At 42.5% G+C, this 144,179-nt stretch overlaps 1 protein-coding gene across 1 annotated transcript; it reads right to left on the bottom strand.

Moving 5' to 3' along the window:
- Window positions 1–31,773: 31,773 nt before the first annotated feature.
- LOC126195625 (putative odorant receptor 92a) lies at window positions 31,774–99,047 on the bottom strand. The gene is made up of 7 exons (XM_049934251.1): window positions 98,718–99,047; window positions 74,263–74,357; window positions 73,867–74,199; window positions 52,961–53,060; window positions 49,314–49,418; window positions 41,302–41,463; window positions 31,774–31,830 (listed from the first exon to the last, which is right to left on the bottom strand). The coding sequence occupies exons 1-7, from the start codon at window positions 99,045–99,047 to the stop codon at window positions 31,774–31,776; spliced, it is 1,182 nt and encodes a 393-aa protein (XP_049790208.1).
- Window positions 99,048–144,179: the final 45,132 nt, after the last annotated feature.

The following is a 144,179-nucleotide window of genomic DNA, read 5'->3' as shown; positions in this document are numbered from 1 at the left end:
ATGATTCCATGCAGAATTTAAGCAAAAACCTTCATCTCTGTTTGCAAGGTTACTTGCTAATTTACTCTCAACTGCTTGCTTAATAACAATACACCCCAGTAGCTAGAAGTGCAGGAACTCCATGTTGTTATATTCGATAGGATGACTGGCGCAAAGTCAGTGTTCTGTTATATACGATTTGCTCGGTTTTTGTAAGTGTATGTGACGCTTAAGCTCAGTACAACGATCTTTCACGGTCCTGATAGGCTGACCAGTATATGACATTTGTGGCGTGCTGTTAGGATTGCGGTATTTTACAAATCGTGGGCAGGACTAAAACAAAACCAATTACTGATGATTAGCGTAAACTACTATTCGAGGTGGCAACATTTTTCCTTAAACAAGATGAACTATTAAACTTCCTGGCAGATGAAAACTGTGTGCCCGACCGAGATTCGAACTCGGGACCTTTGCCTTTCGCGGGCAAGTGCTCTACCATCTGAGCTACCGAAGCACGACTCACGGCCTGTATACACAGCTTCACTTCTGCCAGTATCTCGTCTCCTACCTTCCAAACTTTACAGAAGCTCTCCTGCGAACCGGGCGTGAGTCGTACTTCGGTAGCTCAGATAGTAGAGCACTTGCACGCGAAGGCAAAGGTCCCGAGTTCGAATCTCGGTCGGGCACACAGTTTTAATCTGCCAGGAAGTTTCATATCAGCGCACACTCCGCTGCAGAGTGAAAATCTCATTCAAGATGAAATATTTTTACACATGCGCACAACACTAATGTATAGTTTCCTATTAAAAAATATTTGCTAATAGCTCTTACGAAATAAACAGGGTTCATATATTCACCACGTAACACACTGTTTCCACCATATTTAAAGATTATTCATAATCTAAGTCGAATTTACGATTTCTGGGTGGGTTCTGGGCCACCAATATACAATTATTATAGTGAAAATTGACCATAAAGAATCTTGTGTCGTTAGTAGTTTGACTTAAAACTGCCGCTGCAGTATTTCACTAATATGGCGGCCAACGCAGTCACTTATCAATTCTATTTCAGGCGTTGTTTCACTCTCAACAAGTAATATATTTATTAACGCTTTCCTGTACCTTAACTATATGCATTAACATTTAAAAGCATTTCTCCGTGTTAATCATTCATTGTTCAGCACTTTACCAATAATCCGCGCTGTAGATCAATGGCGCTAATGGCTGCGCTCCATTGTAGCTGAACAGAAAACTTAACATTTATATAGGACGAGAAACATATTGAAATAAAAATTCAAACACACGTATTGATTTCAATGACACAGAAACTATATTTTTCAAATATTACTTAACAACATAATACAGTTTTTTTACCGTCCTCGGTGCTACAAGACATCAATCGCATCCGATTATTACAACAGTTCGAACAAGAAGAAGGATTAGTCTAGAAGTATCATAGATAACAAAAGATGAAGATTTCCATATTCTTTTTCCATGAATATTGTCTGAGATACAATTTTCACAGAAAATTAAATAATGTCACTGACAATGATTAATTATTATTATTTTGGTATCGACGAAGACCTTTTCTATTAATATCAAGAGAATATTCGCTCAAACTGCACAGACAATGCTGTCGTGAATATTGTTCTGAATAAAATATGGTCGTTGATATTACAAATTCCACAAACAATTGCAAAAAAAAGGATGGACATCCGCCCTTCGCAAACCGAGATCATCCTTAGTGGAATCTAAAATGATCCTAATCTATAAGGAAACTTGACAAGACACTTTACATCATATTTACGGAACACAGGACCAATCTTGTTGAACGTGCTCCCTGATTAAGGCAGAAAGGCAGTAGACCCTGGCGCCAACTGTTTTTATCATCACTCAGCCTCTTTACGTTTGGCCGACAGTGCAGTGCACGTCCCATCTGTCTTTAATTGTATGCATTCTGACGAAATTGTGTCAGGTCACAAACTCTGAGTTTGACGAGACATTGGCTCTTTGAACCACAGTTCGAAGTACAGTGCTGCTTTGCACTAAGCCTGTAGACAGAAGTCAGTGTAGGTAGGCTTCCTATAAACAACATGTTCCAAAGTACCATTTCGCTCCAAGGGCAGCTCGTTTCGGGTTATCGCGCGATAGGGGTGAGAGTGTCACTGATATGACAAGCGAGTTGGGGTGACAGTCACTGAAACAAAGGCGGTTATCTTTGCGGTGAGATCTGTTTAAGAAATTTCAATCACCAACTTTCTCTTCCGAATGCGAAAATATTTTGTTGACACCGACATACGTAGGGAGAAATGATCATCATAATAAAATAAATCAGAGCTCGAACGGAAACATGTAGGTGTACCTTTTTCCCATGCGCTATTCGAGAGTGGAATGGTAGATAAGTAGTATGAAAATGGTTCGATGAACCCTCTGCCTCGCACTTAAATGTGAATTACAGAGTAACCATGTAAAGGTTGATGTATATGTAGACCATCAACCTTTCTCCTGATCGACACATCACACAATGGAAGAGAGGCATCCTTTCCTACCTTCATCGTTAAACGAATATTTGGGTGGATTGCATTCGAGTGTTCTAAAGAGACTGTCCATTCATTCATTCTGTTCCGTAAATCATGTGAAGAAGAAGAACTTTCAGAGATATAAAACGACTCGAGGTATCCACTAACAATAAATGAGGAAGTCACAGCTACATGATATACATGGTCTATTAACAAAACGGTGTTTGTACTGCATAGTTCTGTCCACGCTTATGCCATCTGCATTTAACCGAGTAAACGTGTAAGGAGCCAGTCACTTTGAAAAATTAACTTACTCCTCATTTTTACTACACAGTTTCTGCTCACCCATTTTATATATCAATATTTAGTAGATTAGAATGGTATTTAAAAAATATTTTTACATCTCTAAATACTGGGTCTAATTTACAGTACGCTATTACTTCTCGTTCAATTTTATAAACACATCGTTATTTCCCATGTCGTTTACAGAACTTTAAAATCCATAAATATAGATACTCAAATAATTTTTAGAAAGAGTGGCTGATGAGGTATGTCTTAGACAGTCCCGATTTCTCACTTTATGCTAAACAGGAGCATGTTGAACATTTTGCAAGTTTAATGATACAGCCATTTTGAACTTCGCACAAGGAACCGACGTCTGCATGAAAATTACTTCTGCGTAATGCCTTGTGCCTGTGATACTAATATAACCAAAATACAAGCCTGGATGCCAAAACACAGACCCTAAGACAGTTACACAGATCACGTGTGTTAACATTTGTTTGAATAAAAGTAAGTCAAATGTTTATTCTTTAATATCTGTCCCTTCAGACATGACTGCGTTAGGCATGGACACACTGCCCAATAGTTACACATGGAAATTTGTGTTGGACTTAGACTCGAACGCGGATTTCGCACTTACCGCATGCAGTATCCTTAACAATTTCGGCTGTCTGTGCAAATTTTCCGGATCCATCCAACACATTCGCCATATGCCATTCTATCTATATCCTCTAATGCTTGCAACGTTACTTTGATTAGCGCAATAGGGAGAATGAGACTACATGTTCAACGTCGTTATGATCATTTTGTCCGTATTACTTATTTTACAATTTCTGTTCATTTAGACATACATGCGTGATGATAATAAATTCCATTCTTCCTATTGTGGGAAACGAAGTAATGTTTCGAACATTAGCCGATACAGGCAGTGGGGCACGCGCTGGTTTGGGTCACTCCGAGAAACGTGAAGTAATAGACAAAATGCTTAAGGTGGCCGCTCATGATAGCCAGAAATAAGGGTCTGAATCCCGGTCCATCACACATTTTAACGTATCACTTTTAGGTAGCAGATCTATATCTAACACACCTGATGTTAAAGAATTCGCAATCAGTCAACAAATTTCGTAATAAGTGAAATGTTAATGAATTTAATCGCATTTTCAGATAACATTAGGACACAACAGACAGTAAACCCAGTGTGAAAACGACTTATGTATATTTTTATAGTACAAAACCCAGAAACTAATCTGTAATATTTCAACATTAAAAGTGATGATTTCATAGCAACAACTTGGAGAAAATGGATAAAGATATATTCGTTACCACTACATAGGTACTCTTAAGTGTCGTCACTACTAGGATAATTTTAGTGCATTCGCACTGTGTCACTGTTGACAGAGGAATAACAAAATAAAGAAATGAAAATAACTATGTTCAGTCTGTTCCACCGCTTGCCCATAGAAACAATGTAACAGTTTATTCACTAGTTCTAGGTCTTCCATAGGTGTTGAAACATACACAACAGACTTTATTTAAACTGACTACCTTTTATTATTTATTTGTCGTTCTTTACAAGACACCTACAGTCTCGTGAGTAAGATATTCCTATTTAGCACACTTTCCAAACATCCTTTCACATTATTTAATGATATGCTAGTAGTGGTGCAAGAAAGACACGACCCCACATTCCATTGTTGCCAGATGTACCCAAGATGGCGGCGATGACGTCATCCAAGATGGCGGCGTGTCGACGTGGCAACAGCGCATTATGTCATACAAGATGGCGCCCATGACGTCATTCAATATGGCGGATTTTGGTGGAATGTTTGAATCACCTCCACACTGGAGACCGTTTGCTTGGGGGGCTGCACACTATGCTACTCTGGGGAGCATTGTGAAATCTCTTTCTCGGCACTGGACTGCACCACAGCTATGTGTCATTGCGCCAGCATCGGTGCCTAGGTGACTTCTATATTGGATGAATTTAGTGGGGCTTTTATAGTTCGTAATTTTTCTCTGTTGGGGATAGAGAATAATGATGTTAGCATGTTGGGCAGAATGGTTAGAATGGACATAGATCTGTAGTACTTGTATGTACAGCAATTTGGGGACACACCACAATTTGTGCATAACATGTTGGGCTGAATGGTTAGAATGGACACAGATCTGTAGTACTTGTATGTACAGTAATTTGGGGACACACCACAATCTGTGCATTTCCATCGAATGGTCAAAACATGCTCCTGTCACACTAACTCAGGTCGTTCTGTTTCTACACAGGTTGCAGAAGCTGGTGGATATGCTTTTCCCAAACTTTTACTCAGTTCTGACTTAAAATGGAATGATCACATGCCAAAAGCTGTGGAAATGGGATCAGTTGCAAGGTGCTTAGGGACTCACTAAACCCAGGTTGTAATTTTACTGTAGCAGACAGATTCGAGGAAGGTGACTCTTTGCAAGATATGAGAGTGCTAGAAATATGACTGAGTAGTGCTTGCACTCATTAAAGGAATTGTCAATAGGATCCAACACAGATGTGTGCTTGAATGGGAAGACCTGATTGCAAATCATGGACATCATTTCTAGGAGATAGCGTAACACTAGAGATCTGAGAAGCTAGTGTAGATTTTCTTATGAGCTCAATCAGCACATCATCTACTACTACTGTTTGTGTTCCTTCACAATCAGTCATCGCCTATAACTCAGTGGATATATCACGGAACCTCTGATATGGTCTCGAGACAGAATGCTCTACAAATAATATATAATTATGTAGGTGGGGCGGTGTGAGGCAGCCGTAAATACTGCTTACATACTACGTTCCTTTGCCGAATTACTTTCAAATTGCGATAATTTTATCACGTGTTTGCATCATGTGTGGCCTGATATACAAATTCCTACGATCACCATGACGGTATTTGTCCAGAAAGAAACCACCTCATTCAGAGGTAATGTCGTGCCTCGATTCGTAAAGTTTGTATAGCTTTTAACATGGATATTTGTGTGCACCTGTAGAACCACGATCACTTGCAACAGTAACATGCAGTAGTTATTGGGATCGGTTCTTTTTAATATCAGGCTAATTACGTCTCTCTTTCTGAGACACAGCGGTAGCACCTGGAGCAAAAACCTAAGAGACATATCCACCCATGGTTGATTTGCGGTCAGTATTATTTCGCATTGATGGCAATCAGCTATTGACGAAGTATTATACTTAGTAGTAGGGGATGCGTGATTTGTTCGCATTTGAGCATCAGCTTTATAAAGTATATGTTTGTGGAAAGCAATTGACTATGGCCAGTCATAAGGAGGGTATGGATTTGACTGGGAGTACTGTGATAGCAAAGGGAAGAGTATGTCAAATCATAAGAAAGGTAGTGATATTTCTATTTCCAGAACCACTGCCAACAGCAGGGAGTATTTCCGATATGTTGCTCATTGTTGAATGTCGTTCAATTGAGTCCACGATTGTAACATTTAATTGTAAGCATGATGATAAAACATATATGTGACCGGTTTTATAGAATGATTCCATGTATGCATGGCCTGTGGTGGGAATGATTCACATTTCACGTTAATGGCAGCAGCCGTCCAGATGCAGAGGCCTGTTGGATTGTAGGAATGTATCTGAGTAAACTTTGCCATCCTCTAGTATGTGTTGGGCAGCTTTCGTGATCAAATGGAAATTTGAGAATATTGTGTATGGAGGTGTGTTTGTGCTGGACCGTTATCCCCTCCCATGTAAATTGTTTGGTTGACTGCTTCTGCACATTTCGTGAACTGATTTAGTTGAGAGAAGAACGATTGTGGCATGTGCATCTAGCATGTGGAAGAGACGTTTGCCAGTTCTCTAAACATCAGAAAGACCTTAGTTGGCTTCTAAATTATAGGAATGATTTGGAATCTGTTATATCACAGACATTGCTATTCGGGAGTGGAAATATCAGTTTCCTCTATCTGTTTCTAGTTACTCAGTGGTTTACATCACGCTGCACCTCGCTAAAGTTTGGGCTTTGTAGAGAAATAATTTTCAGTCTCTATCTTGGGAATTATGTTGCACTAGAGATCAGTAGGATGCTGCCTAGTGCTTGATATCGAGAAGTACCGCGAAAATGGTGCAATATTATGGCGACCCATGCGAAAATACGTGTGTTCTTGTAATCCCCGAGTCTGGAGATGTGCGTAGAAACGCAAGCAAGCAAGGAAGCAGGTTCAGAGCACAAACAGTAACACGTTTGTGGCAAGGGGAAACAATCCCGAATTTGTAGAACAGTTCTGAGAGCAACTTTGCTCAAGGTGCTCTGATGTAAAATGGATGATTTTGTATGGTGGAGGATATGAATTGTATGTTTACTACATCGACACAGTATGCGGTGATACATTGCTGGGTTGGAGATTGGTTTCGCAGACTAATATTCAAGCTCCTGTCCTCGCTGGGAGAGCAGTGTAAATGAATAAGAGTTTTTCCATATTTGACGATATGTATGGCACTTTGCGAGGTATAGTTGTTGGTGCAATATGTCGATCAGTGTAAAATAGTTTATTGCCGCTGAAAGTCTCGTCTTCAGAAGGAAAAAGGGCTGATGGTCCTTCGATACTGGCAGAATCAGTAATTTGTCAGGTAAATTCGATAAGAGCCAATCACAATGCTCGATTCATTCACATCCTTTGATCTGGGATATAGGAGCCTCTACATAGCAGAGGGAAAGTTTGTGTGTGTTGAAATCAGCAAGGGTAACAACTACTGGGCTGGGTACCTCGTTAGGTCTGCAAGGAAGACTGCATTTGGCGTCATTCTATGCTATTTTCGATGTGTTAGGGCAAGAATTTCCGTGCATACAAACTGGGACATCAAGAAAGCTAGCGTTAACTATTTCTGGGACACTATACAACTTCCACGAGGTCGCCTTGGCTGCTATTTTTTACAAAGCCATGTGACATAAGAACATGGAAAACCTTTTAGATGGCAAGTCGCCACACGGACGGTTCGCTGTGAGGTGTCATACGTGCTGGGGTGGGTACGCACGGCTGGACGCAGCTTTTATCTTCCCTTAGGGGGATCAGCAATGCTAAAGAAAGACAATTGCTGCCTGAAGTTGTTTCGGTTATGAGAACGGCGTGAGCGTGCCTTGGAGTTCTTTGACGTCAGTATAACAGTGACTGTATACTCGAAAGTACAGGCAACTTTCACCTGCATACAGCGGCAACTCACCTCTGTGATGGTGCATGCGCTCGTGGAGGGTCTGCGCTCCCGCCCTGTTGTGTAAGCACCAGTGTCTAGGTGAACACGTATTTCTGAGAGGAATTTCTCAGGTGTCAAGTATGAAAGGGATAACGCTGCCTCTTGCATGTGGGACCCTAACAGGTGTCTGTGTGTGGTTTGATTTGCTGCCTGCAAAATGATCATGTCCAGTACTGGCAGAGTCGTTTTCCTGCTATTTTCCCACACCTCAGACCGCCATCTTCGATTATGTCACAGGAGGGATGACAGCACCCTCCGAAAGCAGTGTTGTGTACTAGGTCAGTTGGAGTCTAGATCTCATGGTGGAGACCCTGCCTGCAAAATAAAAATTTATATATAGCACAGGTAGAGTCGTTTTCCCACCATTTCCACCCACCATCTTCGTTTACATCACGAAACGGAAGACATCTCTCTCTGTTGGTGGTATTGTGTACTAGGTCCCGACTGCATGGTGAACACACCATTTGCCGCCATCTTGGATAACGGTACTGGCATCATCAGCTGATGTCATGGTTGCCATCTTGGATTACATCATGGAATGGACGATAGTGCCCTCTGGTGGTGGTAGTGTGTACTAGGTCAGTTGGAGTCTGGAGCTTATGGCGGACATGATGGTGGTGATGTCTCTAATAAAGACTGGTGCATGATTTCAACAGTTAACCATTAGCAGGCATGTTTGCAGAGTCTTTTAGATGGATTATTATTTTGACAATTTACAAGTTGTTCAGCTCTCTGAACGTAAATGTAATGCATTATTTACAAGTGTTTGGCATGTTTGTAGGCCGTGCAGTGCGTAATTTTGACAGTTTACAATCAGCAGGTGTGTGTGTAGAGCATTATACATGAGTTATTGAGGAGTAGTTTGCAGGTCTGTATGCTGTGTGGCATGGTAGAGTTTATGTTTTGTATCGCTATGATAAATGTACTCCATCGCTAAATAAAATGTACCAAAGTACCCTCCTTTCTCTCTCCAGCAGCCCAGTGCAGGCTGAGTCCTTTTCCCACGAATCCCTAGGAGGAGGTGGCGGTCAGGTGGTTGAGGTTAGTCCAAGTGTCCTTTCTTTCATGCCATTTTCTTAGCTTAGTAGAGGTACGCCCAAATTCAAAAAATTCAAACATCCCACCACCTCCTAGGATGAGTTGACTTAGGTTAGTGGACGTGGCCAAAGTGCCCTTTCTTTCCCGCCATTTTCTTAGGTGTGATGCAATTCCTGTTGGAATTTGAACCTCCCATCATTTTTCTGGGGATGGGAGGGGAGATGGGGTTAGGTTAGTAGATGTAGCCCAATTGACCTATCTTCCTGCAAAAATTCAAACTTCCCACCAAAATCCACCTTATTGAATGACATCATGACCGCCATCTTGTATGATGTCATGCGTTGTTGCCAAGTCTAGACGACACCATCTTAGACGACGTCATCGCCACCATCTTGGATACATCTGGCAACAATGGAATGTTGGGTGATGTTCTTGTTGCCGCACCACTTACGCTCCTGTGTAAATAAAAAGCGCTACTACTACTTTTAATATTAATTGTCTGTGCAATATTCAATTAATAATAAAGACAAACAAATTAACAGTTATTGTGTTATTGTACAATGTCTGTGCTGACATTTCGTTTATACAACGTTCTTTTAGACATTCATGCACTTATACACGAAAGAATATTGTATAACATGAGTTGTCAACACACTCAAATTGTATGAGTACGGTAACATAATAAGTATTACATGCCTGTACCCACGCCCGGGTTCCCGGGTTCGATTCCCGGCGGGGTCAGGGATTTTCTCTGCCTCGTGATGGCTGGGTGTTGTGTGCTGTCCTTAGGTTAGTTAGGTTTAAGTAGTTCTAAGTTCTAGGGGACTTATGACCACAGCAGTTGAGTCCCGTAGTGCTCAGAGCCATTTGAACCAACATGCCTGTATGGGTTAAAATGACAACCACATCGTATGTACTTCTCAGGTGGGAACCATGTAGTGTGTGTGTGTGTGCGAGCATTAGGAGATGTGAATCAGTGTGACGTATGGAGGTTACTGGAGGCATCCTTGGATAGCCGATGTGGTAAGGCGACCTGCTGCGTTAGGCAGGAAATCGGGATTCTCTTGTCACCGATAAACAGCACAGCTGGAGACAATTTACATTCGCAATTTATGATGAAAATTATAAAATAATTAATACTGGTGAACAAAATACTGAAAAAATTGTAAAGATTCCAACTGACATGGTAGCAAATATGCTAAAAATGTATGAATCAATTTAAGTTAATAGAGTTAACGAAAAGCAAATACTAAACAGTATATATACCTAAAAATGCATAATTGCGGTGAAGTTAAATCAGATATAAGGGAAAAATAAAAAAGATTATTTAAAGCTATTATAAGTCTTAAACTGATTATTTACTCGTTTAAATGAACTACAAACATCAAAAACGTTTCGCAACACCCTGCTTCCCAGAACTCCTGAAGATAGACGTTGACTGTAGATATTCCATCACAAAGATAGTCCCTTTGACTGTTCAGAGACGTCACTAAACCCGCCCAAAGACCATGCATGAGCAGCGCCTATTACACTGACGGGGTCTGACAGCCGAACAGTTCCAGTCATTCCACCAGGAAGGAGGAACACGGCTCGTGTTGACTGTAGTTCAACCACGCCTAGACGGCCAATACCGCGGTTCGATAGCTTTCGCATTGTTACTTTGTGCCAGGAAGGGCTCTCAACAAGATAAGTGTACAGGTGTCTCGGAGTGAAGCAAAGCGATGTTTTTCGTACATGGAGGAGATACAGAGAGACAGGAACTGTCGATGACATGCCTCGCTCAGGCCGCCCAAGGGCTACTATTGCAGTGGATGACCGCTACCTACAGGTTACGTCTCGGATAAACACTGACAGCAACGCCAACATGTGGAATAATGCTTGTTGTGCAGCCACAGGATGTTGTATTACGACTCAAACTGTGTTCAATACACTACATGATGCGCAACTTCACTCCCGACGTCCATGGCAAGGTCCATCTTTGCAACCACGAAATCATGCAGCACGGTACAGATGGGCCCAACAACATGCCGAATGGACCGCTCAGGATTGACATCACGTTATCTTCACTCATGAGTGTCGCATATGCCTTCAACCAGGCAATCGTCGGAGACGTGCCTGGAGGCAACTTGCTCAGGCTGAAAGCCTTAGACACTCTGTCCAGCGAGTGCAGCAAGATGGAGTTTCCCTCCTATTTTCATTTTGCATTATGTGGGGCCGACGTACTCCGCTAGTGGACATGGAAAGCGCCGTAACGGCTGTTCGATACGTGAATGCCATCCTCCGACCGACAGTGCAACCATACCGGCAGCATATTGGCGAGACATTGGTCTTCATGGATGACAATTCGCACCCCCATCGTGCACATCTTGTGAATGACATCTTTCAGGATATCGACAGCGCTCGACTAGAGTGGCCAGCATGTTCTCCAGCCATGAACCATATCGAACATGCCTGGGATAGATTGAAAAGGGCTGTTTATGGACGACGTGACTCACCAAGCACTCTGAGGGATCTACGCTGAATCGCCGTTGAGGAGTGGGACAATCTGGACCAACAGTGCCTTGATGAACTTGTGGTTGGTATGCCACGACGAATATAAGTATGCATCAATGCAACAGCACGTGCTACTGGGTATTCGAAGTAACGGTGTGTACAGCATTCTGGACCACCACCTCTGAAGGTCTCATTGTATGGTGGTACAACATGCAGTGTGTGATTTTAATGAGCAATAAAAAGACGGAAATGATGTTTATGTTGATCTCTATTCCAATTTTCGGAACCGAGGTGATGCAAAACATTTTTGGCCGGAAAATTTCGTGCCTTAGATGTCATAGACTCTACATTTCGATCCAGTTATTCGCCGGTTTCGTAGATTCCTGTATGTGGATTGCTGGAGGTTAGGTAATTCCTGTTAGTAAGATTAGTAGTCGAGATCCATCACGTTTAGCTTACTGAAAAGTGCCCATTGTCACTGTCCCAATGTTTGTACTTTGTCACTGGAGTACAGTATGAGTGATTCATCGATGGCTTTATATAGTTTAGGTACACTTCTACTTACTTTAAATGAATAAAGTCGATACAGTTCACCGAAATGATAAAAATTGAATTAGCTGATTTTATGCATTTCACATACAGACAACAAAAGTTGCTGCACGTATTCAACCACTTCAGTATAATATCAGATGATGCGAGAAACGGAGAAGCAGTACCGCAACTACCGTAGCTCTCCAGGTAAGTGGTACAGCCAGCCGGCGTGTGAGGTCACAGCAAAATCTAGCGCCTGCTTCATCACTTCCACACTTCGTTCGTTGCCTTCAGTGACGCACTGGAAGACTAGACTTCGACACTCGTTACAATATACACTGCGTCATATCCCAGCTATTTATTAAAAATATGCCAACGACCACAGACCCTCGAAAATATCATCATTAAGTCAATAGATAAGCTGTTACAAGCGAAGACGGGAGTGCGTCTTATGTATTACACCAGTCTGTAGCGTAATAAGTTACTGACATCCAAAACATCAGATTACGAATAGGAAGCCTACATGGACGAGAGACAGCCTAGAAGAAGCCATACGTTATGGCAAGGTGACGCACAAAGGTAGAACACCCAACTACAGCGTCGTTTCAGAAGCAGTGAGGAGATGACAGCGCACCAAGGTAACATACCAGGCAAAGAGGGAAAAATTACGAGGGTTGTTCGGAAAGTAAGGAACGATCAATCGCGAAATGGAAACCACAGTGAAAAGCAGAAAAATTTTATGTGCAAGAGTTAGCTACACTTTCTAGATACTTCTCTACATAGTCGCCGCTCCGACTTAGATATTTGTTGGAGACTTATACCAAATTTCCAACACCATCGTCATAGAAGGCAGACGCCTGTGCTTTCCGATAATTCTCTACGCTGGTCTATAGCGCTAAGCCTGCGCCCTAGTGTTGTCTTCGTATCCAGCGTTTCATGTGAACAGAGATGATACTCAGAACGAGCCAATTAGGGCTGTTTTGCGGGTGATAGAACACTTCCGATCGAAAAGGCTGCAGGAGCGCCTTCACTGCCCCTGCAGAGTGCGGATGAAAATTGCCACGTAGAAGGAAGTGCGTGGCAGTTGTGTAGGTGGACTGTATTTATTGAGGCGAAGCGTCTCAGCTGGAGACATCGTTGTTCTAGGCACCATTATTCGCTCACAGTGCGCCCACAACTGAAAAGAGCGTCTTGATGCGATCGACGGGCATGCTAGACACTGCCCAAAACGTCTGTGAAAAACCTCGTCGGATTTTCTCAGTGGTTTCCATTTCGCGATCGATGGTTCCTCACTTTCCTAACAGCCCTCGTAGTTTTGCTTCTGATACCAAGTGCCGTAGAGTAGTGTAGTGCGGTTAAGTGTCGTGTTGTATAATGTATAGTACAGTGTGGTGTAGAATCGTAAATTACAATATCTGTGATGTAGCAATAGAGTGCCGAACAGTTTTTCAGTAACATCTACAGCATTTGGTATGAGCATACAGAGTGGTCAGAAACAGTTTTAAAAGCTTGTAACTCTATTGCAGGGAAGATTGTGCTGAGAAATAATTGTTAAGAAGAAAATAGGATATATTGCTCCATTTCCGAATTGATTGGCATCGGAGGTAGCCAATCAGGCCGTTGCGCGTGCAAAGTCAAGTAACTCGCCAGGTACCATCAGTGTCAGTTGTTGTCACAGAGGAGATGATACCTCTCGTGATTACGCAGCCTTTGGCTCGGGTTCGATTCTTACTACCGTCCCAAGTCCAATTTTCGTATCTCTCTCGCTCAGTTTCAGGAATACGCTTGGTGACACCGCCTTTCGGAGGCAAGTGGAATCGCAGGTGTGTCAAAGAGTTGCCTACCTACAGGCGCCTCGGACTTGTTTCTCTACACGTTCATTTATAAAATTCTCAGTAGAGATGGGTGGGTGCCACCAAGGATTTCGCCGAATTGTGGGAGGGGGGATTTAGAAGGACCCTCTGCCGTTTTATCCACGGATATGTTAATGTTGCCCTCCCCCTTCCCCCTCCACCTCCCCCACCCGCACTCGCGATCCCGGTAATCAAGCCATGGGACGATGTAAAATAGGCTCTCCAAAACCCATAAGCACCATTTTCTGTTTCGGATCATGTTGGAATGTTGTAGAATTGTTTTCGATGGTCCGTAGTGGTTTCAACCTGTACACGAGAGCAAAAATTGCGGTGACAATGCACTGCAAAAGGGCGTTGTCACGTTAGATGTGGATGCACCACCAGAATGCCATAAGACAAACGTTGAATCGCCCGCTTATGTTAGCAGGTCAAAGGTTGTCGAGAACGTCTTGTTCTTGCTCTATATTAAAGATTCTGGGCTAGAAATATGTGTATTTCGCGAAACAGTCCCTCAAATACTCCTCAATGGTACCCAACTACCATACCAAAAAACAGTAAAAGACCTTGGAATAATCTTGGATGAGCACCTAAACTGGGAAGAACAAACAGTCACAGCTTGCCGGAAATCACTCTCCTCCCTACATGCAATTCAAAAATTTATAAAAATATTTCCAACCCATGTTAAACAAAAGTTAGTCCAAACACTAGTCTTGCCTAATCTTTACTACTATGATGTAGTTCAACACGGCACAGATAGTGAAAATTCGAGATGCCTCGAGCTAGTGATGAATGCTTGCGTTAGATACGTGTGCAATATACGGTTGTATGATCATATCAGTCCTTCATACTCCCAGCTAGGTTGGATACGCCCACATAAGGCACGCGATCTCCACACGATGTGCTTACTTCATCGATTTCTTAGCCACTGGTGCCCCCAATACTTATCTTCTCACATTAAACACCTATCATCATTCCACAACCGCAATACCAGATCGGATACGTCTAGCATCTTGGCTGTACCTTTACATAACACAAAATCTTTCTCCGTGTCATTCTCCATCTCAGCCATACGACTATGGAACGCGCTCCCCTGTGATCTGCGTCTTATCCAGAACCACTCAACATTCAAGAGGGAACTCAAAACTTACATATTAGGGACGGTATAGCCACCATTGTTGTGCCCCTCTCATCTCTTTCTTTCTCCTCTCCATCATAGCTTCGAATTTTACCATTCTATTTCTCTTCCTCTAACCTATCTACCTCTTCTATATCTCTTTCACCCCATTCTATCGTCTTATGTCTCTGCTCGATGAGAATAACTCACAAGCTGCAAGATTATAACGAGAAAACTCCCAACTAGCAATAGGACTGACATTGTTTACTTTCATATACATAGTCATTAGTATTATTATTATTATTATTATTGATTGTTATAGTTATTTTTGATTGTTATAATTATTTTTTGATTGTTATCATTATCATTGTACTACTGTTATAATCTCAATTTTTTCTTTAACATTAATACTGTATATCATGTTATATGTCCTTGATGTTCTGTAGAAACTGAAATTTGTTCAATCTGAGTATGCCTGGTTAGGTGTAAGAGAGGGCCTGAAGGCCCTAATCTTGCCAGGTAAAATAAATGCATAAATAAATAAATAAATAAATAAATAATGTGTCAGCAAACCTGTACACAAAAACTGAAGAAAAGCCGAGATAGATGAGTGAGAGCCGCTAGATAAGTTGACATAGAACTTCCATGTACCCTTGAAGAATGATATACTTCTGTGGAATAATTATAGACCTTATTTTTGTGTAAGGCTTCATTTAAATTTCATTTCCAAATTACCAGTATATATTTTTCTGTTTTTAAATCCTATTAAAACTGCTTATGAGTTTCCTGCAATGTTTAGCACGTCTGTGTGCTCTAAATTGCACTAGGTCGTGGTTGAGAATGTATTCCTTTAGTGGCCACTGTATCCTTCAGTTTTCGTATATTTCTAAGATGGACTTCATGTTAAAGTAAATTAATAACTGATTTAAGGGAGAGTTGAAACTGTGGAAAACATGTTAAATTGTTGTGCAAACTAAATCAATCACTCACACATGTAACACAACCGTACATTTTCACACGATATTCCGCAGTTACTTGTAATGATTTTGTATTCAGTACTTGTGTACGTAAGTTGGCTAAATGTACGCACAGGTTGTGGCGTTAGAACAGAAACAGTGACAAAAGCGACGGAGACGTGTGGAGTTCGTTGCAAGTGACGGCCAGTCTCTGATGTCTTGGAAGAAAATATTTGTAAACACGTGTTTTCATGATGAAAGATTTGCTGCGGAATACTGAAATAGTACTGTAACTGGTGCCTAATGTCTCAAGGTGAAGTTTCTAAATTAGATGTCGATATACATGAATAACTCTCTGCGGGCCGCTGCACGCACCTAGAATTCCTTAAACTAAACTGAAGACTAAGTGTGACATAAAAAATGCGTTTCGTATCTTTTGGCCTATGTACCCCACGTAAAACACATTGCAATGGGATTCTTACAAACTCTATGCGTACTGCGGTGGAACATTAGGTTTACTTCTTCACTTTTCAGTTACTTTTTTGCTTTACATTATTGGGTACAATCAGAACTTGAAAACCATGGACACTGTCTATTTCTAATTTAGGTAATAACTATTAAAAATCTCTTTATTTTTTATTTAAATTGCATTCACATTTTTCATAGAAGGGGTTCAGCTGTAATATTTTTTTTTATTTAAGTTTAAAAGCAAATAGATCACGTAGCAGCTGATAACAGATTAATGAATATAGGGCGTTCTTAAAGCTCCACTTTCTAAACGCCGTAAAAAAAGAACCACTACTCAGAATGCCCTCAAATTAGGATGGACTGTTACCGAAGAAGGGGAAAACGTAACGGAACCAAAAAAAAGAACGAATATTTTATCACTAGATGGGGCTGTAAGAGGCAGTATATACAAAATAAAAGATACACAATACACGACTCTTTTTCAGTTTGCGTATGACAATGAATCCATTGAGTGTGAGGTCTCAAGTTCAATCTCTAGTAAGGATAATTTGAAAGTGTTGTATTAACAGCTATAACAGGAAAAATATTAACTGCTAATAACTCAAAATTATATCAGAAGAGTGACCGAGAATGAGTGTCCGGGAGATGCAAAAATCAACCTTCTATGGTATGTCTGTATTACACTTCACAAAATGGACATCGACGACATTCAAGAAATGTTCAAAACATACCATTAACTTGCACCATGAAAACCGAATGAAAAATGGCGCGCGACAGTGGTCACAAAGGTTCGCACCATCAAGATCGAAGGCGAACTCCTTTGGAGTTACAAACCGTGCAGGACTTCCAGCTATGTATCCAGTATTAAAGAATACTTATAGATTCATACTGACATAACGATGAGACGAGAACTGATGGAATGTGATGGAATGCAACCGAATGTGAAACTGTCTGTCGTGGAGCTTACCGTGAAACTCGTTATCCTTTAAGGTAGCTGCAGATAGTGCGGTAACGTGAGTTATAGGCACGGAAAAACACAGATATCCGGAGGCTGAATTTGTCCTGTGGTTCCAGGTGGTTGAACTGCAATGTCACACATTTTTCAGGAGGGATGGTTTACTCTGAGGCAATATGACTTTTACACGCAGAGCAGGAATCAAACAAAAGCAAGTTCTTTTGACCAACTATTGCCAAAAGCAGTGCTCATACCATAGTTTCAGTTGTCTTACGCCCATTTTCGCACACCTGCTTGCTGTGACATAAACATACCCTACTGCCCTTTCAAGATTACGCATACTAGAAAGAATCGTAGCGGGCAGAATAACTCTAACTTCTCGCAATACAGTAAATATCTTTCCAGATAATTCATCACGCAGATTAACAATCGGCATAATTGTATAGGAATAAGTTAAGGCATTAATGTTAGCTGATCTTACTAAAACTCTCTCGGTATCTCTAATGTCCATTTGCATATGCATTTTCTCTTCAAATCCCGACTGATCGGAATTGAAAACAAATTCCTTACTGAACGATGGGATAAGTTTGATCATCTCATCTACAAATTTTCGGGCCGATTCGGCAGTTTGCTTTGCATCGTCAAGTTGACGCTTTGTTTGAAATTTCATTATCTTATGTCTTCCAATTTTGTGTCACTGTAGCACATACGCAACCATTTGTTTAGTACCCGATCCTTGGAAAATGATTGTCCTTTATTATGTTTCACTGGAGACGGGACTTGCAGCTCACTGTCCTACAAGCACGTTCAAATACACGGTTCGGTACCTGCATCAATATCACTTTCACTTGTTAAGCACCTATTGTCATCATTGTACTTCTCATGTATTTTGTCTGAACAGTCGAACGTATACGACACGATACATTCCACTGATTCATCTTGCAGAAACGCTAATATCTCATCTGCTACTTCTCTCTCACTCTAACAAGTTCCTGGGGTTCCTTCCTGACAAAATGTCAACTTTGGCAACTGTTGTTGTAGATATAATGCTATGATCGCTTTGTTTATTGTTGCCATTTCTCTGCGTTATATCAACACAAGTAGCACAGTAGCACCTTTGTGAGTTAGTCGTCGACTAAGCGGTTCAACTACGCTCCGTAACCTCATGCTGTGCTGTCCCCGCCCCCCGTTGTTATTAGCAGTCAATATCGTTGTTGCGTGGTAGACAGTATGTGGGGTGTCCAACGATGTAAACATCACTGGCCTACTGCGACGTCGCACTCTAGGGGTCCATTGTGAGAAGCTTGGTGTGGCTGTCTAAATGCTGGATCGAGCACTGCTGGTAAAGCTCTTTGACTGGAATGGTAACCGTTCGCCAGTAGCTCTACACAAGGGGACACTCAAGGGAATGGAAAAGGCTTCACTCTGCAAATACAAGTGTATGGAGCTAGTTGACGGCATCATTTATCGTAGAGGCATATTTATTCGATGAGACAAGTCCTGCAGGTCCTTCTACTTGTCGCGTCACTGGTAAACGTTGTGAGAGTCTTTTACACACTAACGTCATGCAAACCGTTAAACTGCCTGGATGTGTGGGTAGGATAATTTTTATGCAACATGGCACTCCTCTGCACGTTGCGCAGACAGTGAGGAGACTGCCGCTGAGACATATTGAAAATGCCAGAAGTATCAGCCGTCATTTCCTACATTCCGGCCATTCAGGATACCTAATCCATGTGAATTTTTACCGTTGAATTACACTACGGGCCATTAAAATTGCTACACCAAGAAGAAATGCAGATGATAAACAGATACTCATTGGACAAATAAATTATACTAGAACTGACATGTGGTTACATTTTCACGCAATTTGGGTGCATAGATCCTGAGAAATCAGTACCCAGATCAACCACCTCTGGCCATAATAACTGTCTTGATACGCCTGGGCATTGAGTCCATCAGAGCTTGGATTGCGTGTACAGGTACAGCTGCCCATGCAGCTTCAACACGATACCACAGTTCATCAAGAGTATTGACTGGCGTATTGTGACGAGCCAGTTGCTCGGCCACCATTGACCAGACGTTTTCAAATGGTGAGAGCTCTGGAGAATGTGCTGGCCAGGGCAGCAGTCGAACATTTTCTGTATCCAGAAAGGCCCGTACAGGACCTGCAACATGCGGTCGTGCATTATCCTGCTGAAATGTAGGGTTTCGCAGGGATCGAATGAAGGGTGAAGCCACGGGTCGTAACTCATCTGAAATGTAACGTCCACTGTTCAAAGTGCCGACAATGCGAACAAGAGATGACCGAGACGTGTGTCCAATGGCACTCCAGTATGGCGATGACGAATACACGCTTCCAATGTGCGTTCACCGCGAGGTCGGCAAACACGGATGCGAGCATCATGATGCTGTAAACAGAACCTGGATACATCCGAAAAAATTACGTTTTGCCATTCGTGCACCAAGGTTAGTCGTTGAGTACACCATCCCAGGCGCTCCTGTCTCTAATGTAGCGTCAAGGGCAACCGCAGCCATGGTCTCCGAGCTTATAGTCCACGCTGCTGCAAACGTCGTCGAACTGTTCGTGCAGATGGTTGTTGTCTTGCAAACGTCGCCATCTGTTGACTCAGGGGTCGAGACGTGACTGCACGATCCGTTACAGCCATGCGGATAAGATGCCTGTCATCTCGACTGCTAGTGATACGAGGCCGTCGGGATCCAGCACGGCGTTCCGTATTACCCTCCTGAACCCACCGATTCCATATTCTGCTAACAGTCATTGGATCTCGACCAACGCGAGCAGCAATGTCACGATACTATATACCGCAATCGCGATAGGCTACAATCTCACCTTTATCAAAGTTGCAAACGTGATGGTACGCATTTATCCTCCTTACACGGGGCATCACAACAACGTTCCACCAGGCAACGTCGGTCAACTGCTGTTTGTGTATGAGGGATCGGTTGAAAACTTTCCTAATGTCAGCACGTTGTAGATGTCGCCACCGGCGCCAATCTTTTGTGAATGCCCTGAAAAGTCAATCATTTGCATATCACAGCATCTTCTTCCTGTCGGTTAAATTTCGCGTCTGTAACACGTCATCTTCATGGTGCAGCAATTTTAATGGCCAGTACTATATCTGGAAGGTGCTGGATTCAGTGCTCCGAACGCTAACGTAGCTAAATTGAAGGCACGTATTGCACACATGTTGCGAACGTGACCCCTGAGACACCCTAATCTGTTGTGGAACACGCTGTTTCTTGAACATGTGGCAGTGAACGGTGGACAGCATATTGAACATGTCTTGCGCCAGTCTCACGGAAATTAAAAACCGATTTTATAGTTCCTTTTCAAGCGGTTTTTGGTTTCAAGAGAATTGAAAACCGATTTCTCCGTTTCCATGTGGTGCTTCCTTGGCTGGATGGCCTCACGTAACTGGCAGTGCCGCAGCTGTAATCTCAAACATGTGAGGTCATGCACATTGCACAGTACGGTTGGTTTGGTACAGCCGTCATATTGCCATTCGGCATTTGTAGGCGACCCATTAACGTTATGACGCTTATAAATTCATGTAAAGTTACCGCTGCTTTTTTTCCCACAAAATTTTCCCCTTCTGCGATAATATTCCATTCAAATTGGACGTAATTAGAGAGCAGCACTTTTTTATACAGCATTTTGAAACTAGAATTCCAAGGTGACAAAAAAGTCATGTGATACCTCCAAATATGTTCTCGGACCTCCTTTTTCCTGACGTAGTGTAGCAACTCGTGTGGCATGGACCCAACAAGTCGCTGGTGGTCAACCTACAGAAGTACGGTGTTCCGGAGTAACTTCGAGTGTCGGCACGACGGCCTGGAACGTAACAGCCCAGAAGGCTGTGAGACGACGTCAGCCAATAGTATACTGACTAGGAACGCACCACGGCGGGAGCGGGCCCTATACGAAGAGAATATAAGCGCCCCTCCGGCTAGCCCCGGCCGCAATGGAAGACCCGCACTAGAAGACGAGCTGTGGCTTGTGAACAGTATTAACTGCTTGCATGAAAATTTTACATGTCGAAGGACGCTGATTATTAGCATGTCGCCATTTGCTTGCGACACCTCATTGTACACCCGCTAAGTATTGTCAATTCATTTTACTGTAACAAACTCCATTAATAAAATTTGCTTGAATTGTGGTCTAGCTATCCGAGATAACAGCTTCCTAGGCACCCTATATTACAGCACTATGCTGCATCTGCCTCTGTCACCGTCCATAATTGCGAAAGTGTTGACAGTGCATGATTTTGTGCACGATCTGACCTCTCCATTACGTCCCACAAGTGTTCGATGGGATTCATGTCGACCAATCTGGTTGGCCAATAATTCACTAAAAATGTGCAGAATGTTATTGAAACCACTCCCGAAAAATTGTGGTCCAGTGACAGGGTACATTATGATCCATAAAAGCCAGCCGGGGTGGCCGATCGGTTCTAGGCACTACAGTTAGGAACCGCGCGACCGCTACGGTCGCAGGTTCGAATCCTGCCTCGCGAATGGATGTGTCTAATGTCCTTAGGTTAGTTAGGTTTAAGTAGTTCTAAGTTCTATGGGACTGATGGCCTCAGAAGTTAAGTCCCATAGTGCTCAGAGCCATTTGAACCATTTGATCCATAAAAATTCCGTCGTTGTTTGCAAACATGAAGACCAGTCCAATCAATTTTTAGGTTATGTTGGACCAGAGGACCTATTTCATTTTACCACAGCCGAGTCCATTATGGAGCCACCACCAGCTTGCACAGTACCTTGTGTTTCTGTCCCTGGCTTCGTGGGCTGTGTGCCACACTCGCACCCTGCCATCAGCTCTTACCAGCTGAAATCGGCAATCATTTGGCCAGGCCTCAGTTTTACAGCCGTCTAGCGTCGTGACGATCTGGTCGCGAGCCCAGGAGAGGTGCTGCAGGTGTCGTGCTGTTAGCAAAGGCAATCGCGTTGGTCGTCCGCTCCCATTGCCCTTTAGCGCGAAATTCCGCCACACCGTCCTAAAGGATACATCCGCCTGAGTGCTACATTTCTCTCTGCTGTTATTCAACTCAGTGTTACTTGTCTGTTAGCACTTACAACTCTATGCAAACATGCTGCTCTCGCCAGTTAAGTGAAGGCCATCGGCCACTGCGTGATGAGAGGAATAGTCTGAAATTTGGTATTCTCGGAACATTATTGACACTGTGGATCTCGAAATATTCAATTTCCTATTTCAGAAATGGATTGTCCCATCCGTCTAGCTCCAGCCACGACTTCTCGTGCAAAGCCTCTTAATTCCCGTCGTGCGGCCATAAACACGTAGGAAGCCTATTCTCATGAATCGCCCGAGTACAAATGTCTGCTCCGCCAATGGACTGCCCTTTTACACCTTGTATACACGGTACTACCGCAATCAGTATATGTGCATATCGCTGTCCCATGACTTTAGTCACTTCAGTGTGTATAGCAGTTGACCATTTCGCAGATTTATACTCATTCCATTTATCTATTAGTCTATCTCTTCCTCCCCACTCGCTTTGTCCATCTGCTCCTTCGCTCTCTGTGCATTTTCTCCACCTCCACCTCCTCCTTCATCCAATTCAATCCCCGTGTCCCCCCCTCTCTTTGTGCATCTCCACCTGCCCTCTCCCTGTCCACCTCCTCTTCCCCGCCACACTGTCATCTCCTCCTCCTTCCAATCTCTACATCCATCTCCTGGTCTTTCCTTTCTCTGTCCACGTCCTCTTCTCACCTCTCTATGCCAATTTCCCCCACACTTCTCTCTGTGCACGTGCTCCTCACAGCTGAATGTGTTAATCTCCTAAATTCCTCTGTTAGTCAGTCCATCTCTTCCTCCCCCCACTTCTCTTCATGCTGGCCATTAAAATTGCTACACCCCGAAGATGATGTGCTACAGACGCGAAATTTAACTGACAGGAAGAAGATGCTGTGATATGGAAATGATTAGCTTTTCAGAGCATTCACACAAGGTTGGCGCCGGTGGCAACACCTACAACGTCCTGACATGAGGAAAGTTTCATACACAACCAGCAGTTGACCGGCGTTGCCTGGTGAGACGTTGTTGTGATACCTCGTGTAAGGAGGTGAAATGTGTACCATCACGTTTCCCACTTTGATAAAAGTCGGATTGTAGCCTATCGCGATTGCGGTTTATCGTATGGCGACATGGCTGCTCGCGGTGGTCAAGATCCAATGCCTGTTAGCAGAATATGGAATCGGTGGGTTCAGGAGGGTAATACGGAACGCCGTGCTGGGTCCCAAAGGCTCGTATCACTAGCAGTCGAGATGACAGACATCTTATCCGCATGGCTGTAACGCATCGGGCAGCCTCGTCTCGATCCCTGAGTCAACAGATGGGGACGTTTGCAAGACAACAACCAGCTGCACGAACAGTTCGACGACGTTTGCAGCAGCATCGACTATAAGCTCGGAGACCATGGCTGCGGTTAACCGTGACGCTGCTTCACAGTCAGGAACGCCTGCGATGGTGTACTCAACGACGAACCTGGGTGCACGAACGGCAAAACGTCATTTTTTCGGATGAATCCAGGTTCTGTTTGTAGTATGATGATGCTCGCATCCGTGTTTGGCGACATCGCGGTGAACGCACATTGGAAGCGTGTACTCGTCATCGCCATACTGGCGTATCACCCGACGTAATGGTATGAGGTACCATTGGTTACACGTCTCGGTCACCTGTTCTTCGCATTGGCGGCACTTTGAACAATGGACGTTACATTTCAGATGTGTTACGACCCGTGGCTCTACCCTTCTTTCGATCCCTGCGAAACCCTACATTTCAGTTGGATAATGCACGACCGCACGTTGCAGGTCCTGTACGGGCCTTTCTGGATACAGAAAATGTTCGACTGCTGCCCTGGTCAGCACATTCTCCAGATCTCACCAATTGAAAACGTCTGATCAATGGTGGCCGAGCAACTGGGTCGTCACAATACGTCAGTCACTACTCTTGATGAACTGTGGTATCGTGTTGAGGCTGCATAGGCAGCTTTACCTGTACACGCCATCCAAGCTCTGTTTGACTCAATGCCCAGGCTTATCATGGCCGTTAATACGGCCAGAGGTGGTTGTTCTGGGTACTGATTTCTCAGGATCCCTGCACCCAAATTGCGTGAAAATGTAACCACATGTCAGTTCTAGTATAATATATTTGTCCAATGAATACCCGTTTATCATCTGCATTTCATCTTGGTGTAGCAATTTTAATGGCCAGTAGTGTAGTATATGAATCAAATTTCGTTGGAATCGTTCCAGTCGTTTAGAATGAGCGTTTTACCCATGGCTATGCCAGCGCACGCACATTTCGAATGTATTTCACATACTTTTAACCCAGCTACGGTGTTTGTTTCGCAAATATATTTAAGATGTTCAGGTCAAAGATGACCCAGCTTTTTCCTGTTTCCTGTAGGTACGCTTTTTTACATTTGTGTACTAAAATCTAAAAAAAGTTATAGTTTTAGTAGGTTAATGTATTAATTACTCAAACTGGAGAATAGAATCATACAGCCACACAATAGTCGAACATTGTAATTATGTGTGTGATGATTTTACTACACTTTCACTTTTACTAACAGTTTTTACATGTATATGTAAGATGTTCCTTTCAAGCGAATTTTTTACACGTAACACCTATCTCTGAACTTTGGTTTTCAGTTTTTCCACAGACATGACGTGTGTCTCTCTTCTCTCTCCTAGGTCAGTTTATTCTGGTATGAGAGGTGCAGAATCAAACTACACTCCTGGAAATGGAAAAAAGAACACATTGACCCCGGTGTGTCAGACCCACCATACTTGCTCCGGACACTGCGAGAGGGCTGTACAAGCAATGATCACACGCACGGCACAGCGGACACACCAGGAACCGCGGTGTTGGCCGTCGAATGGCGCTAGCTGCGCAGCATTTGTGCACCGCCGCCGTCAGTGTCAGCCAGTTTGCCGTGGCATACGGAGCTCCATCGCAGTCTTTAACACTGGTAGCATGCCGCGACAGCGTGGACGTGAACCGTATGTGCAGTTGACGGACTTTGAGCGAGGGCGTATAGTGGGCATGCGGGAGGCCGGGTGGACGTACCGCCGAATTGCTCAACACGTGGGGCGTGAGGTCTCCACAGTACATCGATGTTGTCGCCAGTGGTCGGCGGAAGGTGCACGTGCCCGTCGACCTGGGACCGGACCGCAGCGACGCACGGATGCACGCCAAGACCGTAGGATCCTACGCAGTGCCGTAGGGGACCGCACCGCCACTTCCCAGCAAATTAGGGACACTGTTGCTCCTGGGGTATCGGCGAGGACCATTCGCAACCGTCTCCATGAAGCTGGGCTACGGTCCCGCACACCGTTAGGCCGTCTTCCGCTCACGCCCCAACATCGTGCAGCCCGCCTCCAGTGGTGTCGCGACAGGCGTGAATGGAGGGACGAATGGAGACGTGTCGTCTTCAGCGATGAGAGTCGCTTCTGCCTTGGTGCCAATGATGGTCGTATGCGTGTTTGGCGCCGTGCAGGTGAGCGCCACAATCAGCACGGCATACGACCGAGGCACACAGGGCCAACACCCGGCATCATGGTGTGGGGAGCGATCTCCTACACTGGCCGTACACCACTGGTGATCGTCGAGGGGACACTGAATAGTGCACGGTACATCCAAACCGTCATCGAACCCATCGTTCTACCATTCCTAGACCGGCAAGGGAACTTGCTGTTCCAACAGGACAATGCACGTCCGCATGTATCCCGTGCCACCCAACGTGCTCTAGAAGGTGTAAGTCAACTACCCTGGCCAGCAAGATCTCCGGATCTGTCCCCCATTGAGCATGTTTGGGACTGGATGAAGCGTCGTCTCACGCGGTCTGCACGTCCGGCACGAACGCTGGTCCAACTGAGGCGCCAGGTGGAAATGGCATGGCAAGCCGTTCCACAGGACTACATCCAGCATCTCTACGATCGTCTCCATGGGAGAATAGCAGCCTGCATTGCTGCGAAAGGTGGATATACACTGCACTAGTGCCGACATTGTGCATGCTCTGTTGCCTGTGTCTATGTGCCTGTGGTTCTGTCAGTGTGATCATGTGATTTATCTGACCCCAGGAATGTGTCAATAAAGTTTCCCCTTCCTGGGACAATGAATTCACGGTGTTCTTATTTCAATTTCCAGGAGTGTATGTCTATCTCCGTACAGATTCTCTAGCAGCATTTCCTCTTGGAAGATGTCCTCGTATCCCCATCACTTAGCTGTTCGCTAACAGTTTCTATCGAGTAGTCCTCTTTCCTGCAGGGTGTTTCCATTCCATTGCGCGTAAGTTGCCTTTTATATCACATGAGTTATATGCAGATATGTAGAATATATTTGAGAACACAACAGTCTTCTCCTATACTATAGTTCCTCACTGTCTTGTCCAGTGCTTCCACATTCGTAGCGTTGTAGTCTAAAATTTTGATGTTTCCTGTTGGTGTCATCACTGACTTTTGAATCGTGGTGCAGTGTCCTTTGCACAATGACTCATTTTTTCTCGTTTGTAATTTATGATACACGTGATACACGCGTTGTGTCCTTTGTGAAAGCAAATGTTGATTTGTAACTAGGAATCCCCCTGATCTACAGTAGTTTTGGTGGGATGGAAGGTTTGTTTTTCCGCACAGTTCCAATGATTGTGCTTCTTCTCTACAACGGCATTTGTCCTAGTTCGTAGGAGGTGAAAAAGGTGTCGCAGGTAGTCTTTTGCCCTTTCAAGCAATAAAACAAGTCAGTTACAACATTTATACCTTTGTTCTTTTCATGGGCACTAACTGGTCGTTCCCCATTCTATGGCTGAGTATTTAGTACATAACTTGTTTCATTGTCACGAAATACCCAAAACTGGATTTCATATTTTGCCGGTTTACTAGCCATATTCTAGCGGAAAGGGTAGTTTCCCCTGAATGCATTAAGTTTTCGTCTCATGTAACAAACATATCGATGGTATGCAATGAAACTCTTGCAATTCTATTTTTTTAAATTTCGCAAGAGAAGAAAAAATATTCTAGTAAAAAATATATAAGTGATACAGATAACGTTGCTACATGTGTAACTACGAGAGTGGAAGCCTAGTTTTTGACAGATTAGAGAAATCCACGCACTTTCAAATCTCTCTTTGTTAATGAAGTTACTAGGTATTGAATTTGCAATGTTTCCACAGATAGGTGGAATTACGAGGTTTCCATTGCCTACCACCGATACTAGAATTGTATAATGTAGTTACTATCCTTGCCCACTTCTCCCAAAAATCTCTTGCAAATGCAAAATATATCTGTTTCACATCTTTGTGGTATTGTCTTATTCAATTTTCTGACGATCAAATCGAATAACCCTGATATCTTTGTGAAATATTAAATTTTAAATCTTGTATATAATCTGACTGTTCTTAACTGAGGATCACTGAAATGAATAATTTACTTTAATTTTTCACAATACTTGGTTGTAATAGCCAAGAAACTAGGAAATATCTGAATGATGGATTTAATGAAAGCAGATGTAAGTAATAAACCTGTAAATATTAGAAGTTTAAATTTAATTCATGTACATAATTCTACTGTTTATTGACTGAGGATCATTAAAATTAATGAAACTCAAGTTTTTCTAATTACATTTTTGTAATGTGTTTATCTGAAATGTTCCACACCCAGGAGGATTCCCTCTTTTATGGGTCTTTGGAATGAATAATTAATTTAATCTAATCTAACATTTCTAGCGACACTGTAGCTCTGAAAACTGGAACACCAATTTTCACTGATTCCACAACAGTTTGGTTTTCTACATCTACATCTAACCCATTGACACTCTGCAAAATAAATTTAAGTGCCTAGCAGGGGTTCATTGAACCACTTTCATAGGAAGAATGGTCACATCTTTACCACTAGATTGGCTATGGCCAAAGAATATCATCATCTTCCCTAGTGCATCAAGTAAAAATTACAGTTAGTTCTCCTTCCCACACAACTTCTTTATGATCTCTGAAGAACCCACGAAGCAAATCTAGTGGAATAAGTATTTAATTTTTCTTACATTTTATCTTCCCATTATAGAGGATATGGCCTTCCACGGTAAATACGTTGATTACAGATGAAGTCAACTGCATAATGACAGATGAAGACATAAGTGGATGTTCGATTCCAGACAAAATATTGCCTCCCCTCTTTATGATAATAACACTGAACGATTTCGTCATGTAGTTGTCAGTTATATTTTTATTAGATTTTCCATCATATGTTGGATAATCAGCACCATCAGCTGCAATAATACTGAAGCTCATGCACAGTTGAGCATGATTAGGATCACCCAACCAACTCCAAAATTTATACTAACTTCTGTGGTTTTGTTTGGAAGATTTAGGTTATTTTTAGTCTTCACAGTCACAGGGTATGACTAAAACTCCCAGATTTCAACTTTATTCATATAAAAAGGATAAAATTTTTCTAAGCCATTTCTAAAACAACTGTCACACAAGCCTCACTGAAATTATCATTTTCATCAGTTACACTTACTTCCAAATCCTGAGTAGTATTAAAAACTGGGCTGTATCTTGGTCAGAACAACTTTAAATGGTTCAAATGGCTCTGAGCGCTATGGGACGTAACTTCTGACGTCATCAGTCCCCTAGAACTTAGAACTACTTAAACCTAACTAACCTAAGGACATCACACACATCCATGCCCGAGGCAGGGTTCGAACCTGCGACCGTAGCGGTCACGCGGTTCCAGGCTGTAGCGCCTAGAACCTCTCGGCCACACTGGCCGGCGTTATTCCTGTGTTTCCACCAAATTTGATGACGAAGTTCCTGACATATTCTTAACAGTTCAGTAATTTATGTTCAGTGGTTATAGTTTTGTTTAAGGTGACAAAAAATCCCCGTACTGTAAGTTAACATTCAGTATAAAACATGCAAAATCATGTATTCCAGTTTAGTTTCAAAGAGTATTGTGATTTCTTGTTCTGTAATGGATGCATTTATTTATTATGTATACGGTCCTTTCACAGCAACAAAGTGGTCCATAGATAAGAGGAGATTGCTATCGATGAACCTATGTTAGTTCTGTTTAATTTAGCCTGATTGTTAAGATGCTTCATTGTTTGCCAAGATCTGTATAAGATAGGTATTGACGAGACTCCTGAATAATGCTGAATGTTTTTTGATAGAAAACCTTGGCTCTATTATGTTCATTATGGTTAAATGCTAATGTGGTGCATTGATAGTGTACTTCCCCTACAATATATTCTCTCAGAATTAACGAGATCCTTGGAGGATGCAGACATGGCAAAAGTATTCCATAGGATATATGCAACAAGCGCAGTACCCTCAGATTACCAGAAGAGTGTAATAGTTCAGTGGACTGGAGTAGAGGATCACTGCCAGTTCTGGCCCAGATTGCTGACATCAGCACCAAGCGTTCCAGGAATTCTGACATCATCGCATCTGGACAGTTGCCTCAAATCCTGTGTAAGATTAGGCGACGGGAGGATTAGGATTTAATGTCTTGTCGACTATGTGTTCATTTGAGATGAAGCACAGGTCAAATCAAGGTGGCCAGATGTGGATTTGAATCATCATCCTCTCGAATGCGAGTCCGACGTGCTACCTGCTGCACCACCTGACTCTCAGAGTAGAGTAAGATTAGGCCATGCATGCATTACATACATTGTCCACAGAGAATAGATCCTCAAGGATGTGTGACATGACAAAAACAAAACTGCATGATACGCATTTACCCAAAAACTGACACATCAATGTTCCTTCCACAGATCCTAGGTGATACTGTACTTATGGATATGTAGCAAGACAAAAAAGTTACACACTTTTTCATTTACACGTTAAGTAAAAAGCTTACCACAAAAAACATATACACAATGGAGTGCAAAAGAAAATTCCAATGTCGTTTTAACCAAGCATAGTCGAAAACAAAAATACATTGCAACCCATACACTGTAGTAATCTAGTCAACATTCTCTTTTAAAAAAATTTATTTGCTTTTTATGAGCTCAGATTTGCTGTTTCTCACCATCAGTTACATATAGTATGCAAATGTTTATCTCCCATGTCCACATTTCTGTGTAGTGCATTAACAGAATGAAAAATGTCACTCATATCCAGTAATAAAGATAACAAAGTTATAGTATTTCTCTCCAGACCCTTTACTGTGGTAAATGCAGCATCACACATATAGTTCTCCTTTGTCCCATGTAGAGTTAGTTTCGCAGTAAATATAAGATACTGAGTCTCAAGATTTAATTTTTAAATTGTTTAGTTTTGTCCGGTACATAAAATATACACAACAAAGCTACAACAGTAGCAAAACTTTTAATCTTAGCTTGTATAAATTTGAAATTAATCGCATTATCTTCATTTTGCTAAAAGAGTTATAGCGTTCAGCTACCATAGCTGTCAATATTATGAGAGAATCTTTGAGATTTCAATATTGTGGAACATCAGCCCCTATAATTATGCTGAATGTCGTCTCACAAGATACTAATATTCATTTGATTGACAGGGAATCATTTCACCCAACTAATTATAAAATTTAATCATCACGAGGACAGGAAGCATCCTTGTGTGGTTCCACATAGGAGGAAGGGCAACATCGATCGTAAATTTTTGATGTTTAATGAAGATCGTTTTCAGCTACTTTGTAGCTATTCAGTGCAGTTATATCCGTCATGATTACTTATCGGTACATGGTACCATGTGGCAAATACAGATGACGAAGTATTAAATTGTTTGTTATCTGTAATTGCTACATGAGACCATGTTTAATTTTATTTACTATGAGTCATCATGATTTGGATATAAATTCACTGAAGATAGGCACACAGTAGCTGTAAAACATCTGTATTAAACATATTAAAAATTTATGACCGATACTGCCCTTCCTCCTCGCTGGGAGCACCCAGTTGCTGACGGAAACAAACCTGAAGAAGTAAATGTGAAGATTGCCCATCTTTTAGATGATCTGTGTTCTTTCACAACTGTTCTGAATTTTTTCAGAGAAACAGTAGACGACCCAGTTTCCGTGTAAAGAACTATTTTAGATCCATGTTTTAATTAGCCATCGTTCCACGGCCACAGTACTACAATGCTTTCAGCTTGTTTGCAAATTATGTTTTCCAGAACAAAAAGACATAGCTGAGACGTATTATCTTAAACTTGTCGACATTCTGAACTATCTCGCCAAGGAGATGTTAATGTTGTGCTCCTACTTCAGTGCACCGCAACAAGGCGTAGTAGTAGCTTCAGTTCCGGTTTGTGCAGCGACAGGAATTCATTCACTCCTACTCTTCCTTGAAATTCCGAAGAATGGCGAAGAATGAGTAAGATACATTTAAAACCTGGAAAAAGAAAGAAATTAATGAGTTATGTGATACATTTATCTTTGTATTGCTAGTTAAATTCAGCCACTATTATCCTCAAGGTGCTTTATTCCTGAGTAAATAACTATCTAAAAATAAAAAACAAAAGAAGTAATATTGGAAATGGGCTACGAGAGGATTAGTGGTCAAAAAATTGACAGTAGTTTGTACTAAAGGGCATATTTCCAGAATGAGATTTTCACTCTGCAGCGGTGTTTGCACTGATATGAAACTTCCTGGCAGATTAAAACTGTGTGCCAGACCGAGACTCGAACTCGGGACCTTTGCCTTTCGCGGGCAAATGCTCTACCATCTGAGATACCCAAGCACGACTGACGCCCCGTCCTCACAGCTTTACTTCTGCCAGTACCTCGTCTCCTACTTCCAAACTTTAAAGAAGCTCTCCTGCGAACCTTGCAGACTAGCACTCCTGAAAGAAAGGATATTGCGGAGACGTGACAGATGGCAGGGCACATGCCCGCGAAAGGAAGAGATCCCGAGTTCGAGTCTCGGTCCGGCACACAGTTTTAATCTGCCAGGAAGTTTCAAAAAGGTATATTATTTGTAACAGCGAATGGACATTGATGACGTCCGTCTTCCGTGAACTGTTCTAAATTATCACTAGAGCGTTTAGGCCTGTGAGTATCTAGGTATGTTTATTCTTATTCTGGCAGTCTGTGACACGTGTAATGAGCGGCTCTTAGCCCACAACACTTTAACAGGGTTAATTTTAGTCTGAGCCAAACCTTTGTTGGTATCAGTTTAAATCTACATCTAAACATATACACCACAGGCCACCGTATGGTGCATGACGGAAGGTACCTTATACCAATACTAGTCATTTCCTTTCCTGTTCCACCCGCAAATGCAGCGAGAGTAAAACCACCGTCTTTATGCCTCCGTACGAGTTCCAGCATCTCGTGACTTTGCGGTCTTTTCGCGAAATGTCAGTTACTGGTTGCATAATAGTTCTGCAGCCTGTCACAACTACATATTCTCTAAACACCGTCAATAGTGATCTCCGAAAAGAGCAATCATTGTCTTTAGTCCAGACACTTCCATTTGAAGTGACAGATCATTTCCGTAATACTCGCATGCCAATCAAACCTACCGGTAACAAATCTAGCAGTACGCCTTTGAAATGATTCAACGATTTCCTACACTCTTGCTCATAATTTAAGGATAATTGCAGGATGTGGTGCCACACAACGTGACACTATATAGAACTGGCGTTAATAGCATAGGCACATAGGGAACACCCACGACACAGATTTGTAAGTCCACGGTATTGGTGATAAGTTGAGAAAACCGTCCTGAAACACATGTTCTACAAAACGCCAAAACGCCACTGTTTTCTGCGCATGTACCCCGACATCAATATGGGACATGATCACCATTTGAACGTATAATGGCCGCAGAACGATTTTGCATACTCTGAATCAGGTGGTCGAGCAACTGCTGGCGTATAGCCCCCCATTCTTGCACCAGTGCCTGTCGGAGCTCCTGAAGTGCCGTAGGGGTTTGAAGACGTGCAGCGATACGTCGACCGAGAGCATCCCAGACATGCTCGATGGGGTTTAAGTCTGGAGAACAGCCAGGCCACTCCATTCGCCTGAAATCTTCTGTTTCTAGGTACTCCTCCGCGATAGCAGCTGGATGGGGTCGTGCGTTATCATCCATAGGCGGAAGGTGGGACCCACTGCACTCCTCAAAAGGCGAACGTACTGGTGCAAAATAACGTCCCGATACACCTGACGTGATACAGTTCCTCTGTCAAAGACATGCGGTGGTATACGTGCACCAATCATAATCCCACCCCACACCATCAAACCACGACCTCCACACAAGTCCCTTTCAAGGACATTAAGGGTTTGGTATCTGATTTCTGGTTCACGCCAGATGAAAACCCGGCGAGAATCACTGTTCAGACTATAACTGGACTCGTCCGTGATCATAACCTGGGACCACTGTTCCAATGACCATGTACTGTGTTCTTGACACCAGGCTTTACGGGCTCTCCTGTGACCAGGGACAGTGGAATGCACCTTGCAGGTCTCTAGGGGAATAAACCATGTCTGTTCAGTCGTCTGTAGACTGTGTGTCTGGAGACAACTGTTCCAGTGGCTGCGGTAAGGTCCCGAGCAAGGCTACCTGCAGTACTGCGTGGCCGTCTGCGGACACTGATGGTGAGATATCGGTCTTATTGTAGTGTTGTACAGTGTGGACGTCCCGTACTGTAGCGCCTGGACACGTTTCCTGTCTGCTGAAATTGTTGCCATGATCTTGAGATCACACTTTGTGGCACACGGTGGGCCCATGCTACAACCTGCAGTGTTTGACCATTCTCCAGTCGCCCTAGTATTCTACCCCTCATAACGGCATCAGTATGTGTTCTTTGAGCCATTTTCAACACACAGTCACCATTAGCACGTCTGAAAACGTCTGCACACTTACTCGCTGCACCGTACTCTGACATGCACCAACACACCTCTGCATATGTGGACTGCTGCCAGCGCCACCGTGCGACGACGCAGGTCAAATGCACCGCATGGTCACACCCAAAGGTGATTTAAACCCGAAAACCGCCCACCAGAGCGTTGTTTCACCATGTATCAGCATTATCCTTAATTTATGAGCATGAGTGTATAATCCGACTTGCTGGGGACCAGAAACGCTAAAGCAATACTCTAGAATGGGTGGCACTATACCACAATCAGAATAACGAAGTGATTGACGTCTGGTTGTTCTTGAGTAACAATCAATCACAGAAGGTGGTTGGTGTCGCCCCCTCTTCCGTTCACCCTTATGATATCTCTCTGCTCCTGCAGATAGTGGCTACTGTAGCCAGTTGTAGACGTCACTCCTGGCCGGCAACGGAAACAGTTGTGGGCCGTTTGTTGTGTGCTTTGTTTCTGTGACGGGCGAGTTTATTTTGCGCTACGGAATGTCTGAAACTTGTAGTGGAAGTGTGCAAAAAAATGTGGCTGCTAAACGGAAAGTTCAGAAATCTATCATGTTTTGCATGATCAGACACGTGAGTTTCTGTGCTCGCTGGGAGAATATTTCGAGAAAGAGAGGAAGGTATTCGAAAGAGCTGCAGACGCCTTGAAGATGGACAAAAATACTGCTGTCAAAATTTGTGAAGATAAATACTGTGTAGAAAGGAAAGAGCCTGGATCATCCAAAATGCAGACACCGGGAAATAAGAGAAGGACAGAACCACATGTAACAAACTTGCACTACTTTCAACAGTAGCCACATGTATGGGTATTACGAGAGAAAAGAAAATTCAACTATTAAGAAATTGTGTGTTATCCTTCGCAAGGCAGAGTTACTAAGTGGCACCAAAATGTCTTTGTTAAAGATTTTCATAGTCCTCGGTTTTCGATATAAAAAAAAATTAATGGCGGAAAACTATAATGGAGAGAGGCGACATCGTCCTGTGGCGTTGACGATTTTTAATAACTATAGTTAAAGTGCCGTTTGAAGACATTGTGTGGCTTGACTAAACCTGGATAAACCCCTGTCATTCTGTCAGGAAAGACTGGACAGATTATAGCATATATTTAAGTTCTGCTGTTCCATTTGTAAAGGTTGCAAGATTTATTGTGTTGTATGCTTGAACCGCATCTGATTTCATGCATAACTGTCTCCTCGTTTCAAACTGAGGAAAATCAAACGAATACGGGAAGATGAACCACGATAGTTTCCTGAATTGGTTCAAGTAGCAACTACTGCAAAACTTAAATCAGCCGTCTGTCTTTACAATGGATAATGCCCCGTACCATTCAGTTACTAAAAATAAAGCTCCGATGGCAACGAGAAAAGCCGACATTGTGGAATGGTTGAAACGCCTCTACGTGAAGATTCAGTACAATATATGAAAGGCGGATCTCATGGAAATAGTAAAGAAAAATAAGCCACACTTTCAACAGTCTGTTGTGGACGAGGTAGTTAAAGAACATGGCCACAGGCTTCTTAGCCTTCCCCCATACCACTGCCACTTTAACGCCATTGAAGTGATTAGGGCACAAATTAAAAATTACGTGGCCTAATGAAAAGGCTTGACTGTCGCAGAAATTCGAAGACTATCAGAGGAAGAGTGGCACAAATAACGCCAGAGAAGTGGAGAAATGCGTTACGCCACATAGAAACACTTGTTAATAAAGTGTGGAACAGTGAAGCGATTGTTGAGAGTAATACAGAAAATATAATTACATCCTTGGGCATTTCGAAAGACTCCTCCACTGACGAGAGCTCAGATAACGACAGCGTCGAGGAACAAAATGATCCTGAACCAAGTGGGATATTCCCTTTGCCCTGTCTTTATTTTTCTGTTTGAATGGTGTGTACTCATCTCATTATTAAGGAATACACCTCTGGACAATTATGACACTCTAGCACACTTCAGTGACTGCTAAGTACTCAAGCAGTTTATATTATGTTAGTGTGCTTAGTTATTGTATTTCTATGAACAATTCAGATTTATTTTAGCACCCCTTATATATCGCATACGACAGCTGAACGTTGTTCACTCTGCTTATCGCAGAATCAGTGCTCTTCCTGTTGTTTTTGCTAAGATATATAAATAATAGGAACATGGTATCATTTTACACACAAGAGTGTGTTTGCTAAGCGAACTCGCCAGAGTAGCCGAAAGTGGTAATGCGCTGATCCCTGGCATCGGATAGGTGCGCCAGCCCCAGATCGAATCCGCCCGGCGGATTAGGACGAGGGCCGGTAGGCTGGCCAGCCTGGATGTGGTTTTTAGACGGTTTTCCACATCCTGCTAGGTGAATTCCGGGCTGGCCCCCACTTTCCGCCTCAGTTACATGACACGCAGACATTTGAAACACGTTCGCACAATCTCATGGCTTACACTACATGCAGACAGCTCCGGTGCGCCAATCCCGTCCCTGGGGGTTCAGGGGGCGGCAGGAAGGGCATCTGACCACCCTCTGCAACTAACACTGCCAAGTCAATAGTAACAAGGCCGCATTGCAGCGGGAATAAGGCCTTAGGAAGACGGACGGAGGAAAGTGTGTTTGTTAAGCCACAGGGATATGACGATCCTGTAAAGCGAACTCAATACTGCACATTAAAAGCCAGGGTGAGAAGATAGTCCAGGAAGAAGGGCGCAGGCCCGCAAGCACTGGTAATCCGATAACGTCGCCCCCTTGCACGTTCAACTGTGCTTCGCTGTCAATCACTTTGTTATTCATATCCGAGTATAATGTTCTGCATGCAATCTCCTTTATGGAGGAGTAATAATTTTTTACAATTACAAACCGAAGACAACCATTCGCCCTCCCTACTACCGACCTCGTACAAACATTCTGTTTCATGTCATTTTGCAACGTTGGGCCTGTATGTTTGGTCGACGTGTCTGTGCCAGGCAGCACACGACTAACACTGTACTCGAAGATTACAGGGTTGTTTTTCCTATTCGTTTAGATTAGCGTACATATATATATACATTTAGAGAAAGTTGCCATTATCAAAGCAAACAAAGAATCAAAGAAATCCTGCATCCTTCTAGAGTCACTGATTGTCAGTTTTCCATACACTACAGCGTCATCAGCAATCAACTGCAGATTGGTGCTCACTTTTTGTCAGACAGATTATGTATACAGAGGACGAGAGTGGTCCTGTAACACTTCCATGGGCCACTGCCGATGATAGTCTTGTCTCGTGCCCCAGGACAATGCTCAGCTTAAGAGGTTTTCGAACTAGTCACATATATGACAACTTATTCCGGATGCTCGGACCTTCGTTAACAGGCCGGCCGAAGTGACCGTGCGGTTCTAGGCGCTGCAGTCTGGAACCGCGTGACCGCTACGGTCGCAGGTTCGAATCCTTCCTCGGGCATGGATGTGTGTGATGTCCTTAGGTTAGTTAGGTTTAACTAGTTCTAAGTTCGAGGGGACTGATGACCTCAGAAGTTGAGTCCCATAGTCCTCAGAGCCATTTGAAACTTTTTTTTTTTTTTGAGATAGGTCGCCTCCATGTCCGGGAACGCACCCGGTAACCTTCATTCATCGCTCGCAGGATACTGTACGAGGAAAAGGTAAGTTGTAATTCGCACGGGCGATGCTTTCTAAACGCGTACTAATTTGTTGACAGAGGCTTCTCTGTCTCAAGGTTATTTATTTTATTCGGATACAGAATATTCTCAACAACTTCGCGACAAATCGACGCTAAAGAAGTTGGTTTGTAATTTTTATTCCTTTACTCTTCTTTCAAACAGGAGTCACATGCGCTTTTTATCAATCGCTTGGGACTTTGTCCTGGCCGATAGATACGATAAATTCAAAATAAGTAAGGGCTAATGGTTAAAAAATGTCTAAGAGTACTATGTAAAATCGAATTGGGATTCCATCCGGATCTGGAAACTAACTTGTTTTCAACTCTTTCAGTCGCTTCTCAACGCCACGTACTTTATATGCCCCTTTATACCCAACGATGAGATAAAACCTTTTTAAACGTGTTCTACCTGAGCTGCTATCAAAGATGTTAAATTAGTTACTTCACTTTGTTCCAACTGAAAGGCTTATTTTTTGTCAATAATTCACCCGTTTGTTTGAACAACCTTGGTGACTGTGTGCTGGGAGATGGCCTGTTGATGGTACTTGCTCCTGAAACAGATAGTCAATAAACAAAATAAAAGTTCGATTACAGACCGAAACAAATAATGTGTTCTGAGTGTGTTGGTTGCTGTTCCAAGCGACAGTATGGCGAGATTATATGACATTCAGAAGAACAGAATGATATGCAGACTATGGCACACTGTTCAAACACATGCTACTTTTCTGCGATGAAGACGCTGAAAATTCCAAAATGACTATGGAAGACATTTCAAAAAAAGCAAGATGGTGGTCATGGATCTTTTAAAATTATTCAAGACGGCTGTGTTGGAAAATTTAAAAAATTCAAGCGAGCGGAACGAGCCCAGCTACGCTTTGCAGCCATACTGATGTCACAATCCAAAACATGTCGTGGTGAAGAGTATTCAAAAATCATTTTTGTGCCATATTCTAAAGTGTCAGAACGACCTGAATTATTTATCAAAAATACGCAAAAGTTTTATCAATACTGCAATATTACCACATCTGTATTATTTATCTAAAAAAAATACACGAGCTTGACCTGAATTGCGTAAATTATAACCTAGTTCAAAAGTATCGTAACAATATATACACTTTTTGCTGTTTTCCAAAGTTGATTAGTCAGTTGGCTGTCTGTTGGTTGGGTTGCCTTCAGATTAAGAAGTCGTTGGACAGGCTGCCTGTCTCACCCAACGGGCGTTAGTGTTACAATCCCAGGCCGCCCCTTGGAAACTTCTGAGCGCCGTTCCTTGTGTGTTACGTAGTAATTTCCCTGTTTGGATTTTAGTTATTTGGTTGATGTGCGGCCTTCAGAGGAGTTTTAATAGCTCTTAAATTAATGTTCTTGTCTTGCCATTTTGCATGAAATGTTTTAAGATAAGGCCTTCTGCCTTTTAATTTGAAACTCTTTTTCTACGCCTTAACCCGTTAAACATATTTTGTTGATATGCCGCCTTCAGCCGAATATTAATATCTCTTAATGTTCCTGCCTTGCCCTTAAGGCATGGGATTGTTATCTTTTATAGGGGCCTTCAGCAGAATTTTGTACGAAATTTTTTAAGATGTGGCCTTCTGCCTTTCAAAATTGAAACTCTTCTTTCTAGGGCTTAAGCCGTTTAATTATTTTCTAATGTGCAGCCGAGTTTTAATATCTGTTAAATTAATGTTCTTGTCTTGCCATTTTGCATGAAATGTTTTAAGATACGGCCTTCTGCCTTTTAAAATTGAAACTCTTCTAACTGCTTAATATGCAGCCTCCAGCCATGTTCCATTAAAATTAAATTGCTAAGGCCTTCAGCCTGTTTAGATTGAAGATTTAGAAAATATTTTTGGGTGAAACCTCCAGAAGAACCTTGTATTTCAATTTCTTGCTTAGGCCTTGTGTATTGGATTTTGAGTGTGGCCTACAGCCGATCTAAAGTTAATCAAGGGAGGTCGATTTATGTTTTAAATGTTTGCATCGTTGTTGTAATATTGTGCGTTGACAAATAAACTGTGTATTTGAGTGCAACTGACAGGAACTTATTTTGGACCCCTTTCCACAACTTAATCCGCTCTGTCCTGCTAACCCAGGCATTTCATGTTTCCTTCAGTTCAGAAATCGAGTTGAACTCACGAGGGCTTAAATCAGGGGAGTGCAGTAGGCGGAATAGCACTTAGCAGCCCTATCAGTCAAACAAATCAGTAACGGCTTGCACTGTACCTGCTTCAGCACTGTCCCGCAAAATAATGGTCAGGTGCTGGAGAAAGAGTCATCACTTCTGTCTCTAAGCTGGTCGTAGGTTGTGTTCCAAAAAAGAACAGCAAAGAGACAGAAGTGATAACACTTTCTGCAGGACCTGACCATCATTTTGCAGGACAATGCTCAAGCACGTACAGTGCAAGCTGTTACTGATTTGTTTGACTGATTGGGCTGCTATGTGCTATATCACCTACTGCTCTCCCCTGACTTAAGCCCTCGTGAGTTCAACTCGATTTCTAAACTGAAGGAAACACTTCACGGCATTCGCTTCAGAACTGCTACAAGTTCGTCGGGCAATAGACCGCACTGGTCGAATTGTCAACACAAATAGCATTGCTAAGAGTAGCCTACGACTTCCACATCGTTGGCGACGGGTTATGCACAATGCTGGTGACTACTTAGAAGGTCAGTAAAACTTTGAAACACTGTGTATTTTGTACGAACTGTAAATAAATAGTTTCCTCTACTACAGTTCCAACCCTCGTACTTTTGAACATGGCGCAAAGCTGGGATTGGTTAGATACGTAGCGGCAATTTACGAGACTCAGGTGAAGCGTTTGTATTCTTTGGTAAATAATACAGATGTCGTAATATTTCAGGGTTGTCAATATCTATACATATTTTTCAAAGTGTTACAAAATTCAGATCGTCTGGATAGTTTTGAAGATGAGGCCTCTTGAATTGTCATGTCAGTGTAAGTGCAAAGAATAACTGGTCTAGTTTTTCCATCTTGCAGTTTTTTTATATCTGAAAGATTTCGCCCTGTTGTGTAGCTCATCAGTCTACGGAAGTAGGACCAATGCTCCTGACTAGTAGTTGGTATTATGGATTCAAGAGAGAGAGAGAGAGAGAGAGAGAGAGAGAGAAAGACTAATAGAGAGATAGAGACAGAGAATGTCAGTAAAACTTTGAAACACGTATCTAATTTGTACGAGCTGTAAATAAATAGTTTCCTCTATCACAGTTCTAACCCTCGTACTTTTGAACATGGCGCAAAGCCGAGATTGGTTGGATACGTAGCGGCAATTTACGAGACTCAGGTGAAGCGTGCGTGAAGGCGGAGGGGGGGGGGGGGGCGGGGGGGGGGGATACGGCGTTGCTTACCTTCACAAAAGACTCCCTGGAGAGATCGAAGAACCCTGCAGCCGTAATGTGGAGAGGACGCTGCGCGCGAGTCATCATGAGGAGCAGAGACCGCTTCAGAGTCACGGGGTATCCCTGCAGTGACGTCACTGTCGAGTAAACCACCGTGCTAACATTCTCGCTCTGCAAAAGAACATCAGACATCTTCTGTAGCGCGAAACAGTATTACAGTGTAGCGACATCAGTTCCCTTATGCATCCTCGCTAATGAAAGTTGCCTTCATTCGTAGTATGTAACTATCAATTTTTGTTACTCAACGAAAGTGACAAGGACGTCTATGACGCATGTAATTAATTAATACAAAAAACCTTAATGGAGTCCTGACATTAAGAGGAGCTCTGAGTAAAGTTGAACAACTGGTTTTTGCTCATCTAAACCATTCTTTCTTAGAATGCTTTGTGCAGTTTTGCCATTGCCACATTACTGAGTTAGGATTAAGAGAGATATTGCTATAGAAGATATATTAGGTCATATCGAAATGTGAAAAACTTTGATCTGAGAAGAATGTCATTGCTCGACTGTACAATAGCTTCCCATAACCGAGAGAGTCCACTTGGAAAAGGATCCAAAGCGAGCACATTACGATGAAGACGACTCAAATGAACATACAGATCTCCAGCAGAATGCAATGCTCAAACAAGCCTGCATACATAACTTGCTAGCAGGTTTCTGTGTTACGCTTCTGTAAGAAACGATACTAGACCACATCTGTATCCTGTTACTTTCCGATTAAGTTATCCCTCGATCATCCTGGATGTTTGCAGCGACCAACGGGAATGTTCTTATGTTCACGACGCTCTACATGTGTTGTGCTTCTTGTTTAGGAGAGATGAGTTTAGAAGCGAGGAGGTTAGAAGTGATAATCTCACGAGATATGAACTCAGATAATACGGCTGATTATGTATTTTCTTGTGTGGACCGATGTGCCGATTGACATCTGTCATTCACACGCAGTTAACAACTAGGAACAGCACCTATTCCCGAATCAAGATACAGAGTGAGGAAGTCAATTCCTGTATAACTCCAGTGACGTAATCATGTTACTGGCTCCTGTCTTGTGTTGCGATGATATTTTTTTCATGCCTCGCTCCGAGTTCATTCGATGCGTGACTGTCGCTTAGAAATCCAGTAGGAAATACGACTATAGTATGTCGTAAACAGCGTTTAACTACTCCATACACTTAGCATAAACAAAAATTTGAATGTTGGCCTCCGTAAGGTTTCCTTTCTGTGCGGAGACCGTGGAATATAAAATTATAAAGACTGTAGCAACCAGTCGCGGAAACATAATCTACTTATCTTGTTGCGAATCTATTTCGACTGATATCGGTCATCACAGGTACTAAAACAAATACAAGAGACAGTACACAAACAACAACTGCTTTAACAAACGAAAAAATGACAATAAAATATAGTTACATCATTTACAACAAAATTTTCAACAAGATAAATAAATTATGTTTCCGCAACTGGTTGCTACATTCTTTGTAATTTTAAACAAGAATTATCTTGATGAAAACGGTCTATTGGCACATACTCAGCACAGATTCAGAAAAATCGTTTTTGTGAAACACATCCAGCTCTTTATTCCCACTAAGTAGTGAATACCGTCTACAACGGATTTTTAGATTTCCAGAAGGTTTTGACTCAGTACCTCACAAGGCACATTTAATCAAATGGGCAGTTTCTGGATTATCGCTTCAGTTGAGCGACTGGATTCGTCATTTCTTTTCAGAGAGCTGACAGTAGACAGTAATCGATTGAAAACATCGAGTCAAACAGAAGCAATATTCGCGGTTCCCCAAGAAAGTGTTATAGGCCCTCTGTTGTTCGTAATCTACATAAACGAGTTAGGAGACAATCCGAACGGCTCTCTTAGATTGTTTCCATGTAATACCGTATAATACAGTCATTAGAAGGTCAAAACGAGTTGCAAAATTATTTAGACCAGGTATTTTTATGGTGTGAAAAGTGGGAATTTTCTCCAAATGAGGAAAAACATGGGATGATCCACATGGATACGAAAAGAAATCCTATAAATTTCGGTTACACGATAAATTACACGAATTTAAAGGCAGTCAGTTCAACCAAATACCTAGGAATTCCAATTACGAAAACTTAAACTGGGGGGATGACGTAGAAAACGTTGTGGAGAAGGTAAACCAAAGACTACATTTTATTGGGAGAGCACTTAGAAGATGAAACACGTCTACTAAGGGGACTGCCTACATTACGCTTGTCCTTCCTGTGCTAGATTACTGCTTTACGATACGCAATTCGTACCTGAAACTTTTGACAGAGGACACTGATAAAGTCTAAGGAATGACAGCTCGTTTTGCATTATAGCGAAGTAGGATAGGGAGTGCCACGGATGTGATAGCCGAGTTGTGGTGGCAATCTTAAGACAAATGCGCCTTTCCATTGCGGCGAGAACTTGACATCTCACAACTTTTCCTGTGAATGTGATATTTTTTGTTTTTTATTTTTTTCGCCAGACTACATAGGGAGAAATGATCCTCATAATAACATAAGAGAAAGCAGAGCTGTTAAACAAAGATTTAAATATTCACTTTTCTTAAGCTCTGTTAGAGAGTATAACGGTAGAGAAATTGTCTGAAGGTTGTTCGAAGAACACTCTGCCAGACACTTACGTGTGGATTGTAGATGTAGATGAAGAGTTCTCTTCAAAACGGGGCACTTGCCAAAAGCTACTTTCGTACCCCTCGCAACTTTCATGGAGAATGTCTTCAGTTTTATCCAGCTTCGTTCACCGGAATCATGCGAAATAACGACACAACATCAAGAATGACAAGAATGTTGCTTGGGGCTCACATTTATCTCTTAATTAAATGAGCTGAGTTTTTAATATAACTATCAGTTCCACAACATGAGGTTCTAACAATAAGGCAAGATGTCCAGTGCTAATTGTTTTACCACTTCCTTTCTTTGGTGTCTCCCACAAGCATAGCAGACTATCCCCACTGACAGACCACATTCAGTTCATACACGTCCTTGGTAACTAAAGAATGTAGGGTATGCTGCTACAAACAGTGATATGACAGACAGTCGTACCCCTGCTCTAGAACATTCAGAACTGAGCTCGCTTTTCCCAGCAGAAGGCATGATGCTGTTCCCTTGACCAGAGCTCAAGCACTACTGCTCGCTTGCCTTAATGAGAATCGATGTTGAGGTTCAGCGTGGTAAAGGTCGTATGCCGTCCAGTCGCACAAACTCATATGGACAGTTCGCAGATTTTCATAAAATACGAGTTCGTAAGTTTCCTATCGAATGATACTGCAAAGTGAATGATTTAGCGGTTTATTCGAGGAGGATGAGTGTAATTTCGCACAAAAGCAATGGACAAATCTGAATCGTCGTTATTACCCAGTAGTCTCTGCTGGCAAGTTATATTATTATTATAACAGACATTAAGTTTAAAATGAGCTTTTAAAACGCGTTACTATAGTTTGGAAAAACACTTCGACAATGGCACAGTGTGAAAATGTAATTAAATTTAACTGCTGATGTGAGCATGGTTCTGTCTAGCCTTCGTTAGAGAGTGTACTACCTACTACCTCAATAAACGAAGTAAATGGCATGAACTGTTACCTTTTCAAAGCAACTTTTTCATTCCGTTTGAGAAACTGATGACTTTAATATTTGTAAAGAAAATAAGGTTGTCGTTTAAGTAACACGGCCAGACTCCATACTAAGCATTTCTCTCTGTTAACCATCTCTTACCCACATCCGATCGTTGCAAAAAAAAAAAAAAAAAAAATCAAATTAAAAAAAGGTTGAAGTGGCTCTGAGCACTATGGGACTTGACATCTGAGGTCATCAGTCCCCTAGAACTAAGAAATACTTAAACCTAACTAACCTAAGGACATCACTCACATACATGCCCGAGGCAGGATTCGAACCTGCGACCGTAGCGGTCGCGCGGTTCCAGACTGAAGCGCCTAGAACCGCTCGGCTACGAGGCCAGCCTATTCAAATCAAGAATCACCATAAATATACGGAGAGGAAGCTACAATAGATGTCAGGAGATGAAGAAATGAGTCTCTTGATTCGTCCTGCATCGTCTTTCTCTCTCTGGCGAATAACACAGAAGCCTACTGTCAGTCCAAGTGCGTCCGTCTGTCCAACTACAGCATTCTGCAGTAATGCATCAACCCATCGAACCCAGAATGTGTCAGAATGGTTTGGAGGACACTGCACGGTCATGAGTGTGCTTCTGTGGCCGCAAGTCATTTGAATTCTATGCCAATGAGCACCCGTCTTCCGCCTTCGAGCGGGAGGTTGTACCGATACAGGTATCATTACAACACTAAACAATATCTTTGTTAACATAATTACTAAATTTCGGTGACGTTAATTGTTCGTCCTTACACATTATAACGTTGAAAAACAACAGTTGGCACCGCTGAAGGAGTTCCATCTAGCTGTTGCAATGACGCAATCTGATTGTAAAAACTGGTGTGTTACAAATCGCTGGTAATGTGTTACCACTTCTTGACAGAAATTGCAAACAAGCTAAGTTACACATTTACTAGAATATATTAAGAAATAATTACATATATCGTGTTCCGTTTATTTTTCTAAGGATCTTAGAGTCTTAAAAGGACTGTAAAATTATATATTGTGTATTATCAACAATCATGGCTTTAGAAATAAGTACCAATTGCCAACCGTATTCACGTATATTAATATGAGCGGTGGTATCACGACCTTTTTGAGAAGAGATAACTCTAGAACAAGGACTGTCTAAGTAGTACAGTGCGCGCGTATGGTGTTTGTATAGTGAAAATCGAGTACTGTCAAAATTATCCTCAGATGACTGCGGAATGGTGTTACTACACTCATGTTCAGAAAAATCAGAACACCTTGAACGACTAGGGATAGGGCGTTAATATTCACAGGACATGTACATTCGTATCTTTTGCAGAAATCATTAGCATTTGTACAATGTCGGGCGGCCGATTCAGGTTCAACATCGATTTCACGGCGCAACACCCCCTACCGGTAAAATATGCCTACGTCTTCAGTTGTCGCTATAAACCGAAGGTAACAGATCATGGTGATTTGAACAGACGTGCACGATGCCTCGAAGATGTATGCGCGAGCCCTACCGTCAAATCAGTGAGTTTGAAAGAGGGCGCAATATTGACATGAGAGAATATCATGCATCCATCCAGAAAACTTCTGCACGTGCTGGACGAAGTGTATCGACAGTACAACGGGTGTGTGCAGAATGGATCACGCAACGCCGTAGAACTCGACGAGATGGGTCAGGTGGTACCACCCAGGCCACCCCCAAGAAGATCGACAACTCATCCGAACGGCATTGCAGGACTGATCTGCGTCCTCCACGGCTCCGGCGCAACAGTGGAACGGTGCAAAACATCTCACACTATCAGAGGTGACAGTCCGTAGCCGTTTCTCATGACATGGGCTGCGTGTGCGTCATCCACTTCTCCCCTAACTTTAATGAATATGCCGAAACATGCTAGACGGCAATGATATATGAAAAGACATCACTGGGAACAGGAATGGCATCTGATAGTGACTTATCACGAATCCAGGTTCTGTTTGTTTCAAAATGATTGTCGCATTTTGGTTCGCCGCAGACGGGAGGAGCGGCATCCCATTGACTGCATTCGCACACGACATCTGCACCCACTCGAGGCCTTGTGGTGTGGAGTGCTATTGGGTACAACCATAAATCACAATTGATCCTTGTCCAGGCCACTGTCACTGGTGTAACCTACTTGAATGACACCCAGTGACACCTAGCCATAGCCTTTCTGCACACCACTACAGACGCCATTTTTCAGCAAGACAATGCACGACCACATGTTACTGCATGAACACGTGCCTTCTTGCTGTCACATGATGTTATCTTTTCCCCTGGCCTGCCAGATCATCAGACATGTCACCAAACGAAAATGTGTGGGATATGGGGAAACGACTAGTGCAGCGCTGTGACCCAATGCCAACCCCCACAGGTGAACTTTGCAAGGGGACTGACGACCATTGATGTTAAGTCCCATAGTGCTCAGAGCCATTTGAACTTTGCAAGCTGGAGAATGCAGCATGGATAGCTATACCACAGGATGCCATTCGCGCATTATACGCGTCTATACTTTCACGAATGGAACAAGTTATCAGTGCCCATGTTAGACCATGTGCCTACTAGGCAACAGGACACGTACTGAACCCAGGTAACTAAAACGTTAATCATTTCTGCAGGTCATACTAATGTGCATGTCCTGTAAATACAATCGTCCTCTGTCTAGTCGTTCCCGGTGTTCTCTTTTTTCTGATCACGAGTGTAATTCATAAAAAGTGCAGCTAAACGGTGTATTACGTAAGAAGAGGTTTACTCGGAGTTATTGTGGAGTAGAAGTCCAATTGTATTGCGGATCAGGAGCCTCTGCAAGCTGCAAGAGACACACGACTGGCTACACGAACAATTGAAGTTCCAGCAGCTTTCAGAGCCACAAATAGTAAGCTACAGCTTCACGTTTCAGTAGCATTTGTTAAATATTCTTGGACATATCTCGTTATCACTTAAAGTTCAACAGTTTTGTCTGGTCTGTGTTACGACATGTAACTGTGTTTTTTCTCTGTACTACAACGTAAAGTGGAAGCCATACTAGCAAAAGTGTGAAAACCACGACACAATCTGATCTGCAAGATGAGTAATAATAAAGTTATTTATAGAACAAATGCTTATCTTAAGTGTTTATTTGTGTACTTAAAAATCAACATCCTGATTGTTTGAATGTTTTAAAGCAAATCTTTTACAGTGGTAAAAGCTTCTACTTATCTAAACAGAAATTCGTTCGTCAAGTTAACACTGAGGTTTCATACTTAAGTTGCAAATCAGCCAAATTTTGTAATGCATGAGCTTATGTTGATTACAGTCAGGTATAGGTAGTAACTGTGACACATTACGTAATTTCTGATTACATATTACTAAGTGACTTAAGCTTTTTTTTTACCTTGTCTGCAATATTTTTATAATACTAACGTTAAATATTTTACCAGCACAGCGGATAAGTATCTTCAACGCTCATCATGCTACTCATTAAAAGGATATGACGTTACTTTTGATGAAAAGTACTGTGCTAATTAAAGTACGCTGTGGCCGAGCGGTTCTAGGCGCTTCAGTCTGGAACCGCGCGACTGCTATGATCGCAGGTTCGAATCCTGCCTCGGGCATGGATGTGTGTGATGTCCTTAGGTTAGTTAGGTTTAAGTAATTCTAGGGGACTGATGAGCTCAGATGGTAAGTCCCATAGTGCTCAGAGCCATTTAATTAAAGTAATTACATAGTGCGAATATAGGTACATTAACATCCCTGCGAATTTAAGAGCTCCATGTCGAACTAACATCCTGTATGATTGTCACCCCAAAGGCAGTTAACATCACAATTATTATTAGGTTTCCTCTACAATGATCTGCTATGAACATCTCTTTACTATCATTTAAACTAATTCGTATGGTAGATTGCAAACTCTCCCAGGCAAAAGAGAGTGGTCAGCCGTCACATAGCTGAGCATCTACGGCGCGCAACTGTCTACCGTAATTTACGATTCCGATTGCCACACAAGGTCAATAAAGCAATTATTACATCCTAATTACGATAAAATAAATTTAACCGAATGGTTTGATCATAAAGTGCGCACCTTGGAGCAAGCTACGAACTCCCTCCGTGAGCAGTAGTTAATCGGCCATGGATAATGATGATTCTCCTAAGTTTGTCACGTCTCATGGAACAACGGCATGGTACGTTGCAGTTGTAATCAGAACTAAAGGAGGTGCCACACGCTTACATGCTACAAGGCAGCTGTCCCCGATTCAGTTGCTGACAGCTGTACATACTATATACCAACACTTATAATATCCTTGGTGTTACATTTCGCTTCCCATGAGGTCAGTTTAATCGCGGCAATCAAGTAGCAGCTCACCTCTGTGATGAGTTCGTCTCCGAACCAGCAGTAGACGAACAGCTGAGCCAGCATGACGGACAGGTAGCAGCCGAACTTGCCGGCCTCTGCCAGGCTTTCCGCACTCTGAAAAGGAGAAAGCAAAACGTGCCTTTTAGTTGCACTTGTAAAGAAAACTCAAGCGAGCTGTCATTTTACTGTATGTTTATACGCACATTTGATTCTAGATAGACACAAGGCACTTTGTAAGGAACTTGTTAACAAATAGCTCTTCATGTGTTGCATTTTAGAAGTAAATTTATTGATGCAAAATGGAAAAGGAAAACACACAAAATTACGGCGCAAAATTTGAAGGCAATTTGTAAGGGACGATCAAAAAGTTTCAGTTCGAATGCCGTATAGTCCACAATCGGTATGCCAATCAGACAAATTCGCCGTGAGCACTGAGGAAATCCCCCCACCATCGCAGCATGTTGAAGATACGTGTTCGGTAAAACGCCGCGTAGGGCTGCGTGAAGAAGTCCGTAACTTTCTGTCACACGTCCCCCTACGACAGTAATCGTCGACCTCTCACGGTCTTCTTTAATCGATCTAAGGCGCGATAATCGCATGGGGAGAGTTCAGGTGATGGCTGGGTGTTGTGTGATGTCCTTAGGTTAGTTAGGTTTAAGTAGTTCTAAGTTCTAGGGGACTGATGACCATAGATGTTAAGTCCCATAGTGCTCAGAGCCATTTGAACCATTTGGAGAGTTCAGTACTATAGACCGGATGCTCCAGTATCTCCCACTTGAGTTAGTGTAACTTCTGCGTTTCGACATTTGTGATATGGGGACCTGCGTTAGCATGAGGCAGCAGGAAACTTCGGCGCACAACAGTGGTTTTCGAAGCATATGCTTCCCCATACCCATTTTTCATTGTGAGATGGATGTCTGCCGATGTTTGTCCTTCGGCAGTCAAGAAAAGAATAACAGCACGCAGAGATTAGATTAATACTTGTTCCATAGATCATGAATACGACACTTCGTAATGATGTGGAACGTGTCAGGTTAATAAAAGATGTCTGTACAAGATATTACATTACACAAAATATTGCATGACACTAATGTTTAAGTTTTTTCCCCCCCTTAATTTATATCTAAAAATTCAGCCAATGAGTAGAAGGAGTTGTCGTCTAGAAATTCTTTTAATTTATTTTTAAATGTTGGTTGGCTATCTGTCAGGCTTTTGATGCTGTTTGGTAGGTGACCAAAGACTTTGTGGCAGCATAATTTACCCCTTTCTGTGCCAAAGTCAGATTTAACCCTGCTTAGTGAAGATCATCCTTTCTCCTGGTGTTATACCTATGCACACTGCTATTACTTTTGAACTGGGTTGGATTATTAACAACAAATTTCGTAAGTGAATATATGTACTGTGAGGTTATCGTTCCCTAGATCCTTAAATAGATGTCTGCAGGATGACCGTGGGTGGGCTCCAGCAATTATTCTGATTGCACGTTTTTGAGCAATGAATACTTTTCTACTCAACGATGAATTACCCTAGAATATGATGCCATACGAAAGCAGTGAATGAAAGTAGGCATAGGAAGCTAATTTACTGAGATTCTTATCACCAAAATTTGCAATAACCCTAATAGCATACGTAGCTGAACTCAGACGTTTCAGCAGACTATCAATGTGTTGCTTCCAGTTTAACCTCTCATCAATGGACACACCTAAAAATTTTGAAAATTCTACCTTAGCTACAGACTTCTGTTCATAGTCTATATTTATTACTGGAGTTGTGCCATTTACTGTACGGAACTGTATATACTGTGTTTTATCAAAATTTAAAGAGAGTCCGTTTTCTGAGAACCACTTAATAATTTTATGAATAACATCATTTACAATTACATCACTAAGTTCTTGGTTTTTGGATGTTATTACTATACTTGTATCATCAGTAAAAAGAACTAACTTCACTTCTTCATCAATGTGGAATGATAAGTCATTAATGTATGTCAATGTCTTGATTGGACGGGTTTGGTGATAACGTCGCCATAGTTTGCGTTTCCGCATTTATCACACGAACGTCGGAAAGACACGATTGCCACATTGGTCCCTGCCCTACATGTAAGTGCTTATATACCCTCGTCGAGGGTGAGGCTACGTTGCATATACGCTGCAGCAACGCCCTCGAATGGATACTGTTTGATCAGCCATTATAACAGAACGTATTTTTTCCGATGTTCATAAAGTTTTTGGCTCCTAAGGCCTCTTTAGGAGTGGATCTTGATCGTCGATGCTCTCAAAAGGTGTGGATGAAGTCTTGCAATGGAAAACAGAACATAACTACATAGTTCAGAGGAAGATAGTTCTAACCTGTACAACACAGTACGCCATTGTGAGATGAGAACTGGAGCACACGGGCCGTACATTGCGCGTGCGTGGTATGGAACATCTCTTCTTGAACAATTGTTTACACGGAGGATTATAATCGCTGCTACATTTTGACATAGATTTCTGGGGAAAAGTATTGCAATTCACGAAGAACTCTAGAATTTAATGGAAGTAACATTTCACATCAGAATTCGTGCGTAGGAAACTTTGTCGTTGAACGTCTGACTTACTTCCCACGACTCTTCGTTGTCTCTCGATGCAGACTTTAGTGTGTTCGTAATTAAGGAACAGGCGTTTGGAATTACAGGTTACTTGGGCTGCCACGCTGTTCATCCAGTAAGATTGCCCTGGGCCCCTCACCCGTGCCGCCGATTCTGTGAAGTCCGCTTCCCGCTCATTTTAAGCTGCGCATTCGAAATTTCGACTTACAACTGAAGTATGAACAATGGATAATCGTTTGCAGAAAAAGTGCAAAATATTGCATGAAAGTAACATAAATTAAATTAGAATTGAATTCACCACATGGCAGCATTCAGCTAATCTCGTTTTATTGGCTCAGAGAGGCATGTACCTACAGCAAACGCCGCAGAAATAGCTGCTTGTGCTATGAAAATATATCTCTGCCTCAGTGGGATGCGTTTTACTAAGCCGTATTAAATAAAACAAAATTTCAAGACTATGATTATCTGACACTGTCAGCGGGAGAGCGATCTCTTAATACGAAAAATATAATCTTCCTCCTAGAGAAGTTTTATTCCTCCGGACCACAGTAATTACATACGTAGACTACTAGTTTCGGCAAAATTTAACTGTCGTCTTCAGATCATCTACATACATGAAACCACAATTATGTTTTTATTACCTGACGCTACACTGGAGCCTCTGATCCAGCGACAGGAGTTTCTCTACGTTCACGACTAGATAACAGTCCACTACGGAGAGTGGAATAATGTTTGATGTGTATAGATTATCAGAAGGTGAAAATTAAAATTTGCCGAAACTCGTTGTAAATATATGTTTTACTGTGGTGTGGGGCTGATAAAAATTCTTTATCAAGAAGATTCTATTTTTCAAAATCTCTATAAATTAAATGCAGAGATTTACTGGAAACATTATCGTTCTCATAAGAGAAACGGTCATATTTATTTAAGCACGATAAAAAATCAGTTATTGTGTAACGGGCATTGTGAAGTTATTTTATTCGCTAGACATCGAAATAATTCGAATGATTCTCGCAGTAGATGTATGGTTCAGTACAACGGAAATGGTAAGGTAGTTTAAGAGACTCACTGTGGCAAGCTGGAACAGCTGAAAGCAGATGGAGGCACCAATGGATAGGCTCTGCCCAAGTAACATGCCTCCCAAGCACTTCTCTAGTGACTCGACGTTCCTGGAAGCACAGAATAAGTGTAAGTTGCATTAAGAAGTCAAGAAGTTGGCAGATCGGTAAGAACACTGCGTAGCATAAAGAGAAAGAAAACAAAACTATAGCATGATTCGTATCACGTATGGGCAAAGTTTTACAGTACCCACAATATGACTACCCTGGCCATTAAAACTGTATCATCAGAAAGTATAGCAAATAACCAACTGATACTTACTGTGCGTATACAAAATAGTGGGAAGAATACATTATTAAATTTGGAGGTGATTTGGGGCATTAGGCTGTCAAATTTAGTAAACAGAGGTGCAACAACGGCAACACCAATCGATCTAACATGAACAGGTGTTGAGTCGAACTTTGTTTGGATTACTGATATGGGTACGTCATTGCACACTACATCTACTCTGCCAGACTTCGTCAAAGGTACATATTGGCGAGTGGCAGCTTGACAGGATCTCCGCAGTCCGCAACCAGGCGTTTCCCGTGGATGAGGAATCGAGAGAATGTGTTGCGCACGGCAAGATTCGAATATTCTTCGTGTCAAGGTAGGTCAGTGTAACATGGTAAGAAAGCAGTCTTGTATTATTTTGTTGAACGATAGCGCCACGGAGACCGTGGATGTAAGACACAGTCACCAAGCAGCCTTAACAAATCTCTCCAAACTAGCGCCTAATACACATTATAAGTTCTCTGATATCGTTCGGTATCTGTATTTTCATTTGTATCCGAAGAAGCTCATATCGAGCAAAACTACATTCTGTGACATTCCTTACTTCATGTATTGCTACTTTATATTACACGTAGTTTTGGTAATTTTGAAAGCTTTAATACGAAAATAGGTAAACCTGTTTTTCACTACGTTTCTTCAAATAATATCTTTACCAGAGATGTTAAAAATTAATTTTTTCCTTTAAATGTAATATCTGTGCACTCGCGCAGTTGGCGGGAAGAATTGTAAGAAGTAATTCTGTTTCAGATTTCATAGAAAGTATTCAAGTCTGAGATGTTGCACAAAGCAGTTCTGTTGTAAGTGGCGTAAAGAGTGGAATTTGTAGCTCATATGAGTAGATAAGGTAATGTTAATTTGGAAGTTGTCAGTCATCTAAGTAATTACGATTACAGAAGATATAATGAAGAAACTGGCTTTATTTGGTAGTTAGTGATTAATGAAACTAACAGTTCTAATCTAGTATAATTTCTTCATGCAGACGTAATCATAACCCCGCTAAGAGACAACAAAGTCTACATTGAGAGTACCGGCTACGTATAATTTGGTAACTGATTACTGTGTACACATCTTCTAACGGTCAATAAAAATGACGTATATCCGTCCAGTGGGTAAGTCACTGTATAAATATCATTGAAAGAGGCGTGTCAAACGTGGTTACGTCATCGACGAATTTATTATCATACAAAGAAACGTTAACTCGTGATGTACTTTTCAGATAACGTAAAGAGATTCAGATGGATGTAAAACTTATTGTAGCGTAACTTGACTGGAAACCAATTACGATCTGTGAACAACGGGACTGGATAAGACATCGAATGTAACTTGATCTAGAATAATGAAGTAGGAAATTTCATCATGGTGGGAAATAGAAACAATTAATTTGTTAGTTGTGATTCTTCTTTTTCGTGTGAAACGGTTAGTTTAGACTGTCATTATTCTTAAAATTTTGTAAAATGGCAACAGAAATAGAGAAAAGAGATTCGGTTATGGACTTATTTGAAGGAGACGATTCAGGATCAGGACTAAATCAGAGTACTGAAAATTCAACAGATTTAGCAAATAATATTTGAGTGGCAAGACAAAGTTGGGCTTCACGAAGTGAATTAGGAATACATATTTCCAAAATAAAGAATGAAGATTGCTAGAAACAGTGACACTGTCAAGAGTGAGATATAAAGTGATTTACGAAGTCAAATTGCAAGAAACTGTGATGTTCTGACGAAAGAACGTGCAGAAACAAACAGTGAAATTGTTAAAAATAGTGACGTTTTCAAAAATGAGTTAGGGAATCGGACTTCTGAAAACTCTTATGCTGTTAAATTGGACCTACCGAACCAAATTATAACATTCCAGGAAGAATTAAGTAATCAAAGCCCTGCCACAAGAAAAGAACTAAGTCATCAGCTTGCAAAAGCAAATTCAAAGATTGTAGAATTACACGACAGAGGAACACACCGAGTCCAGAGTTCAGAATGTTGATCAAAGAGCATCTAATCTGGAAGTTAACTCGTGAGGTGAAATTTGAAATGTAGAACACAATTTATGTAACAAATTTGAGTCTATTGACAATGGCTGCCCGCGAAAGGCAAAGGTCCCGAGTTCGAGTCTCGGTCGGGCACACAGTTTTAATCTGCCAGGAAGTTTCATATCAACGCACACTCCGCTGCAGAGTGAAAATCTCATTCTTCAATAATTTAAATAAAAAAGCTGTTGGAGCTGATATTGAACGAATAATTTGCTTAAAATAAAAGAAAATACACTGTCGTAAAGTGTCGTACCTGTTTTGGGAATGAAGAAAGCTCAAGCTCTAATTGAAAGTGCTGAAGCTCAAATCGTTACAGACACTGAAAGATCGCTAAAGCCGGAAATAAGTTCATCCGAAATTTTTACAACGGACCTACTGATGTTCAGGATGAACAGGTTGTATACAGTTGGTGGCGACCTATTTGTCGCTGTTAGAAGTAGTTTATCTTGCAGTGCAGCTGAAATAGATAGTCCCTGTGAGTTAGAGTGGGTAAGAGTTATATTTGACAACCGGAATAAATTAATAATTGATTCATTTAACGCCTCCTTGTTTCAAATGATACAATTGCGAAAAGATTGAAAGAAGCCCAACTCATGCAGATTTAGTTGGTGACCACTTCAATCTAACATCGATATGTTGGCGAAAATACGTATCCAAAGGCAGTAATAGGTCCAAAACTTCCTCCGCAATTTTTGCTTAAGGTTTACTTCGAAAATTATTTTGAACAAGTACTTCAGGAGCCTTCTCAAAGTGTAAATGGTTGCGAAAACATCGGTGACCTCACAGCAACAAATAATCTTGGAATACAGTGTTCACTCCTTCCCAATTAACTATGTGAGCATAGACCATGTTGCTGTTGTTGTGGTCTTCAGTCCTGAGACTGGTTTGATGCAGCTCTCCCTGCTACTCTATCTTGTGCAAGCTTCTTCATCTCCCAGTACCTACTGCAACCTACATCCTTCTGAATCTGCTTAGTGTATTCATCTCTTGGTCTCCCTCTACCCGCATATGACGATTGAATTCAACGAAATTGTGTAGACGACAGTTAAGACATTTATACCAAATAAAGCAATAAGAGACGGGACGCATCTCCCTTGACACACAAAGAAGGTCACAACATTGTTGCAGAAGAAAAATTTAAAAGACGAAAAATCCAAAAGATTGGCGAAGTTTTGCAGACGCTTGGAAGTTATTGCTGACTTCAGTGCGATATGTCTTTAATAATTTCCACCACGGAACTCTGTCTTGAAGACTGGCAGATAATCCAAAAAGTTTCTGGTCACGTATAAAGTACACCTGCGGCAGTACCTTCACTCGATGATAGTTATTAGCCAACCACATAGTTACTATACCTGAGAGGACGCTTTTATCTGCTTATCGTGAGTTTTTATCGTGTTCTATCACGAGGACACAACTGTCTTACAACATTCACAATGCGATACGTTTTCCCTAGTCACCACTGCACTTAGGACACAAAGGAATTACAGGGATTGCCTGGGAGTGGACATTGATTTTAATAAGTAACTACAGACACGTATCCCTCACCAATTGCTTTGGGATTCTGGAACATGTTTGTCTCAAATAAAATACGCCAGCACTCATATGACGACGAAAACAGAAATATCATAGAATTTGATCCCGGTTTTCCACAGCAACATCATCAAATATGAGTATGGTGTTTGGCTTTACTTTTTCTGGTGGAGGGCTGAATGACGTGTATTTTACACCACTGACACCTTGCGTATCTTTTGCAATAACTAATACATGAACTGAAACAATGCTTTTGAAAATACACATACATGCCCAAAACAAACTCCATCCGAGTGTGTTAGCACTGACATGTGCATATTCGTCTTGCCACAACTGCATGGACCTACAGTTATCACTTGTATATTACTGGAGAGGAATATCCCATTCTCCCTCTTCTTATCTTCTTCCACACCTTCACACGACCAGTCACTTTCAACAGAGTCCATGTGTTGAGGATACTTCATCCTACTGACTGCATCACGTATTGGCGTGTAATTGGCTTTTATAGAAAATATAAATGTCATCAACTAAGCCATAGAATATGTAATAATAATAACAACAACAATGTTCTCAGTATTTTCAAGTCAGTGTCTAGATACATCAGCAGCAGCAAGCTGTCTGAGTCATTTCATCACTATATATATATATATATATATATATATATATATATATATATATATATATATATATACTCCTGGAAATGTAAAAAAGAACACATTGACACCGGTGTGTCAGACCCACCATACTTGCTCCGGACACTGCGAGAGGGTTGTACAAGCAATGATCACACGCACGGCACAGCGAACACACCAGGAACCGCGGTGTTGGCCGTCGAATGGCGCTAGCTGCGCAGCATTTGTGCACCGCCGCCGTCAGTGTCAGCCAGTTTGCCGTGGCATACGGAGCTCCATCGCAGTCTTTAACACTGGTAGCATGCCGCGACAGCGTGGACGTGAACCGTATGTGCAGTTGACGGACTTTGAGCGAGGGCGTATAGTGGGCATGCGGGAGGCCGGGTGGACGTACCGCCGAATTGCTCAACACGTGGGGCGTGAGGTCTCCACAGTACATCGATGTTGTCGCCAGTGGTCGGCGGAAGGTACACGTACCCATCGACCTGGGACCGGACCGCAGCGACGCACGGATGCACGCCAAGACCGTAGGATCCTACGCAGTGCCGTAGGGGACCGCACCGTCACTTCCCAGCAAATTAGGGACACTGTTGCTCCTGGGGTATCGGCGAGGACCATTCGCAACCGTCTCCATGAAGCTGGGCTCCGGTCCCGCACACCGTTAGGCCGTCTTCCGCTCACGCCCCAACATCGTGCAGCCCGCCTCCAGTGGTGTCGCGACAGGCATGAATGGAGACGCGTCGTCTTCAGCGATGAGAGTCGCTTCTGCCTTGGTGCCAATGATGGTCGTATGCGTGTTTGGCGCCGTGCAGGTGAGCGCCACAATCAGCACGGCATACGACCGAGGCACACAGGGCCAACACCCGGCATCATGGTGTGGGGAGCGATCTCCTACACTGGCCGTACACCACTGGTGATCGTCGAGGGGACACTGAATAGTGCACGGTACATCCAAACCGTCATCGAACCCATCGTTCTACCATTCCTAGACCGGCAAGGGAACTTGCTGTTCCAACAGGACAATGCACGTCCGCACGTATCCCGTGCCACCCAACGTGCTCTAGAAGGTGTAAGTCAACTACCCTGGCCAGCAAGATCTCCGGATCTGTCCCCCATTGAGCATGTTTGGAACTGGATGAAGCGTCGTCTCACGCGGTCTGCACGTCCAGCACGAACGCTGGTCCAACTGAGGCGCCAGGTGGAAATGGCATGGCAAGCCGTTCCACAGGACTACATCCAGCATCTCTACGATCGTCTCCATGGGAGAATAGCAGCCTGCATTGCTGCGAAAGGTGGATATACACTGTACTAGTGCCGACATTGTGTATGCTCTGTTGGCTGTGTCTATGTGCCTGTGGTTCTGTCAGTGTGATCATGTGATGTATCTGACCCCAGGAATGTGTCAATAAAGTTTCCCCTTCCTGCGACAATGAATGCACGGTGTTCTTATTTCAATTTCCAGGAGTGTATATATGTTGTTGTTGTGGTCTTCAGTCCTGAGAATGGTTTGATGCAGCTCTCCATGCTACTCTATCCTGTGCAAGCTGCTTCATCTCCCAGTAACTACTGCAACCTAAATCCTTCTCAATCTGCTTAGTGTATTCATCTCTTGGTCTCCCTCTACGATTTTTACCCTCCACGCTGCCCTCCAATACTAAATTGGTGATCCCTTGATGCCTCAGAACATGTCCTACCAACCGATCCCTTCTACTAGTCAAGTTGTGCCACAAATTTCTCTTCTCCCCAAACCTATTCAATACCTCCTCATTAGTTATCTGATCTACTCATCTAATCTTCAGCATTTTCTGTAGCACCACATTTCAAAAGCTTCTATTCTCTTCTTGTCCAAACTATTTATCGTCCATGTTTCACTTACATACATGGCTACACTCCATACAAATACTTTCAGGAACGACTTCCTGACACTTCAATCTATAGTCGATGTTAACAAATTTCTCTTCTTCAGAAACGCTTTCCTTCCCATTGCCAGTCTACATTTTATATCCTATCTACTTCGACCATCATCAGTTATTTTGCTCCCCAAACAGCAAAACCCCTTTACTACTTTATGTGTCTCATTTTCTAATCTAATTCCCTCAGGATCACCCGACTTAATTCGACTACATTCCATTATCCTCGTTTTACTTGATGTTCATCTTATATCCTCCTTTCAAGACACTGTCCATTCCGTTCAACTGCTCTTCCAAGTCCTTTGCTGTCTCTGACAGAATTACAATGTCATCGGCAAACCTCAAAGTTTTTATTTCTTCTCCATGGATTTTAATACCTACTCCGAATTTTTCTTTTGTGTCCTTCACTGCCTGCACAATATACAGATTGAATAACATCGGGGAGAGGCTACAACCCTGTCTCACTCCCTTCCCAATCACTGCTTCCCTTTCATGCCCCTCGACTCTTATAACTGCCATCTGGTTTCTGTAAAAGTTGTAAATAGCCTTTCGCTCCCTGTATTTTACCCCTGCCACCTTCAGAATTTGAAAGAGAGTATTCCAGTCAACATTGTCAAAAGCTTTCTCTAAGTCCACAAATGCTAGAAACGTAGGTTTGCCTTTCCTTAATCTAGCTTCTAAGATAAGTCGTAGGGTCAATATTGCCTCACGTGTTCCTATATTTCTACGGAATCCAAACTGATCTTCCCCGAGGTCGGCTTCTACTAGTTTTTCCATTCGTCTGTAAAGAATTCATGTTAGTATTTTGCAGCCGTGACTTATTAAACTGATAGTTCGGTAATTTTTACATCTGTCAACAACTGCTTTCTTTGGGATTGAAATTATTATATTCTTCTTGTAGTCTGAGGCTATTTCACCTGTCTCATATATCTTGCTCACCAGATGGTAGAGTTTTGTCAGGACTGGCTCTCCCAAGGCTGTCAGTAGTTCTAATGGAATGTTGTCTACTCCCGGGGCCTTGTTTCGACTCAGGTCTCTCAGTGCTCTGTCAAACTCTTCACGCAGTATCGTATCTCCCATTTCATCTTCATCTACATCCTCTTCCATTTCCATAATATTGTCCTCAAGTACATTGCCCTTGTATAAACCCTCTATATACTCCTTCCATCTTTCTGCTTTCCCTTCTTTACTTAGAACTGGACTTCCATCTGAGCTCTTGATATTCATACAAGTGGTTCTCTTTTCTCCAAAGGTCTCTTTAATTTTCCAGTAGGCAGTATCTATCTTACCCCTGGTGAGACAAGCCTCTACATCCTTACATTTGTCCTCTAGCCATCCCTGCTTAGCCATTTTGCACTTCCTGTCGATCTCATTTTTGAGACGTTTGTATTCCTTTTTGCCTGCTTCATTTACTGCATTTTTATATTTTCTCCTTTGATCAATTAAGTTCAATATTTCTTCTGTTACCCAAGGATTTCTACTAGCCCTCGTCTTTTTACCTACTTTATCCTCTGCTGCCTTCACTACTTCATCCCTCAAAGCTACCCATTCTTCTTCTACTGTATTTCTTTCCCCCATTCCTGTCAATTGTTCCCTTATGCTCTCCTTGAAACTCTGTACAACCTCTGGTTCTTTCAGTTTATCCAGGTCCCATCTCCTTAAATTCCCACCTTTTTGCAGTTTCTTCAGTTTTAATCTACAGTTCATAACCAATAGATTGCGGTCAGAGTCCACATCTGCTCCTGGAAACGTCTTACAATTTAATACCTGGTTCCTAAATCTCTGTCTTACCATTATATAATCTATCTGAAACCTGCCAGTATCTCCAGGCTTCTTCCATGTATACAACCTTCTTTTATGATTCTTGAACCAAGTGTTAGCTATCATTAAGTTGTGCTCTGTGCAAAATTCTACCAGACGGCTTCCTCTTTCATTTCTTCCCCCCAATCCATATTCACCTACTACGTTTCCTTCTCTTCCTTTTCCCACTACCGAATTCCAGTCACCCATGACTATTAAATTTTCATCTCCCTTCACTATCTGAATAATTTCTTTTATTTTATCATACACTTCTTCAATTTCTTCGTCATCTGCAGAGTTAGTTGGTATATAAACTTGTACTACTGTGGTAGGCGTGGGCTTCGTGTCTATCTTGGCCACAATAATGCGTTCACTATGCTGTTTGTAGTAGCTTACCCGCACTCCTATTTTTTTATTCATTATTAAACCTACTCCTGCATTCCCCCGTTTTGATTTTGTATTTATAACCCTTTATTCGCCTGACCAAAAGTCTTGTTCCTCCTGCCACCGAACTTCACTAATTCCCACTATATCTAACTTTAACCTATCCATTTCCCTTTTTAAATTTTCTAACCTACCTGCCCGATTAAGGAATCAGACATTCCACGCTCCGATCCATAGAACGCCAGTTTTCTTTCTCCTGATAACGACGTCCTCCTTAGTAGTCGCCGGCCGAAGTGGCCGTGTGGTTAAAGGCGCTGCAGTCTGGAACCGCAAGACCGCTACGGTCGCAGGTTCGAATCCTGCCTCGGGCATGGATGTTTGTGATGTCCTTAGGTTAGTTAGGTTTAACTAGTTCTAAGTTCTAGGGGACTAATGACCTCAGCAGTTGAGTCCCATAGTGCTCAGAGCCATCCTTAGTAGTCCCCGCCCGGAGATCCGAATGGGGGACTATTTTACCTCCGGAATATTTTACCCAAGAGGACGCCATCATCATTTAGCCATACAGTAAAGCTGCATGTCCTCGGGAAAAATTACGGCTGTAGTTTCCCCTTGCTTTCAGCTGTTCGCAGTACCAGCACAGCAAGGCCGTTTTTGTTATTGTTACAAGGCCAGATCAGCCAATCATCCAGACTGTTGCCCCTGCAGCTACTGAAAAGCCTGCTGCCCCTCTTCAGGAACCATACGTTTGTCTGGCCTCTCAACAGATACCCCTCCGTTGTGGTTGCACCTACAGTACGGCTATCTGTATCACTGAGGCGCGCAAGCCTCCCCATCAACGGCAAGGTCCATGGTTCATGGGGATATATATATATATATATATATATATATATATATATATATATATATATATATATATATATATATATATATATATACCCTGTATATCTGAAAACCTTGTTCTATCATTCAGAATAACAATTACTGAATGACTGCGGTGATCATATAATTCAGAGGCAGCTTGCTGCTGCTGGCGTAATCCAGATATTGCATAGAAAATGCTGAGAACATTATTATTATTATTATTATGGGTATACAAAAATGAAATACAGTTTTCTGTAATACAAATATTGTTTTTATTTAGTAATCGTATATGGGATGCATAACATCAACAAAATCAACTGGTTCTTTGATGTGGTGTTGTAAATCATCTACATGCACACTACACATATGGAGGTAGTACACAATGTCTTTACACACATTTTGAACATAAGGCAACGATCTGTTCAGTATTTCCAACACAAGAGATAGCAAAATTTGTATCCAAACAAGTTTGTACTGGTGGAGTGCTGTAAATAAGTGAATCAACCACCAAATGTCGGCCTGAGTGCAGTGCCGTGACACAGTGATGTGATGGCGTCAGGCCAGTGCAGAAAATGTCCGGTAGAGAATATGAAGGCTGGTACTTGGTGGTCATCTGTTGATAATGTAGTATTTTGTATTACACAGTTCATCCCATTCTGATTCAATAAACAACACTTTAACACTTCTCAGATCATTTTCGATTTCTAACACAACATCTCAGTCACTGTTCACTGATGATTCAATAGAAATATTTTAAATGCTTTGAAGTGCTAGCTGTTAAATTATAAGTTGAAGTGAAAATCAGTAGAGCACTGGGAGGAATCGGCAGCTTCTCATCCACCACATTAACACTCTGTCCTTGCAGTAACAATGGAATGTTCTCAGATCGTACATATGTTTGAGACCTGTACTGACTTTCAAAATGTGGTGTAGGACCCCCAACAGAATTCTTCCAAGAGTCAGGGACTGGCTGTGTGTCTTAATTTTGCAAACTGATGAGCAGGACAGATGATAGCAGCTCATGGTCCTGATTACACATTCTGGTCATTACAGGATCCCATGGCACTGCTGCGAGCCCCAACAGGTCAGAGGCTGCTGAGGTTCTGACCACCCAGAAGTAGCTGCTGCTAGTCTCGACATGCTTGAGGTAGCTGCAGGTTTGGACATGCAGAGATTATTCTTGGTTTCGACCTGCTGGAGGTCACTGAACAAAGAAGAAGAGGAAACAATAACCTTGCACAAACAAAATCATGGGTTTAAACTAAGACACAGAACTAAAGCACATGTACTTACTTTTTCACTTTTTCTGCGAGGTTTAGGTGGATGATAGTCTCAGTTGCTGTTGGGGCTTCAGTGTTCTTCCACTGATTGACTACAGCTGAGGCTGCATCTGCCTTAGATCCATCGACATTACGATCACTTGACAGATGTAGCGTTTCTGATTTGCTTTAGGACCCTGCCAATTTTTAGGTTGTGGAGGGAGGAATACTGTTTTGTTATTGATTTCCCCTGAATGCCCCCCCCCATATATGTCACACTCTCAAGCACCCTCTGGTGGTGGAATTGCCAAGTAGGTCAGTCTGTATGCAGCTGCAGAAGAGGACACATTGTTGGAGAACTGTCTGTTTGGCTACAGTGGTAACTGTAATTGGTTTAGCATTTTACTATTACTAATGTGCTCCCCACCATAAAAATGTTGCACACAGGAATAATGTCACCTACTTGCTGGATTGGTGGCAATCGCCTCTTGCATGCTGCAAGAGGCAGGTTGATGAGCCATTTCAAAGGAGTAGGTCAGCAATTCGAGCACCAGCAACTGCCTGCATCAGTTGTGAAATGCTATCTCAACCCATCCTGCTGCATCGCCATTATTTGGTGAAAGGTATTCTTTTTCAATACTCGCTTATGTTATCTTTTCAACCATCTAGAACGACACTATTGACACAATCCTCGACTGTATTTTGTGTGTAATACAGTTATTAAACCCCTCTCTGCTCAATCTCCACAGCTCATCAACAGTACACATTGTGTGCACACACACAAACACACACACACACATACACCCACACACATACACATACACACACACACACACACACACACACACACACACACACACAGTATCTTGGACACCTACAGCTCCATGCAGATGGAGCTTTTCCCAACAATTCGCTAGAGGAGGAGGGGAGGCAGCTGTAGGTCAATCCACATACAAATAAATAAAGACAGCACTTTATATCTTTCTTCTCCAGCACCTCATCACAGACTGAGTCTCTCTCCCACCAGTTCACAACTGGAGAGAAGAGGGGAAGTGAGAGATGGGAAGGGGGAAGTGGTGGAGTGGAGAGGAAGAGGAGTCGTAGTGATGACGTCATGTGATGCTCCACAAACATCTTAGGCGGAGGGGGTAGGGAATTCCACTGGAAGAGCTGCCATCTTGAATAAATGTGGCAACAGTGCAGACTGGGCTGACTTTGGCTTTATTCCCCTATTTATATTATGTTATTGTTGTGGATTTGTGTGCAATATGTGAGATTGTAGCTCCATTGCATGGTTAGGAGAATTTTTTATGGACATATGTATAAGTGGGTGCACTTTTGTATTATGTTAACAGCAGTTGGTGATTGATTCAGTTGTGCAACTCAGATTTCAGGGTTTCATTTTGTCCTCATTGAAACTGAACAAGTAACAAAAGAAAGATTTGACTGAAAAAATACAGCTTTCACAATCACTTTAAATAGAAAGTTATGAGTAACTTAAATTATCATCATTAATTTGCATAATATGTTGGTCCAATGTCTGAATTGACACTACACATTTTAAAAGACAGAGTTTACATGATAGTGGCCCTTAATGGTTTATTTTTATTGGTTTATTTTATTGATATTTAGTCCGGTTGCCAAGCAGTTTTCAGCCCTCATAAGATATCAAAGTACAGCCGTATTTTGAAAGAGAAATAAAATCATTTAAAGAATGCAACCTGACTTATTAGTAAATTAAAATCCACCTACTGTCCGTTGATGTAGAGAAAGGGAACTAACTGATTAAAGAATGCAATGATTTTAAGAAGGAGAGTATTACAAAAGGAAAAGTCAAAGAGATTTGCCAAAACAGGTAAAAACTTCTAGAACAGTCGAAGAAGTGGATGTTAACTACGGAGAGAAATTAGCTGACTGCCATTTACGTTTGATTGTATTGAATTAGAAAAAGCAAAACTTATTGTTTATTCAGGCATCTAGTTGCAATATGGGCTTTGTGTAGGAAACTAGTATTATCATAATTATGATCTAAAGCTTCATTAATATATTACACTATCGTTAAATTGTTGTTTTATTTATTTAGAGGAGTTTTCCGCACAGCATGTCGGCTATAAGTAAGAAGACTAATTATGAGCAGATTAATTTTCACTCTTACAGTATAATTCTTGAATACTTTCACGAAGGTGAGCACTTAATTACGTTTGTAAGTTAAGCATAGAAAATCTTAACTCAAAGTAAGTATGGTCATTGAAACAGTTGGCGTGTAGGAACGACGGCATGGCAAGGTCTTGCAATCTGCTAACAGAAAGGCAGTCAGTATAGGGATAGCATTTCCCTCTTATGGAAATAGTATGACTAGGCGCCTCATTTGAAGTTGGCGCGGCTATTACTTAGGTGCATCACTGTATGACTGAAGATGCCTCAATTAACACAATCTTGTAATTGAATAATTTTATCCTAGGACGATGTCTTGCAAACCTCTGTGTACTGTAATTAACATTGGTTTGCTCGCATGGGTGAAACGGATTGACGTGAATAATCCAAGACACAATACGAGCTACCAATAGGGATTTGTGCCGAAGTGCTAGATTCAGCGTACTCGATTTGTTGATTAGACTACGCTTTACTGACGTAGAAGTTCTTTCCTAAAATAGGAGTTGTGATCCCAACAGTGAATATTGTTTCGTACACTGCCAAGTACATTGTTTGTGACACACGTGGCGATCTATTTGCTTTTGCGAATGTGACACAGTACAAATACCACCGAACGATTGGTGAATATCCCACTAAACGCCACGTGCCGAGCTGATTTAATTACACGTGCGCTCCCTCTTAGTCCCAAAATTTGCTGCTGTTCTGCGTAGTAAATTAGGTTGCTCACCGAGGACAGTGTCCTGGTTCGTTGTATTATGGGGTGGTGTGGAAACGGTGCCTATCATATTTAAAGAATTACAGCTTCCCTCTGCCCCTGTGCTCGCTGGTTGCGCCTTCTGAGTCGGCATGTTTCTTATTCCAGAATGAGATTTTCACCCTGCAGCGGAGTGTGCGCTAATATGAAACTTCCTGGCAGATTAAAACTGTGTGCCCGAGTTCGAGTCTCTGTTTCTTATTTCTATTGCCTTGATTTGTGGATGCTGAGCTGCCAGTATTTGCTATATAGCCAAGGACAGAAGCAGTAACAGTAGCGGTAAACACCCTTTGTTACGTTTGACTGAAGTCCTGGTTTAACTTTTGTTCCTTGAGCGAGGTTTTGCTATAAAGACTGAATTTGGGTCTCATGTATAACTCCATCCAACTTTGAGTAACTACAGCTATTTTGGTCTCAGTCGCCATTGTCTATTAGCATCCCGAGTTATCTGTATATGAAGAAATTACAGGGGATAGGCAATAAATGTAAACACCAAAAACACGACACACTACCATGCCTAATACGGTACAGAAAACCCTTTGGCATTCAAAACTGCTTCCAGTCGTCTCGGAGTGAACGAAATGAAGTGGCTTTCAAGGGATACCGTTCTTCCTGCAAAATCGTGGCAAGTTCAGTAAACAACGATGGAGGTGGATAGCGGTTACGGACCCTTCTCGCCAAACTACATCACAACGGCTCAATAATATTGAGATATGGTGACTATGGCAGTCAGGGTGGATGGGAAACTTCATCCTCGTGCTCACTAAATCAGTCCTTGGCGATGAGTGCTGTGTGAAGAAGGGCCCGGCCGTCTTCAAAAACAGCATCACCACTGGGCAACAAACATTGAACCATGGCATGGACATGATCAGCCAAAATGGTCACACTACCTGTGGTAGCAATGCGACCTTGCAGAGTAACCTTGGGTTGTGAGAAACGGGTGCCCAAATCGTCACCGAACCCCGTCATGCTTAACTCTTGAGACATAAACCCCGCCAGAGATGAGAACGGTGTGTTAAGACTCCTCAGAGCAAATGCCTTACGTCCATTGCTCCATAGTGCAGATTTTATGGCTTCAGCACTACGTTACCTTTTACAGGTATTTGCATCACTGATGTGCAGCTTTGGAATTTTATCTCGCTCTGTACGGGACCCACTGTCAAATCTGTAGTGAATATGGGGGTCAGTGTTATGAATAACGTTAATTTAGCATCGGTTCTGGGTTTTACATTGCATGGAAACGAATTGTTCTTCAGTTGGTGACTTTTATTTCATGAGAACTAGGCTTCAGTCCAATACATACCTCTGTGCTTCATGTTTCGTTGCCATATCATGGAGACATCAGAGGCTATAAACACCAGTTTTCTAGATTAGACATGTTCAGAAAGCTATATTGTTTACACGTATCGGCAAAATAAATGTTGTTATTCCCATAGGCATGATACCATCCTACTGTTATCTAGGGTCAAACAATACTGTCAAATAGGTAATTGGAATTACAAGAGCGAGTCACTATATAACGAGAATTGGAGATCAACATTTTCTGTATTAAAATACACAGAACACATTTTGGATCAAACTACAGCTTGGTGAGTGCTGTATCTCGGATTTTCTTTATTTTTGGGAGTCTGGTAGTCTTATTCGCATTTATAAGCCCGAAAGCAACTCTAGATTTATCAGTACTAAAAATCCATTATTTTACTGCTTTAATATTCCAAACCGATGTGAGGTTTGCCAGTACCCCATCGGGCGGCTTCCCAGTTGGTATATTGGGAAAAGCCACCCAGATATGAGTGGTACCGGGGAAATGAAATACCTGGGGTGGACCAAAACTAGTGCAAAGACAATCGTTTGACTCCAGAGGAGTGATTTCCCAGCAGCGTCTCTTCTCTATGTTAAGAGCGGCTGTTTACCACATGAGATGAAGCTAACGGAAAACCACCTCCAACAATTATTCACAAGCGAATCACGTAGCCCAAAGTGATAAGCACATTTAACTCAGAATTTTTCTGGAGGTACAAATAATTCCCGAATCGGAGTTCCAGGGCAGAATTGCTTTAAATAATGCTAATAAAAGGAAGATGAATCTCCAAAACAAAGTTAGGATCTGTAACTGGGACATACAGATTTTGTATGAGGCTGGGAAATTAGCTAACCCAATACAAGAAATGGAAAGACTGACGGCAGACATCCTAGGAGTAGCAGAGACATGGTGGCCAGATGCTGGAATGTGTGAGGTTCAATGTGTAATTCAGGTAGTCAAGGTAAGAGACACAGAAAAGGCATAGGAATATTCATGACGGAAAAATTGTCCAAGTCTGTGATAAATTTCTTCTCACATTCAGACTGAATGACTTTACTTAAACTTACTGCCATTCCAATTGATGTCAACATCTTCCAAGTATACGCGCCCACATCAGATTCATCTGAAGATGAAACTGAGGTATTCTACGAAGAACTGACGCAACTGCTCTGATTGGTAAAAGAACATTAGAAAAGCGTAACAATGGGTGATTTTAACTCTAAAATTTGAGAAGGAAGATTTGAAGAACTAGCTGGTCCATATGGGCTAGGAATACGAAATGATCGGGGAAAACAGCTTTATCAGTTTTATCAAGAGGAAAAGGTGAAGGTAACAAACAAATTACGACCTAGACGTCCGTACACTTGGAGAGCTACAGCAGGTCACTCTGACAATATAGAATGGAAACAAAGAGATTACATAGTTATTAATAAGTGCTTTATAACCTTGGTAACGAGGGTATGCACCGACCCAGAAGCCACCGTTCCCTTACACCATGTCCTACTAGCAGCAGAAACAAAAATTGCAAATGACAAGAGACATACACAACAGCAGAATATAGACTACGATGGACTTAAAGACGAAAGTATCAAAAACAGTGTAACCAAAAAACATAAGGGAAAGAATTACCGGTACAGTCAAATCATAACTAGAAGACGGAGCAAACGTAAGCGGCGTGTGGAGAAAATGGGAAAAATCATGACAGATGTTTTGGCGAGTGAAACAGGCTACAGCCAGAAAACACAACAGAAAACAGGATGACAGACAATATTTTGGAATTATTTGGAAAAAGGAGAAAATATAAAAACGAAAGAAACCTGGACAAATATAGGGCGACGCAGAAAGCCATAAGAAAAGAGATAAGAGCAGAAAAAAATAGCTGGCTGAAACAACAATGTGAAGAGTTGGCCGAGCGGTCTAGGGCGCAACGGTCATGGACTGTGCAGCTGGTCCTGGCGGAGGTTCGAGTCCTCCATCGGGCATGGGTGTGTGTGTTTGTCCTTTAGGTTAAGTAGTGTGTAAGCTTAGGGACTGATGACCTTAGCAGTTAAGTCCCATAAGATTTCACACACATTTGAACATTTTTTTTATTTTTTTGTTAGGAGTTGGAACCAATGCAGCAACTACACGACTACTTCAGCTTACATAAGAACACATAGGAAACGGATCGTACATATCACAAAAGAAGCCTTTTCAAATACAGAAAATGACCAAGGAGAAAGAGAGCTGGACGACTAACAAAAGAAAACTGTCTGGGGTTTATATTAACAATCTCTTTGCAGTTGAAAGATCTGAAATACAAAATATAGTTGCCTGGGGTCCATCTGATCCTGCCACCACAATTTTCGAAATCAGGAGAGCTGTAAGAAAAGCAAAAGATAGGTAAGCAATCGTTCCAGATCAAATACCAGTTGTAATGCTGAAACCATTTGATGATAACGGTGTCTTAGTTCGTCAAAAGTATTCAACCAGATTTATAATATTGGTAAATTTCCTGACAAATCGCTGATGTCATGCTTCACACCTTTGCCCAAGAAGAGCAATGCAACAAAATGCGGAGTTACAGACTAATTAACCAAGTAAGTCATACTCTAAAGATATTTGTCAAGATCATTCAATATAGAATAACAGTGAAGTGTGAAGAAAGATATGGGGTCTTCACAGTCACGGGTCTAGGTACGAGGGAAGCACTGGTCGCAATTCAAGTATCGATTCAGAACTGCTACGGTCAGAGAAAAGATGTAATGCTGTGCTTCATAGATTATGAAAAAGCATTTGACAGAATGAAACATCACATGTATCAATTTTGAGAAGACTTGACACAGGTGAAGAAGATATTCACTGCACAGAAAATCTTCATTTGAATGTAACAGCTGAGATTAAAATTGGCAATCAAGCGAAGAAGCACAAAGAATCTGCAGAGGAGTTAGATAAGGATGTGTGCTCTCATCGCCCCTCTTTAATCTGTACTCAGAACATATACGAGTATTGCAGGAGGCGCTTGATAACCGTTAAATAGGTGTCAAAGTAAATTGACTATGGGCTAACAACATAAGATATGCAGATGACACAGCCTTATTTTCTTATAACATGAACGACCTACAAGACCCTCTTACTGTAGTGGGAGAACAAATTAGGAGTATGGGCCTCAGTATCAACACCACAAAGAATAAATTTTATGTCAGTTACTCGCAATTCAAACGAACATCAAACTGTAGAACTAATGAATAATAATGACCCCTTAGAAAGGGAGAAGAGGTTCAACTACTTCCAGACGATGGTGTGCGAAAATCGGTCGTCCGACACGGAAATCAGATGTAGAATATAGAAGGCCCGCAGTGACATGATGAAATTTAACAAAGTGTTTACAACCAATGACTTTGATCTTAAACTCAGAATTAGATCTATGAATAGCTATGTCTGGTCAGTACTACGGCATGGCATGGAACGTAGGGCATTGAAAGTAAGCACTATGAATAAGGTGCAAGCGTTCGAGATGTATTTATAACGAAGAATCCTTAAAATTCCATGGACAGCAAGGCAAACTAATAAAGAGATCTGAGAACAGTATACTACTGGCCATTAAAATTGCTACACCAAGAAGAAATTCAGATGATAAACGGATATTCATTTCACAAATATTATTATACTAGAACTGACATGTGATTACATTTTCACGCAATTTGGGTGCATAGATCCTGAGAAATCAGTACCCAGAACAACCACCTCTGGCCGTAATAACGACCATGATACGCCTGCTCATTGAGTCAAACAGAGCTTGGATGGCGTGTACAGGTACAGCTGCCCATGCAGCTTCAACACGACGCCTCAGTTCATCAAAAGTAGTGACTGGCGTATTGTGATGAGCCAGTTGCTCGGCCACATTGACCAGACGTTTTCAATTGGTGAGAGATCTGGAGAATGTGCTGGCCAGGGCAGCAGCCGAACATTTTCTGTATCCAGAAAGGCCCGTACAGGACCTGCAACATGCGGTCGTGCATTATCCTGCTGAAATGTAGGGTTCCGCAGGGATCGAATGAAGGGTAGAGCCACGGGTCGTAACACATCCGAAACGTAAAGTCCACTGTTCAAAGGGCCTTCAATGCGAACAAGAGGTGGTCGAGACGTGTAACCAGTGGCACCCCATACCATCACGCCGGGTGATACGCAAGTATGGCGATGACGAATACACACTTCCAATGTGCGTTCACCGCGATGTCGCCAAACATGGATGCGACCATCATGATGCTGTAAACAGAACCTGGATTCATCCGAAAACATGACGTATTGCCATTCGTGCACCCAGGTTCGTCGTCGAGTACACCATCGCAGGTGCTCTTGTCTGTGATGCAGCGTCAAGGGTAACCGCAGCCATGGTCTCCGAGCTGATAGTCGATGCTGCTGCAAACGTCGTCGAACTGTTCGTGCAGATGGTTATTGTCTTGCAAACGTCCCCATCTGTTGACTCAGGGATCGAGACGTGGCTGCACGATCCGTTACAGCCATGCGGATAAGATGCCTGTCGTCTCAATTGCTAGTGATACGAGGCCGTTGCAATCCAGCACGGCGTTCCGTATTACCCTCCTGCACCCACCGATTCTATATTCTGCTAAAAGTCATTGGATCTCGACCAACGTGAGCAGCAATGTTGCGATACGATAAACCGCTATCGCGATAGGCTACAATCCGACCTTTATCAAAGTCGGAAAAGTGATGGTACGCATTTGTCCTCCTTACACAAGGCATCACAACAACGTTTCACCAGGCAACGACGGTCAACTGCTGTTTGTGTATGAGATATCGGTTGGAAACTTTAGTCATGTCAGCACGTTGTAGGTGTCGCCACCGGCGCCAACTTTGTATGAATGCTCTGAAAAGCTACTCATTTGCATATCAAGGCATCTTCTTCCTGTCGGTTAAATTTCGCGTCTGTAGCACGTCGTGGTGTAGCAATTTTAATGGCCAGTGGTGTAAAAAGAGACCGAGAATTGTTAACCACAATCAAACGTAAGAAAACAGGTTACTTAAATCATGTAATAAGATATCACTTTCTTCAACTGATAATCGAGGGAAGACTGAATGTAAAAGAGGAATTGGTAGAAGGAGGATTTCACGGTTCCGCAACGTGAGACAGTGGAGAGAAATAAGACATGTGGGGGACTTGCTCCGTCCTGAACGAGATAGGGAGGACTGGGGAAACGTGATCGCAAACATCCATTAGTGGATATGCGGCGAATGATTCCAATCCAGGTAGAGAGGCATTCTCACATTGAACAATAGCAAGGGTAAACCATCCACTTCCAGTATTCCCTGTGCTAGCATCGAGGCTAAAATTAACTCGGCATCCACGGAAAAATATAGGTCCACTCAATATAACAGATTGAGCTGTTCCATTTGTGCCAAGTTTGTTTTCGAGGCTTATAATATGTTTGTAGACAGGCATGCGGTGGCGACGTTGACGATACACACGTCGACGAGGCATAGTGCTTCAATGCTGTTGCAGATAGAGCTCACAGCGGAATGGTTCCCCTGGCGTGCACTGCCCGCTTATATAGAGAGGAACGAGATGTCATCGCCTACAAGTCCTGGCATTGTGGAATAGATACTAAATCCCAATCTAGACCTAGTTATGTATATAGTAATATGCCTTTTTCCTTGTATACCCGCTCATGTCGTAAAGTTATTAATGATGAAAAAATACATGTCTGGATCAAAGGACTTGGTGTACTTGCCGAAAATGTAACTCTAACTGGTGATGTAACTCTGTACTATAATTATTAATGAAGTGTGAACTGTAGCGTCAGCCATTAACCGGACAAGGGTACATCACAAACCGGGGGCTCAAGGATGCAACAGTTTTAAAAAATTAACAAAGCACAGTGCAGCACTGCCCGCTGGGCGCCTATCCGGCTGGTTACGCAACCCTCTTGGCTCGGCGCCAGGCCGGCGCACCAGCAGACGTGGTCTTACCTGATGATAGCTTGATGGTGGCGAATGATGCTCCGCAGTCGATAACGAATTCGAGTGTTGTCGACACGTACGGACGAGTTCGAGGTCGGACTGGACTCCACGAGAGACAGCGACTCGTGACGTGCCTCTTCAGCCAGGGCAAGGACGTTACTGGAGAGCACACTGAGCTGCTGGCGCAGGTGCGCCATGAGGCTGATGTTGTAGGAGTCGAACACCATGGTGACGACGGCCACGTGCATGGTCATGCAGAAGCAGTAGAACCACGTGGCGGCGAAGGCGAGCGGCTGGTCGACGCTGTAGGGCAGCGCCATGTGGAAGGGCAGGCCGTCGCCGCTGACGCCGTACCGCACCACAGGGAACACGTCCCAGCCCACGCCGGCGGCCACGCCGAAGCACAGGTAGGCGCCCACGAAGCGCCGCTGCGAGCGACCGCGCACGCGCAGCAGCGTTGCGTCACGCCGCGTCACGAACTCGCCAAAGTCACTGTCCATCTGTCCACAGAGAGGGCGAGCAACATTCATCGCCAGTAAGTGTACGTTTACCGTCGAAAAATTTAAAGAGAGCTGAACAAGCTATGATGCCGTACCCTTTAGCTATAAAGCTATAGAAATTATAACTAAAGAAAATGTAACACTTGGAGCAAAAATGTTAGTTAAGAAATTTCCGTAATTAGCAAGTCGACTGATTTACACAGTGGCGGCGTTAGGTGTCGTCAACGTCGGCTGAAGCTGTTAAAAGTGTGGTGGCTGGTGTGGTCGAGCGGTTCTAGGCGCTACAGTCTGGAACTGTGCGACCGCCGCGGTCGCAGGTTCGAATCCTGCCTCGGGCATTGATGTGTGTGATGTTCTTAGTTTAGTTAGGTTTAAGTAGTTCTAAGTACTAGAGGACTGATGACCTCAGAAGTTAAGTCTCATAGTGTTCAGGCCATTTGAACCATTTTTTTTTTGTTAAAAGTGTAGGTATTTATATGCAGAGCACTGCTCGCGTTTATCCCATTTATTGTTTGTCATCTTCTCTTACGGTACTCCCGCCTCGTTTTCTTTTTCCATTTACTGGCGTCACTAACTTCCTGCCATGGCTCAAATGGCTCTGAGCACTATGCGACTTAACTTCTGAGGTCATCAGTCGCCTAGAACTTGGAACTAATTAAACCTAACTAACCTAAGGACATCACACAGATCCACGCCCGAGGCAGGATTCGGACCTGCGACCGTAGCGGCCGTTCGGCTCCAGACTGTAGCGCCTAGAACCACTCGGCCACATCGGTCGGCGCAGCGTTTACCGATAAGTGCACTGCTGTACCATCTCTGGAGCGACCGATAGTAATTCTGGGTCGTTGTGTGTCTGGCACTCAGTTTGGAGACGGACCAGCAGTGCAGTCGGGACGCAGCAGCTGTGAAGTCTGGGACGGAGCGCCGGTGAGGCGCCGACAGCCAGTGCTAGCCGTACTGGCGACACCCATGAACTGTCCGACGGAGGAAGATTGGAGTTGGACGAGCCTTGGTTGGTCGTTCGGTTGGTCGACTCATTGGACGACGTATATTTGGTCCTTTCAATGTTTCCGGGCCTGGCAGTTGGTCGGTTGGCGTGGAGCAGCCAAGAAATCTCAGCGGCGCGTGGTTTAGCCGGGCCCGCTGGCAGCCTCTATACGGTGTCGGAGTGTGTGGTGCTGTTCCCATTGCTACGAGGTTCGTGGCTCACCGATGCTGGACATCAAAGTTGAGTTTTGATTTAATCTACCAGCAAGTCACGACTATTCACATTGTGTCGTTTGGAGTTGGTTGTTGGCTGTTGGGATATTTCCGCGAGCAACAACATGTGTTTTCAAGTTGGCAAATTTTAGCTCCCCTACGATGGGGTTTAACTGTACTTGGTTATTTGAATTGAAGTGCACCAGCGGAATCTTCTGCCTCGTGGCCGTTAACGTTCTGGTTACCTGCCCTGGTTGGTGACGTAAATTCAGGCAGTGTATTTTCATCATCGTGTTGTAGCTGTCCAGTACGGTGTGTAGTTCGACAGTCCAATGTATAATTGGTTGTGGGTGCCAATAAATTCAACTTTGTTCCATTGAACTCCTTGTTGTGTGCTGGCCAGGTGAAGCAGAAGTTATCTTGTCGGTGGGTCCGTTGACTGTCTTTCTGTTGGGATGTCGTCGGATCGGCAAAGGTTGGGCCGACTGCCTGTCTCACCTAAGCGAGCATTAGTGTGTCTCACTTAAGCGAGCATTAGTGTTTGAATTCCAAGCCGGCCCTCGGAACTTCTCATCGCCCTTGGGTGTACTGCTTTTTCTTGTTTGTTTTTGTTGTTTGTACTTGTATGGTTTCTAACCGATTTTTGGGTTAAGGTTGTTTTGTCCTTAAAGTGTCAGATAGTTTGGGCCATCAGCCTAATTTAAGAAGTGTTTTACGTAAAGCCTTTAGCATTTTTAAGATTAATGTTATTGAGTCATAAGTGTTGGGCCTTCAGCCGATTTTGAATTTAAGTTGTTTGCTCTTAAAGTGTCAGATTCTTTGGGCCTTCAGCCTCATTAAGAAACTGTTTAAAGATAAGGCTTTGCCTTTTAAATTTCTGATTTTGTTGTGCTTTAAGTTATTGGTTTTCAGCCGTTTTTAAATTAAAGTGGTTTTGCTCTTAAGGCATGAAATTGTACGGGGCATTCAGCCAAACTAAAACTGTGTTTAAAAAAAAAATTCTTGGCTCTTGTAATGTTTGATCAAATAAAAGGTTGTATGTTCGAGTGTAACTCACAGCCACTTCTTTTGGCCCCTTTCGGCAACTTAAACTGTCTGTCCTGTCCTGTCCTGCGGGTTTACCAGGGCGTCTCAATTTGGTTGTCTGTCTCTGTTCCCGCACAAATGTAGTAGTATTAGTAGTAGTAGTAATAGTATCTACCTAGCGACGTCTGACACATTACAACAGTTAAGCCCCATTGTAAGACGCATCTAAGGTGCACACCTATGCGGCAGGGCGCCAAAGCGTACATGTTTGGCACTAGAGAGTTGTTCTGGTAGGCCTTTTACACCACACGATTCGCACAGGACATACATGTCGAGAATCAGCGCATGTGCACTAGACATCAGAAACGCATGGAACTCGAACGAGACTGTTTTGTTGTAAAGTTTTTGTTGTAAAGTCTTTCACAGAGACTAAAATTTCTTAAACAAATTATTAAATTATATACTTAGAGAGATAGCTCATCGTCATATTAAAGAAAGATGCATGTTAAACGGAAAAAAAATAATCTTCTTTATACCACATTCACAACCCGCTTGGTATGCACAGTTTTTCCGAACTGACACTTCGATCCAACAACAAGCAAAAGCAACAAAGTTCTGTGGAAGAGACAATACAGGCAGGAGAATTGTCTTGGCCAGTAATGTTAGCTCTCTGAAACCAATTCTATCAAGTGGCACTTCACTCTTTTTCCAACTTATTGAACTGGTGCAAGTGAACAAGTCTTTTATCTCTGAAGGTGTATTGGGCCAGCTTCAGCCATATATGCCAAGGGAACCCCATCCTATGGCAAGTCGATATAAAAATACATTTCTAAACGTATTTATTTTGGCGCTATCATACATAATAGAACTAAAATATTCTGCCGTGTATGATAATTGCACAGCCCATTCGCTCTATACTGTGCACTTTGCACTTCAAGTACCCTACTGTATTTATCAAAGTACTAAGCTCAAAATATTTTTTACATCATCCTGTCGGGAGGACCCACGAGAGACAGAGTTTTAGGGAGAAAATAAGAATTCGGTGCATCAAAAAGAAAAAGAAGGGCTGAGACGATTGTATCCAACCAAGCTCTGAGTTCGAGATGACGAAATTTCTTAAGAAAACTTCAGGTGTATCTGCTCCAGAGGCCTCCAACGAAGCTCTTATCTAAGTGTCTTTAGTTTCTGAAACAGAACCAGCTTCAGGGTCGAACGGCTCTGTTACCCTTCCTGGTACAGCATCAGAGTTGGGTGAAACTACAGTGATCCGAGATTGAGAGCCGAATAAACACTTAAAAAGTGATAATCAAGAGCAAACCGTTTATATAAGAAGTTATTTGTAGAATTGAATCCAGGTTTGTGGGAATTTCAGTAACAAATTCGTTGCTTCATGATTTAATTCAAAATGGTCCCCAACAAAACCTTGAGAAACCTGATGAAAGTTGCCCTAAAGATTCAAATAAAAGACATTTTACTAAATTTTATTTTACTAGAAAAGCGAGTAACGGCGAAAAGCAACATCGCAGATGGTTAGCTTACTCCATATCTCAAGATAAAGTCAAGACAAAGTTTATTGTTTACACGGCGACTTTTTTCACATTTGCAGACGCAGATGGTAAAAGAAGGATGTGGTGACTGGAAAGATCTGAATAGGATGTTGCAAAGGAATGAACAAAGTCAAGGACACATGAAGAACATGATTAGATGGATGAAATTCTACAAAGGAATCAAATACGGAAAAACAATATATAAGGAACACGAAAAACTGATTAGGGAATCACAAAAGTATTGGTATAACTTGTTTGAAAGATTGATCGACATTATAAAATAAGAATACTTAGCTTCACACAATCTGGTGTTAGGGGGCATCGAGAATCCCTTAACCTGAGCAACAGCGGAAATAGTGGAAATATTATAGATCTATTTAAACTGTTATCCAAATATAATCTAACACTAAAAGAGCACTTGCGACGTATTAACGAAAAGCAACTTTGACAGTATTATCTGAGCCTCGACATACAAAATGAATTAACTACATTTATGTCCAAATCTGTTATAAACAGAGTCGAACAAGCTAAATATTATGCCTTTATGCTCGATTGTACCAGGGATTCGAGCGATGTGGAACAAATACTAAGATGGTTAAGATTTTGTAATTCCTCAACTGGGGAGGTATAGGAACATTTCGTTGGGTTTATTGCCGTCGCAGAAACAACTAGAGTATTTAACAAACGCCATTTTAAAGGAACTACGAAATAATGGCCTAGACATCCGAAACTGTCGAGGACGGGGATATGACAATGGTGCTAATATGGTTGGCATTAATAAAGGTGTTAGAACAAGAATACTCAATACAAATCCACGAGCTTTGTTCACGCCGTAAGAAAGCCAGTGTTGGAATTTTCTTTTGCTAGTTGCTACTAACACTTCTACAACAGCTAAGACGTTTCTAGGCTTCATCAATAAAGTTTATGTGCTTTTTACAAAATCTAGCAAGCGTTGGGATCTTATAAAACTAAATTTAAATTGACATTGAAACCTCTGCCTGAAACACGAGTGGAAAGTAGGCTCGGAGCTGTGAAAGTCACATTTTTGCAGTTTGATGATGTCATAGAAAGTGTGAGTGACCTGAAAAATAGAACTGATGATACCGAATCTCTTAGCGACTTTGAGGCAGTTTTGAAGGAAACGTTAATTTTTGAGTTCGTTGTTGCAATACACGTGAGGTACGAGATTTTACTACGTATCAACAATATAAGCAAACTATGGCAATGGGTTTAAGTGAACTTGAAAGTCGCTATTGATACTTTACTTCTTTCGCGACTGGATTCAAAAATTCCGTAACATAGGATTTGAAGCAAGCGTTCAGAAAATCAACCGTAAAAAAAGTAGTTACGAAACTGAGTCTCAATTTAAAAGAAAAAGAATAGCACAGAAGAAAGGAATGTTCGGTTATGAACAAATTGATGAACCAATACAATCAGCTGAAATGCAGAACAGAGTTAGAATTTTTAACACAATGATAGACTGAATGTCGATTAAAAGCGCTCAACGAATGAACGATTTGGTTTTGTTCACGATATGAATTATTTGAAATCGTTATCGAAGAACGACTTTCGCAAACATTGTAATGACTTAGCTAGAGTACTTCGAGAAGGCGAAAATATCGACATACAGACTTTCGAACTGTATGAGAAACTCCAACTTTTACAACCCAACCTACAGGACTCAATCAAAGATGCAAAACAACTTATTCAGTACACATTATAAAATAATTTGCAAGAAGTATATCCAAATTAACAATGAGAATAATGATCACGCTTCCGGTCAGTACAGCTTCTGCCGAGAGAAGTTTCTCAACATTAAAATTGATTCAGACGTACTTCAGTAGCACGCTGTGCCGAGAAAGACTATCCTGCTTGTCAGTATTATCAATTGACACGGAAACCGAGGCCGGTATTAACTACGACGTAATCTTAAAAAAATTCGGTTAGGCGAAAAGCCGGAAGTTTCATTTATTATAATGTGTGTTTGTTTAATGTAATTTTGTCATTACAACAATGCTTGTATATTATAATAACAAATTGTTTTCTAATTATTACTAATGCATAATTCAGCTCATTTAATTGAACATTTCCTTTCTGACTTGAAAGTGAACAGGGCCTCGCAAAGCTGGCTAGTCGCTGACGTTCAGTCTTCGCCTAGCGCCGCCACTGGATTTACATACAGGGTGTTTCAAAAATGACCGGTATATTTGAAACGGCAATAAAAACTAAACGAGCAGCGATAGAAATACACCGTTTGTTGCAATATGCTTGGGACAACAGTACATTTTCAGGCGGACAAACTTTCGAAATTACAGTAGTTACAATTTTCAGCAACAGATGGCGCTGCAAGTGATGTGAAAGATATAGAAGACAACGCAGTCTGTGGGTGCGCCATTCTGTACGTCGTCTTTCTGCTGTAAGCGTGTGCTGTTCACAACGTGCAAGTGTGCTGTAGACAACATGGTTTATTCCGTAGAACAGAGGATTTTTCTGGTGTTGGAATTCCACCGCCTAGAACACAGTGTTGTTGCAACAAGACGAAGTTTTCAACGGAGGTTTAATGTAACCAAAGGACCGAAAAGCGATACAATAAAGGATCTGTTTGAAAAATTTCAACGGACTGGGAACGTGACGGATGAACGTGCTGGAAAGGTAGGGCGACCGCGTACGGCAACCACAGAGGGCAACGCGCAGCTAGTGCAGCAGGTGATCCAACAGCGGCCTCGGGTTTCCGTTCGCCGTGTTGCAGCTGCGGTCCAAATGACGCCAACGTCCACGTATCGTCTCATGCGCCAGAGTTTACACCTCTATCCATACAAAATTCAAACGCGGCAACCCCTCAGCGCCGCTACCATTGCTGCACGAGAGATATTCGCTAACGATATAGTGCACAGGATTGATGACGGCGATATGCATGTGGGCAGCATTTGGTTTACTGACGAAGCTTATTTTTACCTGGACGGCTTCGTCAATAAACAGAACTGGCGCATATGGGGAACCGAAAAGCCCCATGTTGCAGTCCCATCGTCCCTGCATCCTCAAAAAGTACTGGTCTGGGCCGCCATTTCTTCCAAAGGAATCATTGGCCCATTTTTCAGTTCCGAAACGATTACTGCATCTCGCTATCTGGACATTCTTCGTGAATTTGTGGCGGTACAAACTGCCTTAGACGACACTGCAAACACCTCGTGGTTTATGCAAGATGGTGCCCGGCCACATCGCACGGCCGACGTCTTTAATTTCCTGAATGAATATTTCGATGATCGTGTGATTGCTTTGGGCTATCCGAAACATACAGGAGGCGGCGTGGATTGGCCTCCCAATTCGCCAGACATGAACCCCTGTGACTTCTTTCTGTGGGGACACTTGAAAGACCAGGTGTACCGCCAGAATCCAGAAACAATTGAACAGCTGAAGCAGTACATCTCATCTGCATGTGAAGCCATTCCGCCAGACACGTTGTCAAAGGTTTCGGATAATTTCATTCAGAGACTACGCCATATTATTGCTACGCATGGTGGATATGTGGAAAATATCGTACTATAGAGTTTCCCAGACCGCAGCGCCATCTGTTGTTGAAAATTGTAACTACTGTAATTTCGAAAGTTTGTCCGCCTGGTTCAAATGGTTCAAATGGCTCTGAGCACTATGGGACTCAACTGCTGTGGTCATAAGTCCCCTAGAACTTAGAACTAATTAAACCTAACTAACCTAAGGACATCACACACATCCATGCCCGAGGCAGGATTCGAACCTGCGACTGTAGCGGTCGTGCGGTTCCAGACTGTAGCGCCTTTAACCGCTCGGCCACTCCGGCCGGCTTTGTCCGCCTGAAAATGTACTGTTGTCCCAAGCATATTGCAACAAACGGTGTATTTCTATCGCTGTTCGTTTAGTTTTTACTGCCGTTTCAAATATACCGGTCATTTTTGAAACATCCTGTATCAGTTTAATGTGTAAAACACAAGAAGCCAGCAAATGGTAAGTAGATAGCGGTGATTTATACACTGCCTCACCAAAAAGTAAAGCACACACAAGGAAACTAAATGACAGTCTGCAAGTTGAGAGTGCATGTGATGTTATCAGTGATTACAAATTTAAGAAGAATTTGACTGTACAAGCCCACACACCAATATGATTTTGCATTGTCTCTGGCCTAGACATGTACACTGATTCAATTGGGAAGAGTACCACAAGCCCATTGTATCCTTTCCTGAGGCGGGTGACCCACAACTTTCGTTAACTGGTCCTTGATATCCTGGATAGCTGCAATGGTTCAAAGTTGACGTCCAAGTCGGTCCCACATATTTTCTATTGAGGACGGATCTGAGGATCTTACTGGCCATGCGAGCACGTTAACATCACGCACACAGCTCATTGAGATACGTGCTATGTATTCCCAAGCATTGTCCTGTTGTAAAATGCAACAGGGTATGGTCGCATCAGAGGAAACACATGAGGATGCAGGATGTCCATGACGTTCCTGTTTGATGTCACAGTTTCCGCAAACTCTACCAGCCTTGATCAGCGTCCAGTCTCTCCTCGCACCATGACACCAGGAATAATATCGGTAGTAACATCGGTATGTCTCTTCAGCCGCATTGGAAGAAGCAAGCCTGTCTACAGTTCGGCACCATACTAGCTGACTATGGTCGTCTGGGGCTATGCAGATCTATGATTCATTGTTAAACACAGTATGACGGTATTCATCAGTAGTCCATGCTTCAAGTCATGGCACCACTATAAACACAGGCGGTTGTGTTGTGTTGTGGTGGTAATTACCTAGTCCAGCTGCTGCTAGCGTCCAACCAATTTGTGGAGTGACACAGACTGCTGACTCGAGTCCATTGGGTATAGATGTGAAAGGGCACAAGGTGCATGTTACGTAATACAGCGATCTCCCCTTGTGGTGGTTACAGGTAGTCGACTGGAAACATGACGGCATCGACTGGAACCATGACCGCAACGATGCCTTCCCTCATGTTATCATACAGTCAAACACTCAGCTACTCCCGCACCTGAATGTTCCACAAGTCTGGATACTACATGATTTGAACAGCTGTCCAAATGGAGACCCACCATGAGACCAAGTTCAAACTGTCAGTAGCCGATAAATCTGTCTCACACGACTGGATGGCATGCTTTACAGTAATCAATCAAAATCTGCTGCTGTACGCTCCCCTTACATTCTGTGCCAAGCCTGGTAACAACACTAAACACAAACAACAGTAATGCACTCTGGAGGCCGTTTTAACAGTCACAAAGAACTGCAATTCTAACCATTTATGCACCTGCTGGTGGGGTGCACTACGAAAGGTGAGTGTATGATAAAGGTGTCTGTAGTTTTGTGCCCTTTTCCACAGCGAATGCCGGCCGAAGTGGCCGTGCGGTTAAAGGCGCTGCAGTCTGGAACCGCAAGACCGCTACGGTCGCAGGTTCGAATCCTGCCTCGGGCATGGATGTTTGTGATGTCCTTAGGTTAGTTAGGTGTAACTAGTTCTAAGTTCTAGGGGACTAATGACCTCAGCAGTTGAGTCCCATAGTGCTCAGAGCCATTTGAACCACAGCGAATGTTGTACCTTTGCCTACTTGGAGATCTGAAGCATGAGATAAGTAGTATAAAGACGAGGTTGGAAATTATAGAGGCAGCACACGTTGGAGAAAGTATGGAAGGAGGAAACAAAATGTTTTAAAAAAAATACAAGAATGATGGAAATAAGGGATACACAAGGAAAGGATACGGGAGAGATGTTGGCATAAGTAAACTGTTTACTGTCAGTTGCACATCACACAGTTGAAAGAACAAGGAGATCAGCATGGTTCATTTACCCAAGAGTTAGATAATGAATTAGAATCTCTTGACCTCCAATCGAAAGCTTAGGCACTAGCGACCAAGGAACGGTTCAGAATGGTCCCAGAATGGATAGACGAACTAACCGCAACTTTAGAACGACTTTTCACTAACACTTACAGGATTTCTGACGCCACTCAGCCAGTTTCCTTTACCAATACAGAAGAATTTCAGTCACTGTAGCGGTTCAGAGAAGGCCAACAAATTATTAACCATCATCATAAGCAAGATGTCGATGAATTATGTCTACCCCTTTCTCGAACAGAGAATGAATTATAGCAGAAAAGCGATGCTAACGGTTAGGTGGCCCTGATTTCAGGATTCATGACTTGCAGATGAGCTTGTCCCATGCAGAATGGCATGCTCATGACGATGACCGTTTTTGGAGACAGGACAATCGTCACCCAAACGTCTGTGGGAGACAAAATCGTGAACACCAAGAACTGATAGTTTCGACTACAGACTTCTCTTACCGGCCTAAATTTTCGGGTTTTTCGAAATGTTAGGAAAGAAATCCGTCCTCTAGTGTGGATTAAAGAGTTACAAACAACATTGCCAGTTGACTACAAACTAGAGATCATGTATAGATTCCTTAAAGGGGATTTGACACTCTACTGCATCCACTTCATCGTGAATGCTATACATATGAAGAATTTTACCAGACTTTCCTGTCAGCCCCAGTAAGGTGATGCAGCGGTTAGCACACTAGACTTACACTTGAGAATATTCTGTTTCACATCTACAACCGGCTATCCAGATTTAGGATTTCTGTGATTTCCCTAAGCGCGGGACTGGTTCCTCTGAAAACCCGTGGCTGATATCCTGCTTGATACCTACTCGGAACTACTATATGAGCTTGTGGTTTATCCCTAATGATATTGATGTCAATGGGACATCACGCAACACAAGACCACGTAAAATATAGTAGCATTATGCGCAAAAATGTCGAGAAATGTCAATTTACAAGTTCGTTGCATTATTTTGAACACGTGGTTCAATAAAATCAGTATTTTTCTAAACTTTCCAGTTCTCCAGAACTCATCCAGATATATCCAACAAAATTATCGGATCAACTGGAATTATACTATTGCGTCGTTGTAAGAGTTATATGTAAGTGTTTTAAGACTTTTAAAAGATGAATTTCATAATGTGGCCGACCAACATGGAACAACAATCATCATAATAACATACAAGAATTCTGACCACGGCCCGATTAGCCACATAACTGGCAGTCCAGTAATAGACAGGAATAGACAAGAGTAATACACAAGAATTCTTACTGGCAGTCCAGAGGCCTGGTACCATAACAGGAATGGAGAATGGATCCCTTGGGTTCAGAGAAGGTATTGAAATGATAATAACGTGTAGAACCATAATGGTCACAGGTTCGACCAAATCTACTGCAATCAGGGAAGGTTTACCCCACAGAGATAAGTAGAAATACTTGACGTCCGGTCTCCGGACCCACGTAAGAATCCGAAACGAGATAATTCGTTGCAACAATGACATCTAACTCAGGCAACACAAACGAGCATTTGCTCAGATGGAGTACGCTGCACCCAACGTATTAACGTCATTCATGTATGTGAGGGATGTATTATTAGAGGAAAACAAGAATAGTCTAAATTATGTGGTCGATCCTGTCGTTGCAATTTCAGTTGGCGAAGTGCATTTATCGCGTGTTCTGAAGTATGGAGCTCTGCCTCTCTTAACACTGCAGTTTGTAAATATGAGGCGATGGCAATTTTGCTCACCCCTCCCTCTACTGAGGACGAAAATTAAATGAGCGATTACGGATAAGAATGAGGAGATTCGAAGACAATCGGTGCTAACCATATCCTGCCCGTCATATTCACAAGGAGAAGGTAGAACAGGAGATTCAGTCTATGAAAAATCACAGAATAAATGAATTAGCAGTCAGTTCACACAGCAGACCTGTACTTGTGGTTCTGAAGAAAGATGGATCAGTAAGAGTCGTGGTTGATTTGAGGCAAACTAACACTATTATTATGGTGGAGCTGGACAAGCCTCAGGTCTTGCAGTAACTTTTACGAAGATTTAATGAGGAGACTGTCTTACATTCAGTCGATTTGTGGGCCAGTTACAGGCAAACTGAAAACCAGCCTACCTGCTGACAATACATAGCGCTCCTCTGTTTTGGAATGGTGTTCTCAGTTTTGCAAACTCCTGTTTGATGCCTGACTGCTTAAAGAAGGGAGTTACACTCCATATCTGTGATATCTAAATCGCTGAAGGGTTTTGGTCCACTTATAATCATGTTCCAAACATACTATTGCAAGTATTTTCCAATTCTGGTGTTCCTATTAGCTTGGAAGAGTCAGTGCTTGATAAATCTAATATTGAATCTATTGCACATATTACACCTGCTGAAGCTATTCGACCTGATGCAGAATAGTTAAAAGCTACCGTTACAGACAATATTTTTGTTCCCATGACCAAGTGCCATGTCACTGCATTTTATATCTATTGGAAATTTGGCAGACACGTGATATTGTTTATACCTTGGTTACGTGGGCTGATTGGAAATAATGAGGTATGGAATTGGGATGACAAGACACAGACTGAATTGAAAAGTGTTTAGTGGGCCAGTAGAGTGTTGACTAAGTCTGGGGAAAAACTACTCTGACACGGCATTGGAGCCATTTGCCATTGTTTGGGATTTCACAAAATACACTGTTCATAGTGCCCCGCAATTTCTCATACCTGTCAAATTAAGCCATGGGCACTTATTGTGTTGGCATTTGTACCTGCAGGAATTCTCCTTTACTGTTGGCTACGTTTCTACGGTTCAGAACATCATTACTCCTGCCTTGTCACAGGCACCTATCACTTTAGTCACAGGTAGTGAAATAGAGTGCTGTGAGAACAATTTCAGTCTTTTGTTTCCCAAGAAATGGCATTTTATAACTTTGTCTCCTCTTGGCAGGATAAGGTTCCTTCTTGGTGGGAAGTAGACGAAAAATAGAATGACAAGATGGATATGGTGAGGCAATATTATCTTGTGCAGATTAATATTCTATTCTGATGTAGTAATCCAATTTGATTCTTGTCGATCTCCATGTGTACATGGTAAACTCGTCTCGTACATACCTCTCAGTTATGTATACTTTAGTCCCCACAAATATTTTAGCAAGCTGTGTGACACACGTTACTTTAATAATATGAATAAGAGCATCCGTCGTGTACTTGCTGTGTGCAAACTGTGTCAGAAATCTAAGCTTTCCTTCATTTCAACCAAGGGTCCATTGTTTCCTATAGTCAAAGAAAGATTGAGAGAGTTGACCCTTTGGTTGCATATCAAGGACAAATCAAGGTTTTCCTTTTCTTTTTGCAGCAGTTGAGCATCCATCAAAATGTATTTCGCTTCCTCTACCAAGCGAAGCTTGTGCTAAGACAGTGTCTGTAGCAATTGTGAGGCATTTCTTGCATGAAGCTGGTCACGTGGACAAGATTATGTAAGGTAATGGACTTCAGTTTCAATAGCCTTATGTCACTGTAAGGTAAAATCACTCTCTACTATACCGCTTCGAATCTGTTGCAGCAGGTGATGAAAGATTTGAGAAATATTTGCAGGTTATACTCTCATCGGCGTTGTAAGACTTGTGACCATTTGATTGATTTTCAGGATGCCCTCCTTATACTGAAAAATAAGCAGGTGCTACACAAGTAAAAGAGGTAACACCACTCCTGTTACAATGATGGTTGATCTGGCACTCTAAAATATGAAGAAGGCGGCTGAGAAACGTTCGCTACATTCATGAGGGAATATAAAGGAGCCATGAGTGTGACAGACGTTATTGGTCAGGTTCTCACAAGAGAAAGTCTCTGAACCATAAGTTTTTCTTGGTGTGTAAGAGCCCATTTCATATTCGGCGAGATGTGCATTTGAATGCTGTTGAAGCATAAATGTTTTTGACGTGCAAACTGTATAGGGTGCATCATGTGGTAAATGTAAAACTGTTCCTTGAGTAACTCGAACAGTAAAAGTAAGTGTACATTTATGCATAGAGAAAAGGGCACACATTAGAACACTGGTAGTTATGACGGTAGTTGAAGTTGTAATGTATACAAATGTATAAAAAGGACATCCATGAGAAGATTGCTAATTGTTAGGTCAAGTACATGTTGTAAGTTTGCGATTTTTCAGTGATACTTCTGTACAGAAAAGTATGACCAAGGTGTGTGAATTGATCTGAATTAAAAACAGTCTTGGTTTCAACTTATTCGTTTACTAACAACGCGTTTCGCCTTCGCGGAACAACTTTCTGATTATCTATATGGATACAAAAAATAAGCAAAATATAGGGTACGGTCCTAGCTTGCACGATTCTTTTTGTTAGGAAACTCCCAGTTAAACGATAGAACAGTTGTTTATTTGCGGTAAGTAGAAGATATATTTATAATGTTCAATGGATCTGACACAAATGTATCTAGGTTAATAACTGAATTTAATGGCTTACATCCCAGAATGTCTTTTACACATGATGTTATGAGTCATTATGGGCGTCTTAATTGTTTAGATTGACGATTGCACTGTAATAGCAATAGTATTCATTTTGATATTTTTAGAAAGACAACATCCAAGCCATTTTTCATCACGTCAACCGTATCAGTATAAACAAAGTTTCTTTAGATAAATGACTTACCGCATTTGCCGCGTCCCACTCAGCCTTTTATCTATAAGCTAAATGTTTATTGTAGCTACTAATGACTATAACCCACGGATCGTAGACAGACTATATAAAAGAAAATGATCAGGTAGCAGGAGGAATACACAATCTAATCTTCTGTCTCCACCACAGAGATATATAAAGCTTCAGTCTGTGAGAAAATTATCGTGTCAGTGAGCTTAGTTATTCGAAAGTATCGATGTTCATGTAGCTTTTCATTTCACAATAAGCTCCAGAGAACTTTTACTTGTATAATGAGCTGCCTGCTGAAGGTTGGTACCCCTCTTCTGGGGTTTAAGAATTGGAATGCAATATCTGTCATAAATTGATGTATGCTGATCAAACTGGAATAATGTTTAGAACAAGATTTAGCGAGAGTTTGTTAGCTAAACAAGATCAAAGAAAGCAGCACTCTATATTTGTTGAACCCTTGAAGACTGCACGGCACCGGCCACCCACGCTTGATGATCTCTGCATCCTACATTGTGCTCGGAAAGGCCAAAAGCTGAATTTATTGTAAGAGTTGGAAATCCTTATGCATACGTGTATGGTCGACGAACAATTGCTGAACGATGAGCTCGCTAGTAAAAATCAAGGCTATTATGATTAGTGACGTCAATTTTTAAATTTTTACATAAATTTCGTTATGCTCTTTCGTTGGGCTGCATTTCATTTTTATTAATTCCTCCCCCCCCCCCCCTGCCCAAATGATTCATACTTACGGTTTTATTTAGACATAGCTGATGTTACTATTTTATCTACTTGCCGTAGTTTGAAGTTTCCTATATGGGCGACTGTGTTCTGATTAATTGTAATTGCTTACTTTCGTTATAGTGAACCCATTTTTAGATCGTTTTGTAAGCATTAAATATGCTGCCTGCCACATAACAGCTTTAAGGGCCACCTATGTGCATCCTGTGCAGATTCTGAATGCAAGCCTCTTTCCATTAACCTCTTGTGCGGCCGCTTGACACTGCTGCCGCGAAGTTACTGCGGCATCTCTGTCTGTTCTGTTTAAATGTGTTCACTTCTTTGTGAGGTCAGTCCCACCATTGCACCATTTTAGCCTGCTGGTACGACTTTATTAAAGTACGTTTTGTATAACTTGATTACTTATTCATCGTCCCAACCGGCGGTTACGTGATACTGTATTCGATGTTTTTCGTATGATTCAATGCGTGCTTCAATCTAGCACAGAGTTTCAGTCTAGCACAGAACCTTTTTATTGTTTGTAATATGTCGTAAAGAGACAATTTTAAAGTCAATTACATTTCCTTAATCACATTTAGAATGGTGCATGCCACAGTTTTTTCTTGTTTTTTATCCCTGTAGAAGGAAAAACATGTTATTAATAAAAGAATAAGTTACAACCAACACTGTTTTTAATTCATATATTCTACATATGGCCTAGTGGAATGGAAGAAATTTTTGTATAAATTGATGTTGAAATTAGAGGCAAATTTGAAGTGTGTGACATCGAAACAACAAATTTTTTAGCACATGAAGATGCTGCTAAACCTACGTGAATAAAGATTGTACATCGGTGAGTACTTTTCTGTTGACGATTGTTGTGATTCTTTCTTGTTAGTGTCATATAGTGTGTATGTTTGCTGCCATATATGCATCTACATCTATACACATACTCCACAAGACGCCTCGCGGTGCAGGACAGGGGGTACCACATACGACTGCGAGTCATATCATTTCCTATGCAGCCAAGGGGTTGAAGACAGTTGTTATTACACATATATGTGGAGGAGGGTACAAGGACTACATACTATTTCTATTTTAACCGGAATTAATTTTTCGCTCTGAGACGTAATGTGAGCCGATATTAAACTTCCTAGCGGGATAACACTGTGTGCCGGACCGAGACTCACAAGTGCTGAACCGATTGAGTTAGCCAAGCAGGACTCACAACCCGTCCTCACAGCTTTACTTCCGCAAGTATTTCATCTCTTATCTTCGAAATTTTACAGAAGTCCTTTTGCTAAACTTGCAGGACTAGCACTCTAATCTGCCAGGATGTTCCACATCAGCGAACGCTTCACTGCAGAACGAAAAAGTCATCCGGGAATCATCTTCCAGCTTGTGGCTAAGCCATATCTCCGCAATATCCTTTCTTCCAGTTTCGCGTGAGAAGTTCTGTGAAGCATGGAACGCAGCAGGTGAAGTACCGCGGGAAATGAAGTATGGCGTGCTTGGGTAGGTCTCAGTCGGTAGACTGCCTGAGAAAGGCAAAGGTCCTCATTTCGACCGTTGATACGGCATGTAGTTTTAATCTTACAGGAAGCTATACTTTTTTTCTCTACTCTTAAGTAATTTCAGCGACTAGTGCACTTTCTTATTCACACTAGATTTTGAAGCCTTGTGGGTGCCAAAACCAGTCAACGGTATGCTAGAGTATTTCCCATTTCTTCAACTGTGTGGTGCGTAAGGTACTGAAGGTCCATACTCCCTTTCAAACTCGCCTTCAGGTCCGAAGACAACTCAGCTTCCGAAAAGAAGACAAGGCGACTAGTCCAGTTAATGTTGGGCATGCAGCGGCACAAACTGATATTTCGGCCGCGTATCGTCCGGCCATCCAGAGTGAGTCACATGACAAGATGCCAAGCGCGGCCTTATATGCTCCACCGCGGCGGTACCGCGCAGCGGGTCACAGATGCTGGTCGTCGGTAAAGAGATACGCTTACACATGCGCCGCCTGTGGCGAAGGCGTACAGACATTCTTTTCGCTTATCGATGTATGATTCTCGGCGGTGACACCATGACGACTTCTCTACAGTTTAATTACCCCAAGAGCCCGATTCCATGCTTTGTCCAAATTAAAACCATTATCTCTGTTCGTTAAATTAATAGGTAATCTAATGTCTATAGCTTCCTTGAAGACATTCCCAAAAGGAAGAGATGGATGTTAAAATCCTCACATCACTGTAATTCATGGAATGCCCTGTATCAATACAATGTTCGACCACAGCTGAATTGTCTGGCTGTAATAAGCGTGTATATCTTCGATGCTCCACACTTCTCTCATGAACGGTGCGTGTTGTTTGACCTATGTACGACTTCCCACAATTTCCGCCAGGAATCTGATACAGACCCGCTTTACGAAGCTGTAAATCGTCAGCCGGCCGTTTTGACCGAGCGCTTCTAGGCGCTTCAGTCCGGAACCACGCTGCTGCTACGGTCGCAGGTTCGAATCCTGCCTCGGGCATGGATGTGTGTGATGTCCTTAGTTTAGTTAGGTTTAAGTAGTTCGAAGTCTAGGGACCTGATGACCTCAGATGTTAAATCCCATAGTACTTAGAGCCATTTGAACCATTTGTAAATCGTCCTTCACAGGCCGAGTAAAGCTGCAATCTTCATGGGGGGTCGGAAGATCACTTTAAGACAGTGTTTCTGAAGAATACTGCCTATCTTCGAGGAAAGAGCACCCACATAGAGCAAAAACGCAATAGATGTGAAGGAATTACTATCTTCTTCCCCATCACATACTTGCATTCTAGGTTTTGCATTGAATGCTCTACGAATTTGTTGCGGAGAAAATCCATTCGACTTAAAAATGCTCTTGAGGATGTGAGCTCTTCTTCCGAACTGTTTTTATCGGATATACAGTGCGCCCTATGCACTAAGGTCTTAAGGAAGGGTGATGGCAGCTACTGGCATGAAGATACAGATTTTTATGTATTGGTTTCCGATATACGGCATGTCCTAATGTGCCATCAACTTTACAGCGAACGACAACATCAAAACAGGAGAGGCAGCCGTCTTTTTCTATTTCCATAGTAAATTTGATGCTAGCATGGATGGAATTCAAATGCTTAAGAAATCGATGCAATTCATCCATCCCATGCGGCCATACCACAAATGTGTCGTCCACGTACCTCCAGAAGACCGTTGGTTTAAAACATGTTGAGTCCATTGAATTGTCCTCGAAGTCTTCCATGAATAAATTAGCTACCAGAGGGCAAAGGGGGCTTCGCCACAGGCGGCGCATGTGTAAACGTATTTCTTTGCCGCCGATCAGCATCTGTGGCCCACATGCGCAGTACCGCCGCGGTTTCATATTTGACTGTAGACACGACGAAACCAGTATACACTTCAGTTTAGTCATTTTTTGGGTTCCTGAGTGGTGTCTGAAATGAAAGTTTTGGCAGCTGCACGTCGCACTAGTTGTGATGGATTTAAAGCTTGTTGCCACGCTTGGCATCTTGTCGTGAATCTTGTGACTCACTCTGAGGATGGCCGGACGATACGCTGCCGAAATATCAGTGGAGGAAATTTTATTTGCGCGGCTGCATGCCCGAAATTTAATGGAATATTCATTACACCGCGAGGAGTTCAAAACGCACAGACAAGGCGACTGTTTAGAAAACTTTTTTTTCTTCCATTCATATCCTGGTACCGAAAAAGTCCCCTACACTGCAGTACGTCAGGGACAGGCAGTAGTTGGTCTGCATGCTCTCTTTCGTGTGTCTGTGATAAGCCTGAAGTCAATTCAGGGGAGGTGCCTAGTTTCTGAACATTAAGTACTGCGTCGTAGATTGGCCTGAAGCTGCTGCCACCATTTTGCCAGCAAGGAGGACGTTCCGGTACGACGTGGTCCGGTGTACCTATGGCTCTGTAACCACAGCTACCTTGTTTGTGTTCTGGATTCTGTGTACATATTCCAGGTACAAACTACTTCCTGGCAGAATTTGTACAAGACCAGTGACTGGCTGAACGTGTTCCATTTGGAACTTCACCCTGATATTCATAATACACTCTTTCATTGAGATGTGAGTATCATTATGAGATCCTAGAATTTCATTTACTTTTTGCGGCCTGTTTTCCTTCATCCAGTATACGCCAGCTGTTTCACTGTACGCAGATCAAGAGGCAATACTCCAGGTACTATCTGAAACGCGTCAGTCGATGATGAGCCAAATGCACACCTTATGTGTGACAAACCCGCCTGTAGCAACTCGTTGATGATTACATCGTCTAGAGCTATCAAATTACGAGGATCTTAGTTACTACTTTCACCCGTTCTTTCAAACAGTTCCCGACATTTTCTGTGACAAGAAGTGCGTGGGATTGTGCGGCCCACCAGAGATGCAATGGCATTCCAGAGTATTCGTCAACCAGGAACGTCTACGCGTACACTTGTGAACACGGCAGACCTCGTGTACGAAGATGGGAGTCTCCGTAACGTAGCACAGATATAGCAGAAAGGGCAACACCTGATCAGCAAGAATGTTGGAATAAACACCCTGCTTCATGTTCATGTTATCCTGAATTCATGAAAAAAAGTCATTATACTTCATTGAGCCGGTGGTGGACCCGACGCCAAAAGCACAGTCCACGTAACTAGTCCGGTTCTGTAGTTTAGAACTTAAAAATTATCCATAACCATGTAAACCATTTCAGAATTTCAGCTAATTAGGCACTCATAGGGCAGCTCCTGCTAACCATCTGACTTTGCAGAGTCTATTGAAATTGGAAATACTTTGCTTTAGGGGTGCCTCAGTTCCCAATCATATATCATCGGTCTCCAATGGATTTGTTCCATTGTTCTATAACAATTCTAACAAATTTACTGTTACCGGTCACTGTTTATCTCCACGACTCGTTTCGAAGGTTTGAACCTCCATCATCAAGTGGATTTACATTTGTTAGTATGACATATGTGTGTACTATGTACCATTTTTGGAGGTAACGGAAAACACACATGTCATACTAACAAATGTAAATTCACGTAATGGTGGAGGTTGAAAGCTTCAAAACACGTCGTGGACATAAATAAACAGAGACTGGTAACAGCAACAGTCATGGTAAAACCTAACCTAAAATGTTCGCATTTTAAGATATAACAATTCTGTTACTTTTTCCATAGCTTCTCCAAAGGGAATACTGGGAAACTGGGTGCTGACAGTAAATGAGACTAGCTTAGCACTAGATGGAACAGGTACATCACTTTTTTTCCACTAACGTAAGCGAATCAGATCCTTCAAATTTTGGTTTTAATTTTTTTTTTTTTTTTAAAATCAGTGAAGCTTAGGTAGGATGCAAGAGTATCAAGCCAGGAAAGTAAGCGTGCAGCCCTGTTAACGTGGCAGACATCATCTAAGAATACGGGTGTGTCCACATCATACTCATCAACAAGATACAGAAGAAAGAACAACACTTGGTCACCGAGAATGTTGATATGAACAGCCTAGTTCACAGCCATCCTACCATGAAAGCATGGACCCAAGTCTTGGTGTGAAACACATCCTCAAAACATTACAGAATTATCTGCGGCCTAAATTACACACGGCAATTTAAATGCTTATTGAGCCGATGGTACACTCGACGCTGTGTGTTGGTTTGAAAGATTCTTCATATTATACTCACTCAGTCATCATCCTTCCTACAGTACTAAACTCAAGAAATGTGGATAGTCCATATTAAAATGTTGTAAATAGTACATGGAAAACGCAAAGGCTTTTGATGGTTTTTAACAAATCGAATGCACGGATTTTATTTGAGAAAGTAAACTGTTGTTGGAAGGTGGCAACTAAACATTAAAGGCATTGCTATTCTTTTACATGTGAGCTTCACTGGGAGAATTTTTTCGAATGAAGGTGTAATTTTTTTACTCAGGCTGTAGTATTTACCAAGGCCTCTCTTTGCTCACATCATATTTTCATATCTATCGCTCCTTCTTATTGCCGGCCGTTGTGGCAATGCGGCTCTAGGCGCTTCAGTCCGAAACCGCGCTGCTGCTACGGTTGCAGGTTCCAATCCTGCCTCGGGCATGGATGTGTGTGATGTCCTTAGGTTAGTTAGGTTTAAGTAGTTCTAAGTTCTAGGGGACTGATGACCTCAGGAGTTAAGTCCTATAGTGCTCAGAGCCATTTGAATCATTTGAAGTGTTACCGGTGCAGGATTTTGTGTACGAACTGCCCTCTCGATTATGTCCCACTACTGTTTCGTGGTATCCACGTAGGACGATCTTTGTGGCCAAATCATTCGCTCGAGTTGTCCAGAATGTTCTTGAAATCAATCGCGAATAATTGTGGCCACGTGAGAAGTCCTTCGTTGTTTAGCAACGTGAAGTCCATTTCCCGTCAATGATCGGTTCAGTTGGAACAGAGGATCCAGCCCACTCCTCGGAAACACAGCCCACACCAGTATGTAATCACCACCAGCTTTCACAGTGCCTTGTTGGTAACTTGCGTCCATGGTTTCGTGGTGTCTGCGCAGAATGGAACCCTATCATCAACTCTAACCAACTCAAATTGGGACTCGACCAGGCCACGGATTTCCAGTCGTCTAGGGTCCAGTCGGTATGGTCGCTAGCCCAGGAGAGGCGGTGCAGGCGATATCGTGCTGTCAGCAAAGGCTGTTATAGCCCATTAACGCAAAATTCCGCCGCACTGTCCTAACGGATACGCTCGCCGTACGTCCCGCATTGATTTGTGTCGTTATTTCACACAGTATTACTTCCCTGTTAGCACTGATCGCTCTACACAAACGGCGCTGCTCTCGGTCGTTAAATGAAGACCGTCGGACACCGTGTTGTCCGTTGAGAGAGGTAATGCCTGAAATTTGGTGTTCTCGGCACACTCTTGACACTGTAGACACCGGAATATTGAAATCCCCAACGCTTTCCGAAATGGAATCTCTCATGCCTCTAAGTCCAACAACAATTCCCAATTCGAAGTCTGTTAATTCCCATGTGCGGCCATAATTACGTCGAAAAACGTTTCACGTGAATCACCTGAGTACAAAAGACAGTTCCGGTAATGTAGCGCCTTTTTATGCCTTGTGCAGGCGCTACTGCCATTATTTGTGTATGTGCATACGTGACTTGTCAGCACAGTGTAAGTTACGTACGTACACACTATATAATACAGGGTGACACAGAATAACGGGAATGTTTGAAATGAGTAGTGGCAGCCATGGTCAGGTAGCAGTGCTGCGGGTTCGTGACAGTTAGCGAGTAAACAGTCCACCGTTTCAGTAATCATGGATCAGTGGAACGGACAACAACGTGCGCTAGCCATCCAAATGTTTTATAAAAACAATGATAGTTTGGTGGCGGCGCAGAGGGAGTTTCGAAGTTTTTATAATTTAGGACGTCATGATTCCGTTCCGTTGAAACACGCCATTAAATGTTGCATTAATAACTTTGAAGAGACAGGATCTGCCCTCAAGAAGAAACCAACATGACGACCAACAACTGTGCGTTCTCCAGCGAACATTGATGTTGTACGCAAGTCTCTCTTACGGAAACCAAGGCGTTCAACTCGCAAGCAGTTACCTGAGGTTGGAATGTCCCGGGAGAGTGTTCGCAGAATGCTTCATCTTTATTTAAAATTTCATCCGTACAAACTACAGATGGTGCAACAATTGAAGGACAACGATTACCGGTTCCGATTAGGATACTGTCAAGAAATGATAACACAAATAAAGAATGACGATGAACTTCTAAACAAGTTGTGGATGTGAGATGAGGCACATTTTCATCTCATAGGTCATGTGAATAAACATAACTACCGTTCTGGGCAAACACAAATCCTAATGACGTTCATGAGCGCCCTTTACATGCTAGTAAAGTGACAGTATAGTGTGGTGTTTCATCACATGGGATTAGCGGACCGTATTTTTTCGCAAATGAGCAGGGAAACACAATAACTGTCAGTGCCGATCGTTACGTGGAGAAGTTACTAACTTTCATTTCACCCGCATTGAATAACTTTCCAAACGTTCAAGAAGCCTGGTTTCAACAGGACGGAGAGACATCACACACTGCACGGCAATCAATGGCATGTGTGTGAGAATTGTCTGGCAACCGTGTGATCTCACGATTCGATAACATTCCCTGGGCCCTGATCACCAGATTTATCCGTTTGTGATTACCTCAAGAGCAAAGTCTACAAGACTCGACCAAGAACCCTGGATGTTAAAACAGAGAATTCGGGATGCAATTGACAGTATCCCAGCTGAGATGTTCCAGCGGTCCATGAGGTGTCTCAACAGCAGATTCCACTAATGTATTTGTTATACCGGAGCCAAGGTTGACCGGCCGTTGTGGCAATGCGGTTCTAGGCGGTTCAGTCCGAAACCGCGTTGCTGCTACGGTCGCAGGTTCGAATCCTGCCTCGGGCATGGATGTGCGTGTTGTCCTTAGGTTAGTTAGGTTTAAGTAGTTCTAAGTCTAGGGGACTGATGACCTAAGATGTTAAGTCCCATGGTGCTTAGAGCCATTTGAACCATTTGAAGCCAAGGTAGCCCCTGAGGGCCAGCAACCCATAGTACACCACAGAGGACGAGGTTGTCTATGCCCAAGGCGCACCAAAAGTACCATGGTAAACACCAGCTATTTACATACAAGATAATGGAAGCAGACATTCCGGGCACCACTTGCTGCAGGGGGAGCTCGAGCCACGGCCTACAGGAAGTATCACTAAGCCAAAACCTGGTTGGCTGGAGACAGCTATTTAGGGGCTAGAACCAGCCCCAAAGTTCAGTTCACGCCAGATGCCGACCTCGTGCACTACTACCGTTGAAGATTACGTCTTCGTCTCTGAATTGGATTGTTACTAGTGTGTGTGAGTGTTACCAAGAACCTTTGTGGAAAATTAGAAGTGAACTTTAGTTGGCCTCTATTAGGAGACTTTTACTGGCATCGTTTTTGTTGCCTTTCGTTTGTTGTCAATTCATCAACCTTGTTAACTTACATCAATAAAAGTTGTGTTTGCGAAAATTTGGTAATTGTCAGTCAGAACAGTATTCGTATAAGAGGATACTATCTAAAGGGCGTAATTTTTACAAAATGATAAACGCCTTCAATGTTTGGTAAATGGCAAAGTTGTAATGTTTCAATTACTATGAAAGCAGTTTGTTTCGTTCATCATTTCTAGTTTGATTGGGTTGTGGAAATCTTGACGTTTTTCTGGGTCACCCTGTATGTATCGGTTGGTTACTTTAATTAACTGCAAGGATCAAACGAAAAAGTGAGAAGTACAGACATGGAAGTTTATTGTAACGGAGTACGTAGGTGGAGTGGTCTGCAGACCTGTAGCGCCATAGCGTGGAAGCGTCGCTCCGTCACAGCGACGTGTGCGAGGCGCAGCAGCCAGGTGCCGGCGGTGTTGAAGAAGCAGAGGGCGCGCGTGAAGCGGTCCAGGTCCGCCGTGCCTTCCAGCAGGATGACCGCCGCCTGCGAGCAGACGAACAGCAGCACCGACACCGCCACGACGGCGTTGCGCGCGTAGAAGGCGCGGCTGGCACGGCGGTCGGCGCGCGGGTGGCGCAGCGTGCCCGTCCAGTGCAGCAGCCGCAGCAGGTACTCCAGGTCGCCGCCGCCGCCGCCACTGTCCTCTGACGTTGCCGTAGCAAACTCCATCCCACCGCGCCTGCACACACCCTGCAGTTGTCGGTTGCAACTACAGTTGCGCTCTACCAAAACTACGGTTCGATAATTTTAGTACAGTACCGGGTGATAAAAAAGTCGTATAAATTTGAAAAATTAATAAACCACGGAATAATGTAGATAGAGATTCAAAAATTGACACACATGCTTGGAATGACATAGGGTTTTATTAGAACAAAAAAGAAAAACACCTCATATTGCTAGACACCTGAAAGATCTCTTGCGCGCGTCGTTTGGTGATGATCGTGTGCTCAGCCGCCACTTTCGTAATGCTTGGCCTCCCAGGTCCCCAGACCTCAGTCCTTGCGATGCTGGGATGCTGAAAGACAACACCCGACGCCAATGCCTCACCATAACTCCGGACATGCTTTACAGTGCTGTCCACATTATTCCTCGACTACAGCTATTGTTGAGGAATGATGGTGGACACATTGAGCAGTTCCTGTAAAGAACATCATCTTTTTTTGCCTTACTTTGTTATGCTAATTATTGCTATTCTAATCAGATGAAACGCCATCTCTCGTGTTTTTTGTAATTTTGTAACTCTTTTTTTTTTGTTCTAATAAAACTCCATCTCATTCCAAGCATGTGTGTCAATTTGTACCTCTCTATCTACATTATTCCGTGATTTATTCAGTTTTCAGATTTATACTGACTTTTTGATCACCCGGTATACAAACGATGTAGTAAATGGTCGGATTACCGATACTACTGGTAGATTTGTTTGTTTGTTGTTTTCCACATAATTACAACAGCACATAGTTCGGTGTTACTCTTTTGTGTATTATACACTGAATTGCCAAAGCAACTTGTATAGGCATGCGTATTTATCTACATCTACATGGATACTCTGCAAATCACATTCAAGTGCCTGGCAGAGGGTTCATCGAACCACCTTCACAATTGAAACTTCCTGGCAGATTAAAACTGTGTGCCAGTCCGGCATCAGCGCACACTCTGCTGTAGAGTGAAAATTTCATTCCACCTTCACAATTCTCTATTATTCCAATCTTGTATAGCGCGCGGAAAGAATTAACACCTATATTTTTCCGTAAGATCTCTGATTCCCTTTATTTCAATGTGGTGATCGTTCCTCCCTGTGTAGGTCGGTGTCAACAAAATATTTTCGCATTCAGAGGAGAAAGTTGGTGATTGGAATTTCGTGAGAAGATTCCGTCGCAACGAAAAACGCCTTTCTTTCAACGATTTCCAGCCCAAATCCTGTATGATTTCTGTGAAACTCTCTCCCTTCTTTGAACTTTTTCGATATACTCCGTCAGTCCTATGTGGTAAGGATCCCACATCGCGCAGCAGTATTCTAAAAGAGGATGGACAAGTGTAGCGTAGGCAGTCTCCTTAATAGGTCTGTTACATTTTCTAAGTGTCGTGCCTATAAAACGTAGTCTTTGGTTAGCCTTCCCCACAACATTTTCTATGTGTTTCTTCCAATTTAAGTTGTTCGTTATTGTAATACCTAGGTATTTAGTTGAATTTATGGCTTTTAGATTAGAATGCTTTATCGTGTAACCGAAGTTTAGCGAGGTCCTTTTAGCACTCATGTGGATCACCTCACACTTTTCGTTATTTAGGGTCAACCGCCAATTTTCGCACCAAAAAAATGGTTCAAATGGCTCTGAGCACTATGGGACTTATCTGACGTCATCAGTCCCCTAGAACTTAGAACTACTTAAACCTAAGGACACTACACACATCCATGCCCGAAGCAGGATTCGAACCTGCGACCGTAGCGGTTCCGCGGTTACAGACTGAAGCGCCTAGAACTCCTCGGTCACACTGGCCGGCTTTTTGCACCATTCAGATATCTTTTATAAATCGTTTTGCAGTTTATTTTGATCTTCTGATGAATTTATTAGTCGATAAACGACAGCGTCATCTGCAAACAACCGAAGAGGGCTGCTCAGATTGTCTCCAAAATCGCTTATATCTATAAGGAACAGCAAAGGGCCTATAACACTACCTTGGGGAACGCCAGAAATCACTTTTGTTTTACTCGATGGCTTTCCGTCAATTACTACGAACTGTGACCTCTCTGACAGGAAATCACAAATCCAGTCACATAACTGAGACGATATTCCATAAGCACCCAATTTCACTACGAGCCTCTTGTATGGTACAGCGTCAAAAGCCTTCCGGAAATCCAGAAATACGGAATCTATCTGAAAACCCTTGTCAATAGCACTCAACACTTCATGTGAATAAAGAGCTAGTTGTGTTGCACAGGAACGATGTTTTCTAAACTCATGTTGACTGTGTGTCAACAGACCGTTTTCTTCGAAGTAATTCATAGTGTTCGAGCACAATATATGTTCTAAAATCCTGCTGCATATCGACGTTAACGATATGGGCCTGTAATTTAGTGGATTTCTCCTACTACCTTTCTTGAATATTTGGGTGACTTGTGCAACTTTCCAGTCTTCGGGTACGGATCTTTCGTCGAGCGAAAGGTTGTATATGACTATTAGGTATGGAGCTAATGCATCAGCATATTCCAAAGGAATCTAATTGGTATCCTGACTGGACCAGAAGACTTGCCTTTATTAAGTTATTTAAGTTGCTTCACTACTCCGAGGATATTTACTTCAATGTTACTCATGTTGGCAGCTGTTCTCGATTCGAATTCCGGAATATTTACTTCGTCATCTTTTGTGAAGGCATTTCGGAAGGCTGTGTTTAGTAACACAGTGATTCAAATACAGAGATATGTAAACAGGCTGAATACGGCGCTGCGTTAGGCAGCACCTACATCAGACAACGAGACGGCGCACTTGTTATCTAGATTTAAGTGAGTTTCAACCTGGTTTTATAATCGGCGCACGAGCGATGGGACACAGCGTCTCCGAGGCAGCAATGAAGTGGTGATTTTCCCGTACGACTACTTCACGAGTGTACCGTGAATATCAGGAATCCGATAAACCATCGAATCTCCGACATCGCTGCGGCCGGAAAAAGATCCTGCAAGACAGGGACCAACGATGACTGAAGAGCATCGTTCAACTTGACGGAAGCAAATTGATGTAGATTTCAATGCTGGACCATCAGAAAGTGTCAGCGTGCGAGCCATTCAACGAAGCATCATCGATATGGGCTTCCGGAGCCGAAGGCGCACTCGTGTGCCCTTGATGACTGCACGACACAAGGCTTTACGCCGTGGGACCGTCAGCACCGATATTGGACTGCTGATGACTGGAAACGTGTTGTCTGGTCGGACGAGTATCTATTCACATTGTATCGAGCGAATGGACGTGTACAGGTATGGAGAGAACCTCATGAATCCATGGACCCCGAGTGTAAGCAAGACACGGTTCAGGCTGGTGGACGCTCTATGGGGTCATGTGCAGTTGGAGTGATATGGGATCCCTGATACCTGACTCTGACGGGTGACACGTAAGTAAGCGTCCTGTCTGATTACCTGCATCCATTCATGTTCATTGTGCATTCCGACGGACTTGGGCAATTCCCACACATCCAGAATTGCTACAGAATGGCTCCAGGAACACTCTTCTGAGTTTAAACACTTCCACGGGCACCAAACTCCCCAGACAGGAACATTATTGAGCATATCTGCGATGCCTTGCTATGTACTGTTCAGAAGAGCTTTCCACACACTCGTACTCTTACGGATTTGTGGACAGCACTGCAGGATCATGGTGTCAGTTACCTCCAGTGCTACTTCGGACAGTCGAGTCCATGCCACGTCGTGTTGTCGCACTTCTGCGTGCTCGCGGGGGGCCCTTCTCGATATTAGGTAGGTGTACCAGTTTCTTTGGCTCTTCAGTGCATATTACTACGAAATATAATTCTGCATTTTATAAGTAATAAAATTAGTTGATCGCGGTAGTTTCGCACTTTTATGTAACCAAAGCATTTTTACTTTTGATGCAGATACATGCATAAAGATAATGAAGTCTATGTAATTATTGTTGTCATTTTGTACTCACAAGACCCTTTCTCACCGTACCAAAGGCAATAGTTTACTGTTATAGGCGCGAAACTTGTTTATGAATAAGAGAAACATGCTTCTTAAAGCTCGACGAAGTACTGAAGTGATGTTTCATTTGCTTGCATTTAGCGATTTTTTTTAATGTACAACATTTTTAGAGAATTGCGCTTTCTAGCGGTGTATGATAAATCCGTATTTTTTTTTGCCACAACATCCCTCTGTTTCACGTTAAAAGTAGACAATTTCCAAATAAAACCTGCATCAAACATTGGCAGTTGTAATTTTGCTATACATACTGTTTATTTTTAAGAGCTGGCCGGTGTGGCCGAGCGGTTCTAGGTGCTTCAGTCTGGAACCGCGCGACCGCTACGGTCGCAGGTTCGAATCCTGCCTCGGGAATGGATGTGTGTGATGTCCTTAGGTTAGTTAGGTTTAAGTAGTTCTAAGTTCTAGGGGACTAATGACCTCAGATGTTAAGTCCCATAGTGCTGAGAGCCATTTGAACCATTTATTTTTAAGAAACAGAAAGGAAGGTAAATAAAGAGAATAAATATGTTATAGATTGTGGCGTTCTTTATGTGTCGTCACTCAAGTTCTAGAAGGTTTGCCGTTTCGGGTTTGTAGGGGACTCTAGTGAGACACTGATCGCATAAACAAAAAAGCGACCGAAATAAGGTAATGCCCAACACTTATGCAATATATCTAAGCTACAGGTAATACAGTTACAATCTTAATTGACAAACGGGACCAGGAAAATCCGTATTAGGATTAGTCTACGTTTATTTATGATAGTCTACGGTACCCAAAGGTAGTTCTACAGCTCTAGTTGCAACACACGGGTTTCTGTTAAATAGGAAGGAACCACTAACATTGCAGTAATTGTAGAGAACGCCACCCAGTAACGAAATGTATGTTGTTAGCACAAAAAATTGCTTGTAAACGAAAGTTTCTGTACTTATTTAACATTTCGATGCTGTTAAGCGTATACACGAAATTAAATCAAATTCGTTCTCTGTCATCTTCTGACCATTAATATCCCCAATCTCGTTGTGCGTCATTTGTTCAGAACAGTACAGTAGCTCTAGGAAACTATTTCTCAGTAAAATTGCAAAGGAAGGGACAGAAAGTTTCTACTTAAGGATGACTCTCTCATATTATAATGTGTCGCTAGCGTCCACAATGCACTATATTTTTACTTATAAGCAAGATCATCATCACCATCAGTTTTCCACTACATTAGCAGGTCGTTTCCCTCTCCATTTCATGCTGAAACGTCCCCTTTTAAAAAATTATACACGACTGTGCTTAAACTGACACACAGTATTTTTTTTTAGCGCAACGCAATCTGACTTTCAAAAATCCCTACGAAAGAAAGGCCCTGACTAACATTAAACTATACCTTTTACAAATCACTTACCTCACAAAAATCTTCGCTACTCAAGCTACTGCAATACAGCGAGCGCCACTACTGCCAGCTAAATAAAAGATTCAAACTACTGAAGGCACTAACTACTGATAGGGATAGTTAGCAAATGAAAGATATTAATAGAGAATAAACAATGTATTTACCTTAATATCATATATATATATATATATATATATATATATATATATATATATATATATATATATATATATATATATAGCAGTTCATGACAAATTTCAAAACTCCGCCATCTCTCTCCCCACATCCACCACTGCTGGCGGCTCACCTCCAACTGCGCAACGCTACGAGCTGTTCACAGCCAGCTGCCTAACACTACAATGGCGAGTATTACAACAATGCAAAGCAGCCACAGACTGCACACAGCACAGCCAGTGATTTTCATACAGAGGTGGCGTTACCAATAAAAAAACCTAAACAGCCTACTTACAATGCGATCCATTGCTTCCTTCTTAATGTTGGTGTACAAGCTGTCATCCATTATCTGAAATGTCTTTCTCCGTCTCCTCCTCTTTCATTCCGTATACTCTTCTAAGACTGTTTTTGTAAGCCCCTTATTCATTCATAATATATGTGCATTCCAGTCTCGTTTCCTTCTTTTTATTATAGCCAGTAACTGCCTTTGGTCTCCCACTGTTCTCAGTACCGCTTCATTTTCCCTCAAACTTATTCTTTCCATCCTGCGCCATGTCTTAATTTCAAAATCCTTCACCTTTGACCTGTCTTTCTTCTTCAGTGTCCACATTTCAGAACCATTCAAGAAGACACTCTGTACAAAACATTTTATTAGCTTTTTCCTTAAATCTCTATATTGCAGCAGAAAATTCCCTTTTACTTATAAAATGGCTCTTTCGCCAGTGTTATTCTAGTTTTAATTTCTGTGCTGCTCTTACAATTCGTTTCTGCACTGTTTCCAAGGTATTTAATGCTTTGCACTTGTTCTATAACTTCTCCATTCATACTTCTCCATTCATAATTATGTTTACCTTTTATTTCCTCCCAGTGCCATTACATTTTGCTTTGTATTCATTTTCAGTCCATAAATCTTTCCCTTAGCTTCATTGGTAACCTGTATATCACGTAATTCTCTTTGAACTGTTCGCAGGAGGAATATGTCGTCTGCAAACCACAGACACCATATCCTACTACCTCCACTTTTTACCATTTCGTCAGCTACTGGAGAGTAGTCAGTCGTATTTTCTAGGTATACATTGAAAAGGATGGGAAACAGACAGCAGCCTTATCTTATTCCTTTTCCTGGTTCTATCCAGTTGGCTCTTTCTCCTCTTACTTTCCCTGATGATTACACTTTTGATTTAAGTATAATGAGATTATGAGTGGTCTTTTTTTCCAGGCTACTATTACTTTCCTCGTTATAGTAGCAACCTTATCCCAAGTCAGATTATCTAAACGCTTTTCTAGGTATATAAATACAAATATGGGTCTCTTCCCTTTTCAGTAAACCTCTCTCCCAAAATTCGCAAGAGTCGTTTTGAACCTGTATTCTGTCTAAAACAAAATGTTCTTCAAGTGTAATGAGGTTATTGTCCTATGCTCACTGCAACAACGGCTCTAAGATCGACGTTCCTTTTAGTGCGAAAATTATTTTCTGCACAACCGAAAGTAATTTTCAGTACCTAAATCTGCGAGTGCTTGCTGAACAGTATTGCCTTCGAATTATTCATGCGAAAACTTTTTATATAAAACAAACTTTTTTAACATTCTGCACTTTTCCAGAATGAAATTTCCGCCCTGCAGCGGAGTGTGCGCTGATATGAAACTTCCTGGCAGATTAAAACTGCGTGCCGGACAGAGACCCGAACTCGGGACCTGTGCCTTTCGCAGGCAAGTGCTCTACCATCTGAGCTACCCAATCACGACTCACCCCCCGTCCTCACAGCTTTACTTCTGCCAATACCTCGTCTGCTACTTTCCAATCTTAACAGAAGCTCTCCTGCGAACCTTGCAGAACTAGCACTCCTGAAAGAAAGGATATTGCGGAGACATGGCTTAGCCACAGCCTGGTGGATGTTTCCAGAATGAGAGTTTCACTCTGCATCGGAATGTGCGCTGATATGAAACTTTCTGGCAGATTAAAAATGTGTGCCGGACCGAGACTCGAACTCGGGATCTACGCATAGGTCCCGAGTCTCGGTCCGGCACACAGTTTTAACCTGCCAGGAAGTTTCATTCTATACCTTTGTTCGTCATTTCTACGTATTTGCAGCCCCCTGCCGCTAGAGGGCTCTGAAGTGTAACGTGTAACACGGCGATGTGTCACGTAACTTTGTGTCAGAAACAGCGCGCTGTGATCGAGCTCTGAATTCGAAGAGTTCGTCCACACAAGCAGCATGGAAAAAGCCGTGCCACACAGGAGCGCTACGACGTGTGCGACAATCCGACGCACTGGGTTCACTACCTTCGATCATCCTCCGCACAGTTCCGACTTGGCCCCATCGGATTTCCATCTGTTCCCAAAACGTAACAGATCACTTCTGAGAATTTCACTTCGATAGTGATGGAGCGGTGCAAGAAGAGACGAGGTTGTGGCTCCGTAAACAAAGTCAAACATTCTACAGTGACGGTATAAACAAACTGGTCCTTCGTTAATAGATATTTATGTGTCGCTATGAGAATTAAATATGTAGACATAAAGAATGAAGACGTACAATGTTAACAACCTTTGGTTTACTTTTAAGAGATTTCACACAAAAATTCGCAGGTATTACATTTCACCACGCCCTCGTAAAAAACTGGACAGTTTACTGAGGACATATTGCATGGTTCTAATCAACTGCATGTATTGTATTGTTACCTTACTAAGAATGTAGGTTAGGTATAAGAAACGGTCTCATGTCAGCTGAAGTAACTAGATACATACACTCCTGGAAATTGAAATAAGAACACCGTGAATTCATTGTCCCAGGAAGGGGAAACTTTATTGACACATTCCTGGGGTCAGATACATCACATGATCACACTGACAGAACCACAGGCACATAGACACAGGCAACAGAGCATGCACAATGTCGGCACTAGTACAGTGTATATCCACCTTTCGCAGCAATGCAGGCTGCTATTCTCACATGGAGACGATCGTAGAGATGCTGGATGTAGTCCTGTGGAACGGTTTGCCATGCCATTTCCACCTGGCGCCTCAGTTGGACCAGCGTTCGTGCTGGACGTGCAGACCGCGTGAGACGACGCTTCATCCAGTCCGAAACATGCTCAATGGGGGACAGATCCGGAGATTTTGCTGGCCAGGGTAGTTGACTTACACCTTCTAGAGCACGTTGGGTGGCACGGGATACATGCGGACGTGCATTGTCCTGTTGGAACAGCAAGTTCCCTTGCCGGTCTAGGAATGGTAGAACGATGGGTTCGATGACGGTTTGGATGTACCGTGCACTATTCAATGTCCCCTCGACGATCACCAGTGGTGTACGGCCAGTGTAGGAGATCGCTCCCCACACCATGATGCCGGGTGTTGGCCCTGTGTGCCTCGGTCGTATGCAGTCCTGATTGTGGCGCTCACCTGCACGGCGCCAAACACGCATACGACCATCATTGGCACCAAGGCAGAAGCGACTCTCATCGCTGAAGACGACACGTCTCCATTCGTCCCTCCATTCACGCCTGTCGCGACACCACTGGAGGAGGGCTGCACGATGTTGGGGCGTGAGCGGAAGACGGCCTAACGGTGTGCGGGACCGTAGCCCAGCTTCATGGAGACGGTTGCGAATGGTCCTCGCCGATACCCCAGGAGCAACAGTGTCCCTAATTTGTTGGGAAGTGGCGGTGCGGTCCCCTACGGCACTGCGTAGGATCCTACGGTCTTGGCGTGCATCCGTGCGTCGCTGCGGTCCGGTCCCAGGTCGACGGGCACGTGCACCTTCCGCCGACCACTGGCGACAACATCGATGTACTGTGGAGACCTCACGCCCCACGTGTTGAGCAATTCGGCGGTACGTCCACCCGGCCTCCCGCATGCCCACTATACGCCCTCGCTCAAAGTCCGTCAACTGCACATACGGTTCACGTCCACGCTGTCGCGGCATGCTACCAGTGTTAAAGACTGCGATGGAGCTCCGTATGCCACGGCAAACTGGCTGACACTGACGGCGGCGGTGCACAAATGCTGCGCAGCTAGCGCCATTCGACGGCCAACACCGCGGTTCCTGGTGTGTCCGCTGTGCCGTGCGTGTGATCATTGCTTGTACAGCCCTCTCGCAGTGTCCGGAGCAAGTATGGTGGGTCTGACACACCGGTGTCAATGTGTTCTTTTTTCCATTTCCAGGAGTGTACAATGTAAGTCAGGAGGAAAGGTACATGCTTTGAGACGCCATAGTATTAGTGATTCTGAACAAAAAACTGCACATGGACATATGCCCTATTGCGAATGGTTTCCAAGATAGAACACGTTTAATATCACTTTTGTACGTTTTTCTTTAATAACTCGAAAACCGCACACTCCAACGAAAACGTGTCTCAGTACACAATTAAACTAAATTAAATTTGCTAACAAAAAGGTTTTACTTATTTTTTGTCTACGACTAACAGTTAGCGCCGAGAGATCGCGGGAATATTGAAAATCTTGCGCGATGCGCGTGCCTGTAGCTTAGGTACTTTTTGTAGGCCGGTTTGAGGTAGTTTTCCTACTGGATAGACCACAAGCGTTCTGTTTCAAAATGTTTGTCTCAGCTTCCTCTATATTACTGTGGTACGTTTTAAACAATGACAATGAATAATACAGAAAATAAATAGAAATGTACATTAAAAGTGTTGTTTCTCGGAAACCATTCGGAACAGGGCACATGTCCACATCAAGTTTTTTGTTCAGAATCGATAATGCTATCACCCGTCAAAACAAGTATCTTTCCTCCTGACTCACCCTGTATATTACCAGTGGTTCAGACTTGATCTTTTTCTTGTAAGTTTTTTCAAACAATTTCATGCAGTGGAACTGCAAGCAACTTCATAGAAACCTTTGCATCGGAATACAGAATTCCACTCTGCAACATTGACAAGGAGGGAATTTCGTGAAAACTGAACTATTATCTTAGGAATGAATCAGATATATCATCCTATCGACAAAACTTAATCCCATGTGCGCGCAGTCCTGTGTCATTTCTGAGGAGGGGGAGGATTGGTTCAAATGGGTCTGAGCACTATGCGACTTAACTTCTGAGGTCATCAGTCTCCTAGAACTTAGAACTAATTAAACCTAACTAACCTAAGGACATCACACACATCTGTGCCCGAGGCAGCATTTGAACTTGCGACCGTAGCGGTCGCTCGGTTCCAGACTGTAGCGCCTAGAACCGCTCGGCCACTCAGGCCGACGAGGGGAAGGAGATTAGGGTTTAGCGTCGCGTCAACAACGGGGTAATTGGCGACGAAGCACAAGCTCGGATGAGGGAAAGATGAGGAAAAAAATTCGGACGTGTCCTTTCAGCGGAACCATCCCGGCATTTGCCTGAAGCGATTTGGGGAAACCACGCAAAACCTAAATCAGGGTGATCGTACGCAGAATTGAATCGTCGTCCTCCCGAATGCGAGTCCATTGTGGTTAACTGCGCCACCTCGCTCTGTTGTACAATTTCTATGAAAATTATTTTGTCTTGTGCCGTGGTCGCAAATATCACAGTTCATCGGAAATTCGTTTTACGTATTCGACGGTTACGGAAATGCATGTGACTGTGATTGCAAAACGTACTCGAAGACCGACCTATATAACTATTGGTTACCTAATTTCATAATATTCCTTTACTTTTGTGTATGTTAAAATTTCGCATATTATGCTTCGAACTTCAAAAGAATAGTTCGGTTTTAATAAAAATTACGCCATTTAAGTTGTTGATAATTAGGAAACAACTCTTGAAAAATTGCTGTATGACCGTCATCAGCATGCCTTAGCAATTTCCCTGGCAATCCTCGAGGAAGTACGAAATTTGATCCTCGAGTGGTTTCAGTACTGTCAAAAATTTTTACTTCGTCTCTGACACTGTGTGACAGATTGGAAAGTTTAATGTTTCATCCTGCCGTGTGAGTGAACAAATTTGTTTGTTTATTTACTTGTACAATTATGTGTTTTAGCAACACTGCGGTCTTGAATATTGCTCTCCCGTTCCCGCCAACCTACCGCTATATCTAACTACCCATCCTAAGGACATTTTCTTTAGAACTTGTAAACCATAATCAGTTGAAATTTTTTGATCACCTTGCCAGAACAAGAGGCAATGGAAAGGACATTCATACAAGGAAAACTCGATGTCCGAAGACCTAGAGGACGCGCACCATTGCAGTGGATAGACCACATTCAGAGCATGAGCGGGATGGACTTGCAACAAGCAAGTCAGAACTTCGTGCAGACAGGTGGTGAACGAGCTTAGCGGGTGATGCCACTACAGCCTACCTAGGATTAGACCAAAGAGACAAATTGAAACCTAGTATTGTTATCGTTAAAGTCAATCCTGTTACCAGTAAAGCAGAGATAAGTACAGTGTCACATCATAGCAGGCTGATTGGATTAGAAACAAGCCGTAAAATACGCTCCCAAAAATGAGGTTCTCAAAATTCAGTCGTCAGAAATTTTTTTGTCATCAAAGGAAGATTCGAAAATGAGGTGTTAATTATGCAGTGAAGTAGCTGAGACGAACTGCGTAAGCTTTACTGTTATAGGACAACGTTGTAAATATTACTATTATAGTTGTAAATAGTACAAAGAAAACGAAAAGCCGTTTTGATGGTTTTTAACAAATCGAATGAACGGATTTTATTTGAGAAAATAAGCTGTTGTTGGTAGGTGGCAACTAAACATCAGAGGCATTGCTATTCTTTTACATGTTCAGCTTCACTGGGAGAATTTTTTCGAATGAAGGTGACATTTTTCTACTCAGGCTGTAGTATTTACCAAGGCCTCTCTCTGCTCACACCATATTTTCATATCTCTCCCCCCTTCTAGTTGATTCTCATTCCTGTTTTCTTTGACTTTTAATTCAATAGCAACCTTTTATTATTTTCGAGTGACAGACGCGGTGTTGCTGCAATGTAAGCTGAAGTTACTGTAAGCTGTAGAAATAGATTAAATGTCATACGAAATAATGTAGGTTAGTAAAAGATTTACTAAACCCTTACAGCTGTCACAAATAATGTTTATAAATTAATTTGCACCTATACAATTGCGTCTGTGTTTGTGAAAGTGTACAGAGCTCCATACACTGAGAACTTTCCTCTCTCTTTACCTTTGGCTCGAATGACCTGTGAAGCCGACGCGACAACAAAAATATGGGTGCTCAGTGGAGCTGCTAGTTGATCGAAAAGAGCATGCAAAGCAAACAGCACAAATGTTACCGTGGAACACTTTCTTATGCGGATAAATTTAGACCACAGTTGTGGAGAGGCGTAATATTACTATACATTTTTGTTGCTCCTTATATAGTAACGTTTAGTGTTTGCATATATTAGTGTCAATATGGGTGTCAAATATCATGAGTAATGATTATGTTCATTTCCAGTTCATACTAAGAAGGAGCACGTTCAAGAGCGCCCCTGTGATGAGTTTGTAAGGGGGGGAAGGGGTGGTAGACCTGGGGGTGCGCAGTATTTTAATATTCTGGAAGATGAACGGCGAATTGTGAGTAGCCATTAAAATGCTGCAGTTCCCACCCTGACTAAAACTTTAATCTCTTACTAAAGTACTAAGCCACAGTGCTCATGCTCTATAACAAATAACACACATTATTGCAAGGAAAACGCCTGACTAAACTATTTTTTTTGCTTTGTCTGATACTTGGAAGGGAGGGGGGCGGTTGTTTAGTATTGGGAGAACCAAAATACGTGCATTCGGGCAGTATAGCATGTTTTGCTGCGTATTGACAGTACAAAAACATCTTCAATAAAATTTCGTCCCGTGCATATTTTCGGTAGTGAATGGACGGCAAAGACACTTCAATCATATGTACTAAAAGTGCTCTCATTCAATGCTCTGTACCTGTGGAGACAAGACAAAGCATGGGTAACATTGTGTGTTAGAATAGCAGAGTTCGAGAGTTGGATATCATAACCATGTACAGTATTGTTTTTGTTTTGTAATTTAGATCTACTCAATAATGCTACTGTCCGATATGTCAGATAAATTCATGAAGAGTATTACTCAGTTAAAAATAAATTATCTCTAGTTAATCAGAAATAGCTACAAAACTTATCCCTGTAGAGATGTGAAACATAGCTTACGTATTACAATCAGTAAGAGCGGCCGTAGGTACTACTTTAAATACGTGATCAGTGACACCGTGTCTTTCACAAGACAAACACCATCTTCAAAACGGATATTCAAAGCGACTTTCCTACATCTCCAAACACTTAGTGCCTTGCTGTATCGTACTTCTCTGACAAGGGAACCTCCCCATCGCACCCCCCTTAGATTTAGTTATAAGCCAGAAACGAATTAAGAGCAGTGCATGATAGAAACCTACAGATTTGGGGATTGCATTACGCTAAACAAATCGGCCTGGACTTCAAGGCTTCATCTCATTGGCTTGTCACGTTCAAAAGAAAATACAAAATTACGAACAGGAAGATTACGAAATGTGTAAGCAAGAACTACGCGAATAAACTGGAAAAACTTTTAGAGTGTTCCAAGACGTTTGTTACAGAAACTAACGTCAGATTCCAACAGCATGAAGACGCATATATTATCAACACAGATCAGTCCGGTTTTAACTATGAAATGAAATCGACCCGCACGTTATCGTTAGTTGGAGACGGCGACACGGAAAATACTGTAGACCAGCTGCATGCCACTTCACATAGTTATACCATACAATACGCTCTGAATAAAGCAGGATTTCTTTTACCTACATTTTATTTATGTTTGCAGGAAAAAATGGTGTATTTGGACCGCAACTTCAGCAACAGGTGAATAGGGTACTTGCGCAAACGCCGAATGTCATCGTGAATTGCAGTGCGTCAGGAAAAATGGAGAAAAGACTAGTGAAAGACTTTAATGAACGTGTGATTGCTCCATACGCGGACAAAGATTTTGCCTTACACCTTGACAACTATACAGGACAGAAGGATCAGGCATTATACAATTTTAGTGTGGGAGTAGACGTGATTAGTGATTACAATTCCTCCAGGTTGTAAACCTCTTGTGCAACCGTTAGATGTGTTTGGTTTTCGGCAAGTGAAATACTTTGTGAAAAGATTCTATGATTTTGCGAAGCTGCACAAGTACACAGAGCAGTATTGTTTACGTGATCGTGTGTCAATTATCAAAGTTCAGGCACACACAAATAATCAACTTCGCTCTCGAAAATTCCAGGACATGTTCAGATTTGCTTGGACATATACAGGATTTGACGGTCTACCTATGGAAAAATTTGAAAACGTTAAAAACATATGTTTTGACAGAGCATAGGGAAAACTGTGCGACTGTGAAACTGTTGCATTCATTTTTTGCAGTTTATGTGACAAACTCTTATGTTTTCATCACTTTTTTGGGAGTGATTATCACATCCACAAGAAAACCTAACTCGGGCAAGGTAGAAGAATCTTTTTACCCATTCACCAAGGGTACAAGTTAGGTGGGTGGACAACATATTCCTGTCATGTGACGCACATGCCGTCACCAGTGTCGTATAGAATATATCAGATGTGTTTTCCTGTGGAGGAATCGGTTGACCTATGACATTGCGATCATATGTTTTCGGTTCCCATTGGAGAGGCACGTCCTTTCGTCTACTAATCGCACGGTTTTTCGGTGCGGTCGCAAAACACATACACTAAAGTTATTACAGTGAACAGAGACGTCATGAACAAACGGACAGATCATAACTATGAGAAAATAAACTTTTCACTCAAGGGAAGACTTGAACCAAGGACCTCTCGTTCCACAGCTGCTCACGCTAACCACGGGACCACGGCGCTCCTGAGCTCACACCATTCTTGATGTTGCTTATCTTGCGCATGGACTACTCAATTTGTATATTTTGCTTATTTTTTTCATAGTTCCACACAACTTCTTCCTGTTTTCTCGATTGATCTGTGTTCAGTTTTTCAAGGCCTATCCACTGTGCCAACTTATAACTAAATCTGAGGGGGGTGCGATGGAGAGATTCCCTTGTGAGCTTTCCAACGCTGACCTACATCCAAAGTTACGAGAGCAGCGTGCAAGTGCGTTACCCGTTCTGCCACATTTATTGGCGAAGTCCAATAAACGTCACCAAGTTTGGTACCTTGTGAATCGGACTGGTATGCGAACTTGTGACATATGTCCCAAAGAAATGTGGTAAGGGTGATGGTTTGAACTGATCGATAGCACACGTGGCAGCAAGGTATCCTGGAAACTGGGTTAGACTGTAGGTGATGATGCAGTGTAAGGCAGCGGGGCTAGATCAAGGAGGAGAGGGGTGGAGTTCCTTTTTAACTTTGGGGGAAAGAGTATAACTGAAAAAAAGGGAAGCGATGCTGACAATAGATCATAATAAATGGACAGGGGTCGTGCGTAGAAGAGAACAGATAAAGGGAAGTTGGGATAATAAAAACTTGTATTCTTTCCTGCGTTAGCATTAAAAGATTGTATGTGTTTTGTATAAAATCTACTGTAACTGCTGCGTAACATTTGGGAAACCAGATACCATATTGTACAGACTAAAATTAGATAATACCAAACATTATACCTAGACCTGAAATCGAAACTCTGGTAATCTAAAAAAAAATTTTCCCACTGCACTAACTGATCAGCGCAGCTAATGAGTACTGAATTGATGTACTTGTCATGTTACCATATTGTCTTTCTTTGACGTCCGTTTTCTACTGAAAGTATGTACGTGACAAAATTTTGTTACGGATACTTCTGCATTGGTAGTTTATGACGAATAGTGCTGTGGCGCACGAATGTGTGAATTCACGTTTACCCTGCATGCTACGATGTATTGTTTCCTAATATGTACTGCAGCAGTTAAACACAGCCGTTGCTCTTGATTTTTTTTGTGTCCTTACTGACACTACAATATACAGACACTTGCAAATGGCTAAATAAACTGAAAGTAGCGTGTATGACGTGACCATAAGAAAGGACTTAATAAATATTATAGGTCGAAAAGAAAAATTTTACCTCTGTTACAAATAATACTTTTATATCTTAATTGCAACAGAGATTTTTTTTTCGTGCCATTCATCTAAATTCAGTGATTCTATATTTAGATGTACTCTGAAAGCAGGAAAATCTCACCTAGCACCTGCGCTGGAGCAACTGGTATCCTTGGCGATTCTCTTAAGAACGCGACTGTTACTCAACCTGTAGTCGTGAGTAACGAACTTGAAATCTCGTCGCATGTGGTGCCTTAAATTTCCTACATCATTTATGCGTCTGTTAATAAATTTTGTACCTTTCGTAATGCTTTGAGCCTTCAATTATTCCAGACTTAAGAGTCACAGTCTCTATCGTGCTCCGAGCATAAAAAAACACGCCCCGCCATCTTTCCATAAGTTATGGGGTATGGAGCTCCAGCTGTCATCTGGGCAGTAATTAGTCCATGTATAAAATATTCATAAAGCTGATCATCGAGGGCAGTAATCAACATTTTTATCATTTAAAGTCTCCATAATGAACAGATATTTTTGTCCAGTAATGGCACAGTTACCCGACTAATTTACTTAACCGAGATTTGAAGACCTTTACTAAATAATCACTTTTATTTGAGCATTCCTCTGAAGAAAGAGAGGTAGACGTAATGAGGAGACAGTCCATCTAACAAGTTTGTGTAAGATATTAGCTTCGATGATCTAATCGGGATTGTTTATTCGGTCAAAAGGCTAGGTACACAGTAGTGGGAGATGACTACCGGATCAATTTGCAATAAGAGCCTTGCAAAAGCGGAAATAAGACCAAGAGAGCAGAAGAAAATCTCTGAATACTCTTCCACTGCTTGACGGTAATCAGGAGAAAAGAGGCATATTCATTGTGAATCGAGATTTTTTACAGTGAACATTTTCACACAGTCTCAGAAATTATTATTCACCACAGGATCTTGTATAGAAAAGCACAGTGTTGTGTCACATGTATTGCATACCCTACTACGAATTACGGGTTGGAAAAATCGACCGGTTAAAGCCGATACTGATGTTTCAGTTCTGAATAACCGGTACATTTCAGCATTTTTTTGGTCTTGGTTATAACAGGTGTTTTTATATTTTTACTAACAACCGGATAAGAAAACGAAATATCGATGTCATAGCAGCAGTGCTAAAATTTTTCATTTTTAACTAAACATTTTTAAAGATCGAGTAGTTTTTATTCATAAAACTTGCATTGCTTTTAAATCTTGCGTTAATATAGAAAATGGGGAAAAGCGACCAGTGCTGTTTTAATAACAATGCCTACAGAAACGAGCATCAAAACATGGCATAACAACAGCTACAGCATTGGTGCGACAATAATGTACCTAAATAATTTCTTAGACTTTACCAGCAATTCGTTGCCATCTTGTAGAATCGGGTCTACTGCTAGTGTTCCACGTCTTCCCAACACGATATTCTGTCGTCGAAACTGGGCGTCTTCATCGGGTTTTTCCTGAGACAGGTAACAACTGCTCAAGACGCCGAGCAAAGACGTCTAAATATCGTCTTAGGAGCATGTGGAACATCGGCAATACACCCGACTCTACGAGACAACAGTAATGTACCTGTTACCACGTGCAGTGGCCTGTTAGATGATACGAGTGTAGATGCAATGTATGAGACGTGTCCATCGCCTCTACACGTTAGTTTGTCACCGTCGTCGGCGGACATCAGTTGTATTACAGAATGACGCTATCCCTAGCCTAGAAGTACTTTACGAAGCGCGGTTTCAATGAGGTACAACATTCCATTTGCTTTAAAAGATTTAAAACAGGAGGATCCACGACAAATTTGCGTCATAATGCAATGACGCACCAAAGAAACTTGTTTAGACTTGCGTATTTAAATACAGAGATATGTAAACGGGCAGAATACGGCACTGCGGCCAGCAGCGCCTATACTAGTGTCTGGTGCAGTTGTTAGACCTGTTGCTGCTGCTACAGATGCAGTTTATCAAGATTTAAGAGAGCTTGAATGTGGTGTTTTAGTCGGCGCACGAGCGATGGGGCACAGCAGCTCCGAGGTAGCGATAAAGTAGGGATTTGCCCGTACGACCATTTCACGAGTGTACCGTGAATATCAGGAATCCACTCAAACATAAAATCTCCGACATCGCTGCGGCCGGGAAAACATCCTGCAAGAACGAGACCAACGATGACTGAAGAGAATCATTCAACGTGATGAAAGCGCAACCTTTCCGCAAATTGCTGCAGATTTCAATGCTGAACAACAAACAAGTGTCAACGTGAGAACCATTCGACGAAACATTATCGATATAGGCTTTAAGAGCCGAAGGCCTACTCGTGTATCCTTGACGACTGGATGACGAAAGGCTTTACGCCTCGCATGGGCTCGTCAACACCGATATTGGACTGTTGATGACTAGAATCATGTTGCCTGGTCGGACGAGTTTCGTTTCAAATTGCATCGAGCGGATGGAGGTGTAAGTCGAATGGAGACAACCTCATGAATCTATGGACCCTGAATGCCAGCAGGGGACTGTTCAAGCTGATGGAGGCTCTGTAATGGTGTGACGCGTGTGCAGTGGGAGTGATATAAAAAACCCTGACACGTCTAGATACAACTCTGACAGCTGACACGTACGTAGGCATCCTGTCTGATCACCTGCAACCCTTTATGTCCATTGTCCATTCCGACGGACTTTGGCAATTTCAGCAGGACAATACAACACCCGACACTTTCACAATTGCTACAGAGTGGCTTCGGGGACACTCTTCTGAGTTTACTTTCGCTGGCGACCAAACTCTTCAGACATGAACATTATTGAGCATAAAAAATGGTTCAAATGGCTCTGAGCACTATGGGACTTAACATCTGTGGTCATCAGTCCCCTAGAACTTAGAACTACTTAAACCTAACTAACCTAAGGACATCACACACATCCATGCCCGAGGCAGGATTCGAACCTGAGACCGTAGCGGTCATGCGGTTCCAGACTGAAGCGCCTAGAACCGCACGGCCACACAGGCCGCCTATTGAGCATATCTAGGATGCCTTGCAATTTGTTGTTCAGAGGAGAGCTCCACCACTTGTACTCATACGAATTTATGGACAGCCTTGGAGCATTCACGGTGTCAATTCGTCCCTGCACTACTTCAGTCCTTAGTCGAGTCCATGCCACGTCGTGTGGCGGCACTTCTGCGTGCTCGATGCTGTCCTACACGATACTGGGCAGGTGTACAGCGTCTTTGGCTCTTCAGTGTATACAGAAAGAACTTAAAAACTTAATAGTTCATTTATAGAAGTCAATGGTGAACGGATTAAGTTTCCTGTTGTTTGCCTATTTAATTTAATGCTCTCATATGCATTTTGAAACTGACGGACTCAAAATTTTTCAGTCTTTCTCGATTTCTGCGCTTAAAGCGGTTTTAACGCTCCGTTTAAAGTGGTGTCGAAGAAATCCAATTTAATGGAAAACCGGTTGTTTCAGCGACAACGGCCATCCCTACTATGAATGGTGACGACCTAGTCTTTCCCCATTAGTAAAAAAATGGTTCAAATGGCTCTGAGCACTATGGGACTTAACTTCTAAGGTCATTAGTCCCCTAGAACTTAGAACTACTTAAACCTAACTAACCTAAGGACATCACACACATCCATGCCCGAGGCAGGATTCGAACCTGCGACCGTAGCAGTCGCGCGGTTCCGGACTGAACGCCTAGAACCGCTAGACCACCGCGGCCGGCTCCCCATTAGTAGACGGTGGTATTGTTGACAGTAGTATCTGTTGGTCAGAGACTACTCCGTGTGCAACAATGTTTTTCCGATACATTCGCAAACGTTCCGTGAATGTCACGGAGAGTGATCTGCGGGATATGGAAAGAACGAAAAGATGTTTATTCGATTTCTTTTAAGTGAAATATTGCATTGTTCATTAGTGCGCCAATTCTGTTTATAAAAAAACTAAAATATTCAAGGTAAGATGTATTGTAGAGGTACTCCTCACTGGAGTAGGAGGAGTTTCCTCAACGAAAGATCTTGAGTCAGTAACAAATTTCACATTATATACATGAAGTTCAATGTGGTCTCGTAAGTTGTTGAATACATGTGTACACATGAATCTGACTCCTTTCTGTAGTAATGTTAAACCATTAAACCCTTTGGGGGGGGGGGGTGGCGTTGGTTTTGGAGCTAGCGTTATACTCAAGCTTTTCAGTTTCAGAGCCAGCAAATATCCTCGCTGCTAAACAAGAAACAGCAACTCCTGGCGAACCAAACTACTAATGCAGCAGAAGCAACACATGCAACAGCTCCAAGTGCTATACCCCTTTCCGCCAGTTTCCTGAACAAAAAGAGGAATGGCTCGAATGGTTTCAACAGTTTGAAGCCCACGTAATTGCTCACAACGTACCAGGTACTGTGGAACTCCCCTATTTATTGTCCATGGTAGGAAGTGCAGTGTTCAGACTCATTCAAAAGTTATTTCCCAGCGCCACTCCGAATGAACTTTCGTATTATCAGGCTGTAGATTCGCTAACTAACTATTATGACCAACAAGTCAATGTGGTAGCAGCTAGGTGTCAATTCTTTAACTACAAAAACAGTCTGAACAAACTTATCACGAGTGGGTAACAGAATTGCAGGATATGATGAGGAAATGCAGATTTAAATGTGCTTGTCTTGCTTTATATTGTTATATTGCGTGATGCGATGATATTCAATGTAACTGATGTCAAACTCAGAGAACAGATTTCGAAACAGTCCGATCCATCATTTCAGCAAGTATCAAGTAGTGCAAATACTAGATCAGTACGATTCCGGTGCCCTATCAGCCGAAAAATTTGAGCAGCCAGCAGTTTGTCAGGTTGAGTCCTTTGTTTGCGACCAGCCCATTCGGCAGCAGCAGCTTGCGCTCGCTACACAGAGTAAAGAACTCTCCACGCCACGTAAGCTGTGCGCTAAACAGGTGGCTACACACGCGAACAGAATTAAGTCACGCCCTCGGTGTTATTCACGACACAACCACCAAAACCGCCCCTTCTGACAAGCACAGTGTTACCCTTGTGGCAAGAAAGGACATGTACAATCCTTATTTTTGCAACGGAACAAACATAAGCATTTGGCCCACTCACAAAAATCTAGTCACAAGGCCCATGTCGTTAATGCAGTGTACTCAAAGTCAGCAACAGGCACTAGCAAAACTAGCAAACAAGCAGTTTCTTCAGCGCTATGTGAGTCCAAGATACTTTTTGTTTCATTTGCTTCTTTGTGGGCAACATGGGAAATTTCAGTTGGACACAGGTGCCTCTGAATCCTCACTAATATGAAATTTTAGGCTTCCCATGCTGGTCAAAACCATCACAAGACATATGGACAAGACATTCCCATTCTCGGAAAATGTACTTTTCTTGCCATGTATCGCTTGCATACCCAAACAGTGACTTTTATGGTGCTATAATTATACGATTGTGAGAATATATTTGGTTTGATCCATTTGATTTGTTTGGCTTAAACAGTCAGGACAATGTGTTGTCAGTGTCTGCATTCCATGCAAAAGACAGTGTAGCTAGATAGCTTGCTGAAAGAATTTCCGGAACACTTTTCTGAAGGTTTAGGCAAGACTAACGATTTTGTTGCTCTGAAAGACAATGATCAGACGAAATTTTGCGGGGCCAGCCCTGTTCCCATAGCATTACGGGACGAAGTCGTTGCTGAACTTAAAGAATTGCAAGATAGTCGAGATATTGCACCCATATCTTCAGATACTGCTTGATGAATAATGTCAAAAAGTGTGTGTAGTGAATATTCATTTGGGCTTGTTTAAATATTTGCCTTTGCCTTTTGGCAGTACTTCCGCACCCGCCATTTTCCAACAGTATTTGGAACAGCTGACTGCTCAAGTGCCAAACCATTCAAATTATGTGGACGATGTTGTCGTAGCAGGTCGTACACCTGAAGATTATATTGCATGCTTTGTTTCGTGTGTTATCCGATGCAGGACTAAAGTGATTTTTTTAAACGTAGTTGCAGTACCTTGGTCATGGCATAAACAGTCGAGGTGTATATCCTCTTCAGTCGCATTTTTAGCCACACGAGATTTGCCAGTTCCACACAATGTCACAGAATTCCAGTTAGTCTAAGGGAAAATAAATTATTAAATTCGGTTCATACCGATTGCTGCACACGTCGCAGCTACATTGCATCGCTTGAGTCGCAAGAATGTCCCCTTTGTTTGAACAGATGAGTGCCAAGTAGCTTTACAAAATCTTAAAGATACATTGCTCAGTGACCGATGCTAAGTTCACTTTGACCCTCACAAACTAGTTGTATTTCAAGTTGACGCTCCCTGTTACGGAATCGGTGCAGTGCTTTCGTACAGAGTTGGTGATGAGGACAGGCCTATCGCTTAAGCATCAAAAGTGTTGTCCAAAGCTCAGTGTAACTATCCACAAATTGAGAACGAGGCAGTGGCTATTGTGTATGGTGCCACCAAATTCCACCACTATTTATGGCAGAAAATTCTATGTAGTAATGGATCACCACTCTTTGCAGTCCTTGTTTCATCCGACGAAACCGGTTCCTCTATGAACTTCCCAAAAATTGCAAAGTTGGGCTTGGCTGTTGTCGCAATACCAGTACGAGATTGTGTATCGTCGGACAGTTCAACATGGTAATGCGGACGCACTTTCACGTCTTCCGATTAGCCCAGATACAGACATTGGCGCTTCCGCTGCATCTTGTGGCCACATCGATGCTGAGGATTCTGAACTGCTTCAATCTTTTCCGCTGATCTATAGGACAACTGAACAGGCCAAGGAAACTGATTCAGATTTAAACATTTTGCTAAAATACATTCGCACATCTTGGCCTCTTTCCTCACATGGTATAAAGAACTCTGTAGTGCGGCGATACTTTGCACGTCGGCATAGTCTCACTGTACAGAAAGATGTGATTCTTGTTCAAAATGACAGTGGACAGTCACGTGTGTTGATTCCTAAAGCTTTGCAAAAAGAAGTGTTGCAGTTACTTCATCAAGGACAGTGGGGGATAGTTCGTATGAAACGGAGCGTCGACACTATATTTGGTAGGGTATGGACACCCAAATAGAACAGATGACGTCACAGGGTCATGCATGTGAGGAATATCAGTCCGCTCCGACACAAAAACACTCTGCTTCGCCTAAGTCGCAATCACCATGGCAACGTGTGCACATAGATTTTGCAGGATCTTTTTGGTTCAAATGGTTCTGAACACTATGGGAATTAACAGCTATGGTCATCAGTCCCCTAGAACTTAGAACTACTTAAACCTAACTAACCTAAGGACATCACACAACACCCAGTCATCACGAGGCAGCGAAAATCCCTGACCCCGCCGGGAATCGAACCCGGGAACCTGGGCGCGGGAAGCGAGAACGCTACCCGCACGACCACGAGCTGCGGACGATCTTTTTGGAATCAGTTTCCTTTTGCTGCGCCAATGAACTCGACAACGTCACGTAGCACAACTCAGGTGTTGTCCTCTATTTTTTGCCTCGAAGGTTTACCTGAAGTCATGACCTGAAGTCATACTGTCAGCTAACGGCACTCAGTTCACGTCAAATGAATTTGAAACATTCTGTGAACGCAATGGCATACAGCATTTAACTAATGCGCCGTTCCATCCACAGTCAAACGGTGAAGCGGAACGTTTTTTCAGGACCTTTAAGCAGCAGATGGCCAAACGTAGCTCCGCACACACCAGGAACCAAGCAGTGCAACTGTTTCTCGCCTCCTATCGTTCGCACCCATGAAATGTACGATCGCCGGCGAAATTTCTTCAGTGCCGCCGCCATCGGCCACTGCTCCACCTGCTCCACCCACCTCAGCATTCGGCGCTGAAGGAAGGCCGCAAGTGTCGCTTCGCGCCGTAGGATATTGTGTTTTACAGGAATTTTAGCGGCAGCAGACGGTGGGCGCGAGGCGAGATCGTCCGTCGACTTGGCGCTTGCACGTATCTCATTTCAGGTCCGGACGACTTGCAGCACCGACATCAAAATCAGCTTCGCCACTGTCATGCGCACGGTGATTCTTTTGTGTCTCTTCCCCCGGATTCACGGATCACGAGAACACCGCGGCTACAGCAGCCATCTGAGGGTGTCATCACGACACCACGGGACGATCCCACGCAGACGGAGCCTTCACATCCTCCGCCTCCTCTCGTCGATGGGGCTGGACCTGCCCACACTGCAGCAGCCGACGCCTTCTACATCTGGTTACTATCATGAGGAGGTGGACCCTCCTGCCTTCCCCGCCGTTGTTGCGCTCCCTAGACGACGGTGGTCCATCGCTTTGAGGAGGGGGGAGGGGGGGGGAGAAATGTTCCGCCGTAACGACAAACGCCGGCACCACGGTGAAGAAGAGCAGAGAGGGCTGGCTCTGAGACCAGCCAATAGCACGCTCTCTGGGATGACACCAAGACACGGGCGGCAAATAGGCCAAGAGAATATAAGCGCCCCTCCTCCTTGCCGCAGGCAGTAGAATACACGTCACAGCAATCGCTTATGGACTGAACTGTTTTGCTTGCACTGAAGATGATGATGATGATGATGATGATTAGTGTTTTAGGGCGCACAACAGCGAGGTTATCAGCGCCCGACTTGCACTGAAATTGTATACACCGAAAGACATTGATGACTTGCCAACATAAAACTTAGCATGGAAGTAGTTAAGGTACAACTACCATTTCTAAATGTTCTGGTCACAAGGAGTGGTGAAAACTTGGGACACAGCGTTTATCGAAAAGCTACATACGCGGACTGATACCTGCTCAAACTGTCAAACCACTAACCGAGCCAGAAAATGGTACGATTATTAATCTCATAACGCGATCAAGACGAATATGTGAGCCGCAGTACCTCAGAGGCAAATGCAACATGCGAGAAGTGTTCTGAGGAGCAATGGGTACTCCACAAGTTATATAGGGTGATTATAATTAAAGTTAAACCTTCAAAACGCTCCAGAAATAACACCACTTGTCAGAACGGAATATTACCGGAGAAGGGGGGAAACGTATGGCAGAATAAAAAATAGTGTGAAAATTGATCAATAGATGGCGCTGTATGTGTCAGAATACGTAAATGAAAACACCTGTCATGCGCACCACCCATGGAAGCTGATATAAAGAAGTCGGGTACACGGCTTTTCCCCCTTTCGCGTCTGCGGTGTTCGTCATGACTGTCTCAATGCAAGTCCGCGCTCTGCTTGTAAAGCTGTATAACAAGAATGATGACTGTGCACATGTCGCTCTGCAGAAGTTCCGAACACTGAAGGGTTTGAAAAAAAGCGATGGTCTGATGACTGCCGTGGGTCTGGAGAAAATGATTCGGAAATCCGAGAAGACAGGTTCTTGTTGTGTGCAACAAGTTAGAGGGAGGAAACGAATTGATTCGACGTCAGTGGAATCAGTGGCCACAGCAGTGCAGGAGGAGACGAGTGGTGGTGTGCAAACGTATAGTGCAAGAAGAATTGCCCGAAGATTGGACATGCCCGTGAGCACGGTGCGTAAAACCCTACGAAACATCCTTTCTTTGCTATCCATTCAAAGTTACCCAAGTGTACGAGTGGCTTCCTGTTGACCTGCCAGCAAGAGAGACCTTTGCTTTAGAATTTGTTGCTCGCATGGAAGTGGACAATGATTAGCTGTGGAAGATTTTGTGGGCTGACGAAGCCCACTTCCATCTGACAGGATATGTCAATACACAGAATTATCGAATATGGGCAACGGAAAATCCACACTCAAATCAACCAGTACCACTTCATCCTGAAAAGGTCACTGTATGGTGTGGGTTTACGACATCGTTTATCATAGGCCATATTTTTTCCAAGAGACAGGTGCTTCCGCTCCTGTCACCTGCACTGTCACTGGTAAGCGCTATGAGTGTCTGCTGCGCAACCATGTCATTCCAGCTCTACAACAGTGTGGATGTGTGGATGGTATCATTTTTATTCAAGATAATGCACCTCCGCACATTGCAAATCCAGTTAAGCAGCCGCTGAAGCGATATTAAGTAAATTCTATAATATCAGCTACCTTTTCCCATTCCCTACAGCCTGGCCGTCCCGAACTCTTGATCTTAATCCGTGTGACTTCAGGCTATGGGGCTATCTGAAAAATGTTCTGTTCAGTGTTCCGATTGCAAACTTAGCTGCATTGAAGGCACGCATTGTACAACAAATTCTGAACGGAAACACTGCGATGAGTTGTGGAGCATCCTGTTTCTCGATTTCAACTTGTTGCAAAAAACGGTGGACAGCATATTGCACATGTTATGCGCCAGTCACACGGAAATTAATAATCCGATATGATTTCAACCACTAGTTTGCCTATCAACTTTACAACAACTTCAGTGGAAAGAAGCCTGCTGCCTCATCTTTGGAATGGCGTCCAACTTCACCATGGCAACCAGTGGTTCCAAATAGTTCACTAACAGGCCTTGAGAGGGCAACCCATGTACTGTCGAAACGAAGTTCATTTATCCTACATGTTTAAAAATTTTAACGCTTCTTAATTGACAACAGCTCTTAAATAAGCTAAGTGTGTGTTTATTTTTTATTTCTTGACAATGTTCTTTTAACTAAGAAATTTTACATTGTTATTTGACTTATAACCCATTGGTTAGTAATGACATCATTCCGTCAGAAGTGGGCGGAGCCTCCATTATATATAGTAAGACGTGCACTGGTTTCTCCAGTAGCGATTCTCCAGGAGGTTCTTACTCACTGGTAATTCATCGTTTTATAGCTTCATAACTTTACGTATTTTCTTTAATGTATGTAGCCCTCTAATTAAAGCTTTGTATACGACTTGTAGATCTGAAGATGACCACAGTAGTGGTCGAAACTGGTCACCGTAATAAATAAATTGTGATCAAGACTGTTTTCCATAGTAAATAAAGGACTTCTTTTCTTTATCTTCATTCATCCCCGTCGGCCCATAAGAGTGAGGGGAGGGCTATCACCGATATAAAATTTCGTCCTTAATAGATTTAAAATATAAAGAAGCACCAAACAAGTACGATTAAAATATGAAAAGTTTACAGATGTTTTTCAAATTTATAGAAGGACGAACGTCGTTGGGCTTATATAAAACATTGATATTGTTCCTGATCTTTTTTATTTAAATCAAAACCTAAGAACTAAAATATAAAAATAAACATTAATATTTAAAACACGTTTAAAAATGATGGCGTTCTTCTAAAAAGAGCTCTGTACTTTCGCTAAAAGTCTGAAGGACCTTGTACTGGTCCTCTGGAAACGAGAAACATTCACTCAGTTTGAATTGATTTCATTCATTTTGCAAAGAGTCGTATCGATATCAAGACAGCTATGTTTTGTTCAAGTGACGAGATTTTCACGCTTAAGAAAGTGCGTGGCTTCGTATTAGTAGTAAGTGTACCACGCAGAAGGTGTTTCTCTTCGCGAACCTACGAAAGTATAAATTATTTTGCATATGAGAAGATGTTTCATTACAGTCCTGAGGTATTTCTAAAAGTAAAACATTAAGATGATGCACACCGAGCTATTCATAATTTATTTTACGTCTGTACAGACATTCCAAAGTGATTTATTTATCGGGCACTTGAATATGGGAAGCCTTAACAATGCCGACAAGAAGTTGTCGTGAATATGTCGTACTCAGCCTTATGTGACCTTACGATGAATTATTAAGAGTACAGGTACACACACAAACACGCCCAATACACACGCATACACACACCGAAACACACGAAAAAATAGATGTAGTGAGGGCAGAACGTGTTCTATAGGGTTGGAGGGTATGGGTAAAGGATATACAGATCCGAGATGAAAGTAGGTGTTGGGGGGGGGGGGGGAGGGGGGGGAGATAATGGAAAGACAGAAAGTCAGTAGTTGTCTGATAGGTGAGGAGGGCCATGTATCAAGACGACAACAAAACGGGACGAACATATTTTATTCGTAAATAGTATATCATCATAACTGAGTACGAACCTTTCTTCTAACACATCCGGCTAACATACGCCAAATATGATACACTCCCAAAATAATAAGTAAGAGAAGCTTCGTCATTTCACGTAAAACTGTAAGTACCACATATGACATATACGAACAGGCATGTTGGATCCATGCTATGTCCCTTGGACTGAGGTATAGCAAAGACTGACAAGCTTAGAGTATGGCGTGTGTCGCTACTTCACAACCGGTTTACATGAATTATACAATTACCCGTTTGTGGAATAAAACAAATGCTCATGACGGATTCGAGAGAAATCAATGCAAAAACTTTCTGCTATTTGGTTGGCCAGAACGCCAGCAGTGTTGGAAACCGTGCCTTCATCGGGCGGCGCGCTGCTGCTACGGTCGCAGGTTCGAATCCTGCCTCGGGCATGGATGTTTGTGATGTCCTTAGGTTAGTTAGGTTTAAATAGTTCTAAGTTATAGGGGACTGATGACCTCAGATGTTAAGTCCCATAGTGCTCAGAGCCATTTGAACCATTTTTTTCATCGGGCGGCACTACCCCAGATACTAGATACTCTGAGCCAGTGAAAGCTTCCTCCTTCGTTATTGCCCTCGTCTATGCCGAGTCATCGCTGCATTAATCACCATCGTCAACACCGTTGTCACGTACCATCGATGTCTTTATGGCCACCGTCCTGGCCTTCGCTGCCGCTGACGTCACCGCCTGTCCCGTCGTTCGGATAATCACTTCTCCTATTACGGCGTCCTTACTGCCTTCTGTGACGTCGCCTGCTCAGGTCTATGAGTCACTGACATCACAACCTGCGTTGGTTATTTTTATAGACATCGATAGATTATTTTGACCCGACCGCATCAACAATCATATTTTCACAATCATATTTTCACATCATATTTTACACCTCATTTACTGTGCCCATATTTCCTACCATTTCCATAGTGTTTCCAACATCTTCAAAGTCAACACACCAACAACCAGTTTCATTTTCAGCTTCAGAAATCGCTTCTGCGGCTTTAACTCTACTTCAGCATCTGCATTAAATGAACGGCACCATGTAACAGCATAATTAACACCACCTTCCCCAGCCTCAACAGTACAATATAATATGGTGCAACGTTTACATCATCAGGACCTATGTCAATTCTACCAGCATTTTCATCACACCAACAGAAATGTACTACAGCTGAAAAATTCCACCAATCAACCAGCCAATATCCACCAAAAACCTATCCCAAAAAACTTCCCTAAAACAAGCCAGCACTGATATCTAACCAAATTCTGAAGATAGAAAAGTAAATAAATAAATAAAAATAAAAACATGCCGTTCCCATACCACAGAATACATGGGTTCTTCTTCCATTACCTCTAAATATTTTATCCGCCTCACTCCTTCATCTTATCCAAATGCAACACTAAATTTCTAAATACCAAAGTCCTTAGAAATATAAAAGGTTTCTTCCTGACCTAAGCATCTCTTTTATCATCAAGTTCACTAATCCCGAACTGCACTCCATCCTGCTATTGGAACTCCACACTCTGACCTTTCACCACATGCTTTCTTGCTGGAAATTTGTACCCCACGCAACCTCAACCTCACTATTTCTCACCCACATTAACTGCTGAGATTAGAGGAGTTGATCTTGTGGTCATAGCAGACAAGGGGGAGAGGGAACTCTACTCCAAATCTGGCACTCTGATAGAAAAGCCCTCCACATCCATAACAACTCCAGCCACACATTCCTCATCTGCATCAGTTCTGAATCCCCATCTACCACTGACAGCCTTACTTAAAAACCTTCCTATCTGTTCCCACTGAAAATACTATCACCTGTTGAAAGAGTACTCTAGCCTGCAATTCCTACCTGTATGTAACATGTGTAATCAGTTCAACCTGACCCATTCCTACAAATGTAAGGCCATACCTTCCTGGACTAAAAGCCAAATGTACTGTCCACGTCACATACACCCACGAGACACACGACTCCACCTTAAAAGCTTCGTGAGACCCTCTCACGGAGGACATTATGTGTCTCATTACCACCATCTACCAGAAGATCAAATCAGTCCTTCTGAACGACCCCATGTCCTCTAAAAACTAACCGTAACTCTCCTCACATATTATACTTACTTGTCAACGCAACTTATTCTCACAACCACTCCCATTTCCTACTCTCCCACCTGGATAACCTTGTATAATTCAAATTTCAATCAGGCCTTTGCAATACTTCCCATACTGACTAATAATATTTACGTTCTACAGCCAAAAACTGAAACCTAATTCAACAATTGCCACCTTCAAGTACTAATATAATATTAATTATTTTTTCAATTTAATTTATTGCCTCAAATTTTGACCTCTTACTTGGAAACTCTAAACAAGTCGTACTTATTCAGTCATAGTGACACACAATGATTTATATTTTTAGATAGTAATAATTTATGCTAACAGCATCCATTTGTAATATTAAAGTGAAAATAAAACAGAAAATTGAAAATAAGAAACAGTTTTAAAAAGAGTAAAATAAAAAACATAAAACAAGAGGAGTTAACTCAAGTTCCATATGGATACTTTCCAGCTTATATTAAACGAAATGCTACTGGCAGCCTCGGAGTAGCTCGAGCTTCACTGACTAACTGTAACAATACCTACTTCTAAAGCTATTGTTGTTACACTGTTCTACAATGCCCACACTGGCTTGTGTGTGCCTCGGCAATCCTCGAGTCTACGCATACCTATACGGGTGGCCACAGCAGTTTTTCTTTCTTACTTTCCTTCCTTTTTTTAAAAAAAAATGTTCTTTATATATATATTTTAAAAGTTTCTGTTAATTAAATTTATACATGCCTATCATTATCTATAATGGAAGTAACGCTTCTTGCCGTCTGTTGACGTTATTTTCAAGTCAGAGCGCCCACTTTATCTTATAGACTGAAAATTAAGCAGCTGCCTTTTAGATGTTTTATGTGCAATCATGTTAACTGTAGTCAACAAGTTTTGGTCACTTAAAATTGTTTGCAGATCTCAGTCAAATTGTCTGCAGTCTCTCTCCACCTGAAAAACGGGGCATTTGAGAATGACATGTACAGCGCAGCCTTCCTCTCGACGTTCACCGATTGGAGTGTTACTACATCGCAGTTTGGGACACTGGCCGTGACCTGTTAATAGGTCCACCATACATCGAGTAGGGACAATGTCAAGCAGTTTGAGCCTATCCGACGTGCTTGGGAATATTTCGAAAACTCGCCTCGCTGTGGTTCTCGTGTCCCAGTCAGGCGGCCATTCATCTAGCTTCCAGGTTCGTAAACGTCTTTTTTCAGTAATATGAGTTCCTGTGATTTGGTACACGCTATCATATTTTCCAAGCTCCAACCAACACAGCGCTGCCATCTAACGTATCACGAGAATCACTAGTAATCCTTCGACAAGTGGAGTGCGAAATGTCCGCAGCTCGTGGTCGTGCGGTAGCGTCCTCGCTTCCCGCGCCCGGGTTCCCGGGTTCGATTCCCGGCGGGGTCAGGGATTTTCGCTGCCTCGTGATGACTGGGTGTTGTGTGATGTCCTTAGGTTAGTTAGGTTTAAGTAGTTCTAAGTTCTAGGGGACTGATGACCATAGATGTTAAGTCTCATAGTGCTCAGAGCCATTTTGTAGTGCGAAAGGTACCGGTGAGCCTCAGTAGAACGCTCCGCTGAACTCGTCGCAGTATGTTTTTGCGGCTTTCTAGTCGATGGCGATGGTGGCGTAGCGCACTATGGCGCAGAAGATATCTCCGTGGTTTGACCGTACCATATGCAGCGTTAATTTACAGTCAGCAATGTCAGAACATGCAAATTATATGCAGTGTTTTTGCCACTTTCTGTGTAAAAAATTTTACATGTTCTAGAAAGTTGTTTTCCCACCTAGGAGAATGCCTAAATATCGAAAGACAGTGCAGCGTTTTACAAGAATTTCGTCCAGAATTTCTGGCAAGAGAAAGTATTCCATTCAGAAATGTGTATGTTGTTTTATGAACAGCTATAGTGAGTTTGTTGCCCTTTCACCTATGCTGCATATGAGCAAGCACATTATTCGTCTTTTCCTCAAGTCTCTCCCTGGAGTCTGTCGACACATCTACTAGCATATCATCTGCGTACACATCAACATCTTCAACAGCACCTTCCCCATCTAACAGATATAGTAGGGGTGCAGTACTAAGATCGCAGAACACTGGACCATTTCTGGAGCCCCAAGGACAGACCTTGGTAACTTTTCGATTACGTTTCTCTGCCCCGCAATCCACTGGACGCAACGCCCGATACAATGACCTACAAAGTTGTTATAAAGACATCTGGGGACACCGCGGTCTCGGAGGCGTGCAAACATCGCAGGCCAGATTATCGAATGTTCAAATGGTTCAAATAGCTCCGAGCACTATGGGACTTAACATCTGAGGTCATCAGTCCCCTAGAACTTAGAATTTCTTAAACCTGACTAACCTAAGGATATCACACACATCCATGCCCGAGGCAGGATTCGAACCTTCGACCGTAGCGGTCGCGCGGCTCCAGACTGCAGCGCCCAGAACCGCTTGGCCACCGCGACCGGCTTATCGGATGGGCCTGCGATCTCAATCGTGAGCGCCACAGCATAATTCGCTGTCGAATTTTCTACAACATGAAGAGCTCTTTTATCTTCGTGATCTGTACACTTTCCTTTTCTGAATCCATACTGAAATTGGTTTAGACCCGAGAGCTCCCTTCTCGCCTGCAACCGGTCACAGATCAGATGCAGCTGAACTTTGGCCAAAACGTTTAATAAACAGATAGGTCTATACCCTTCGGTAATGCCAGATCTTTACCCCTCCCCTTTAGTCACAACTGCTCTAGATGTTTCTCGTATCACCGGAATCCTACCGAATCGCAATGCCTCCTTTAGTAGCGTTGTAAAACATGACACTATCAGTGGATCTACCATCCGCATGACCTCAGGGTGAGCGTCATCCGGACCATGTGCCTTTCCATTTTTGAGCTCGGAAATTGCAATAGCAACTTCCTCTTGAGCAGAAGGTATCACCTTCTGATTGCTGTATTTGTTATTTAGTTCACTTCTAAGTTGAGTGTGTATTTCAGTACCTGTGTAAGTGTTAACATCAGGAAATAGGGTGCTAACAGAACTTCTGCTGACTCCTTCCATCCAGCCGTAATTGAGCCACCCTCTTACGAATTGTGTACGTGAAAATAGGTTCCTTAATCTTTTCGACCTCATCCCATGAACCATGGACCTTGGCGTTGGTGGGGAGGCTTGCGTGCCTCAGCGACACAGATAGCCGTACCGGAGACACGGCTAAGCCACAACCTGGGGGATATTTCCAGAATGAGATTTTTCACTCTGCAGCGGAGTGTGCGCTGATATGAAACTACCTGTCTGTTTAAAACTGTGTGCCAGATCTAGAGTCGAACTCGGGACCTTTGCCTTTCGCGGGCAATTGCTCTACCATCTGAGATACCCAAGTCAGGCACACAGTTTTAATCTGCCAGGAAGTTTCATGTCAGCGCAGACTCCGCTGCAGAGTGAATATCTGATTCTAGTCTAGCCTCTGTTATGCAATACAATAATAAACAGTTACTGAGACATAAAATTTATACTGAAACTGGTCATTAGCAAACACAAAAAACTGGCAGTAAATAGATAATCGATTTTCACATTCTTATGACACTCGGTGATTGTATGGAATGGAAAAGGATTCTGCCTCGTAATAATGTCTGAGGACAATGTCTGAGGTCAGCTGTCCAAGTTTCAATTACTGGAAGTTATTATTCAAGTTAGTCATACTTCGTGAAACATATGTAACTGGATAAAGCCTCTGCACTCCTATATCTGTTAGTTAACGTCTTACGATGTTGTGGCTGTACGGACGACCAAGAATGTGGCCGAAGACAATGTTGAGCTGCCGTTGTTGCTGCTGCTGCTTGAGAACCTAGAGTCGTCCCTAGGGCCAAGGACAATTACAGGACAGGCAACATATAGAACTGCAGCTTTCTCCACTTGTCCACTCATAGCATACTCTCAATACTCGCAGGTTAATGAATCAGGAGCGTCTATACTGGCGTGTGCATAGCTGCACATCGCGTCGGCGGGAACGCCCAACAAACACTTCATCATTATTTCATCACTCAAGCTGCTCTGCTTCCACTCTGCTCGCAACGCGACGGAGATTCTCCATACTCAAAGGTAAACAACGGCACAGCTCCTGCTATTTCGTCGTTGCTATTGATAGTTTACATCAAGTTCCCTTGGTGTTCCCCAGCAATTTACAATTTTTTCATTATAATTACAATCAATAATATATAGTCAGAAATAAATACACTTTTTCATCGATTATTTATTAAATATAGTTCTTGTAATATAGCTTACAGCTTCAGAATCATAAATACAGTACAGGTTATCAACGGATATTAAACGGCGAAAATTTTTGTATCATGTAGAAGGTATTTTATGTGCATTTTCGATGTTACAGCATGAAGGCGTGCTGCAAAGTAATGCCTCTCAAGTTTTATGTTAAAACTCCTAAAACGCTTTAAATAAAGCGAACATTGTATATATGGTTCTCGGGCGAGACGTCGGATGTCATACTGAAAACTCCACAATATTTCATCAGCGCAACTGGCCGACACCTTCAGGTGCGACGAACACACACTGCTAAGGTATGACCAGAGCCCCCCGTCAAATCTTACGAGTATATAGTCTCACTTTTTACTCGAGTACCATTACAGGAATCGTTGTTGCTCATTAGGGAGAAGCTGAATGGGGAACTTTTAGACTTATTCCAACATGTGCTCACCTCGACGTACTTTTTATTTAATGGAAAATACTTAGAACAGGCTGACGGCGTCGCAATGGGTAGTCCCTTGTCACCCATTGTAGCTAATCTTTTTATGGAAGACTTCGAGGAGAGAGCACTCCAGTCGTCGGATTTGAAACCTACGTGATTTAGCGATATATGGACGACACCTTTGTTATCTGACCTCACGGCACTGCATCGCTGAATGTATTTCTTGAGCATCTTAACTCGCTTCATCCCAACATCAAGTTTTCTATGGAGATGGAGAAAAACGGCGAACTTCCATTCCTGGACGTGTTGGTACGGAGAAAAGAATATGACACATTAGGTCACGGAGTGTACCGTAAACCAACACACACGGACTTGTACTTACAAGCCACCAGCTGTCACCATCCTTCGCAACGAAGTGGCGTACTTAGGACGTTGGTTCACAGAGCACGAGCCATATCAGACTCAGACAGCTTACCCAATGAGCTCCTCCACCTGCGTACCACTTCCCTACACAATGGATACTCTGAACGGGAGATTCGCCGTGCCTTACCCCAGAAGCGGGTTACCCAACGTGAGGAACTGGAAGAAGGCGAAGAACAAAGGGAAATTGTCATCTCGCCATACATCGGTGGTGTCACTTAAAAAATAGGAAGATTATTGAAGAAGCATAAAGTGAAATGTGTCTTTCGTCCGCCGGCAAAACTCAGAGCTCTCTTGGGCTCATCTAAGGACAGCCTTGGCCTAAGAAGACCCGGTGTTTACGAGATTCCTTGTAGCTGCGGCGTGTCGTACATCGGACAAACTTGTCGCACTGTAGAAGAGAGACATACTGAACACCGACGCTACACTCGTCTGGAGCAACCAGAGAAGTCTGCAGTGGCCGGGCATTGTCTAAGTACAGGCTATTCTATGAATAATCAACACACCGAAATTCTCGCATCGACAAGTTCGTACTGTGACAGTGTTATTAAGGAAGCAGTGGAAATACATAGCTCGACGAATCTTTTAAAAAGAGACACGGGCTTTCAGCTCAGTACAGCTTGGGATCCAGCAGTGGCCATATTGAAGTGGCATCGAGCAGAGAGGAGTACTATTGGTCATACGACGGATGACGATTGGCCAGCTACATAAACATTCTGTTGACAACGGGAGGATAGTCACGCGCCTACGCGAACGCCCTTTTTTGCTTGCGGCTTCGACAGAGGTCGCTGGGGCGGCCGATGGCAGCGCAGAGCAGCAGCGGCAGCCTCCGCGCGTGCGCCGAAGTCTTTGGTTCTTCATCTTGCAGGTGGCGTTGCTGTGCCTCCAGCTATCGGTTGATATCGTCGCTATTGGCCATCGAATATTGGCACCTCCACGCATGCGCACGTCCTGCCTAAGACTGGCATAAACAGGGGGCTCTGGTCATGCCTTAGCAGTGTGTTCGTAGCACCTTAAGATGTCGGCCAGTTGCGCTGATGAAATATTGTGGAGTTTTCACTATGACATCCGACGTCTCGCCCGAGAACCATATATACAACATGTCCGTCGGGAAAGCCTCAAGCAACACAAAGCCAACATTATTAACATTCTACATCTTTCTTCTTCATGTCTACCTATTTGCAGCTCTCTACCGGAAGAATTCGCCCACACATGGAGCATCCTCCCCTTCAGCACGCACTGCAGGACTGCAACCGAGCGCTGCGGCATCTGCTGCAGTTCGACGCCTTGGGTTTACTGCTGTTGATCAACCTCCATACAATCCCGACTTGATCCCACTCGATTTTAATCTGTTTCCGAAACTTAAGAAAACCTTCGAGTTGTGAAGTTCTGGCTCTTTCAACAAGCTTACTCATTTTACAATGACGGTATCAATAAACTAGTCTCCCGTTGGCAGAAACGTGTTTATCGTCAGAATGATTATGTTGAGAAATAAATATGCAGACATGAAGAATAAATATGTTGAAAGCTGATAATGTTTGTTTTATGTAAAGAGCTTTGAGATTTTTTACATAAAAAACTCGGAATCTTTACTTTTCAGCACGCCCTCGTACTACTCTTGCGCCCACCTCTGTTTGTAGGCAGTGAGTTCATCAGCACACTTAATGATAGCAATATGGTAGCTAGCCGAAACATAGCACCTGTTGGACACCGACGTCTGGACAATCACCGATAAACTATTGCAGCAGTAACTACTTTATTGATTTCGTTAACTCTCCAGAAGTAAGCACAGGTACCTGGGCAGTGGCTGCAAAATGTTAAAAAGTCACTGCAATACACTTATGTGAAATAAGTATTTCTTCAGAACGTAATAAGTTTCAATAAGAGTGTTGTAAGACTTTATATCTATTAATTACGTGGTCTCTATAAATAAGCACTAATGACTATGTAACTATATAGTGTGATGATTTGTTTATTTTTACTTTAGTGTCCATTAGTGCAGGAAAACAATACCAAATACTCGTCACCTAACTTCAAAGCAAAGCTCCACTCAGTATTCTAATCATTTTGCAAAATAAATGTTTCTCAGAGTTTACGTATTTGTTATTTAACCAAGAGATATAGACACTGGATTTGTTAAATTAACCTAATTATTTTAAGGCTAAAATAGCTTTGCATTTATTATAATAATTCATTCAGATGTCGAAATTAAGTTTTGATACACAATTTCTAATTCATTTAAATGTCGAAATAAGTTTTGATATACAATTTCAAATTAATGTACAATAATATTTCGTCCTAATATTAAACGGAAATAGGTTACGGATGAAATCAAGTTATTGAGGCATGATATTATTCAAGTGTCACCAATCGATATGTTCAATAGATATCCTGGAGTATGCAGCTGATCACTTTTTATACACACATCAAAAAAGGTTTTGCATCACCTCGGTTCAGAGAGTTCCGAAACATGCACAGAAAATTGGAATAGAGATCAACATAAACATCATTTCCGCCCTTTTTATTGCTCATGAAAACCACACATGGCATGCTGTACCACCGTAGAGCGAGACCTTCAAGGGTGGTGGTCCAGAATGCTGTACACACCGGTACCTCTAATATCCAGTAGCACGTCCTCTTCCATTGATGCACGCCTGTATTTGTCATGGCATACTATCCACAAGTTCATCAAGGCACTGTTGGTCCAGATTGTCCCACTCCTCAACTGCAATTCGGCGTAGGTCCCTCAGAGTGGTTGGTGGGTCACGTAGTCCATAAACAGCTCTCTTCAATCTATGACCGATAGGGTTCATGTCTGTTGTGTACATAGTTCCGCGTAGTCAGCGCGTACACAACTTTCCCACTAGAGCGCGCCCCGCTAAGCACAACAGAGCAGGCGCAGCGCTCGTCCATCTCCACACTACGAGATGGCGCTGCCTTAGAGACAGACCAAATTATGCTTCCGCCGATCCGCGTATTAATATGTAACACAGCCAATGAGATTGCTGCTAACGTAGAACCTTTTCTCCTCACGGATCGCACACGCGCAGTGATACCTGAGCGCGCAAGGTATTATAACGAGTGTACAGACCTCTGATTAGTTAGTCTGCATTAGTCTGTACCAGTCTGCATTTGTCTGTACCAGTCTATAGTCAAGTTTCAGTCTGCGCCTAACAAGATTACCATATTCCTGTACATAGCCATAAAGATAAATGAATAGACACTTTGTCAAGTATCAGAGATATGTGAGAATAAGATTAAAGTACCAAGACCAAAGAAACTTCAAATTGTCAATTGTAAACAGCATCCAGAATCAAGTTACGTAATGTGTATGCTTTTTATTATTTTAATAAATGTGTGTGAAAATTAATCAAGCTCTGTTTAAAGTTGGTCACCGTCAATCTGCTACTCTAAGCGTGCCAGTGGCATTTCTATCGTCTGACCTAACGGCAGAAGATAAACACGCCACGATAAGACCACGAGACATATTGCTGACACTCGCCTACTTCGTTAGAGCGACAAGTCAAATAATCTGATGGTGTGTGTACCGAAGGTCTTACAGTACGCACGCCACAATGTCTGTATAACACACTGCCCACTCTAGTCGAGCGATGTCGTTATACTGAAGGAAGTCATTCACAAGATGTGCACGATGGGGGCGCGAACTGTCATCCATGAAGACGAATGCCTCGCCGATATGGTTGCAATATCGGTCGTAGGAAGGCATTCACGTATCGTACAGCCGTTATGGAGCCTTCCATGACCAACAGCGGCGTACGTCAGCCGAACATAATGCCACCCCAAAATACCAGGGAACGTCCAACTTGCTGCTCTCGTTGGACAGTGTGTCTAAGGCGTTCAGCCTGACCGGGTTGCCTCCAAACACGTCTCCGACGATTGTCTGGTTGAAGTCACATGCGACACTCATCGGTGAAGGGGACATGATGCCAATCCTGAGCGGTTCATTAAGCATTTTGTTGGGCCCATCTGTATCTCACTGCATGGTGTCGTGGTTGCAAAGATGGACCTCGCCATGGACGTCGGGAGTAAAGTTGCGCATCGTGCAGCCTATTGCGCACAGTTTGAGTCGTAACGCGACGTCCTGTGGCTGCACGAAAAGCATTATTCAACATGGTGCCGTTGCTGTCAGGGTTTCTCCAAGACATAATCCATAGGCAGCAGTCATCCACTACAGAAGCAGACCTTGGGTGACCTGAGCGAGGCATGTCATGGACGGTTCCTGTCTCTGTGTTTCCCCTCCATATCCGAACAACATCGCTTTGGTTCACTGCGAGACGCCTGGACACTTCCCTTCTTAAGAGCACTTCCTGGCACAAAGTAACAATGCGGACACGATCGAACCGCGGTATTAGCCATCTAGGCATGGTTGAACAACAGACAACACGAGCTGTGTACCTCCGTTGTGGAATGACTGGGACAGATCAGCTGTCGGACCCCCTCCGTCTAATAGGCGCTACTCATGCATGGTTGTTTGCATCTTTGGGCGGGTTTAGTGACATCTCTGAGCAGTCAAAGGGACTGTGTCAACGTCTATCTTCAGGAGTTCTTGGAACTAGGATTGATGCAAACCTTTTTTGATGTGTGTATACCCTAAAATATTCACTCGAGGAAACTGGCCAAACTCGCAGCCGGTGACTGTAACTGCTGGCAAGAGCCAACTGCTGGTTCTCACCCAGACAGTCCCCGTGGAGTCCTAGTTTGTAAGTCGTACATGTCCGATCGAATTTCTAGCAGACAGAAGGAAGTAGGCAGTTCAGAGTCTGCTACTGGGAGCTGAGAGGTAACCTTCTACAGTCACAATCAACGTCTATCGCCAGAAGCCAAATCAAAACTGCTGCCAGACAGAATCTCCATTATGGTGCGGGGCCACTGCCGTCAGAAATTATTGTTCTTCTCTATATCTAATGGTAGCTTGCGTACTATTCCGGGATGTATTTAATCGGAATCTATGATGGTAATTAGAAGCGGCGGTGCCAGCTGTTCGAAGCTGGTTTCCAGGAGCCCTGTGCTGCTGCCATCGGCCAATGTTCAGGCAAACAAGTGGACGACGATGAAGCAGAAGGTTTCTGCAGTCTCGCGATCGTGAATGGAGAATCTGAGGGTCGTAGTGCATAACTATCTGATGACATGCATCACACAACCATACCATATGGCACACACAGTAGTTACACATGGACGCTATTAACAAAGCCAGACTTAGGTTTGGTGTTAGTTGACGGAACAATTGTCTGTGTATCGAAGTTTTCAAATAATATCTGTATTAAATTGTCGAAGTAAATTTGCCTAATTTTAGTTTCTCTCTCACATTACCTGAGAGTGCCGATAGAAGATATTGGCAATATAATAACTATCCGCATACTAAACCAAATTTGAGCAATATACCTGTTACAGTAAAGCTCACGCGCTATGTGGTACAGGATATCTAAAAGAATATTTCGAACCATTATAACACTTTGCATATATCCCTAAATGAACACATGTAACTAGAAAAACATATTACGGAATGTTGCCTATAGCGCATACTGTACCAGCAAATTTGAGTTTGGCACCTGACATCCTCATGAGTGTCCTTTTTGAGGTTGTTCCACTTAAAATTACTCTGGATGGAAAAAGAGTTATCCAGCAGGTCATTCATATGCATGTCTATAACACCAGAGGCCAATCTCGCTTAGGAAGGTCACCATTTTTGACATAACAGCAAGATAATACACTCTAGATACACTCGTAAATCACGTACATCGTTACATTTCCAAAGGAAGTACCTCAGCTGGAACGGCTAAAAGCAATTATATTTTTTTTAGTTGCAAGGTATGCACTCTACCAGCTGTAATGTTCGTTTACCTGTAAAAATCGGCATTTGTGTGCAGCCAGTGTATTTAAGTTAACGAATCCAGAAGCAATGCAAACGCAAGACGCTGTAGAAACGCTGTTGTGATATACTTGTGAATTGTCGAGACTCCAACATAAATTGAAGGGTTTGCGGTTTTGTGCGATCCAGAGTGCGTGTTCTTCTTTGGTGATCAGCCAGTCACATTCATCTGCTGTAGTTTTTTAGTGCTTCAATTTCGAGCACTCTTTCTTAAGTCTTCAACGGTTTTTGAAGAACTAACGCTAGCAAGCTTTTGTTGCTTGAATGTGTCATTCGCAAATTAAATTATACGAAATATTTGATATTTTCACGATACTAATATTTTTAACATTCATTTCAACCGTACTCGTCTCACCACACTTCATTGTACGCTATAGAGACCACAATATAGGGCACCCAAACTGTCATCCACAATCAATCATCATTAAAGGCCTGCACGCCGCAAGAGTTGTAAGTGATATATGAGTCTGGAAAAAGCTGAATATTAACTTGTAACAATATATATTAAAAGATTATCTAACTTTTAACATACGTCTTCATACTGTACTCTCTTCAAAGCTAAAGCAAAGGAAATAGTATGTTGTGGACATTTGTAGATCTATAGCTTTTGACAACGCTGAATGAAGTTGTATCTTTCAAATTCTAAAGGTAGCACGAGAAAAAATACAGAGAACGAAAGGCTATTTGCAATTAGTACAGAAACCAGATGGCAGTTATAAGAGTCGAGGGGCACGAACGGGAAGCGGTGTTTGAGAAGGAAATGAGACAGGACTGTAGCCTATCCCCGATCTTATTCAATCTGTATATTAAGCAAGCAGTGAAGGAAACAAAAGAAAAATTTGGAGTAGGAATTAAAGCCCAGGGAGAGGTTTGCCGGTGACCTTGTAATTCTGTCAGAGACAAGCAAGGAATTTGCAAGAGCAGTTGAATGGAATGGAAGTGTCTTGAAAAGAGGATTTAAGATGAATATCAACAACAGAAAAACGAGGATACTGTAGTGGAATTATATTAGGTGATGCTAAGGGAATTACATTACGAAATGAGACACTTGAAGAAGCAGATGAGTTTTGGTATTCCAGCAGCAAAATAATTGAGGATGGTCGAAGTAGGGACGATATAAAATGTAGACTGGCAATGGAAAGAAAAGCTTTTCTGATGAAGAGGAATTTGTTAACATCGAATATAGATTTAATTGTCAGAAAGTCCTTTCTGAAAGTATTTGTATCCAGTGTAGTCACGTATGGAAGTGAAACAGTTTAGACAAGAAGAGAATAGAAGCTTTTGAGATGTGATGCTGCAGAAGAATGCTGAAGATTAGATGGGTAGATCCCATAACTAATGAGGAGGTACTGAATAGAATTTGGAGAAGAAAAATTTGTGGTACAATCTGAATAGATGAAGGGATCGGTTGGTAGGACACATTCTGAGGCATCAAGGGATCACCAGTTTAGTACTGGAGGGAAGCGTGGTGGTGGAGGTGGCGGGGGGGGGGGGTAATAATCGGGAGACGAACAGATGAATACACTAAGCAGATTCGAAAGGATGTCGGTCGCAGTAGTTACTCGGAGCCTGCACAGGATAGAGTAGCATGGAGACCTGCTTAAAACCAGTCATTGGACTAAAGACCACAACAAGATACAAAATTCTGTGGTCAGTGATGCAGCAGTTCTTGAAGGGCACGTGTTAGAGGATTCGTCACCTAACTGCCATACGAATTTTTGAGGTATTTATCTTATATGAAATATGGATTAGTGTTTATGAAATTCGTTATGAAATCATTAATGGTGTGCTGTAAATGTGTAATGTAGATATGAATATTGTTCATAAGTTTTCAGCGGTAGTATCGTAATACTAGGAGTCAGCTACCTTAGAATATTGCCTCTGAGTTGCAATAATTACTAAAAGAGATCTACTGAATTCACAGTAACTTGGAGCTGATGTATTACAAGATCTTTCCTTCGTTGTGGACCACAGTCAAATAGAATTTTCTGAAAGAAATTTCCGCCATTTGACTGTTAATTGTTTATTTATTTTACACAGTCATGATTTCCGTATTGTAGCAATTCTCAAGAGCATGTTCAACTGAAAATTGCTGGCGTAAGGGTCAGACGTCGACCAAGGCGTTCTTGACTTGCTTCGTTTCTGAAGCTTTATCTCCGTACTGAATAATCCAATTTCTTTGAAATTGCGTTGAATTCTTTTTCTGTTCACGTACACTACATCTACCGATTTACGTCCCATTCGGATAATTATATTTTTCCTTAAAGTGTATGGTAGACTCTTTCATTTTAGGTCGTGCGCCAGCGATCTACCAGATACGAACCAACCGGTTCGCTGTGTCTGAGTCCTTCCTGTTCTTAGCACTTTAACTGTGTGAGATAGTGAGATAATCAAATATGTGTCCTGCTGCATGTAAGGCAAGCACGAGTGGTTCGATGTAATTGTAGTTGGCGTAATGCCGAAAATTTCATTCTGTTTCTGGACTACAGCAATATGGGGTACCATGGAACATTACCATCTCTGTGCTGTGTGATGCAGTCGTATCGAAGACTCGTCTTTGTTAATTGGCTTGAGTAGTCGTCAGCATTTATGAAATGCATGTTTAGCCTACTGGATATCTTGAATGAAGGTATAAGGTAGAGATTGTTCTGCAGATTCTCGAGTCGGTATTTTAAGTAACTTGCAGATATGCCATTTTGTGGTCTCCAAAGATAGACAAATTGGACGTAATACTGAGAAAAATATAAGTGAGTGGGTAATGGTTTCTCTTAGACAATCAGTTCCTGCATGTGGGTCATTTTGAATTCCTTGTCCTTGAATATATTAAAATAGTTGTGGTGTTAGCTGTACGTACCTACTGGAACATCTTTCAGGTGTAATATCAAGCTTTCTTAGAGTGTGCTCTGTATTACTCTACCAATAGCACGTGTATTACACAAATCTATTGGAGGGCATGCAAGGAGACAGATGTCCGTGTTGGGTACATAGTCTGTGCGTAGAAAATTTAGTAGAAGTATATCCTCAGTGTTACAACTAGACAATGTCAGTATCTTTGCTACACATCGTTAACTAAAAGTGAAAATTTTATAGAGCATAACATGCTAGAGTGTATTATACTGTGTTAATGTATAAGTTAATTTTTAAAGATGAGATCAATGTGTCTTCCTAAATAATGTGATTAGTATAACTTATTCGATTCTCTTTTTTGTTTTTCACAGGTTCAAGAACGCGAATACATTTCTTGTTCCCATATGCCAAGATCTACTGATGAAAAGCAACCAGAAAGTTCGGACAATGACAACTTCCCAGTCGGAACGTTCCTGAGATAATTTGAACAAGGAAAACAAGCCAGCTATCGTTATTAAACTCTCGCCGTATGCTAGCGGCAATTGTGCATGAGTCACACAAAGCAGCAGAGGACAGCTTTGTTTTATTTCTTGTTGGGCTGAATAAATAAGTTTTAGCACACACATACAAACGAGCGCGCGCACGCCTGAAAT

The sequence above is a fragment of the Schistocerca nitens genome, chromosome 7 (genome assembly GCF_023898315.1).
Source record: "Schistocerca nitens isolate TAMUIC-IGC-003100 chromosome 7, iqSchNite1.1, whole genome shotgun sequence".
NCBI classification, from domain to species: domain Eukaryota; kingdom Metazoa; phylum Arthropoda; class Insecta; order Orthoptera; family Acrididae; genus Schistocerca; species Schistocerca nitens.
The sequence above is the reverse complement of the archived record's forward strand: the minus strand, read 5'-3'. Positions and strand labels throughout refer to the sequence as shown.

Excerpts from the sequence above, each read along its gene's own strand:
- LOC126195625 (XM_049934251.1), bottom strand. The coding sequence starts at position 99,047 with ATGGAGTTTGCTACGGCAACGTCAGAGGACAGTGGCGGCGGCGGCGGC. Across the intron at positions 53,061-73,866 it reads CACCATCAAGCTATCATCAG|GAACGTCGAGTCACTAGAGA; the intron begins GTAAGACCACGT and ends CTGTGCTTCCAG. Across the intron at positions 31,831-41,301 it reads CCAGGGAGTCTTTTGTGAAG|GTTTTAAATGTATCTTACTC; the intron begins GTAAGCAACGCC and ends TTCTTTTTCCAG.